This window comes from Ostrea edulis, chromosome 5 (assembly GCF_947568905.1).
Source record: "Ostrea edulis chromosome 5, xbOstEdul1.1, whole genome shotgun sequence".
Lineage (NCBI taxonomy): Eukaryota > Metazoa > Mollusca > Bivalvia > Ostreida > Ostreidae > Ostrea > Ostrea edulis.
Genome location: NC_079168.1, coordinates 280,165 through 422,217, shown reverse-complemented (window position 1 = coordinate 422,217; position 142,053 = coordinate 280,165). Strand labels below are relative to the sequence as shown.

General features: G+C 35.3%; 1 protein-coding gene and 2 long non-coding RNA genes across 7 annotated transcripts; 2 read left to right on the top strand and 1 right to left on the bottom strand.

The window, feature by feature from the left end:
- Window positions 1–21,146: 21,146 nt before the first annotated feature.
- LOC125649427 (muscarinic acetylcholine receptor M1-like) lies at window positions 21,147–80,487 on the bottom strand. Of its 5 annotated transcripts, none has more exons than XM_048876978.2 (3): window positions 80,241–80,487; window positions 28,558–30,722; window positions 21,147–21,950 (listed from the first exon to the last, which is right to left on the bottom strand). In XM_048876978.2, the coding sequence occupies exons 2-3, from the start codon at window positions 30,425–30,427 to the stop codon at window positions 21,778–21,780; spliced, it is 2,043 nt and encodes a 680-aa protein (XP_048732935.1). In that variant the 5' UTR covers window positions 30,428–30,722; window positions 80,241–80,487; the 3' UTR covers window positions 21,147–21,777. The 5 variants fall into 5 exon arrangements, with proteins under 5 accessions (XP_048732935.1, XP_056022936.1, XP_048732932.1 ...); XM_056166961.1 differs by lacking the exon at window positions 80,241–80,487 and adding an exon at window positions 57,623–57,850; XM_048876975.2 differs by lacking the exon at window positions 80,241–80,487 and adding an exon at window positions 55,962–56,331.
- A 38,262-nt stretch (window positions 80,488–118,749) lies between these two features.
- LOC125674727 (uncharacterized) lies at window positions 118,750–121,029 on the top strand. The gene is made up of 2 exons (XR_007370226.2): window positions 118,750–119,450; window positions 120,367–121,029. It is a non-coding gene; the product is annotated as an uncharacterized LOC125674727 (long non-coding RNA).
- Window positions 121,030–133,310: 12,281 nt separating this feature from the next.
- Window positions 133,311–138,326, top strand: LOC125665474 (uncharacterized). The gene is made up of 3 exons (XR_008803468.1): window positions 133,311–133,794; window positions 134,532–134,765; window positions 137,754–138,326. It is a non-coding gene; the product is annotated as an uncharacterized LOC125665474 (long non-coding RNA).
- The last annotated feature ends 3,727 nt before the right edge of the window (window positions 138,327–142,053 follow it).

Here is a 142,053-nt window from a genome sequence, read left to right as displayed (position 1 = left end):
CAACTTGTTGCGGGGGGTATAATCATCATCAGAAGATTTAGATTGATTGATTGTATATTGTTTAACGTCCCTCTCGAGAATATTTTACTCATATGGAGACATCACCACTGCCGGTGAAGGACTGAAAATTTAGGCCTATGCTCGGCGCTTACGGCCTTTGAGCAGAGAGGGATCTTTATCGTGCCACACCTGCTGTGACACGGAGCCTCGGTTTTTTTTTTTTTGGGGGGGGGGGGTCTCATCCGAAGGACCGCCCCATTTAATCGCCTCTTACGATAAGCAAGGGATACTGAGGATCCATTCTAACCCGCATCCCCACGAGATTCAAAATATTTGTATGTGATTTTGATAGGTTTATTCAAGTTTCAGGTCTATATGTTACAAGCTGAACTGATTTATTCGCGCTGATACCCCGGATCTACATCACGTGATGATGCCGATTGTCTTCAACTCCAATTTCAAAATCGCGGATTTTTGAACATCACAATAGCCAATATGAAAAGCTAGCACATTCAAACCCTGCCAAACCTGTTCTTTATTTAATTAATACCCGGAAACTCATAACGAATTTCCTTTATTTATATCTTACACACTGCCAGAGAAATGAAATTTAACATATCTATCTTTTATTGCATGAAATTAAACTTTTATAAATACATCTCTATTAGTATGGAATATCAAAAATAATCTTAAGTGTCCCACTTGCCCCAATTTCCCCTGCATCAGAAATACACGTAATATCTGATTAATAACGAATGAATATGATTCGTATTTATAACACCAATTAAAACTTATATTTAATTTTTTTTTTAAATTATTTTATTTTGAAATGTTATATATGTATATATTATTAATAAGGAATAAAAATTAATCACTAATAGATCTTTCCTGCAGCTGATTGTTAAGCTTATTTTGACATGGTAAAACCTGTATTATAGAATAAAACCTTAGTCTTTTCTTATTCACGCGTTTACATTACATAAAGCGAGATCTGGGTTTTATATACATCCATTACGTAAAGAAATGAACCGATTGAAATACAATGCAGGAAACCATTCATTCATGCAAAAACAACGTCCTCTATCTGTTTGTCTGAAAATACAAGAAAGAAACACAAATGGCTATTTATCCTAAGTGTGCCTGGAGGGAATTATAACTGATACTTGAATCACGGGATTGGATCGGGATTTTTTTCATTATTCACTATATACAGATGATAACACATTTCAATACATTACCGTTATCAGATGTATCATATATTTAATGCTTGCTTTCTTGCGTCGAGCTAATTTATTAGACACATATAGAAGCTTGTACAGCAGTGATAGATTTATGAGTCTGATGCTGAGGATATGACATCGATTCACTGCTTGCAATTACAACAGACTATACATGCAATCCGGCTTTATATAAGAATTTATATGTGGATTAAGAGCATAACCACCAGATATCCAGCATGGCTTCTATACTATATTGTCTAGTTTTACTCCGAGTTATTCAAAGTCATTCACAAAAAATTCCCAAGATTACACAGATGTTTGATATTCATTTCAACAAAATTTCAGTTAGAGCCGATGATTTATTTTGACAACGCGTGAAATTAATTTAGAAAAATTCCACAATCTGGTAATTTTTGTAAGTTATCTTTTTGAGAAGTGATGGGAATAATTGTTTTTTCTCGGTCGGGGATTTTGTAATCTTGTCGACACAGTTCTCTAACTTCCTTATCCCCACGAATGGGGGATATCACTTCGTCGGAGTTCCGGCATGAAGCCGCCAATTATCTGACACCGGAGAAAACTTCAAAACAAAGTCCACATTCCTTGCTATTTGTTGTAATTTATCAAGCTCCTACACACACACACATATATATATATAGTTCTATGATGCCATTGTATGTTCAGAAGAAGTAGCGCACTTTAAAATAAAAAAAATCTGTAACTTATTTTCATTAACTGATTTTGTGATTTGGCATATATAGACATTCCTAAATTTATTACTTTTAAGACATATTAAAACTATCTTATAGTGGATTAATCGTCATATTTTTTCACTTTAATATAATTATATCAGTTTCGTATTTTGTATATATATATATATATATAACTTAATAGAATCAGAGTGAATCTGAAGCAATAAATCCGTCAAATCAGCAGAAAATATAAATTCATGAATCATTATCAGTAATTCCTGCTCGTAATCCCCGATGTGCATTGACCTCGAAGGTCACCAGTTCGGAAAAAGAGACATTGAGCACGTGTCAGATTTGTAAATAATTTAACATGCCATTTTTATATAAAATTCATTATCAAAATTTTATTTGAGCAGCACATTTGCGTACTCATAACTTTCTTACACATATGTCATTCATGAAACGATGTAATATTTTAAAACAAACGACACATGTAGTTACTCGCGTCAGTTTCCGTCTTTGTATAAAACCCCGGCCTCAGCAACCCGATTATGTTCGGCAATCCTCGTTCTCATGTCCTTGTATACGACGGAATGACGGTTTATACAAAACGCTCATTGTAGGTATGCTCTCAAACAATATCCCCTTGTTTATTTAGCTAAAATTTTCTTCAGATCTTCGGGATTATATTAGTTATACCGATAGGTGTTATTTAATGCATAATTGAATAGTTGAAAAAATACCGTCAGTTACAGCTTTATTTCTTTAAAATTGATGTACTATTTCTATCAAGATACATACATCCATTGTTCACAACTGCAACGCATTCATGAGGATCATTATGATTTGTAAAGATATCAAAGGCAAAAACACTAAAAATGTAGATATTTAACAATTAAGGTAGAAACGGATGACAACGACTATTAAATGTATATGTTAATTTGATTATATACAATACAGAGAAATATTGGGTGACTGCCCCCTACTCCCCCACTATTGTTGATATCCGTAGTGAAATAGAATAACGTAAGGTGGAAAGTTATGTATGGAACCCATGTAGCAAAGGATGATCCCCACCCCCGCGATATTTAGGATTTTGAAGATTGAGCAAAACTTATATTTCATACATATGTATTATGGTTGACTTACTTGTCCCAGTGCAACCAGTAGTATACTAGACAAAGATAACTAAACTCTTGGCGGACTAGAATTTGTTTTTCAAAGAAGTTTTGCGAAGCAACAAAAAACTTTCATTTCTAAACAAAATTAATATAGCAAAATTTATATATTCTGACATTCATATTGTAAAGTACAGTGGATAGAATATGCCGTCAGTTGTGAATGCATTACATATTTGGAATCATTACATTACCTTGGGTACTCGTACATACTGTACGTGGATATGATATACAAAAGCTCACATTCTACGGTTTGAATTTAGTATTGTGAATCTTTCACCGTCGATAGATGGAAACAGTTTCAACAGAACCTATTTATCCTTCCAACTTGAATGTCTTTTGTTATCCAAACGAGCCTGCCCGTGATTTCATTTCCTAATGTATCTGCTTGAGGAATTCAGATCCTTCCGGGAAAACGTGATTTACATTCGGATGTTGCAACAATGCTTAGTTTGAATAATTTTACATGTGACAAAATAACTTGAATACATGATGATAATAAATTCTGTTAACATACGGGTACCCAAGGAATTCACTTTTCTCCGGAAAAAACAAACAATCAAAAGCAAGTGAATTGTACGCGATTAGACGCGCTATGAAACATTGGTTGGAATGAAAATATTAAGAAAATTTTGAATTTATGTGGATTTTCTAAATATTTTACTTGATCAAACCCTGTCAACCAATTCAAACAAATTTGGTAATCAACATTCACCTAAAGTATTCAATTATAGATCTTCTACAAAGATAAACTCGAGTGTGAAAGCTATTCTGTATTTATTATTGAAATATTATGTAATTATATCCTAAAAGACTTCGAACATGTAATCATCATTTGCCAATGGAAAGTGGACGTTGGGTATTATACCCAGAGCGGACAGAATTTGTAGCCATAATGTAAAACGTCTGAAGATTTTTTTTAAAAAATGAAAGCGCTTACGTTTTACAACGTGTTGTCATATTTTATTTAATATTTTATTTATTGATTACCGGACACGGAGACAATTTTTCACATTTGGAAATAGATAGATAGATAGATATTATATATATGTATTGTATTAAACTGCAATTTATTGCAAGGACAATGATTGCAATATTCAAAATTTAAACAAAGTTGTGTGGAACACTGCCTTTAGAAGTAATAAATAAACGACTACATATATATATATATATATATATATATATATATATATATACACGCATGTCACATACACTTGATATTAAGTTGATATCCCTGTTTACCATTGTAGAGTGGTAGTGAGATTTTATAACGACTGATAATAACTTACAGAAGTACTCTTGTGGATCACGATACATTTGTATAACGATCCTGTGTTTAGTACAATGAGAATTCTAATTAGAATTTCAATTATGTCCCAATACCTGTCCTTATCTAATATTAATCTGTTACTGTATATACTACCTGGACAAATCCCCAACGTGTGTATGTTAAACCCTAAATAGAAGATGGTATCGGCACTTATGAATAAATAAAATGAATATATAAATAAATAAAATGATTGAATGCATTGCTTTTATTTAATTTTAAGCAAAACAAATCATCACAGAATTTGCTGCTCTTTGCTGATACGCGTCTTACAAGCTGATGACTCATCGGAATTATAAAAATTTCCTATGTAGAGGGAAATATATTGGATATTTTCGCTAAATATTTCAATAATATTTTAAATTTATAGCAAACAAATGTCTTCCTTCTTGATGTCATACCCAAAACTTCAGATTTTTTGCTGGTGGTGCAATGAGTGTCTATGATATTAATTCAAGATGCACAGACACTCAACAAAATATTTCAGTGAATTAAAGTAAAATTTTGGTAGGGTGGGGTGCACATCGTGTTAGATTTTAAACCATTTATACTTGTAAACGTAAGTTTTAAACATTGACTGTAATGTAAAGTTTTGATGTGCGTAATGATTTAGTATTTTCGTACCTCAAGTTCTTTCCTGCGGATTGTCACTCGTTACCCCCAGTCCCGCCGTCCTCAAGTGGTGATAAATCGAAGGGGAAGGTGCGCTGTCAAACACTTAAAGCATGGAGGAATGTCGACTACAGGTTGTAAATCACACCCCAAACGAGAATACAAATGATTGGACAATATTGCATGTACATACTCCGTGACCGATCACAAAAACACCGATATTTAGGGTCTTTTTTTTTGGTTTTGTTTTTTTTGCTTTACTTTTGTAATAATTCAAAACCCCGACATTTAGGGCCCATTTTTTGTCTTACTTTTGTACTAATTCACGAAGGACATTTGTATCCTGTTATATATCTGTCTCGACATATGCAAAAAGATATTTCAACAGGTTTGTCGGCCACCTTAACTTCAAAATAATACATTAAACAAATTATAAAGACAACCAAATGATGACCTTCCAATATGTAAATTAAATGCACCCTAAGCCAATTAACTTTTCACTATCGTATTTGACTTTTTAATTGAAATATTAACACCATGCTTCCAATCTTGTGGATGACGCACACCATTTACCCTCTCGCAGAGATTATATGAATATTTCAGACCATTTTCACCGGAGATATGCAGACGATATATTGATGAACTTGCAAAATAATGAAATACAACAGCGAAGAAAAAATTGTAATGTTTATATGAGGGAAAATTTTCCCCAAGATTTACACCAATCAATATTTGCTTGACACCCCGAGTTAATGAATTGCTTATGATGTACTGCGAAACTAATTATCTGTTTAAACACTTTGTGTGTATTAATTTTTAAGTCGACGGAATAAGGGCGATATAAGATGCACATCAAAAGGTTTAGAGTCATGGCGTCAATTTCTTCACGTACTCATTTACAAAGATATCTGTACATGGCAAAATTGGACAACTGTAGATGCCTGGCATATATATCATTAGAACTGCCATCTTGTCGATTCATTAGTTTGTTCTGTGGTATAAATCAAAGACACTAAGTGTTTCATTGCATGTAAATGATTATACTATATGGGGTCTAAATTCAAATTTCAACGGTAGCTCAGTGATAGAGCGTTCACTTCGTAACCGGGAGGTCGTGCAATCTAATTAAAATCAAAGTAACGGTTTGAAAAGATATGATTTTAATTAAATTGGGATATCGTGATTACTCCTTCGCCAAACGCTCGGCATGTAGAAGTGAGAGCCACGGGTCGGCATGTAGAAGTGAGAGTCACGGCTCGGCATGTAGAAGTGAGAGCCACGGGTCGGCATGTAGAAGTGAGAGTCACGGGTCGGCATGTAGAAGTGAGAGCCACGGGTCGGCATGTAGAAGTGAGAGTCACGGGTCGGCATGTAGAAGTGAGAGCCACGGGTCGGCATGTAGAAGTGAGAGCCACGGGTCGGCATGTAGAAGTGAGAGTCACGGGTCGGCATGTAGAAGTGAGAGTCACGGGTCGGCATGTAGAAGTGAGAGTCACGGGTCGGCATGTAGAAGTGAGAGTCACGGGTCGGCATGTAGAAGTGAGAGTCACGGGTCGGCATGTAGAAGTGAGAGCCACGGGTCGGCATGTAGAAGTGAGAGTCACGGGTCGGCATGTAGAAGTGAGAGCCACGGGTCGGCATGTAGAAGTGAGAGTCACGGGTCGGCATGTAGAAGTGAGAGTCACGGGTCGGCATGTAGAAGTGAGAGTCACGGGTCTTTCGGATATGACCTTATAAACGCAGGTTCCGTGTCGCGACAAGCGTTGGCACCATAAAGAACCCTCATTGCTACGGCCTTTGGTCTAAATTAACCAGCGACGTCTCAGTTTGAGTGAAGACATAAAACAAACAAACACATTAAATTATGATGATACATATTGTGGAATAAAAAAAAAGTTTAGTCTTGGTCCAAAAACAACAATTTATATGGACACTGTGCTAACAAAATTGAGAACGTCTTTGATTCGGGTCGTGTTGCTCGGATATGTCTACAAATGGAAGCTCATGTTTACCTACCTGTCAACAGATCAAAGATAAACTTCATTTAACAGTACAACCTGTCATTGGGTAAAATGCTGTTTGACGTGTTTCATACCGATTGTGAGGTCGTACATGTACTTTACTTACTGATTTTACTACTGATTGCCCCGTTTATCCGATCGTGATATATTATAAGGCTCTGATCAAGATATAGGGTTCACGGTGGGTGTGCCCGGTCAGCAGTGGATGTCTACTCCTCCTAGGCACCTGATCTCACCTCTGGTATGCCCAGGGGTCCGTGTCTGTCCTACTTTCATAGGAGTGTAACGTGTTACTGGGTTCTTTACAAGAGATGGGGTCATATATTTATAATTTTCCTCTTACTCTACTTGAGCTATTGATTTATCATTAACATAATTTTTTCTATTTCTCTGTCTGAGCGTTGATTGGTACCGAGTTACTTATCTCGAGATTCTAATCATATACAGAGGGTAGTTCGCTGGCTGGGCTACTTGCACTGTGTTCCTTAGCCAAGTTCCTATTGCTTAGTGAAAGTACAGGGTGCCTCACCCTTATTCAGGATAATTGCACCCAGTACCCCACTGCAATTCCTTAAGCTCTTTTCACTTATGCTTATTCCTTTTCTCCCTAGCCTATTTCTATTTTACCCTACCTATTGCTTCTTCTCGCTTCTTGAGCTGTTCACATCAGACTGACTAATTTCTCGACTGCAGACTCTTATATACTACTGGACCATGTCTATCCAAAAGGGGCGATCAGTTCCTTGAACTTCTAAATTATAAATCACTTCTGCGTTTGGAAGACATGGACATAATACACTATAACTATTAATCATCACAGGAGTTATCCTGGATTTTACATATTTTATAGGGCTTAAAATACGTGTCCTTTTTAGTCATTTGTACTATTTTCTATCATTTTTGATAAGGTGAAATTAATAAAATGACGCAAATTTTAAGGGTTTTTGGAGAAAAAAAGTTCTCCCAATAAAGTAAATTAAGAATTCAAAAGATTTTGTCATTTATTTCTCCGGGAGTGGAAGAAATTATTGCTTCTTTTATCGTTTGGTAAATTTTTCTAAACAAGATACCACGATTTACCTTAAATTTGAAAATTTTATGGAGGGGGGGTGGGGGTGCGCCCCCTTAAATCCGCCACTGGTTATGAGATTGAGCACTGTTCATTATTTTCACCTCTTCATAAACGTTTCAGTCAAATGATTGTAAAATATCAAAAGGCGGAGATGTTTGTTGAACGAAATGATCACAACTATGATGAATATATTATTTTGTGTTTATTTTAGCACATTGGGTCATGAATAAGAAATACATAATTAAACAGATGAAGGAGACTTGATTGATGCCTGTCATAACTGTGGCGTGGGACCAATCTTCACTTCGCTCAATTATTTGGACGATGGAATTTTGTGTTGCTAATCAAATGGCCTCTCACAATCATCTACTCACCTATGGTCTTACAAATTATATAGATTGTGTGTAGAACGTTCGAAATACCGGTAATGACTTTAATGGCTTTGGTTTATGCATTCATCCATTCCCTGAGAATTTGTCTCCAGAATGATGATGTAATCCCTGTGAGGAGCACATTAGACAATATCACAGATGGAATGTCTGTCACTCCGCGGGAGTAAACTGTCGCCGGAAGTCAACTTTCGCCGTTGTCTTGGTGCTGCATCCTGAATATCAGGGAAGAAACTCGTCTAACATGCTAATGCTAAGATGATACAGACTTCAGATATCAGAAGTGACAGTCGGAATCTCCGCACGTCAACAGCCTGTCGATTGCTGACCTTGCATATGGATTCCAGATAGGGCCAAGAAGTATATGTAGAGGTCATTGGCACGATGACGTGATGACGCAATGATATTATTAGCGTCATCGACCTACGGGTCGACAAGAGTTCGATATTAGGCTCTAGTACGCATAGCTTTCGCACCCGAGTCTTATTCAAAGGTTGATGATAAGATATTCAACACGTAACCATAACCATATTTCATGTGATTTCAGACTTTCGTGAATTTACAATTAGGTATTCACTATTCAATGTATATTAAACGGTCATATTTCATATCGTATTTAACATCATAAATGGATGGCGGAATTTTTTTTAATCGTGGTATCATTTCGAAGGGTTCATCAAATGAAAATCCACCATAGGAATTTCCAAAAAATAAATTTTACTGCTTGATTTATTTCACCTAGAATATGAGTGCAAAATTCTCGAGAGCTATGGGAGGAGGATGTTTATCAAAATATTTTCAAAAGAAATTATCTTTTCATACAATTAAATTACTAATTGGTAAAAAGTTGCATACATTTTCTCTTTATGAAAATATGAAATATAATTTATCATTTACCGCACAGATTTTTAGAAAATTTTAGTTTTTCGTATTTTTACGAAGGACAGATAACTCTTCAAAAAAGTCTCAATTGAGGAAAGGTCAGCTTCTCATTCTTTATCAGTCATGTGAATTTGATCCACTTCACTTTTATTATTTTTTTTAACAATAAACATTTATTTTGAATTAAATCATTCAAAATTGTTCATTATCCTTTCGTTATACATTGAATACCTTAATACAATCACACGTATAATTAACATTTTGCTTTATTATTGACTAAAGAAAGTAAATTTGACACTTTTTAATTTATTGTACGTATCCCCCACTTTTCATCCATTTATAATTTCTCTGGCGTGTTATTTCTTCTTAAAGGGACGTAGACTTTCCCAGAATGCCTATTCAATAAACGGAAACAATCACTTTCACTTTATTCTCATACTGTTCAATGACTCCCTTTTTTAGCTCACCTGAGCTAAAAGCTCAAGTGAGCTTTTCTGATCACCCGTAGTCCGGCGTCCGTCCGTCTGTAAACTTTTAACATTTTTGACTTCAATTTCAACCAAAGTTGGCACAAAGCTTTCTTAGGTAAAGGGAATTCTAAATTGTTAAAATAAAGGGCCAGGCCACCTTCCAAGGGGAGATAATCAAGAAAAGGTAAAAATAGAGTAGGGTCATTAAAAAATCTTCTTCTCAAGAACCACTGGGCCAGAAAAGATGAAATTTACAGATAAGCTTTATTAGGTAATGCAGATTTTAAATTGTTAAAATCATGGCCCCCGGGGGTCGGATGGGGCCACAATAGGGGGTCAAAGTTTTACATACAAATATATAGGGAAAATCTTTAAAAATCTTCTTCTCAAGAACCACTGAGCCAGAAAAGCTGAGATTTATATGAAACCTTCCTGATATAGTGCAGATTCTAAATTGTTAAAATCATGGCCCCCGTGGGTCGGATGGGGCCACAATAGGGGATCAAAGTTTTACATACAAATATATAGGAAAAATCTTCTCAAGAACCACTGAGCCAGAAAAGCTGAGATTTATATGAAAGCTTCCTAATGTAGTGCAGATTCAGGTTTGTTGAAATCATGGCCCCCGGGGATCGAATGGGGCCATAATAGGGGATCAAAATTTTACATACATATACATGTATATAGGAAAAATCTTTAAAAATCATCTTCTTAAGAACCACTGAGACAGAAAAGTTGATATTTACATGAAAGCTTTCTGACATAGTGCAGATTCGAATTTGTTAAAATGATGGCCCCCGGAGGTCGGATGGGGCCACAAAGGGGGATCAATGTTTTACATACAAATATATAGGAAAAATCTTTAAAAATCATCTTCTCAAGAACCACTGAGCCAGAAACGCTGATAATTACATGAAAGCTTTCTGACATAGTGCAGATTTAGGTTTGTTAAAATGATGGCCCCCGGGGGTCGGATGGGGCCACAAGGGGGATAAAAGTTTTACATACAAATATATAGGGAAAATCTTTTAAAATCTTCCTCTCAAGAACCACTGAGCCAGAAAAGCTGATATTTACATGAAAGCTTCCTAACATAGTGCAAAGTTAAGTTTGTTCAAATCATGACACCCTGGGATAGGATGGGGCTACAATAGGGGATCAAAGTTTTACATACAAATATATAGGGAAAATCATTAAAAATCTTCTTCTCAAGAACCACTGAGCCAGAAAAGCTGATATTTACATGACAGCTTCCTGATATAGTGCAGATTCAAGTTTGTTCAAATCATGGCCCCTGGGGATAGGATGGGGCCACAAGGGGGGTCAAAGTTTTACATACAAATATATAGGAAAAATCTTTAAAAATCTTCTCAAGAACCATTGGGCCAAAGAAGTTCACATTTACATGAAAGCTTCTGACATAGTGTAGATTCAAGTTTGCAAAAACCATGGCCTCAAAGGGTAGGTTGGGGCCATAATAGGGACTACGGTTTTAAATGCAAATATATATGGAAAGTCTTCTGATATGGACCAAGGTGACTCAGGTGAGCGATGTGGCCCATGGGCCTCTTGTTAAATATATAGATCTTCGTCGACGTCGCACGCATCGCCAGATTCCGTAACTCAGACTGTTCATTCAAATACCAATAGAACTTCTATTTGAAAAAATTAAGATATTTTACGACCGCTCTAAGCAATTTTCCCCCGACTTAACTTGACCACAGTTGATATCCAACATGTGCGCGTATTGAACAGACATTAGTCACTATCAAGCAAAAAAGAAAACTACAATACAACGAGCTTAACGTATCAACTCATTTAAATATAGAATGCATTTCGTTCGTCGGTTTCTCGTTCTGGTAATTGAGTTCCGGATTCGTTATGAAAGAAAAAAAAACATTTCCCGTAACACTTGTACGATAAAAATCATGTCGTTACTATGCAATATGAGAGAGCAACTATAATATTTATAAAGAGCATGTTGATGTTCAGTTAAACCTGATATACCCATATTAAAGCTTGTTAAGGGATAGCTGTTGTATTTTCATTGATCATTTTAACAGATTCATTTTATTCGGAATTGAAACGGTAGGACGAAATAATAAAAAGCAAATAAGATTGTTTTATTTAAAAAATCCAAATGAAACCCCGTAAGTTGCAGAACAGACTATGCACTTTACAGAAAATTTTATGTCGTCCTTGTAAACATGCTTGCATCTTAATACGTAATATACAAGAAATGGATTTTGAAATGTTATAATATCAAGGGTTTAAAACTTAGCATTGTCAATCAAATCCCAGCCGGTATGTCTCTGCCATTTTTGTAGGCTTAATGTTATTAAACAAAATCTGCATGATCAATTTGAACAGAAATGGACATCTGATTGTAATACATCTTTATAATTTGTTTACAAATAGTTGTATGACATCCAGAGGTTATCTGGAAGCCATTGTATAAAGACATTTTCTTCTTACATTAGCAAGATTTAGAACAAGTATTCACAGATTACCTATCGAGACAGGCGGTTGGAGTAATATACCCAGAAATCAAAGAATTTGTATTTTGTATGAAAATGATATTGAATTGATTGATTGATTGAATATTGTTTAACGTCCCTCTCGAGAATATTTCACCCATATGGAGACGTCACCACTGCCGGTGAAGGGCTGCAAAATTTCAGCCTATGCTCGGCGCTTATAAATGGCCTTTGAGCAGGAAGGGATCTTTATCGTGCCACACCTGCTGTGACACGGGGCCTCGGTTTTTGCGGTCTCATCCGAAGGACCGCCCCATTTAGTCGCCTTCTACGACAAGCAAGGGGTACTGAGGACCTATTCTAACCCGGATCCCCACGGGATATGGATAAAAGATGTTGGAGATGAGTTTCATTTATCTCTTAGTGAAAGTAGAAAAATTGTATTCACATTCTAAATAAACCAATCGTCTTTAAACATTTTAATTTATTTCCATGTAAAAAGATATCTATTATCAGTAATCTTACCACATTTACTGATATAATTCCCCCAGAGAATTATCCCTCCCGATTAAAACAATATAAACTGCACACTCTTGTATTGCATTTGTTGTTTAACATTGTATGTGCATGTGTATCGTCAATATGTTGGTTTGAGCAACATGAGAATAATTTGAACTGAATTAGGAGTCCTTTGGGGTACTGAGGCTGCCAGATATCGAGTTCATTTAAGATGGGGCACACTGTAATATAAGGGAAATAGTACGGGGTTTTCCTACAAAAGAATGTCTACCCCAACACCCCACCTCCATCTGTTGAGTTCGCAGCTCCCCTAAACATTTCTATCAAATGTCATGCCAATCTGATTTAAGATACAGCAGAAACTGCCTTCACAAACACTCCCATATATCAAAATGGCAAATCCCATGTTATGGTAGAGAAAATCTCATCTATCACCTTTATCCAAAAAGTCCAGGTATCTTGCACAATTCCACATGTTACAAAATTTCTGTCAAGATCCATTCCTATCCAATTATAGATGCCGCAGAAACTGCATTCACAAACACCCCTATCTATCAAAATGTCTTAGTCCATTCTACAGTGCAGACCCTCTATAAAGATAATGAGTTTATCCAACAACAAAAAAGGGGTTGTGCACAATTAGCGCTGAGCATCCCTGTCAAGTTTCGTTCCAATCCAATGAAGTGTTGTACACATTACACTCACAAACAGGCCTTTATATCAAAATGTCTGAAGTCCACTTTTAAAACAGAATACTCCCTAGAATGAAGTATTCTAAAGAAGCAAGGTGTCTTGCAAAATTACTGTTAGTGCTGAAGGAGAAACTGAGTTCATAAACTTCTTAACCGACGGACAGGACAACAACAATACACCACTCTAAAAGGCCCTTAGGAAGAATTAATTCTTTCCCTCTCTGTTAAAACTCTTGAATAGTTATTTCCTAGAGTCAACGGTACGATTTTTACACCTGCATGACCTGTGATTACCTGGATATTCGTGTTTATTTTATAATTAGTATTAACCGACTAAAGACAATCCCCAGAAATATAACTTTTACAATGATTATTAGATGTTCAAATTCACGAATTTTATTAATGTTCGTGATTTAATAATGTTTGTGATATAAATATTTTAATAATGTTTTTCAATTTTGAATTAATGAATTTCAAATAATTGTTAATTTGAATTATAATTATTGATTATTATTACTTTCCTACATTTTGTTTCTTTTTCTTTATTAGAGATTGTAGAGATGGGATAGAATGAAATAAAATACGTATGATGGTTGAATTAAGCTGCTTGAATACTTTTGTATTCAAGACATTTCACGACAGATATGAATATTTATCATTAATTAATTGATTAGTGGTCCCCTAAACATAGCGGTATATTGTATAATCACAACTTTTCCGGGCATAAAAGTAAAAAAGTTCGTCAATATTTTATTATCTGAATATTTCATTAATATCTACATAAATAATTATGCATAAATGATAACGTGAGATAATAATTACATGTTTAGGTGAACAATGCCATTAAGAAGGAGTTCCGTTACCATGGTGTTGTTTTCTGTTGAGGCCTAGGTACTTATTAAGTGTTTGCTTCTTGTACAAATAAAATGCCCCATCTGAATGAAATACGTCTTTTCATGGTTAGCAGTGCACGTGTTGGTATCCCAGAAGCTAAATATCCTGACGATGTCATAAATTCATTTTCCGTTGAAACCTGCTCGCTTCGCATACATGTCCTGTAACACGTTTTTGCACTAAAAACCAAAAAGCCCCCCAGGATATTACAGACCACGAGTGTAAACAAATTCGAGACGTTTTACGCATCATTGACTATTTCCAAAAATCCAATTGCGCTTAGCTCATTGGTTTTACATGCTACAACCTCAACATCCGGTCAGACAACGGATATTCCTAAGAGCCTGTTACTTCTACTGCTTTAACACGCGATCAGGTTTGCTCCTAAAGGAGTTTCTATCTTTGGTAAAACTAGATTGATTCTGGCAGTGAAGGTAACTTTCAGGTCATCATTTAATTACATTCAGATTAAAATGGTCTCACACATGAAGTGTATGTTAAGTGCGTGAGGGCAGGAACATACTAAACATCGTTGGATTTGGGAAATTTTGAAAGGATTGCGACATGTAAGTGAACGAGGATTGCCTTTGAGGTCCCTCGGATGCAAAACACTTAATTTAGGTTTAATCTTAATACCAAATTTATTACCATTTCTGGCGAAAAAGACTTTATTTTTAATCAATATCAACAAAGCCCCCTGAAACTCATTACATTTTGGGATATAAGTTATTGGTGGATGAGTGATATATTCCGTATCATTGTATATTGAGTGCATATAAAGTCCTAGCTGGTAGGACTCCAGAGACGGAGCCATCGAAAGTGGTTGGATTTAGCAAATTATCTTGGGCAGGTCCAGGGGAACTTTTCCTTCTTAATGGTGTTTTTCAAACTAGAAATCGCCGCGGTGGTCTAGAGGTTAGAGCGTTCGCCCCGCATGCGGAAGGCCGGGGTTCGAATCCCGGCCGCGACAGACCTAAAACAGGTAGTGACAGTTCCATCGCCAAACTTTCGGCATCAGATGTGAATGTCACGGAACCTCGGAGATGACCTTAAAAACGGATGTCCCGTGTCACAGTAGGTGTGACACACTAAAGGACCCTAACTGCTCAATGGCCGTAAGCGCCGAGCAAAGGCCTAAATTTGAAGCCCTTCACTAGTCTTGGTGACGTCCCCATATGAGTGAAAAATTCTCGAGAGAGACGTTAAACAAGACACATCAATTAAACTAGAAACTACACTAATTAACGTTTCCAAGTGCTTTCGTGGGTTTGTAAGGATACCTTCGTATAGCGAATATCCAATGTTTGTTAGGAGAATGACGAAATACTACAAACCTGTGTATAGACAAGACCCGATCCGATACTTGTTAGGGGAGTATTGACGTCACGTATACAGAGATTCTTGTCTAGACAAAACCCGATCCGACACTTGTTAGGGGAATAATGACGAATATAGAGATTCTTGTCTAGACAAGATCCGATCTGATACTTGTTAGGGGAGTAGTGACGTATATAGAGATTCTTGTCTAGAGAAGACCCGATCCGATACTTGTTAGGGGAATAATGACGTAAATATTCTTGTCTACAGAAGACCCGATCGGATAATTGTTAGGGGAATAGTGACGTATATAAAGTTTCTTGTCTAGAGAAGATCCGATACTTGTTAGGGGAATAGTGACGTATATAAAGTTTCTTGTCTAGAGAAGACCTGATCCGATACTTGTTAGGGGAATAGTGACGTATTCTAGAGAAGATCCGATCCGATACTTGTTAGGGGAGTAGTGACGTGTATAGAGATTTTTGTTTAGAGAAGACCCGATCCGATACTTGTTAGGGGAGTAGTGACGTAAATATTCTTGTCTACAGAAGATCTTATGTTTGTTGGAGGTAGTGACGTACTTAGAACCTTGTTTAGTGAAGATCCGATGTCTGTGAGGTATGTATTGACATACTTAGCAACACTTGTCTAGAGAAGATCTTATGTTTGTTAGCTATGTTGCTGACTGAGCTTTTCTAAGCACAAGTAATACCCGTGTAGATATGTAAACAGTTTCCTCTTTTTGTCGGTATTTCGTGAATTTCGACCCCAAGGCAGACGCGCACCTAAAACACAAGTATGAATTGTTCTCAACGATTATAACCTATCAAAACATTACCAACAAACATCTTAATGACAGGCCTGATCTAAACAATTTATGTCAAAATCAGTGCTTTAAAGGGGAAAATGCTGTTTGGGCCAATTTTGAAAGTTAATTTCAACATTGTAGATAATAAATTATATGTTCGAAATGAAAAAAAAATGTACAACAGAAAATATCTACAAGGACGTCAATAAAAGAAACTTGATATAAAATTGTTTTCTCTTATATGTCTTTTCTTTTGTTACCCTGAATGATCATTGAAAATCCCTAATCATAGGCTTTTTAAAACCATAGATAACTGTTTTTTCAATAAAAAGAAATATTCATACTTTATCAGTCGTTCAAAATATTACTTTGTTAAACACCACTCTGATTCTACACACAAGTACTCTGAAGTTGATATTAAAAAGATGCTGGAGTTTCTCATAGACGATATCTAGGTGGTCTTTGGTGATCAAGTCTTCCAATAGTCTGTTGGAATTCTAAAGGGCACGAATAGTGTTTCTTTTTAGACAACCTGTTTTTATAACCCTTTGAAATAGAATTTATTCACAAACTTCTAAATGGGAACAAAAATCTCTTGCAGTGGTCTTTCTCTCACATTTAGATACATGTATATCGACGTTGTTTTATCTACATGTATTTTAACAATAATCTTTTTCATTCATATGTCGATTCGATATATCCCAGTGAGACAACCTAGAGTCATCTTAACTTTATGAGAAGAGGGATGACTTCAGCTTCTCCATCGTCAACTTCCATTTTCACGTAGCAATATTCCATTGTCATCTATATATGGTGATGTCTCTCAACAGATTCAATACGCGAGAGCTATTCTGCGTATGATCAATTTTTAATTCGCGGCAAGATTAATGACAGATTGGTTGGTCTCAAGAAAGGTGAAAATAACAGTGATCAATCTCATAACTCATATATATATATATATATATATATATATATATATATATATATATATATATATATATATAAAAGCACAAAAACCCAACAACACCCTACTTTCTTAAAGTGTCGGATCTGAGAAGATACAAGGCCAGTAAAGAAATTTATAAATCAGTTTCCATAGCCTAATCGCCAAAATTCACCCGATAAGATATCTTATTTTGTTTGATTAATATAAATACAATTCGTTTCCCCGGTTTCAAGGCTCTGACCTTGAGTTCCTTTATTTAACCTTGAGTTCCTTGTTTAGCCATAGCGAGGATTCCCAGGATTGCGATTGTTGTTTGACCTTCAATACTTCCTAATTATGTTAGAACATCATAAGAAATCATTACAATTATGAAATTTTATAGCTCTTTCTCTCTCTCTCTCTCTCTCTCCCTCTCATTTTTAAAATATAAAAAAAGGGGGGGGATGATAATAAGGAAAAAAATGTATTGACCTTGAAGACTAGTATTTTATTAATATATCATCTTAAGACCTCTAAACTATGGTAAAACATTATTCTAAATCAACATAAATTCGGATTTTATGTTGCGATATCAGAATTTCTAGAATGCGGCTTCAATTTGTCTGACCTTGAAAAATATATTACCTTGAAAAATAAAAATAATATTGAATCTTTTTCCTTAGTCTTCTCTACCATTCACCTATTCGATTGTTGATTTTAATGCTAGATCAGTGTCCTTTGATTGACTTTGTTTGTTGTTTAATCGTGTTCTTCTGGCAATCATTATTTTTCGCTGTTCACCATATCCGAATCATCAATGGTACGGACTACCTAATATTGTTTTGAACGTAATCACTCCATATCATTATCCTCCCACCATTTTATTCCATAATCACATTGTTTTGTAAGATTTCCCTCTAAATTTTTCTGATTTCTGTAATTTTTCAAGAATAATTTTATTTTCATCCCGACCCGACCATGGTACAAACTCTCTAAACCATAGTCAGTAAACACGCTTTACAACGTAAACACCACCATTTTTATCACTCAGTACAATAGTGTATCACTCTTCTCACCAATGTAGTTTATCGATACTTTGTGTGTTATTTGTTTATGTAATTTATGTCTCATGATAAAGACGCGGGTTGCGTCGAAAATTTGAGTTTTAAATAACCAACAGTGTCGTGGCCTTTTCAGTGGTTTTATATATATATATATATATATATATATATATATATATATATATATAAAAAGCACAAACAAACAATTATAACACCCAACCTTACGTTTACCCCTAGGATCTAAACGATACATGTGAAAATCAATTAATTAATATATAAAGCTCTAAATAATCATAACTAGGTACTGAAAATTTTCGCCCCAGCCCGGGGTCGGACCAGCGACGTATGGCACCCACCGCCACTCGAGTCGTTGTGGCCGGTGGACTTACGCACTGGTTTGACAATCTTGCTAGGCGGTGGGTGCCGTATATATGTCGCTGGTTCGACCCCGTGCTGGGGCGAAAATTTTCAGTACCTAGTTGTGATTATTTAGTGCTTTATATAATATATATATATATATATATATATATATATATATATATATATATATATTAAAAGAAATAGAATAAACAGTACACAAAGTTAAAAATTTAACGCAAGCGCTTTCATTTTATAATCCTCAGGCGTTACATTTTAAAATAGTTTTGAAATGGTTTGACGTCATAAAGGCGTCCTAACATTTCACGTACATAACGACGTCATAAACGAATGAAGGGAAAAGGATTTTACGTTAAGCATATTATGACGTCATAGATAATAACAGTAAACATATTTTACAGTAAGCTATTGAGAGCCGGTTTTAAAGTCTTAATAAAGTGTCTTTCTTTTTCTCGTCGGGAAATAGTATTTTCTGTATACAGTTTATAAAACGGAAATACACTAAATTGTCCGTGGCCACACACATCTATATGTTCACTACCTTTAATTTTTCTGTATTCGGGTGCTGAAATGTGTTGTTTATGAACTCGTATACGAGTTCGCAGAGTAGTTCCAGTTTCACCGATATAATGTTTTCCACAGCCAGCACATGTTATAACATAAATTAAATTTTTGGTGGAGCACGTCATATCTGAATTTACCGTAAATTCCTTGTTGTTAAATTCGAACGAACTTCCTTCCCTTAAGTATGGGCACGTTCCGCATCGCCGATCGTCACATTTGGTAACGGTGAAAATTTTTTTGTTGGACTTCTCCTGAAAATTAGATTTACATAACAGTCTCCTAAGATTTTTCGGTTGTCTCTTGCTGTTGATAAAAGTATATTTCTTCATAATTTTCCCCATTTTTTCATCTGTTTTTAGTAGGTCGTTGAGTTGCCGAACGATAGGTGTAACATTAGAGTTCCTTGGGTTGTATGTTGTAACAAACGGTAAAATGTGTGAATTTGTTGTGGGATTGATTTTGGATTTATTGATAAGATTTTCTCTATTGAGTTCTCTGGCTTTCTTGATTCCGTCGTTTATAAGTTTGATTGCATAATTCTGTTTTTGTAAATAACTATTTAATTCCCCTAAACGTTGTTCTCTGGTAGGTTCTTCGCTAACGATGGTACATATTCTTCTGGCGAGGTTGTAAGGTATGGCACGTTTTGTGTGTCTTGGATGCGAGGACGAAAAGTGTAAATACTGGTGAGTGTCCGTGTGTTTGTAAAATATGTTTAATACTGTAAAATATGTTTACTGTTATTATCTATGACGTCATAATATGCTTAACGTAAAATCCTTTTCCCTTCATTCGTTTATGACGTCGTTATGTACGTGAAATGTTAGGACGCCTTTATGACGTCAAACCATTTCAAAACTATTTTAAAATGTAACGCCTGAGGATTATAAAATGAAAGCGCTTGCGTTAAATTTTTAACTTTGTGTACTGTTTATTCTATTTCTTTTCATATTTTATACCGGACACTGTGATTTTTTTTAAAAACACAATTTGGATATATATATATATATATATATATATATATATATATATATATATATATATATATACCGGAAGTGGGATCAGGTGCCTAGGAGGAATAAGCATCCCCTGTCGACCGGTCTGAAGTCCCCTTTAAAGTCAGCATTTCGCAAACTCTAGGGTCGTTATAACGATTTAATTCACAAATACAACCTGTCATTAGGTCTGACGGATTACATCCCTATTGCTTGGTCATTCTTTACATACTGATTTAGATGCTCCGTTTACCTGATCAAGATTAAGGGCTCACGGTGCGTGTGACAGGTCAACAGGGGATGCTTACTCCTCCTAGGTACCTATTCCCACCTCTGATATGTCAAGGGGTCCGTGTTTGCCACACTATTTTATCATTTTTCATATCTTTTATGGAATTTATGAGATTGATCACTGTTTGTTATCTTCACTTTTTCATACAGATCATGAGCAAGCACAGTGACGTAAATTAAATACATCTTTATACTTCCTACTTTCAGAGGATTGTTAGCGCCACAAAAAGCAGTAGTTTTATAGATTTCCAAGAATGGACCAATGGTTGACGACCCTTTATGAGAGAAAGTGATTATCTATCAATACACTTTATAGTACTAGAGACGACGACTTCATCTGATTGCATGTACAAAAGACATAATTCACAATGTTGTCTCTTTTATTAAACATAGAACACATAGTGATTGCTTTATGACAATGCATTTTCAGCACATTGATTGTAATAATATTATGATATAAACATATATATGTAGATCGCGTGGTATATAAATAACTTATGAACGATCGACCATTGATCCCTGTTTTAAGATATCTCAGGTGGTTTCCCCGAGAAATTCCATAAAAGGTAAAATATTTATTTTACAACTTATAGTTCACAATATTCAAGCCAGTTGGATCTCTTGTGTACGCCTGTAATTGCAAGAATGTGGGAAAGTGATGGACTTTAATTGAATATTAGTGATGTTTAACAAGGTATCTCATACACAGTTGAAAGTAACACATTATCACACGTTGGAAAAGTATACAAAAGGTAACAAAAACTAATAATAACAAAGGCTGGAATTGATACAAAAGTATGTTTTGGAAAATAAATACCTAGAAAGTAATCCCATTCTTTTTAAGACGTCCTTTTAATCACAGTTTACATTTCTATCGCAAACTTCACATGAAAATTTGATTGTATGTACATTTATTTTTTAAAATCAGTCATGGATCACAAGTCATAATTCCTTTAGTTGAATTCGAACAGCATTCATGGTTAAAACCTTGCATCACCTGTTAGCAGCACCAAATGAGTACGTTGACGTCATACGACGTTGCATCAACGTCCGGTTGCGTGCGCAACGACAAGTAAGGATCTTCCAGAAAGTCTTTCGAAAATTGGCATTACACAGGGCGTAGCAAACGGGATTGATGGTACTATTTATATAACAAAACCAATAAGCTGAAAGAGAAAAAGACTGAGATTATAGCAAGCAATAAGACGAATAAAACTTCTATCCGTCACATACCAAACTAATGTACCTAATACATGCATCGTAACTTACTACTATGTTCCATATTGTGTTGCTCTTTACGTCACAAAGGTAAGAAATTGTATTACATGTAACATCACTTAAAACAAAGGTACATTTTAAATATGTTTGAAGGTGTTGTAACACAAAAGAGGTACAACTGTACCGATGCGAAAAAAGGCGTTATAACACGAATCCAATGCGTCATAACGCAAGTCAGAAGCAGTGTAACGCGAGTTAAAGGTGCTATAATGCAAATCAATGGCACGATAACTCGAATGAAAGAGAGAATAGAAGAGAGGAGAGGGGTATTGAATAAAATGTATCCTATGTAAAATAGCTTCTTTTTTCATGCATTGATAAAACTGTTAAATGTGGATAACAATATCAAAGCTGCTGACTCAAAGTGTGTTTTAATCGTGTAGATATCAAAACTGCTGACTCAAAGTGTGTTTTAATCGTGTAGATATTAAAGCTGCTGACTCAAAGTGTGTTTTAATCGTGTAGATATTAAAGCTGCTGACTCAAAGTGTGTTTTAATCGTGTAGATGTCAAAGCTGCTGACTCAGAGGTTGGTTTAATCCTTTTCGTTGAATACATGCACCAATGTACATACTTTTCGCGTTATAGCACCCTTTCATTTGAGTTTCCCAAACCACGAAATCCCAGAAATCAACGAAGTAATTTTTGCTAATAGTAGAACATAAATAGCTCTCCACGAAAAAAAAAATGTTTTTGTACAAGTCCACGAAATAGGACGTCCGGGCAAACTGTTCCAATTCCGGTATATTTAGAACACGTCAACATGTCACTATGTCTTCATCAGATAACGTATAATATGTATTAATTTATAAAACAAAGATTATGTGAACAGATTCAGTGGAGCGGCTGATGGAGACTGATGTAGAACAAACGCTGTTATCTCATTGTTTCCATAAATGAAATAATTTGGAACAAAGAACTATTTGTCTTGCAGTTCAAACCTATCAATAGACTCTCAAATTTCCTCCTCTGTATTCGTTCACCTAATATTGACAGAATGGTATAGGGGACTATGAAATGATCAACATACTGATGAACGCTAATTGTATCACTGTCAGAAGTATTTAGCGATAACAAGCACATGTTATTTGATCGATAGAGGCACTTCTATACAGAAATATTTCTGTGACGACATCACACATACGATCCTTGCCATGACGCAAGCGCAACAAGTAGCGGACAATACATAATGTTTGCTATTATACAAAAACCCCTGGTCACAATAGCTTATATAAGGGATAATTAGACTGTCATCACCTTTATATCATGGAAGCAATTGTCCCCCCTAATTCCTTGTTTTATATAACATGTTTACCTAATAATATGATAGTTTACACATCGTTAATATTATCTGATATATATATAAGGGGTATCGCACTGAGGTCCATGCCCTATCTATCTATCTATCTATCTATATATATACCGGGTATATATATATATATATATATATATATATATATATATATATATATATATTTTACATATATATATATATATATATATATATATATATATATATATTACATATATATATATATATATATATATATATATATATATATATATATATATATATATATATAAATTTACGATTGATGAGGTATCACGAGTTCACTTTCGTATTCCTTTACTAAGGATATTTCTTTAAGACGTAGAATGGAAAAGGTGAAAATAACCAACATTGATCAATCTCGCAAATCTTAAAAATACTACAAAGTCGAGAGAAGGGCGAACATGGAGCACTGGAAACTCTGGATGTGGGGTCAGGTATCTAGAAAAAGTAAGCATACATGTTGGAAGCATTTTAACCCTTAAAGATGAAAGTTTACATATTTATTGAAAAATTATTTTTAATCAAATATGCCCGATTTGAATTCATGCAGAAAAACTTTATCACGGACTACATTTTATGAAAGATGGATTTTTCACAGTCATCACTAACGGATATTACCCAGAGTTTTTGTTCTTGCACTACTACGAGGTCACTGATTATGACGTAATATATTTTCTATGAAAAAAATAGTGAAAAAACATGGTCTGGTGTTGAAATCTCGATTTGATACAGCTCTCCGGGGGAACAGTAATGGGGTTTTCAGCTTATGCATTAGGTGTAAACCTTTCGTTTGTTTTCTTTCTGACTGTCTTAATTAGTTTTTGCATTTAAGTTAAAATCAGGGCTTTGATAATTTTGAATTCTTTCAAAGCTCCTGAATGTGGATAAAACGTGAGTGAAACATTCATTATATACGCGTGTGGAATGGTGAAAGTTTACACTTCAGGTTCACGTTTACGGTGTGGGACTCTGAACAACTTCAAACATTCATTATATACGCGTGTGGAATGGTGAAAGTTTACACTTCAGGTTCACGTTTACGGTGTGGGACTCTGAACAACTTCGTTGTGGATCACGAATCTTGTTCCTTCGGTGGAATTTTACTATCTTATACTCGTTATAATGATTGATTGTTTTTAATCTTTTACAACGCGAAATCTTTCAGATATTTAATTCTTAATACAGTATATGTATACGAAATATACTGATATATATTTCCTATATTAGAAAAAAATTCTTAAAATATTTGCTAGTATGCAGGTGGATCCTAAGTAATGTCCACAGATTCAAATCGAATGATGCAACGATTGGTATAAAATCGATTTATGTGCTTCAATGTCAGAAATGCTTCCTGAAATTGAGAATAATATTCGTTCATGTTGATGTGTCTCTGGATTTCCGATATCGATTTAGATTATTAATTTTTATTTTTGGAATCAGTAAAGCTTATCAACATTATCCTTGATTGCTTGCTAACAATGAATATTATAAGAAAATTCGAGTGGAATCAATTACCATATGTCCAAAAACACAGGGGCATGTATTAGTATTTGTAAAAGAAGGCCAATGTTTCTTCTGCTTGTGTCATTTCTTCAGTGTCCAATAATTTAATCAAGGGGCTCCTCTTCTGTGTATGCAAACCATGCTAAAAAATCGAATATCGGCATTCTTCAAAGTGAAATGTATCTTGAATTCAGTAACTTTTGTAGTTCAAAAGAGATTCCCTCCTCATGACGTCCTACATGGATTACAATTCAAACTTTTATCAAATATTGCCTTCAATTTGATTTCAATAAATCAATTTCTATTCTACGAGAAATTTTAAATGAAAGTTAAGAAGTAATAATAAAATTATGATTGTGTGTCTCAGTATATCAAAATTGTTCGTCATAATTATATATACACATGCAAGATGGAAAAATGTCCTAAGGTATCTTTAAAACTGTCATAATGAATTTTAATCAGATTGATAGTCTATTTCATTCAATATACCCATGTGAATGAATACTAGTCGTCAAAATGATCTAGGGCGGGAAAGCCGGCGCATGGCAATTTTCTCATGAACTGTGGGATCCAAGTGTATCTAGAAATGTCTATAGAGCTTAATAAAGATAAGTTCGTTAATTACTTCAATACTTTTTTATAAGAACATGAACAGAAGGATAAAAGTTTCCGGATAGACAATCTTTGCAAACGTTTCAACAAGTGACATTCCGACGGTGGGTGCTTAAGGGAAACGACGATTTATAAATGACAAAAGCATATTTCCAATGGACTGGACATATTGACAAGATGCCGACAGTAGCGATAGTCCTATTTTGTTCAACAACGATTCCGACAGCATGGGACAATGACGAAATGCTTCAAGACAAATGCCTTACAATATGTGAAATGAGACAAAGAATTTGCCTCATTTTGAGACAATTGAAGCACCTGACCTCGTTACATGTACGTCACACGCACTGATTTCTGCAGTCTGTTGATTAATACACTTTTTTGTTTTACTTAACCCCGTACATTTTATTTTTCATTTGTTTGTGAACGAGAATGAACGCATGCCCATGGACTTTCTATAAAACCATGGGAAAATGTACAATTACTATACGTTAATGTACATGTGCATTTGTTATAGCTTGAAATGTCAATCGGTAAAGTGTTTCGCGAGCGGTAGATTGTGAGTTTGAGTGTCGAAAAGTTCAAATCTAAGGCTTGTTAAAAGTAGCTAGTGGCTGTTTGTACGAGATCTCACACACCGATGGCTTCGATTTTTGAAACAAAATGTCTTGCATCCTAATACGTGTAACCATTCATTGAGAAAAGATGTGGGTTACAAGACATTGCCAGCTTTTTTTTTTAATGTGCAGGACAAAAAGAACAATGCACGATTTACATCAATTAATATTTAAAAAAAAACCGGCATTTCTCTTAGCTTTCTAGCTTTTGACTGTTGAAAGATTGGTATAATGTCTTAATGTACATATTTGTATTTGTTGAGGGAATAGGAAAAGAAATGTAAAATTCCTGATCAAGTAAGAAGGCAGATAATGTCTACTCGTGATTATACAAACATGGTCAAGTATTAAATTTCGTAGACCTCTGCTTACGGCCTCGGTCGGGTAAAAACCAAACCTTCTCTCTCTCTCTCTCTCTCTCTCTCTCTCTCTCTGACCTTTAACCTGATAAATTTAGGGAATCAATTCACATTGTCAAGAAGCCATGCACACGGCTGGGTTAATAGCAAAACATCACAATGATCATAAAAAAATAATTAGGTCACAGGAATCCAAACTCTTGCCTTTGGTAACTACATCCAAAGATGAAAATTTCATTATTTTTAGATAGACATGCTAACAGAATAATTAACCCCTCTCCTCGTGTTCATGCCATCCTTATATATATTATTTCAGCTAAAAGTGGCAACTTTATTACTAAACTTGGACTTGCAACCATGAACATGGTGCTTCTATACGGTAATAACTTACTTAAAGAATTAATTTTCTCGGCAATATGTTGAGTCTGAAAGAGTAATACTGCAGCCCCTGTAATTAGGCTATGCTATAAAACGCGTAACTGTCAATTTCTTCCGATGCGTTTGACGTCTGCATGCTCAAAGGCGTGCACGGAAGGAGACTTTGATGGTACTCTGAAATCCATTACAAATTACTTGAGAAGGAGTAAAAATGGAACATATATTTACAGCTTCGCGTCCTAAGGCAATGTAATTTTCAGATTACCTACCATTCTTGCCACTTGTAAAATATTAAAGTCGACATCATGTGGTACTTCTTAGAAGTTAATCATTTAAGTTCATTAGGGATATATGTGCACTTTTAGACCGCTATTGGAGCTGTGTATAATCAAAGGAAGAAAATGTATGAGGCTCTATTTACAGAAGAATGAGGAACATTAAAAGAATCCTTTCATGAGCTGACCCAACTTTATTTTTGTGTAATATTTCACTAAGACGTGATAAATATTTCATATACGAAAAGTTTTGACAAAACTTACTAAAAGTTGATATATATGTAACCTACACTATTAAGGATGTAGAAGAGACAGATGAAGTTAACGTGTGGGTATGACAAACGTTTTAACGATATTGTTAAATACTCCAACATTTCAGAAAGTTTCAGGGTATGTTCGCTTTAGAATTTTACTCAAACGAAGCCGGCTCCAAAGTGGTAATACTATTACCAATAGGTCATCGCGGTTCAGTGGTTAGAGCGTCAGCCTCGTGAACGGCAGGTTGTGACTTCGAACCCCGCGAGTACATTTCCCGTGTCAAGCCTACGACGTAAAAATAGGTAGTGAATACTCCTTGGCCAAAAGTTCGGCACTGAGAATAATCAAGGGTCTTTAAGATGAGACATTTAAAACCGATTTTCCGAGTCACGTCATGACCGCCTCAGCACGATAAAGAACCCTCACTGTTACGACCATGAGCGCCAAGTCCAAATTTGTGGCTCATAACATACACGGTTGGTGACGTCTGGATATGAGTGAAAGATCCTTGAAGGGACGTAAAACAAACACTTAAAATGAAACTCTAAAAATATCACCGGCCATTGTTACGAGTGAAATATACTCTGCTATCGTTGTAAAAAGAAGCATCCCCTTATTGTGATTGTAACATAGACCTTTTTGCAACTCATGGATTTCACATCTTTTCATTCATTATAAATATATTTCAACAACATGTTATTTTCATTCCACAACGTGCGATCAGGCTAAGTGTACATGTAACTATGAGGAGCGACTAATCGAACACAGTTGTCCTTATTTACATATGTCTCTGTTATAAAAAGAAATAGGAGAAATCCGGCCCGTACAATTAATTGAATGCTTGAGATTGGAATTCAATATATTTACACACTTTAAGCTAAATTGGGATTTTTTCCATTAAACTACATAATGAGTGACATTTGCCCTACATCATCATGCTAAAAAAGATTACCCATTTCGTGAATAGGATTGATTAATTCGTACGTAAATCAATAAATTAAAGATGATGATGTCGAGTTCATTAATAATGCTTTATGATTCTCCTGATTGAAATCGAACTTTTGGCCTGGAGAATGAATGGTCACAACGGTATTGCATTTATACGCTTGCCTTTTTCTATAAACATGAACAAATCCATATTAACGGTCACTTGTACTCACCAAAAGTGTAAAGGGTAATCGGAACACAGCCTGGACATGAGACTTCTACTAGGGTGGCAACATGATAGGGTAACCATGTGATGATAAAAGCAAATAAAATAGCGCTCAATGTTTTTGCAGCTTTCTTATCTTGTTTTCGTTCAGTTCTTTTCTTCCTCGCTCTTTGCTGTTGTTTAACTTTTAAAGCAGCTTGTTGTGCGATTTTTGCCTGTTGAGCAGTTCTAGTTGCATCCGTGTATCGTGTCCGACGTCCCAGTGCCGGGGTACCTTTTGGTAATGGAATACATTCACTGCTTGGTACTAACCCTTGTTCATCAGAGATACGCTCTACTTCCTCCGATATTTTTTCAAGTTCGTAATCTGATTTCCGATTTGGTCCCGATTTGTATTTTTGATTGACTTCCTGCGTGTCTGCAATCATTTGAATAGATGGACTAGGGGTTACGTTCATTGATTCCTCCCGGGGGATATTAATGACGATAGTGTAAAGTTCGTCCGTATCATCAAGAAGTGGACTTTGACATTCATTGGTCATCGCCGATAAATCTGTGTTTGCGCTTGACGTTTTGGTTAATGATTCCGGAGAAGTGATGACAGAAGACGCTCGACTCGATCCCATCGCAATTAATGGAATAACGAACCCGTTTGTACGGGAGTGTCCTCCATTTCGGTGACAATCATTGCCGTGTTTCGGTTGGTGGGTAGATCTGCCTGTGGATTCCACGTCGTCCTGCAACAGGTTCATCGGTGACGCGGGGTCACTGCTGCTTAGTTCATCGCCCTCGTCATCACGGTCTATCTTGCAGCAAAACCAGCGAGAGAAGCAAGACCTATCATTTCGGGTCAAGGTCTCGGCAAGGTCATACACGTCATCCAGTTCTAGTGAAGAAGATCTGGGTGAATACATTAAGTTCTGGTCTTGGGAGAAACTTTTCTTAAATCCCTTGAAGTCTTTCGTTGCCAATAACATCGGCATTCTCTTCTGTCTCTTCTCTGTTTCCCTATATATCTTGTAATAAAGAACACACATGATTGCAACAGGAAGCCAAAACGCAAGGACGTGTGTCCCAATTGTCACAAATACATTTGTATAAATAAACTGAATATAGCACTCTTTTTCTTTGACAGTTCGAACACCCTCGATATAAGGCCACGCGAATATCCATGGAGGCCACAACAACAGCGATATCAACCAAACACACGCTATCATTACACCGACCTTTTTACTTGTCCGTTTTGCACGATAGGTCAATGGTCTAGTGACGGAAAAATAACGGTCAAAACTAATCAGCATCAAATTTGCAGCCGATGCATTACTCATTAAGTAATCCAGGGATAACCAAAAGTCACAGAAAATAGGACCAAGAGGCCATTCTCCCATTATTATATACACAGAGTACAATGGCATTGAAACGAATCCTATTGTCATATCGGCGACGGCTAAACTTAATAAAAAATAGTTACTTATGGTTTGTAACTGTTTGTCCATTTTGAAAGCTATTATAACCAGTAAATTGCCTCCTATGGTAAGAATGGAAAGAATTGCACATAATGTTGCTATTGCGATTATTTCGGCGAGGGTTTTCCCATGATTTTCCGCCGCATGTGGAATGTCCTCTGTAGAGCAATTTCCAACTGTTAAATTCCCAGCAGAACAATTATGAATGAAATAGGAAATATTTTGAGACAATATCACAGAAATACAATCCGATGTTTTTGAAGATTCCATACAACTGCAATTCCACAATATATATGAGAGATTCACACTTTCCATACAAGTACTTCCGTTGCTGAGAGCACCTTCTGCTGTTGACACAATCAAATTGTCTGACGACACATTTTCTACACCCATACTTGTTGTAACTATCATAATACGTCACAATCACCCAGCCACATAATATATATCAAGGTACATATTTCGTATAGGTAATCGTATATATTCCTCTGGGTAACTTCCATAGAATGTGAAACTTTCTTCACATACTTATTTCTTTACCTTCAGTTTCATTCAAGAAAATTATTCCATTGATATTTCCATAATTTTTTCCCAACGAATCGTTGATGTTCAGTCCGCCAAAAGTGTCCTATGTTAACGTATTGTTCCGGAATGTCTCTAGTGCTTCATGGCTCTCTTTTGCCTCTTTCATTATGAAAGAAATCTTTGTCTGAAATTAAAAAGTATCGATCTTGGTCTATACGAACGTGCAAACCATGAACTGTGCATATAAATTAAACCTTTAGTTACCAAACCCAAAGCATACCATTCTGTCTACAGAGACAGCCATGGTCCACAAAATAATTCATGATCACTATTAAATCACGGATAAAATAGAGAGCATGCTCTTTTGTTATTTGTCAAAGATGAAATGACGCAAAAGATATGAAACCGTCAAGGCTTGTTATATTTACTGTCCAGTAGCAGGAGAGATTCGAAGAATACAAGACATAGCTACTACCAACAGAATTCATTCTTTGGTCAACAATCACAATATTATATATATATATATATATATATATATATATATATATATATATATATATATATATCACAAAGCCAATAGAGAGCTTTTTTAAAATTATTATACTACTAATTTTGTAGATTTTTCTATAATATCTTGCGTTAATATATATTGCCATAACAAACAGTTCACTTTTTGTATTAGTGATTTTTTTTAATTCTCTGATTAAATAGCATGCAGACAAATCAAGGATATATTCATTCCGAAAAGTCAGAATTTATTGACACATTTACGCTGCGCATTGTCTTATTGTTTTAAATTCCATGTTATATCAACATCTCGGGTTTTTAAAAGTATGTTAACTCGGAAATGGATTTTTAAGGGAACTTTTAAAAAATAAGTTGCATGTCTGGGAATGAGATGCATGCAAGCATATTATGATAAAATAGTTTTCGTACTTCGTTGTTGAACCTGTATCGATTACATTTTTATGCAGTTCGCGCACATTTAATGATTGATATAAAACTCATCTTTATCTTTTGATATCAAAACTCTTCCCTTTCTTAAAAAACGACGCAGAAAACAAGATGTATGTATGAAAGTATGTATGTGTGTGTATGTATGCATGCATGTATGTTGTATGTATGTATGTTTCATGAGACATATCAGAAGCAGTTCGAACGTTGAGAACTCTTATGTTTCCCTTACTCAATCCAATGCCTTTTAGAAATCGAAAAAATTTAAATTACTTTCGGTGTTAAAAACATATTTCATAAAAATGAATTGAATTAAGTCTTTCACGACCTTTTAAAAATAAATCTCTGAAGTATCGAGTTATAAAACACATAGAGAGATTATTTCATTGCAGGATTCTAATGCTGAAGAAGATTCCGCTGAATAACGGGAAATTCTACGTTCACCTTCAATGTCTTATCAATGTGAATGGGAGCAAGTTTGATAGCAAAGAAAAATATCCCAAGAATACAGACCAGGGAGTATACTTCAATGAAAATGTTTATATATATATTAGAATTGTTTAATGGAAGTTAATTTGAATAAACCGTTCCTCAAATATTCCCTAGATATTTCGTATTTTCGCACGTTTCAGAAGAGAAATCTATTTTCAAATTCTTTTGACTTTCCTGATGAGATTGTTGTTTGATTCGATTAATATAACTGGCTTTAAAGCAAATGATATGAAGAATGCGGTGTGTATTTATCGGTTACGCTTTTTCGTTCTCGTTTTCATCTTATTTGATCAGGAGATTAACAAACGGTGTCCCTACGCTTTGATGTGATTAATTAATACGACAAAGTCCTACCAGTCATCAATTACAGCCACAATACAGAAGATTGTTACTTTGGAGCGTTTTCAAAAATAAATAAGTGGTACAAACCTTTATCAGTTATCTTATTTCCGTATCACTACACACCGTAATCCCCAGTCAAAATCCCGTCATAAAACGTCCAGGTATTTTCAGAATTTTGGTCAAGTTAATAGTTCACATTTATACACGAAACTGACATATCACCAATTGTATAAATTTGGATCTTTAAATGCCTATGCCAATCCATTTTTCAAACAATGAACTTATTTTACGCAAATTTGTAATTATTGCCAACAATGAAGTCTAAAACAAGCTTTCGACTCTTGTTTTCTCGAGTGAGCTCCAGGCACCTCGGTAAATATATTCTGCCATACTCTACGCAAGACCCCGGATTATCTAAAAAGCAAATACCGACACCCGATTGACGGTCAGATCGATGACGGAGTCGACTGGACTATAGAACGACAGGACAAAAAATACTATCACCGTACGATCACAGATTTTCAGCGACAATGGCCGAGGATAGGGAGAGCGTGCTTTAGTGTTACCCTAATTAAAGATGCATGCGATATTAATGAACACAGATAAGACGTTCCGCCTTTCTTAAAGTTTTTATTCATCAATCAATACACCTCGCGTAATTTTACTACCGGATTGTTTTTTGTTGTTGCTTTTTTTGTGAAAGAAGACATTAGTTCATTCAATATTTGAGCTCCCTTATTGCTGATGCACATAACAGCTGGACTCTCAATGATACAATCAATATCCTTTTTTGAAGTGCTTTTGAAGGTTACTATCATTTTCATTACCGGAAATAAAAGAATTAAATCAATGAAAATATATTTTCTTCATAGACATTGTATACCGACAACTGTTATATAATTATGTCAGATTAATTAAAGTTTTCAATCATTGCAACAAGAGACGAGAGTGCCAAAAGTTTTAAACATTTAATTCGAAATCAGACAGATTGTAGGCGATCATATAAATAAATTGATTGACTTTTGAGAAAGAATTAATCCTACATGAAGACTAATGAAGATTTAAATCTACAAGATCGAGGAATCAGCTGGAATTAATCAACAGCGGGAATTAACTTCCACTCCGATCAAACGCCATCCAAACACTGTTACACTATACACACTCAATATTGTACGGATGATTTCAATAAGGTTTGCTCTGTCATGATCCGTGATATCAGAAGGGTCATTATCACGTAAATATTACCAAACCACGATACCGAATGCACACAACAGATGATAAATCTCAATGCTACTGCGGTAAAAAAAATTATCTGAAACAAATGAAAGTAGGCGTATTTCGATATGCCGCTTTGATAGGAAGGAGTCACGAGTGATTTGAAAACTGACCACTTAGGCAAGTGTTCTTGGTGCTAACTTTAAAGAGGAATTAAAATCATGTTTGTTAATGATGTAACTGTGTATCTAGATTATGATTGAAATAACAGAATATATTACATGTAGTTTTAAAAACGATATTCGACGGTTAAAGAGGGAAATAAAAATATATTTCATATATAGGGTTGGTAACATTAATTTCATATATAGGGTTGGTACATGTACATTAAATGGTTGAAAACGCGGAAACGACGAGGCATGCGTCTAGGTCAGCTTACCTCTGAAAGGCACGACTTACAGGTCCGATCACTGAACAAGCTGATCACTGAACAAGATGACATACAGCTCCGATCACTGAACAAGCTTAACACAGTCTGCAATTTTTACTTGAAGGACAATTTGACACATGTTTGCTGTACATGTACATGATAACAGTTTGAACGACACTCCATGATGTCATTTTCGGTAGGGTAAAGTGATATATATTGTGATTCGTAGAAATTGAGATGGTAGCACTTCTTTTGCGGTAACTCGAGCAAGGTTAGTGAAGTTGTATAATTCTTCACAATGCATAATGTGTTATGTGTATTAGCCCTAAATGCTTCATCCTACCTCTGTCACTTGTTTGCTTACTTGGAAATCTTACGTAATATTTGACACACTATAGCTATGTTAATTTAAGGCCTCGAAATATTTGCATTTAGCATGTTCTATGCATTTCGTATCCCGTGTACCAAATGTTAATTAATGGTAATTAAAATTTCATTAATAAAATCATTAAAATGCATGACATGGTATTTGCTAGGCCAGATTTAACTGTCGTCTGTGGTTGTAGGGTCACAAAGTCTCAAACAGACTGAACCTTCTGTGTGTTAAGATTTCACAGAAAAATATGCATTGTCACTGAAAGGCGAAGTTGTAAATCCTCGAAACAGCACAGACATCTTTGCTAAGCAAGCATCTCTACACTGTACTTTCATTTTCACCCTAGGCAGATTTAGTTTGTGTTTCAGAATTGTTGCGCAGCGCTCACTATCGGATATTTACCGCATGACCATACTACCCATAGTCCTGAGCGTCACTAATGCGGCCTAATTACATTGCGCAATAAGCGCGCACTTATCATCAGAAAGCATAGTTTCATAAATGAATTGAACTTGCAAGGTACGAAATTGGACATATATATATATAGGGGAAAAAAATGGAAATCATGGAAAGAATATAATTTTCAGCAGACATTTCTTTCTGATGACCCCATCGTCATATTTATCAAAAGTAGTTTGTGGGACTTTCCTATCTCAGAATGCCTGCATGGTGTGTGTACCAAGAAACTTCGGAGGAAATTTGACCGCATGGGATTGCTATTAACCAATGAAATTACATGTACTAGAAACAGTTTAATGGCAGCAGTCTGCCTTTACTCAAAAAGTACACGAGATCTATCAAAATCTCTATCGGTGGAAATTAATATGTTGTTCGCCACAAGAGTGGGGAATAAGAAGTTACGAGTACGATTGTATCTTGTTTAACGTCCCTTTTGAGAATTTTTCACTCAGATGGAGACGTCACCAATACAGGTGAAGGGCTTCAAATTTAGGCCTGTGCTCGGCGCATACGGCCATTGAGCAGGGAGGGGTCTTTATCGTGCTGTAACACGGGACATCCGTTTATAAGGTCATCTCTGAGGACCCGTGACATTCACACCTGATGCCGAGCGTTTGGCGATGGAACTGTTACTACCTGTTTTAACGACTGAGGTCTGTCGCGGCCGGGATTCGAATATCGACCTTCCGCATGCGGGGCGAAAGCTCTACCTCTAGACCACCGCGGCGATTTTTATAAGTACGAAAACCAGATTTTGTTGCACTCGTGATAGCTCCATTGTTGTCAGAGCAATGTATGAAAGGAGAAAGTTGGTATTATTTTATTGGGCTTTAAGATTTTTTTTTTTTTTTTTTTACAAAACCAACATGTTCCCCGGCAGTGCTGTGCTTGGTGTTTATTCTTGTCGTGTGTTTGACATATTTCAATTCGATCCGGAAACTTCTATACGTGCCTTCTAAAATTCAGTTGACCGAGGACGAAGAATTTTAGCTAAAACTTTCGTCAGTGAAGGTGAAAGTAGTGAATCAGCGAAAGTAGCAGGAAAAAAACCTTTCCATTGTTGATACTCCGCGTTAGAAAAAAGCCATTACTTTGGATTAAATTCCAGTTACATGTCTATATATTATGTATGTGTTTGTACGTCCCATTCGAGAATTACCATCCACATAGAGTCGTCATCAGGTTAAGGTGAAGTGTAGAGTATCAGTGGTCGTAAGGTTTGCCGTCACAAGTGACCTCTGTTGTCAAGGTCAAATCCGAAAGACTCGCGACTTTCACTTTTAATTCCGGGCTTTTGGCGAAGGAACACTTCCATGTACTATATGTATGTCAGTAATATGAATACACTCTTTTCAAATATCCCACACAACAAATTAGGATATAAAAATTCACCGAATGCAAAACTTCCTCGTTTCGTTTAACTGTTGTATGCTTCGTTAAACCACGAAATGCTATCTAATTATCAAAAGTGAAATACGTAGCAAGGTTTTTTTCTTACAACACATGTATGTAATGGCGTTAAAGAATGAAAACCTAAATGAAATTTGGACTCTTGTTGTCATGCATTTGGTCGTTGATTAAGGAAATTACCATATCAAAACAAGGCATAATTTACTAGTCGCTGATGAAAACGATAGATAAATGTGTATTCTGCAAAATCCTGCGCATACTAGTGTATGTAGAAAGTAGTTCCCTTTATTTTTTTAATTTGAAAAAGATAGCAAAGATGTCGTCTAAAAAAATCTACAGACTTCAAAATCATCTTGTCACATGTGATTCTTACCTGTCCGGTGAAAAATACTCCTCTGGAAAAAGTCCTGCGGGATTGATGAATTTACAATTAGCAAAATCACAAAAGATTTTGTCCAACCAGACTTTTTAAATTTCCTGCAGGAATTGCTTTCTCCATTGCAACAATAGCATACATTTTGGTAGGAGTTTGTTAAAATCAATTAGGGAATTCATTTTCTCCCTCATTATTTTTTTCAAAAGTGAATTTTCACCTGTCAGAGAGATTTACCTTTGACAAAGGTAGTTCTACTGTTCGTAGATATTTGCCTATTCGATGACATGATCTTTTTTCTCTAACATGTACATATAGATAAATGGTGGGTGACAAATGTATGGCAACAACGTGTTTTCCACATCAGCATTAAATCAGACAAAAGATACTGCCCCCGCGGTAGGCTTGAAGTGTAGAAACATTAATAAAGATTTAGTATACATCGATTGATTGAAGCACTGCTTAATGTGGTTGTGAATGAAAGATTAAGACATTTGATGCCCCCGCATTTTATTGTGTAGGGCAGTTGATGCTTATTTGTTACTACCTTGGCACATGTTTTAATATCCTGATTGATATTATATATACATGTATATCGTAAAATATGTACACGAAGATCGTTAGATAAACCACGTGCCTAAAATGCACAATTTCACTCAGTGAATAAGGTTAACAGTGAAGGGAAATAAAATAAAAAATTCTGACAATATATGCAGAGCTGTAGTATATGAACTAACACTTCTTAGCATGTGAAAACACACTGTTCCGAGGGAGGTACTCGGACAAACAATTTACATGCATATCGTGTGCTTGATAACACCCCCACCCTGCTAAATAACAATGTTCAATAGACTGCCATTTGTGAACATTTTCAAGGAAATTAAATTTTAAACTTCCCGACAATGTACGTACATGTAGTATAAGCTCTTCTTGTAATACTCTGTAAGATTTAGCTTGAGAATTATATAATGTATAGGAGGAATTAGCTGGACAACTGTGCGTCCTATCATAAACTTCTATACATAATCATCTTTAAATCAATTACTCTGTGTGGGACAACAGTTACCAACGGAGAAGGGTCAAATAATATGCTCCCGACTAAAGTCGCGGAGTATAACAGTATTCGTTTTACTGAGAACAAAGTATAATGTGGTATTAATCGTGATTTCCCATGGAACAGAATCTCGCATGCCGGTATACTTTCAACACGTTATTAAACACATTCTCTTTGAATGCTGTATAAAAGTGAGTTATATGGACTTAATTAAATATTCATTCACCATAAAATTCGCTTTACTGTATGACATTTTCCAGAAGTACATCGTATCTCTTACTTTGCTTGCTAGTATACATGTGTACAGTTATTATATAAACACATCCGAAAATTTATATGTACTAACACTGCACCAATAAATTACTTGTACTCAATTAAGGGTACGGTACTATCAAAACTAAGCTAAAGTTTTTAAAAAGCTCTCTCCTTACCTTTGACGTATTCTTAAACATAACAAAGGGAGACGAGCCAATTTCTTAGTTATCCTCTAAAAGTTTGAATTCTGATACCATATAATACATATCCCTTTTAAAACACGGGACGCATGCGTCGGTGATTGTGAAGGTTGAACTGTGTTGATTTGAATCAACGACCCCCTATCGGCTTACTAAGCATTCAGAACAAGTGGGATTCTGCAATAGATATACGCAGGGGCTTCTTTACACCCATTTGCGCTTCTGTTAAAATACCGACACAGTATCATATATATATGTACATGCAATTCCTTAAAGTTCTTATTATTTCTAAAATATTTTTGTGTTACGAATGCAAGCTAATGTTATGTGGTCAACACGTTTTCAAACACGAAGTGTAGGTTATAAAGACCGCGTGGGTTGGAAGAGATCATTTGTAAACAATCATTGCTGCTAAAACGTGAAACGGAAAATGGAACGGAAAATATTACATATGTGTTGAAATTATAACAAGATCACCACTTTGTAATATCAAAAGGCTTATTATGAACAAGGGAAGCAGAAATTATATTTCTTGCGAATTGTATAGCAAACGGGAAGTCATCCGCAGGTTCCAGCATTTGATATACTTCATAAGTTATACTAATGCATTGTATTTTAAAATCATCATAACGTATAGTGAAAAATATTAAGCAGATATTTGTGAGTACCATCTCCTTTCCCAGGCTTTGTCAATTTCTGAGACACCCCCCACCCCCCACCCCACCCCCCCGATTGTGGCAGTATGTTGTTTCACAAATAAAAAATAAAACTTAGGAAAAATACTGAAAAAGAAATAACCTTTCAAATTCTATTACTTTTTCTCTGCATGCCATCGTAAGAAATGATTTTATAAGCCTATCCAATTAACAAGAAGTTTTCAATCCAACCCCCGAAAATAACATTGAAAAGATAAACTGATTTTCTCATCAATTTCCCCAAAAACATATATGCAGCCCTTTAAAAACAAACTTGCTTTTAATCGAATCAAGTAATTTTAAGATAATGAACTTAAATTTGATTTTAGTGCTAAATCTAGTATAATACGCATATATGTATCACATCAAATTTTAAAACGAACAAGCCTGGTGTATATAAAATATATGCCTCATTTAGGATCGATTTATGTAAATTGAAAGTTCGTACATGACCGGTATCCTGCGGATATATGTTGAACCCGAGAGATACAACGGAAAGAAAACGATTGAAACAGAATCAATGTATACTAAGATGAAGTTTATGACCCAGGTTAGAGGAAATTACAGATTTATTTCATGCTATATGAATTAGCTAACATAGAAGGATGTTTGAATTGAATTAAAAGGTCGTTTTACTATTAATCTTAAATACGAAGATACCAGTATTTAGATTAGAAATAAACTGCCAAAATGAGTAGTCTTTAGCCATTGCTATTTGTATACAAGAGTTGCCCAAGTGACGCATAATTTTTGTAACTTCTTATTCTGAAGAGTTCCAAAATTTTCTAGTTCTGATATCCCGCATTATGTGTTAAAGACGTTTAGCCGCGAGAGATAGAGTGGGAGACATGTTCTTTTCATTGTTTACCCATAGGTGTCGCTGCCATTCCACACTTAGAAGATTCTTGTAAAACGCTTTATAAACATTATTTCAAACATTTGACTTAGCTTACTCAATATATGGTGTAGAAGTATAAGAAAAAATGTTTTACCGTTGTAAAGAAATTCCTAAAAAATGATTTTAATCCAAATAAAACATATTTGCCCGATTTTATATGTTATTTTGCCTACATAAATGATTTTGAATCTCCATTTATTTTGTGTAAAAATTTATTGGTTGCCCATTCAAGGATTTAATTAGCGTTTTACAAGAATCTTGTAATCCGGCGTTAAAAGAGCTATTAGAAATAAGCTGGAAAAAAATGTTTAAAAAATCATATAGATCTTCATACCAAATGATTCAAGTCTGCTTAAAAATTGGAGGGGGAGGCTAAAATCACGGCACTCTTTTTCTGATGACTTCTCTGCATTTGCTATTTCTGTTCATTTATTTTGACCAGTTTAAGTTCTGTGTTGTTTGATCACGTACATGTAATTTTAAGGAGACAGAAAAGATCAGTATCCTTTTGCTCCTTGACGGCAATGTTATTTTCAAACGTGTCGGCTGTCCTTTGAAACGAGGTTAATTCAAGGTTCTCCCACCCCGTTCTTCTATTGGAATCATTTGAGAACATTCATGAGATTATTGAGATATATAGAATATTTCTTATGTACTATTATTTCACTTAAAACAGATATGTGTTCTGAACGGTATTGTGGGACAAAATTTGAGGGAAATTCTAGCTATATTTATCTTAAATGTCATTTGATAACAAATTGTATTTTTCACATATCAAAAGAAGTTTGTAAATTATATATTCGACAAAATTGTTTTAAATCATAATATATTCGTGTGTATCACTGCAAAATGCAATGGTTTCATTAACTTAACAGTCCCATTATGAGTCAATCTTACAATAAAGGATCGAATTAGATCGAACAACAACACGCACTTTTCATTTACAAGATATAAAATCGTTCCATTCTTCCATTGCATAAAAAAGTCTCATTTCATAAGGAGATCACCATCTTAAATGCTAGAGTGACGTGCATTTATAATTGCTTAGAAATATGTTCCAATATTTAATTTTTACCAATACTTGGCAGTTGCATCAAATCATTGAAAATTAAGTTGAAATATGCTAGTACTACTATTTTAACTTGTATATCTATACAGCCTCATTACAAACCAAGCCTTGCACTTCTCAGTACTTCCAGTACTTTGATTATATTGTACAAATACATACAGGATTTGTTATGCGAACACAAATTTATTCAAATTGAAAAACATTCTAAATTAGAAAACTGACTCATTCTGAAAGGACCTGGTCGAAAAATAAATCCATATGCATGTATTACATGCACTAGTGCTAATAACACAAAATTAATTAATGTTTGCAGTGACCGGGGCTTGATAATGTTCACTTTACAAAACAGCATGTGTCTCTGTTCAACTGCTGGATCAACTACCTTTGTTTAGTTCTAAGTGTAGGGAACTTAGTTGGAAGGTCTGCTGTAACCTTGACCTTTGACCTCACTACCAAAAAATCTCGATCAACTACCTTTGTGTAAAATATGAACACGTTTTGTTGAAAAAAAATTTCAGGATTCTGAGTCAAAACGAAAGTGATGATGGATAAACAGACCGGAAGGCGCCTATAATCTTAGTTCATTAAATAACCACCTTTCTGTAGAAAATGAACATGTTAAAACTTTTCATTATATTGTGGATTGAAGGTCTGTTATGATCTTGACCTTTGACCCCATGACTATAAGATATACATGTATATGTTTCTTTAATGGTCAACTTTGCGTAAAATATGAACGTATGATTTTTTTTTTATCTCATCATATCACTATGAAAACATAGTAAAATCTGAGAATAAAGACATTGACCTTTGCCTCATGACTTCAAGATGTACAGGGGTATTTCTATAATGGTCAGCCAGCTTTGTATGAAATAAAAATGCTTCATGTGGAAAACGATTCAAGATATCATGTCACAACAAGTGATCACAACAGACAGACGGACGGACAACACAGAATCTATACAGGTGTCTTTCTTTAATTATCAACTCATTTTGTATAAAAAAAAAAAAAATAGAAAAATATAAAAAAAAAAAAAAATATATAAAAAATTTCAACTTATCGTGTCATAATGAAAGTACAAGAAGAACTGTTGTGACCTTGTCATCATGACTCTAAATTCCATTGGTGTCTTATTCTTTTGTTGTCTTTCTTTAATGTTAAAAACAATAAAAACAAATAATTCTTTATTCTCCTTACCAATAGTACAAAGGTATTGAGAAAATGCATATAAGTATTCATACAAATATACAATATGATGTGTTCACAATATATACATATGTACATCTGCAGCAATATAAACAAAGTCATTATAGAGGGGACAGAGTATGATGGATAGCTTTTAAGAATTTACTGAATTTTCTTTACGTTTAGAATTAAAAATAGATTTTGTTGTTAATACATGTTCATTTGTTCATCTATACCTAAGTTTGTATAATTTCAATGTTATTTATTACACTTGTTTTGACTGGACAAAATTCAAGCTGAACGAGAATTTACAAATCAATAAATTCGAAAACACGATGTATTCATACGCGCCTTAAAACACATAACGTAATGTACGGAGACTCGGCGAGAAAACAATCAAAATTTAGAAAAATTTTAATACAGGGAACAAATTGGAATTATAGGAATCAACCATTCTTTTAGAAAAAAATTATCGATGTGTAAACTCCTGACATTTTACCCACAAACATAACATAAAAGTGCTTTGCACTTTTATTCATCTTGTGAGTAAAATGTCCACAGTTTACACATCGATAGAAATTTCAAAAAGAATGTTTAATCCTATAATAAAATACGAATGCCGTATGTCAATACTATTCAGGATATCGTAACACAACTAATGTGATGACGGACAATTTGCTTCCTATTGGGGTTCTGCATTTTCAATGCGGGTCCTAATTATGAAGTCTCTTTCTCTTTTGGTCAGCTCCCTTTGTATTGAAATTAACACGACGAAATTGTTCGAATTATCGTGTCACATAGATATACAGATAGACATACAGACTGATCGACAAAGCAGCCTCAAAATCTATTTAATTATCTTTCTTTTGTTCTAAAGTATTTCTGTACAAAATGAAAATGTTACGGTGAAAGTGGTTTGAGTTATATCGTGTCACAACTACATGTAAAATGACAAACTGATGGGCGGACAATGCTAAAGGGGTTCCGCATTTCATGCAGGGCTCTCATAAAGACCCTTTTTTCCTTTGTCGACTTTTCCATTCAGAGAAGTGCATGAAAAGAGCACATGAATTTACTGCGCAAGAGACGAAGAGCTCCGCCGATACAGTGCACAGTCATGCTTTGTATCATTGCTCTGTGAAATGTCTTATTTGTATTACTTAGCTCTGAACTGTCCCGATATCGTTTATTCTTTATTGCACGTCCTTGTTAAATTAATCGTCTGATTTTAATCTTGATAAGAGTGCCTGCTATCGGATTAGAGTATACCGATATAGATTTTAATAATGTTGAAATCATCACAGGATCTTTTAATTAACACACCGCTTTTAATATCCGGACAAAGTGAAGCAAAGGTAATTGGTCATAGTTAAGAAAATCTCATTACAGCGTATAAAAGGTCAAAGAATGCAATTAACAAATAAAAAATTAAAAGCACGCTTTGTCACTACATGGGAATATAGCGAGAAGCTTAAAATCTCGGAATGCCGAATACTAAACGAAGAGACGTCTTCCCGTCCACTTCTTTCTTATGTTTAGGAAGTCAAAAAGTGTCCCCCACCCCCCGAGAAAAAAAAGGAAAGAAAAAAACTTACATGTAAGCTTACCTTGGCTTTAGTAAACATCCGCTTTTGATCTATTTACATTGATAAAGTCATACATCACAGTGGAGAGGAAAACTCGCTCCGTTTTCCGAGCTTGAAATGTTTTCATAAAATAAACATCATAATTAGCAACACCATCCTTCATAAAGCCTCCACCACGTGCATTCATGGGAGCAAACAGTTTTTGCTTCTCCTAATTAGAACCTCGTTAGTCACAAAGACACGTGTCTGCCTTGGCAGTAGTACTATTGACATCGACCTTCTCGACGGGTGAATCAAGTAAAGCATTCAGTCGCGATGTATTAGTTACCTATGTCTCAGGTGAAATAAAAAGGTATTGGGCTTTCTAAAACTGCACTTTAAGAGGCATTTGAAGAACTGTTATCATCTCCTTGTTTGCGTAGGTCTATGCTAAGGATCTCCTATATTTATACTTAACTTGCATTTTTCACTACTTAGCATTGCAAAGTCGGACAATGAAAGGTGAACTGCTTCTTTGAATGTAAATTCAACATTTGTATGGTGTACTTGAAGAGCTAAATAACGAGTTCATAGCCTGCAAAAATGTCAACAATAATGTTTTGTTCACACATTGAATATTCTTTATGCTGTGGATCCAATTGTCTTCAAATATTTGTGCGTGACATTGTTAATGTTAACCGCGTTCTCTATGTAAATCCATATCCAATCTTTGTTTTAATTCAAAATGATTTTCTTTCATTTTCTTAAATTGTTAATATGACCGATTGATTTTGTAGATCTAAACTAGAAAAGCGGATTGAATATATCAAAGTATCCCGTTGTTTTATTAGAATCTACATATGAATCTACTGAGAGTATAAATCTACATATTCTTATATATACACACCACACAGCGAGATCACTGACATCGTAAACGTGCTTCCAAGGCCCAGATAATAATAATTTATGTGCAAAATTTCAATTTTCTTTTTCTCAACCATTTAAAAAAAATATTATTTAGTGTTTTCTAAAATAAATTACAGACAATGACAAAATAGTGGAAAAAAATACATGTATATGCAACATTAAGTATATTTTACGACAAAGAGAAGAAAATGTTCACGATGAACTATAAACTTGAGAAAGTCACATCCGCAGAAAACATGAATTGTGCTACTTTCTTCCTTTCTCGACTGAATGGTAATGCAAATCATACAACTGGTCATCTTGTAAAACAAAACAACAAATGCTGATCACCGTGCACACAATCAAGCGGAAAACAATCTCGACTACTCACCAATGCTAACCATTTGTCAGGATCTCTCGATCTCAGACAGGTATTAGAAGACTACATCACATTATGACAATCCGCGGAAAGTCGAAGCTGCAGAAATCTTGACCGACAGCAATAGGAATGCAGTAATTGATTATTTCTTAAAACCTTTAATTCTCCACCTTAATGCAAAATCGAACTCTCCAGTTTTTGTGCAACCCTGTTTCTGGTATGTCAAACAATCGCTGTAGCCAAGGGTCCAAGCTTTAAGCCGTGTTTATGAACTGATCTGCTTTGCCAGGTAGACCAGATGCTGCATAATAATTTTTGAAGAATTGCGAAGTCCAGTTTCATTACACGATAGTGTTTGATGTAAACGAAGGAAAGATGTTTGTAGAAATTTTCTAATCTACGAGAAAAATATGGATGAATCGGAGTGTATCCTGCTTGCCATTTAGTATTGCTACAAAACGTAGAACCTAAACACACCAGACGCACTACTTTGCAACGCGGCAGTTGAATTTTCCAGAATAAGAAAAAAAAATGTATTACCCCTTAAGATTAGTAAATAAAATTCAAGAATGCTCAAGAAGTCTTGGATTAATGGACACAATGCACTATAGTTTAATTACACTATGTTCTCTTCGAATTTGTTACGGATTAACATGTCACTTTCTGCATACGTTCATTTTTTCGATACGTTGACCAAAGTTAGAACGACACGTTGCATTTATCCAGGGATTTGTCATTGCCTGATCTGTATTTTAGTAAAGTGCAAATCGGTAAATTTGTCAAACATATTATCTGGAAAGCAATAAATTCAAATTCACATGTACATTCGTATCATTTATTTGAATTCCGTCGACGATTACAACAGTAGCCCTCGGAGGAATCAATAGATAATTACACACGATGTTTGTTTGTAATATCGCATGTCAACCTTTAAAACGTTCATCTTCATATGCATCAGATTTAATTCAAGGTTTCGTTTCATGAAGCGTGGAATCCGGAGATATTTTCCGATTCAAATTAACAAAGATTCCGGATAAGAGCATGACAATTTTAAATAATTATTCTGTTGTTCTGTCTTTATCAAATAACGTGATTTGAAATTGGAATTTTCTGCAATATTTTATTTCAGCCCATCCTTGCTGGGATAATCGCCCAATGTTCTCCAAGTCAATGGCCCAAGTAGAACATTGGCAGATAATAAAATTAACTTGTAAAATTCGCATCAGTTTTATTTGATACAAAATAACATTCGCCAAATGACCCACAATTGACATAATTTCATTAGCGTTCTGGTAATGATTGCTGCTCTTGAATGGCATGATGCGAGAGCAAGGCCAAGGAAACGAGTTGGATGTTGGTAGGTCAGTTCAGTCGTGTTCGTATTTCTGTAGCAACCTCATGACTTAAAAAACACCTTGATATCGACATCATTGCAATGGTTTTAAACTACGAATTGATAAAAGGTCGTGTAAAGTAAAAGTTTTATACGGAAACGTTTGGCTTTATAGGAGACCGTTTTCTATGTCGTACAGATATAGACTTATTGACAGTCGACTACATCATTCAGATGCACTGACCAGGGGCATGTAAGTTTCTAACATTACAAATTACCAACAATTGATAATTTGACTTTCTCTCCTCAACATATGTACATGTAACAAAGAACAAATGCGAGACGCGCCAAAAGTCTGCTTCATTAACATTTCGGGTGAGTAGATTATCGTTGAACAGTGGTCTTGATTTTGAAGTTATAGTCAAAGATAACGATATACAGCTTACATATAGGGGGTATAATTAAACTACTGGTAGACATATACCGGTAGGGATCAATGTACATTCGTTTTAAAAGTTAGTTATCTGACCAAGACAATGAATATGAATGCTGGGAAATGGTCTCTGATATGTTTATAAGAATTACTGGCTCTGCATGTATCAAAATCTAGTTAATTATCTGCACGAACGCTCGGTATTGCGCGATTACGTTCACTTAGCGAACCAACCTCCTCTTAACAACAGAAAAACGTTGTAATTTAGAAATAGATATTATTCTGATGGCTGACGTCAATGGGGTATTTATTAATCATGCCAAATGACAATAGCCATCTTCTTTCGGCTATTTGATCACATTGCTAATACATAGTCTAGCACATATATTTTCCTTCAGTGGTATTATTTGATGTTGAGATACAAAAAAACCGTCGACCTTATCATGCGTTAGCAATGCTGCCACAGTATGATTGTTTTGATAAGGTAAACACAATTCACGGAGCTGTCACATTAAAAATACGCCATTTTTTCTTCAAAAAGTTTTATTTCGGAAGCTTTGGCAATAAGATTAAACTGAGATTTATGAACTTCCGAGTTCGACTGCGACATAACTTAGTCTAGGTCTGTTTTCTGCAGGGGATCACTTTCTTTAAGTCACCAATTGCATTTTGTATTACAAAAAATGAGCTGCAACAAATCTATATTGGACTACAGGGAGTTTGGCATTTCAAAAAAATTTAAAAAAATAATAATAATGATAAAAATCAAAATCAAAGATGTGTTTGTGAAACACTGATGCCCCCGAATTACAAAATTTTAGTAAATAACTTTCAAAGTTGGTCAGAGGTCAATTTCAAGCGCACAAGGTCAACAAATTTGGTACCAATGGAAAGGTCGTCTCACAAGAACTTGCACATGCTAAATATGAAGCAGTGACTTACGATTTGAAAGGTATGACTTATATTAGAATTTTCTAAAAGTAGGTCAATGTAAAAGTCACCAGATCAAAGATTCTGGTACCAATAGAAAGGTTTTGCCACAAGGAATACATATGCCAACCTCTCATGTTACAAGATATGACAAACGATAAAGTTTTTTGGAATTTTCCCCAAACTAGGTCAACGGTCAAGGTCACCAAATCTGGTATCCATGAAAAGATCTTCCCACAAACAATGCACATGCTCAATATAAAAACATTAACTCTTACGATTTGAAATATGGCTTACAATGTATATTCACATTTCTAAAAGTAGATCAAAGGTCAATGTAAAGGTCACCAAGTCAAAGAGTTTGGTACCATGGAAATGTTTGCCACAAGCAATATACCTGTCAAATATGAAACACGCACCTCTTATGTTGTAAAAGATATGCCCAAAGTTAAAAGTTTTTTTGTTGTTGAAAATTTCCAAATCAAGGTCACCGAATCTGGTATCTTCGGAACGAACTTTCTCACACGAAATGTACATGCTTAATATTAAAAAAAAACTCTAAAGATTTGAAAGATATGGCTTATATTCAACTTTCAATAAAAAAAAGAGTAAATTAAAGGCCAATGTTAAGATCACCAGGTCAACCAGTTGGTGTCAATGGAAAGGTCTTGCCACAAGGAATACACATACTAAATATAAAAGGTCTACCTCTTATGGTTTAAAAGATATGACCACGGTTAAAAATTTTGCGGCAGAGAGATAGACGGACGGATAGACAGCCAAAAAATAGATGCCCCCGAATCTTCGATTTCCGCGGGGACATACAAAACCAAAACAAAACAAAATGTGTTTGTGAAACATTGATGCCCCCGTGTGGCAGCAGAGTAATTTGGTACCCAAAGAAAGGTCTTGACTCAAGGAATACACATGTGACATATGAACGACAACTAACCATGCAACCAAGGTTTAATGTAGGTTAAAAGGTTTTCAAAAGTAGGTTAAATTCCTGGACACGGTAATAAATTTTGATACTAAAAGAAAGATCTTTTTGAAAGGAGTACACGCGCAATATGACAGTCCTCCATGTATCACTAACCATTCAAATGTAATTATGGCCTCGGTTATTGTATATCAAATGTAAATTAAACTCTAAGGTCAAGGTCATGAGATAAAAGAATTTCTTACTTAAAGAAAAGTCTTGTCAGTAGAGAAACGCATATGAAATCCCTATTATTAACCATTCAAAAGTTATGACCAAGGTTACTGGGAGCCAAACTCCACGGTGAAGGTCATGAGGGAAAATAATCTGTTACCTAAAGGTGTGAAATATGAAAGCCATATCATCATCCATTCAAAAGGTGTGGGAAAGGTTACAATGTTTGCGGACAAACATTCAAACAGACGGACAGAGGAAAACTACATGCCCCGAATCTCCGATTAAGGGGGCATACAAAATCCTGCCATGTAACGTGATGAAACGTACTGAATAGCACTAAGCGTGTGAATTCTGGCATTTATATGAAATATGACTTTACTTTGACAACATTAACAAGGTGTAATATTAGTTCTGAATGTGCAATCCATCACTAACCTGATAAAACCGTTTATGCGGACAGAGCTTTTTTAGTCCGCTTTTGGTAGGGTCGGGCCTGGTCGACTCTACAGTTGCCGGTATACATCAACCATTCTCTCACCAGATGCCAAGTTACGCAAGCTCCACATACAACTCGGAATCACGCGAGACTTTAATCACGTGAAATAAACATTTCATTCTCGTTTCTGTTTTCCCTTTAAAAATTCTGGCAACAGGTTCTTTTCATAGCCAACTGGCACTTTCATGAGTACAATTTCATCTTTTGGCTGTTTGTATCTTATTTTCCAAGTTTTATCGTATTTTTACAGCAACTTTTACTTCCGATTTCATGTTTACATCAAACCACATGACTATCCTGCATTCGTAAACGTTCTAAATTCAGGATTTAAAAAACCCCAGTGATTTTAAACAATTTACAGTAAACATTAATTCACCTGTACCAAAACCATTTCATAATATGACAAAAATTTAGTCCAAAACATAAATGATGTATATTAGAAACTTTTACAAGATTTCGGACGTCTAGGTGTAATGTCCGTAGAACATGGATCACATTGTTCTCATCTTATGATAAAGTGGTAACATACTTTATAAAATGTAGAAATCGAGCATCTGTAGCATTGCATGGGGATATATGTCAATATCTAACTTACAACAAGCTGGAAAGAGTCTTAATCAAAGTGTCTTAGGTGCAGAATGGAGGACCACGAGTTGAAAGACGCATTCCCAAGACTCTTCATATGAACGAGTCTGGTTTGTGTTTCACGTGGTATTAGTTGAGAACAAACAAGAATCAAAATTCAATTTCATTTCTAACCAAATCTCTAAAAATCCCAGTTATTTCTTAAACTCTAAAAGGAATGATAGAGTAGTAGTGGTCAGAGCGAAAAGACGAAAAGTGAGAGGGGAGAAAAGTGGATAGGAGAGTAGATGGTGTGTTTTACGTGTTTCAAGCTTTGTAAAGATGTGGGACAGTACGATGAATGTGAAGAGAGTGGGGAAGTTTAAAGGAGTGAAGAGAAAGTGTAAGGGGGTGAAGAGAAAGTGTAATGGGGTGAAGAAAAAGTGTAAAGGGGTGAGGAAAAGTGTAAGGGAGATGGGGAAAGTTTAAGGGAGTAAGGGAAAGTTTAAGGGAGTAGGATAAAGTGTAAGGGAGTAGGGGGGAGTGTAAGGGAGTGAAGAGAAAGTGTAAGGGAGTGGGGGAAAGTGTAATGGAGATGGGGAAAGTGTGAGGGAATGGGGAAAGTGTAAGGGAGTGGGGGAAAGTGTAAGACAGTAGGAGAAAGTGTAAGAGAGTAGGGGGAAGTGTAAGGGAGTGGGTGAAAGTGTAAGAGTAAGGGAAAGTATAAGGGAGTGGGGGGAGTGTAAGGCAGTAGGGAAAAGTGTAAGACAGTGGGGGGAAGTGTAAAGGAGTAGGGGAAGTGTAAGGGAGAAGTGGAAAGTGTAACTGAGTGGGGGAAAGTGTAAGGGAGTAGGGGAAAGAGGAAGGAAGTAGGGAAAATGTAAGGTAGTAGGGGAAGTGTAAGGTAGATGGGGAAGTGTAAGGTAGTAGGGAAAGTGTAAGGGAGTAGGGGAAGTGTAAGGTAGTAGGGAAAGTGTAAGGGAGTAGGGGAAAGAGGAAGGAAGTAGGGAAAATGTAAGGTAGTAGGGGAAGTGTAAGGTAGTAGGGGAAGTGTAAGGTAGTAGGGAAAGTGCAAGGGAGTAGGGGAAAGTGTAAGGGAGTAGGGGAAGTGTAATAGAGTAATGTAAAGTGTAAGGGAGTGGGAGAAAGTGTAACGGAGTAGGGGAAGTGTAATGGAGTGGTGGAAAGTGTAACTAGGTAGGGGAAAGTGTAAGGGATAAGGGAAAGTGTAAGGGAGATGGAGGAAAGTGTAAAAGATTTGGGAAAGTGTAAGGGAGATGGGGAAGTGTAAGGGAGCGGGAGAAAGTGTAAGGGAGCGGGAGAAAGTGTATGGGAGTAGGGGAAATTGTAGGGGAGTAAGGGGAAGTGTAAGGGAGTGGGGGAAATGTAAGAGGAGGAAAAAGTGTAAGGGAGTAAGGAAAGTGTAGGGGAGTGGGGAAAGTGTAAGGGAGTAAAGGAAAGTGTAAGGGAGAAGTGGAAAGTGTAAAAGATTAGGGGAAAGGGCAAGGGAGATGGGGGAAATGTAAGGGAGTTCGGGAAGTATAGGGGAGTAGGGGAAAGTGTAAGGGAGTGGGTGAAGCGTAAGGAAGTGGGAGAAATGTAAGAGAGGAGGAGAAAGTGTAAGGGAGTGGGAGAAAGTGTAAGGGAGTAAGGGGAAATGTAAGGGAGTAAAGGAAAATGCAAGAGAATGGGGGAAGTGTAAGGGAGTATGGGAAAGTGTAATGGAGTGGTGGAAAGTGTAACTGATTGGGAGAAAGTGTAAGGGAGTAGGGGAAAGAGGAAGGGAGGAGGGGAAAGTGTAAGGTAGTAGGGGAAAGCGAGGAGAAAGCGTAAGGAAGTGAAGAAAGTGTAAGGCAATGAGAAGAAAGTGTAAGGATTGGAGAGAAAGTGTAAGGGATTAGGGAAAAGTTGAAGAGTGTGAGGAGACAGTGTAAGAAATTAAGGGAAGTGCTGTGGGTTGGGGAGAAAGTAAAAGGAAGTGAGTGCAAGCTAAAGGAAGTGGTGGAACTTGTAAGGGAATTGGGAAATATGTAAATGTGTGAGAGAAGGAGGAAGAAAGAGAAAGGGAATAAAGTGTAAGGGAATGGAGAGAACGTGCAAGGAATGGGAGGGAGATACCGATGTAGAATACGCAAATATCATATTCTAAGAACGTGTCCAAGGACTTCGATGGGCGACAAAAATCGGGAGAGATAGGTGGAAAATGTACTCCATAGACCATGTCGAAATATATCGGAAATACGAATCAGTACATTGATGTGGTACATATAATTGTGACGTGGAGATACATTGATGTGGTATATATAATTGTGACGGGAAGATACATTGATGTGGTATATATAATTGTGACGGGGGGATACATTGATGTGGTATATATAATTGTGATGGGGGGATACAATGATGTGGTATATATAATTGTGACGGAGAGATACATTGATGTGGTATATATAATTGTGACGGGGAGATACATTGATGTGGTATATATAATTGTGACGTGGAGATACATTGATGTGGTATATATAATTGTGACGGGGGGATACATTGATGTGGTACATATAATTGTGACGTGGAGATACATTGATGTGGTATATATAATTGTGACGGAGAGATACATTGATGTGGTATATATAATTGTGACGGGGGGATACATTGATGTGGTATATATAATGGTGACGGGGGGATACATTGATGTGGTATATATAATTGTGACCGGGAGATACATTGATGTGGTATATATAATTGTGACGGGGAGATTGTGGGTCGGAGCTCCGTTCGTGTTTTGGCTGTGCCAAACCTGAGGCATAAAAGTAGGTTTTGATTGATCCTTCGACAAACACTCGGCATTTAGAAGTGAGAGTCGCAGATCCTTAAAACCCGAGGCCCTGTATCGCGTCAGCATGATGAAGAACCCTCACTGTTACGGCCCTGATCGCAAGCATTTGTGTCATTTCACCTACAACTCAATTTGAGTGAAAATTCTAGAGGAGACATAAAACAAATAAACAAACGAATGAGCATTTGTTTAACACATACACCGACCACAATTTAACCACATAAGTATATAAGGCATATTTGACTACTACAGACGTTTACACTACAGCCTATGTGTGTATTACTTCTGTTTTTACGGCTTTATTTGCCAGGTATTTGACATTTTCATTCCGCAATTATTCCATAATCAAAACAAGCATTCTGAGAGTATTGCATGACAATACATAGTCCCCTACCGGTTGCAAAAATCACTGTACCACAACAATATTCAAAGTTCATTATGTAGGTTATGGTAAAAGGGAAAATTGGGGAACCAGGATAAGAATGGTTGGAAATCAACTACTATTCGAGTAAAGACTAGACCATGAAAAAAGACAAATTTATAATTAGGTTTAGGTCTTTAACCAAGTCAATAAACTGTGACATGTAGATGAGCATGAATAATTTAGCTATATTGTAGTATTACTATGCTAGAAGTTTTAATGAGTGTAATATTCTTAATTCTTATCTACAGATATAAGAAACTTGGATGTAAACTAACAATTCATGCTATTTTTCCACGTCCAAGGGCCATAACTTAATGGAAAATCAACGGACCAAGATGAAATTCAAACTTGATCTGTAACTTTTTATGGCAAAGCAATGTACCTAATATCAAATGAATATCTGCAAGCACAACCAAAAAAAAAAAAAGTCCAGAAAACTGATAATTCATGCTATTTTTCTAAGTTCAAGGGCCATAACTAAGTGAAAAATCATCAGACTGAAACTAAATTCAAACTTGATCTGTAACTTGTTATGACAAAGCAATGTAACAAATATCAAATGAATATCTGCAAGCACAACCAAAAAAAGTCTGGAAAACTGATTATTCATGCCATTTTTCTAAGTCCAAGGGCCATAACTAACTGAAAAATCAACGGACCGAGACGAAGTTCGAACTTGATCTGTAACTTGTTATGGCCAAGCCACATACCAAATATAAAATAAATATCTGCAAGAACAGAGAAAAAAAGTGCGGAAAACTGGACTGACGGACAGACGGACGGAAAGCAAACCTAAAGTCCCCTCGACATCGTCGGTAATGGTAAATATAATGACTTTATCATCTATGTTTAATGATAATTTCAGCATCAAATCCTCAGATCTAGAACTATCATGAGAAGGTGGAGACAACTGAACTGGACATTATCAATTCACGTTCAAAGTTACTGGCAAGTGATGCGAATATTCCCTATGCAACCCGCCAGAGAGAGCCACGCATCACTAAGCGTAAAATGGGTTACGACCACGCTTTGTTCGTCCTACTGTTGAGGTGAATGCATACTGGATCCCATCTTTGAAAACAAAATTAAGCTTAAGAAACTGGTCTGGATTACAAAACCCATCTTCGCTACCCCAGGGTGTACGTACGATCCACATACCGCTTCTCTACAAAGTATAAGTAGTGTGGATCGTAAGCCCTTGGCTAACGAAGTCTTCGTATGAACGACTATTCAACAAACGAACACAGCAACATTTTAACTCTGATATAATCAGATTTTATATCTAAAAAGCAAATAATTTAACAAATGTATCTTTTTCAAGATCGCACACACAGTGAATAGAGGTTTCTGCATGTATCGTTATTGAATTGTAATAGTTTTGTAAGCTTTCCTTTCTTATGTGGACCAATAAATTAATCCTTAAACAAGTAATACCTATCTCTGATGTACAGAAGAGTATTTTTTCTTCACATTCTGTCCCTTATTTTGAAGATGACATTGACTGTGCCATGTATTATCTTATCTGATTTACTTTGGAATTACATGTACATGGCGTTTAGAACTAATTTCCCACGTGACCGTAGGTAATCACACAGATATCAGACACTAACCAACGAATTATGCAAAGCAATGCTGCTTTTAATCATATTTGTCCATAGTAGAATGATTAAGCATAATTCAATTTGTCAACTTTAGATTAAGAATTAGAAAAAGATGCAATTGCTTACGGTCAGTTTGAAAACAGTTTCATGCATTGCGCTATTGTATGTCAGTTATGTCAAAGCTACATGGACTGAAATACAGATATATTATAGAAAAACATATGTACAGGTGAGAACAGAAGTCCCATATAAGATACCCTCTACAAACCAACACTCCTTCTGAATAATTAGTTATTACAAGCGCACAAGAGCAACGTACAATACACAACATAAAATCTGACACCCCGAGGAATGGGGCACATTTAGTTACGACAATACACGTCCGCGTTGCATTGTAGTACAATCTAGACTCGCAGAACGAGCTGTACTATGACACAGACGATAAGTACCAACACATGCCTATAGTGTTATCCCTACATCACTCTTCCTCTGATGCTAGCAGTCTGAAGAGACACTCAGAACGACTGAGAGAACCGTGTGCTCCCTTTAATTTCTTGTTTGATCATGTCAGTTTTATTACATTTAATGTATTATACAGCCTTCGCAATACTCAAATTCTTAAAACGATTTTTTTCATCTTTAGGTCACTTCCAGATGTATGCATACTGTAAAAGACATTGCATTAGTTCAGAGCGTGCAATATCCGTTGTAATATAAGAAAAATGAAAGGAAATCTTTGTTTTATAACGTCTTCTAATAAACTGAGAAGTGATAATATACACATACATGTGTAAATATATATTTTTTAAAAATTATACATTCTGTCATCTTCTTAAATGTCTTTACCTTTCTCATTTGGAGAATAAAGAAATGTCTAGCTAGTCTGTACTGCGGGGCCCAAAAATCAATGAAAACTGGAGTAAAGTTTCCTTATATGTTTCATATTGTGTATATCTCTAAACTTGTATATCCGTTATGATATAAAGTTCAGAATTTTAACTTTGTGTGTTTTATTTTATTTCCGGACACTGTGATTCTTTAAAAAAAATCAATTGGATAGACAGTTGTATATATAATTACACACACATACACACACACACACACACATATATATATATATATATATATATATATATATATATATATACCTTGATTGAATGTTATCATTCAAAACGAAAGATCTCGTAAGTGACTAAACATTGATAAATACACTGTACGTGTATATATCACCGTTATTGCTGGCGAGAAGTTTATGTTCATGACAAACAGATAATCGGCTGCGATATTAATGGGGTTCCTATTTCAATTACAAAAGGGTCAACTAATCTATTTCAATCAACATAATTAACGCGAGCTTATAATAAATATCTCACGTGAAGTAAATATTAGTCTTACCTTGACAACCAAACGCAAAGAAACTATCACTTATAGAAAAGAAATCCCGCAGATTGCCTTGTAATTGTTTATTCCATTATAATTCCACACATTACTGTTACGTGTGTAGTGCATACTCCACGTGGTGTAACAACTCAAGGCTGATAGTCATAACACTGGTAATGTCATCCAAAGAAAATCCAGGTATTAATTATGTTACACACGAAACTGCAGCTCCCTCCCCCCCTCAAAAATCTCATCTGTGTTGTGCTCCATTGACTTGCACTGTTTCTTCTATAAACTAATTAATTGATAGTGTTGGGAAGGACAAGAGTGGCATCAATGTTACGGGCGCGCTTACAATCCGGGCATTGAATTAATTATCTTAGACAGGTCTTATTCAGCACTTTTGTTTCCTTATGTCAAAACTCCTCTCCCGCCACATCAATATTAGTGGTAAGAATATTGTTTACGTATTTAACATTGAATAATACAATAAATTGAAATTAAGTTTGATTCGACGTTTTCCCCTTAAAATTCATCTTTAACGTATTTGCTACATAGTGACGAAAAAATGGGAAAGGGTACGTTCTACCAACAAGATAAATCGTTGTGGCTCAAATGCTGCTCTAGAAAATATGTTCCATGTATATGCACGTACGAAATTTGTTTTTAGTAATCCTGTTAAAATACCTACAATTTTGAAGAAAACACATTGCTATAATCTTATACATGTACTAAATGATTGCAAGAAAGCTAAACCTCACTTGTTTCTGGACTAAAAATGTGCCAAATCAAAATAGTTTTTATCTTGATGATTCAGAATTGTCATTCACGTGCAGCTTTCTCACAATATATATGATTCGATATTCAAAAATAAAAAAATGTGAACATTCTACATGAAGTATATTTTTTAAAACACAGTCCGCATTTTTATCAACATAAAAGATCTTACGTTGGCGCGTGCAGGCACACGTGATGCGTTACGTACGTGTCAGAATTTGTAGTCAGCATTGTGGTTTCCGTTGAAGCAAAACTTGCTAACGCGATATTCTGCGTTTTTTAACCTCTTGCAAAAGTCAAGGTATATACCATCGTTGGTGGCAATGCGGATTTGACATGGAGAATTTATGCAGATAATGTAATTGAAATACATAAGGCTACGACACATGTTCATCTATTTCTAAGCTTTTTGATAATTAAGGTATTGACATCGGTACGGGGCACAGGAGTGAACCTTGTTAGATTGGGAAATCTCGGAAAATCATCGGTCACCGGCAGATGTGTATGACAGGAAGCATGCATCTTCAGTAAGAGGAACTATTTTGATTCCTTCCACGATCCCGTATCGCATACATCAATAAATCTGAGCGATAGTTACACCCTGCACCCTGTGCGTGATATTTGAGTGCTACATTTTAAAATTCTGAAAGTGCATCGTGATCGTGAAGACATTGGAAGATTTGATATATTGACTACACTTGAGTCAGCATTGAGAGAATTTGTTTTATTTACACAGTAATAGACCGTTGTTTCTTTTGCCGATTGGAAACCGTACGTATCAATGGCTTACGCCCTTTTCAAACAGAAATTTTACGAGAGATGAAAGAGAGATCCTCGGAGGAAGCACCTTCTGTTTCAAAAGAAACTTTTAAAAGACAATACAGAGACTGTTGTCTTACCGTGCAGTGCGTCCTCGCAGTCAGCATCTCACATACACGCATCCTCGCGAACAGCTGGTGCTACAGGAAATCTCACATACACGTGTCCTTAACTAATTCTCAGTCTAAATTAAAGTTGAATATAATTATCTGTAATCAGTCCTGACTTGCAAATGAGTGAAGACACATTACAACTCTTTGATACTCTATTTACAATGAGTCCCTTACTCCCGATACCCACATATGTATGCTAATATATATGTACCGTCTTCCTTAACCTGTGTTTGATCCCAATTAGCGAGACAAATCAATTAAGTTTTAGGAATCTAACCTATGTAAAACCTTTTACATTACCTTCTTGATAAATGGTACATGACGGATTTTGAAAACTTGCATTAGAATTGAATATCATGGGCGAAATGTGGGTTTTCTTAAACTATGTACAAAATATTGTAAAATTAAAAATATAGAATCCCTTTTACCTCGGATGTTCTGTCAATTGTTTGTACATATTGTACCCAACCAATACAAGTACACGATAAATGGTTTGTATACGTATCATACCGATATACATGTACGTCTTTACATTCAACTCTTGTATTGTGATTTATTGGCATTGCGTTTCTTTGTTAGCTGTATGCCTGTAATCTTGACGAATTATCAGTTTTGTGGAGGGTCTCGTGGTCTGCGCGGATCGTTAGATAACCCTTAAAAATAAACATATCACAACAGACTGTGTGATGCATTGTTTATGTTACATAACAAATATTGTTACTGAATATTTCACGATACTTCTCGGTAGAATTGCACGAAAATTCCAGAACGCCAAGTACGGAGCCTTAATAAACACAGCGCGTGCACGTTGAAGAGTTCCAATGAATAAATATTTTCGCAAGTTAATAAAAAGAAATACAAGTATTCTTCCCAAATATTCGATAAACATTAAGATATTAAACGGGGGGATATTTCCTTCTCAAATTGAATAAAGTAGAGAAGCGCCGATACAAAAATCACTTTTTTAAACGAAAAGTTGGAATGTGGTTCATGTAGGGTTGCCCTTGGGTAGGACTAAGAAGTGATTTTCAACTCCTTTCCTCTTGTAATCGCTTTTCTAATGTAATACAGCACCAGTACATAAAGACGACCCCTATAACCATGTAATTTTCTTATTTATTTGTAATTTTCTTATTTATTTAAAGATCACACACCTTTCAGACTTAATTGCGGGTCATTTCCAAAATTGTATATTCGGAACGAAGGTTGGTACTAGAATGGTTGACGTCTCTATACAAAAACTTTTAAAAGATATTTTATTCTTGTCAGCAATTAGAAGTCCCTGAATAATGCTGACGTCAGTCATCGCTTCCAGCATAGAACGGAAACCACGTGAGGCTATACTGGAGAAGGCGAGAGATAAACTCGTGGCTTCAGCGCGACTGAGGAGGAGGATTTAACGTACATGTAGTTGGATGAAGTTAATTTTGGTCTGTTGTCAGTATGGAGAAAGATTTAATCACGAAAGAAAGGGACAAGCTGAAAGCGACTGGTAGGAACAGAATGTTTTTGAGGGGAAGTAAACCACACACATGAAGACTGTTCAAGCAGAACACCCGAATCTTAATGAGTGAGATGCCACACGGAAACCAATGCACAATCATGTCACAATGACCTCATAACTAAAACACACGACAAAGATCGAATAAACGCTTTTTCATGTAGCATCGTTAGGATCGAGAGCTCGAAGAGGTTCATACGCATCAAAGACGATAAGAGCCCGAGGAATTCCAAATATACAGAAAGGATAGGAGGCTGAGGAATTCCAAACACACCGAAGTGGATAGGAGCCTGGGGTGTTCCAAACACACCAGAAAGGATAGGAGCCCGAGGTGTTCCAAACACACCAGAAAGGATAGGAGCCCGAGGAGTTCCAAATACACCAAAGGATAGGAGCCCGAGGTGTTCCAAACACACCAGAAAGGATAGGATCCCGAGGTGTTCCAAACACACCAAAGGATAGGAGCCCGAGGTGTTCCAAACACACCAGAAAGGATAGGATCCCGAGGTGTTCCAAACACACCAGAGGGGATTGGAGCCTGAGGAGTTCCAAACACACCAGAAAGGATAGGAGCCCGAGGAGTTCCAAATACACCAAAGGATAGGATCCCGAGGTGTTCCAAACACACCAGAGAGCCATGTCAATTAAACCTGTGAGTCCAATATGTGTGGCATTAATGAAAACATGAATACCCGAAGTGTGTAAATTTCATTTTAAATTCTGACATTCTCTGCTTTGTGGAGAGCAAAACAGACGATACAGATGTTATTGAAATTCCAGGTTTTGTTTCACACATGAAAAATAGAACCCAGACACAGCGGAAGTTAAATCTGGTGGTATCATTTTTGCAGTTCGTGAAGGTCTTGTGAAACATGGTCATGATAAAACATCGGACTGTGTTTTATAATATATATATTCTAATTTGCATTATTTATTTGTGTCAGAGTATTTTATTTAGTATCTTAGAAATATATTCCTCGGGAAAGTACACAATACTCATCATTTGAATTATTTTCAGAAATTAAACAAGAAATGTTAAACTATTTCCAAAAACCCTAAATGGGTTTGCTTACTTAGCGATTTTAAAAATAAAGTTGTCAGATTTTGTTTGCCTGGAAAACTTTTCCGCAGACTATAATGAATGATATGATCAAACTTGCCGATCTGTAGATGTTAACATGCTGTCTGAATTCAAAGTGCAGCATGTCTGTAGATAATGTATGTAATATTTGGATTTCTTTGTTTCAAGTTCCCTTTGAACATTTTTCACTCTATCCCCTTTATAGAAGTGGTCAGGCAGATATTTCATCCATAATCTTAGGAAATCATCATCTTTTCATTTTGGAAAATGCGTAAAGAGAATATTTTGATTCATATTGATATGTTACCCTCTGTAAGTGATACATCACAACTTTAGACCTATGCTTAGCGCTCAGACCTGTAGCAGTGAGGGTTCGTTTAGACCTATGCTTAGCGCTCAGACCTGTAGCAGTGAGGGTTCGTTTAGACCTATGCTTAGCGCTCAGACCTGTAGCAGTGAGGGTTCGTTTAGACCTATGCTTAGCGCTCAGACCTGTAGCAGTGAGGGTTCGTTTAGACCTATGCTTAGCGCTCAGACCTGTAGCAGTGAGGGTTCGTTTAGACCTATGCTTAGCGCTCAGACCTGTAGCAGTGAGGGTTCGTTTAGACCTATGCTTAGCGCTCAGACCTGTAGCAGTGAGGGTTCGTTTAGACCTATGCTTAGCGCTCAGACCTGTAGCAGTGAGGGTTCGTTTAGACCTATGCTTAGCGCTCAGACCTGTAGCAGTGAGGGTTCGTTTAGACCTATGCTTAGCGCTCAGACCTGTAGCAGTGAGGGTTCGTTATTGTGCCAACGCCTGTGGCCGTGGCCTCCGTTTTTAAGGCCATATCCGAAAGACCCGTGACTCTCGCGTTTAAATATCAAGTGTTTGGCGAGATAACAATCACCATTGATATCTACATAGTCATAGAACAAGTGAGACTCGAACTTACGATTGTCAAAACGGCGTAAAATCACAATCAACGACCTCCAGTATACGACGAGAACGGTCTAACCACTGTGTATGTACTATTTGGGATATAAACTTTCAGACTTGTGGCGGTTTTACATCGAATCAATGCTCACTTTTGGAGATAGTTTTGCCAAACTAACATGTAAAGATGTTAATTAGTACTATGCTGTGTACCTTTGCTTTAAGTTTGAATGAACTTACAAATTCATGACTTGAAATCAAAGTAGTCTAAAAAGTAAATACCTAGCTTAGAACAGAACCCCCCACTGCTACGGTTCTAAGCACCATCAATTGCGGCAATTCAACTACCGTTGGTGACGTGTAAATATGAGTGAGGAATTCCTGAAGGTGCATGTACGTCAAACATTGCAGAACGTGTTTACAGTCGATATGAATCGTAATGTAATTTAGATACTCTATACTTGGGAATACAAGACAACAATGGACAATGCGATCAAAAACATTAATTTCAGCATTTCTAGAGCACTGATTTAATATTTTGCTTAAAAGTGCAAATGAAAGGCGTATTGGAGTTTTGAATAGTATAACAGCTGCTTGTACCTTGCATTTAAAACTAAAAGCTGTCATTGACATCAATTCACTGTTGGAAGGTTTAAAACATACATGTACAAATGATGTGGATTATGTTGCATATCAAAATGAGAGGATAACGAACAGTGATCAATATCATAACTCTCCTATAAGGAATACAAAATAGAGAATTGGGCAAATACGGACCCATGGTCATACCATAGGTGGGATCAGGTGCCTAGGGGGAGTAAGCATCCCTTGTCGACCGATCACACCCACTGTGAGCCCTACATCTTGATCAGGCAAACGGAGCAATCCTTATTCAAAACCAGTGTGTAAAGAACGGCCTAACCATCGGTATGAAACAAGTCACAGCATTTGACCCAATGATAGGCTGTATTGACAATCTAGATCGCTATAACGACCATAGAATTTGTGAATTGCTGCCTTTAAACGAGAGTGTTGAAACCCCTTCAACATCAACTTGTTTGTCAGTAGCCTGTCTCGATTTAAAAACTGATCATACATAGAACAAGCTCTTGCGTATCGAATCGGTTGAAAGATATAAAATCTCTATTCTGTATTGCTTATAGGGATTATGAGATTGATCGCTGTTCGTTGTCTTCACCTTTTATAAACATCACGTACAGATGATAATGAAACATTGCTACATAAATATGGGGAGTTGACGATGGAGAAGTTGAAGTCATAAAGTTGAATTGTTAGTTTGCTGTTAACATCTATATGCAATAAAATATTTAAGTACGAAGAAGATGTGGAAGACTCTGTGATGTCTTTTATTTTCGATTTCACTGGGATATATCGAATCGAGAACATCGTACTTCTCTTATGTTGAAATTAAAAGTTTCATGATTTTGTTAGATACATGTATATTATATTCTAATTTCCTTGTATTGCTTCTGATATTGATCTTGTTTTAATTGAAGAAAAAAGCAACAAAAACAAAACAAACAAACAAAAACACCCTCCATCTGATGGATGAACAGCTTGATTCGTTAATTCGTGAGTTTTAGAGAGCAAAATTACGTTATAGATATTAGAATAAAATATTCTTTTTCTTTTGTACCTCTGTCGGCGCGGGTTCGAATCCCGCTCGCGCCAGTAAGTGAGAAAGTTTCCCAGTTTACTTTCGGAAGGTCGGTGGTCTCTTCCCAGGTATATTGTATCTGGGTTCTCTCTTCCACCAATAAAAAACTGGGCGCCACCATATAACTGAAAAATTGTTGAGTTTGGCGGAAAACATCAATCAATCAATATTTCTCATCTTTCTGGTTTCTTGTATAATGAAAACGCCATGCAGACTATCGTAAGGTCATGAATGCGTTCGAGTCCAAGCGGGGTTTAATTTGTTTTAATTATTTGCACTAAAACTGAAAATGTTTGCTGTATGAGGTAAAGTATACGATGAAGATAAGGAACAGTGATCGATCTCATGACTCCTATAAGCAATACAAAATAGAGAGTTGGACAAACACAAACCCCTGGACACACCAGAGATGGGATCAGGTGCCTAGGAGCAGTAAGCATCAATGTAACATCGTTTGACTCGTTACCATTTAAGATAGGCGTGTTATTCATCCTCTGAACAAATATTTGTTTTACTCGTTCGTCCGTATGTATCATCCTAAAACCCTATTAGACTTTAGCTGAACTTGTTGGAGTTGATATGTTGAACAAAATAATAAACTGATTAACGCGTATACTAGTTCATATATCGATCGGAAACTCATAGGTACATTATGCATGTACGTATACAAACTGTTGATTATCTTTTATCATTTTCCATTGTAGTTTAGTTGCAGACAATGGTGGTCAAGCACAGCTCAGTTGTTGTTTGATTAAACCTTTCCAATAAACGGACTGCATTAACAAAATCTAGTTCACTGCCTTTTATCCCGGACCTGACCGTTCTTAAAGAGAAGATGGAAACCACAGAAAATGATGATATGTATCATAATCATAATTTTGTACATCGTGTGACATCGGTCGTTGCCTAGCTACAAGGCACTGTCGGGACAGAGGATGGTGGTCTTACTAATTAAAAACAATAGAATCAGAATAGGAATCATGTAAGGTGAAGATGGTAAGGAAAGAAAACTACCGGTGTATAGCTATATTTATGATGATAATTATAGGCTACGATCCATATACCTCCTGTAATGTCACATAACTATATATCAAAGTGCATGGGCATGAAATAAGTCTCGTTGTGTCTAAGAGTATTGTAGACAAGCCCGATCGAAGTTTTGAGATTTTATTTTCCAACATAATCTCGAGCCCGAGGAAGTAACAATTCCAACGACAAGGGAGTTATTTCTATTCTCATTTTTGGAAGTAAATCATGATATGAAATATCAGCTGCCAAGGATGACTTATTTGTCCCAGTAAACCTTTATTTAATTTGTGCCGTGTGAAGGTCGATCAAGTCCTACAAGGTTAAGATGTAGACGTGCCTTCACTATCCTAGCAATGAAAATCTTCATACGTTCTACACGCGAATCGAATGGAATTAACATCTTGGAACATATACATGTGCGGCTTTAGTTAAACAATGAAATGATTTCTTTGTTGTTTTATCGGGTGATGAAGGTAGCTAGCATCATAATCCTCGTAAGTGGGTTATGAAAAATGTTCTGCTCTGCTTGCTACCTTCATCACCCATTAAAATAACAAACAAACAAAAAGACGTTGTATTGTTTATGGTTATATTTTTATGTATTTTCAAAAAATATATAAACTAGATTTAAGTATTAAGATATCACGTGAACCCATTCGTTACTTTAAACGGAACAGCCAATACACTCTTTGACCCTGACGACGCTCCATATTTGGTAATGATTACGCGGACAGGTGGTACTAAAAACCGGATCAAACTAGTTTGTAACAAACATGTATTTATTGTATATGATGAAAGCAATGTTCAATTTCAAAAAGAAATTCAAGACAAAAGATTTAGTGAACGTATCGGTAAATTGACGTATTAAAGAAATCACGAATAATCGGTAAGGTGGAAGAAATGTTCATCCCTGACATACGATCATGTGACAAGCGCACGAGCTGTTGGTCCCACAGAGACAATGCTAATAAACGTGGTGAGAAAAAGCAAATAAAACGCTTACCCCCACTCATTAAGATAAAAAAAGAGGAAAATATTTTTAACATATATCAAATTCATAGCCTCTGTAATGAACTCCAGCGCTCGTCATGTAGACGATTTATTTTCTCTAAATGCCCGCGGAAGTTTTACTTTCAAAGGGTCAGGTATTTTCATGTACATTTTCCTTGCAAATAAAACATACAAACGTATGCATGTAAATGAATTACAGGTCTAAATAGTAACATATGTTTGAGAAAACGTAACGTGTGTTGTGAAATTTGATATTAAAAAAAAAAAAAAAAGGAAAAGAAAAAAAAAAAAGAACATAAATTAACCCCCAAAAATGTAAATTAAAAAAAGAAGTTGAAAAGGGTCATATATAACAGTACAAGAAAGGGAACGAATAAAAAATAAAGTTCAGAATTTAACTCATTTACGCTTATCGTTATCAGATTAATGTGATAAAGTAAAATTGATGGACTAATATTTTCGATGAAACTATATTTCAAAATGAAGGCTACCTGCGAGGAAACTGCAGTTACGATTAACTAACGATGGCGGCCGGTTGGATGCTGTCAGACTTCTTCATCGATATGTCGATGTTGGCAATCGTTATCCTGGACACGCCTGTGGGACCGGTGTGAAAACCGATAAACTGCCCTTCTGTAACCACAGGTGTTTCCCGTCTCTCTGTACAGTACAGACAGGTGCGTTTCCTTTCTGTGATGAAGTTATTGTGTACATGGAACACTGGCAATATTTAGAATGCAATGTTGATAATGCTCGCGATGTATGCACTTTGTCAGCACGCGCGAAATTAGCGAATTAATATGTTACTAACTGCCACTGTGTAGTGTGGTTCTTTAGCGGGTGAGGAGTTCAGATAGCAATGGGAAGCACTCTTCTTTGTGCGAAAAGGTTACTTACTGTTTTACCGGTCACTGTTCATTCTAATTCGTGACTTACACCAGCTCAGGTATTGTTATATCATAATTCAGCAGAATTTAGTACTAGAGTAAAAATCATCTTCAGTAAATAAAATGCATCTGTTCTCACAGTGCTCCCTCAAATAGAGCAGAAATAGGAAAGTACAAAATGGTCCAGTTTGAGACCTTGTACATGTATGTCCTATCTATGATGCCAAAAGGAACATAAGATCAATTCATGAAAAACTTCCCGTAGTCATACATGTATCGGTGAGTCGATATGCTCGACCAACCATATTTAAAGTAAAAATCTTTTTAAACATAATTAAAGTAAAAGATATTCTGATAAATCATCAAAGCCGACGAAATCAGGCCCTTGAATTTTGCAAGACGAGGTCGGGGAGAAACATGTTCATAAAGATAAGTCAAATTTGTATACAGTATGTTTAACAAGACTAAACAGTAGATCGCCCAAAAATAATTGCAAGCTTTAAAAAAATTTCTTGTAATATGCATCTACATAGGTCGAGATAGAAATCAATGCGTATTCGAATTGAACATCTTGACCAGCATGTTGTAAAACATATTGACTAGTATGTTGTAGGCAAATACAAAACTATATTTTTAAGCAATTTACTGTGTTTTACGACTTGGTGTGGTGTTTCCGCTGTGCATTCCTTTAGCAAAAAGAACTAAGTATCACAAAAGCGCCCCGCTTTGTGGCATTATTTGCTAAGGTCAAGGTCCATAACTCTTTCAAAGTTAGGTCAACAAAACCAAACTGTGATCAGTAACCCAACTCAAATAATTTATGTATAAATGTGCAATGAATAGCTGCAGGGATAGCCAAAAAACGTCTGGAAACTGTCAATGCACACAAACACACAGGACGATCACTATAGGGCTCGCGCCGATACGCAGAGCTCTAAATACACTGTAGTAAATATTGTTGGTCAAATATAACTCACATAGTACTGTATATATTGTACGCCATTACAGTTACGCTTCAAGTATATTTTATCTCAATAAGTATAACAATTCACTAGGTTAGAGGAAGTTGTTTAATCTTCTCTATGTTACAGCTATATTTCTACTCACTGGGTTAGAGGGTTTTTTATAAAAATTCTACTCATTAGGTTAGAGGAAGTTGTTTAATCTTCTCTCTATTACAGCTATATTTCTACTCACTGGGTTAGAGGAATATTTTTAATCTTCTCTATATTCTACTCACTAGGTTAGAGGAAGTTGTTTAATCTTCTCTCTATTACAGCTATATTTCTACTCACTGGGTTAGAGGAATATTTTTAATCTTCTCTATATTCTACTCACTAGGTTAGAGGAAGTTGTTTAATCTTCACTAGTACAGCTATATTTCTATTCACTGGGTTAGAGGAAGTTGTTTAATTTTCTCTCTATTACAGCTATATTTCTACTCACTAGGTTAGAGGAAGTTGTTTAATTTTCTCTATATGACAGCTATATTTCTACTCACTGGGTTAGAGGAATTTTTTTTAATCTTCTCTATATTCTACTCACTAGGTTAGAGGAAGTTGTTTAATCTTCTCTAGTACAGCTATATTTCTACTCACTGGGTTAGAGGAAGTTGTTTAATCTTCTCTAGTACAGCTATATTTCTACTCACTAGGTTAGAGGAAGTTGTTTAATCTTCTCTATATTACAGCTATATTTCTACTGATTAGATTAGAGGAAGTTGTTTAATCTTCTCTATTTTACAGCTATATTTCTACTGACTAGGTTAGAGGAAGTTGTTTAATCTTCACTAGTACAGCTATATTTCTACTCACTAGGTTAGAGGAAGTTTAATCTTCTCTCTATTACAGCTATATTTCTACTCACTGGGTTAGAGGAAGTTGTTTAATCCAGTATTGTTTGTCAAGGTTCTTACGATATCTCATAAAAAGTGTGATAATCGTCTCTGTTTGCGCTGTAAAAATTAGATCCGCAGCACTGGTTATAATAAGCCAATTAGTTGTGGAATTAAAACGTTTCATCTTGCTTTCATCATCTTAGATATTCGAAATGCGCGAACTGAAATGCCCGCAATTGTGATATATAGTTTCATGATAGAAATGTTTGTGAGATAATTCAAGTCGTTCTGATTAGGAAACTAGGTTTACAACCCACGTGTAAGAGAGAGAGAGAGAGAGAGAGAGAGAGAGAGAGAGAGAGAGAGAGAGAGAGATCCTAAATTTACCAACTTAAAGATCAAACTCATTAGTAAATATGGCAGTAATGCAATAATCAATATCGTATATTTAACAAAAAATGGTAAGACACGTTCAATAATGTACCGTGACCTTCAAACTAAAGCTGTGTATAATTGAATACTATTATTAATTATAAAATGAGTTAGTTAACGTATTGTTCGTTCTATTTTATTGTCAATCACATGTAGTTAATGTATTGTGTTAAAAATCTATATTTACATGTATTATAATGACTAGATTGATTGAGTATTGTTTCACGTCCCTCTCAAGAATATTTCACTCATATGGAGACGTCACCATTGCCGGTGAAGGGCTAAAAAATGTCGGCCTATGCTCGGTGCTTATGGCCATTGAGCAGGGAGGGATCTTTATCGTGCCACACCTGCTGTGACACGGGACCTCGGTTTTCTGCGGTCTCATCCGAAGGACCGTCCCATTTAGTCGCCTCTTACGATAAGCAAGGGGTACTGAGGACCTATTCTAACCCGGGTCCCTAGAATGACTAGAAGCAATGAATGATTACCCATCTTTGAAACTGAAAAATTACCCAAGATAGTATATCACGATTCCGAGTTTTAAATTTTCAGAATCCACCTATGTGATTACTATTTAATGAATGAATATCAACTATTAAGTGTCCGTTATATTAAAATTAGATATCAAAATAAACAATATGATACAGTCAGATTTAAATTGTGACTCGACTGTAAAACTTTACTATCAATTCATTAGTTAATGTATAATCGATGCATTTACAGGTAACCAACTAATTAATGTATATATGTAAATACACACAGGGGATGCTTACTCCTTCTAGGCACCTCATCCCACCTCTGGTATATCCTGGGGTCCATGTTTGCTAAACTCTCTATTTTGTATTCCTTACAGGAGTTTTGAGAATGATCGCTTTTCGTTATCTTCACATTTTCATAGGTGAATACGTAATTAATGTACAGGTAAATGCAAAATCAACAAATTTCATTTGCGCCATTCCCCCTTTATCATTTATTTCCTCTATAACACAGATTGAACATAAAGACCACGCCCACTGAGAATAATGACCTTCACGTATATACAATATATTGCATTAGGTTACTTAGTACACAAACTAAGGGACAAAAAAGTGGAACAGGAACACAATTACATAGAAAAAATATAGCAATGAAGAATTGCGGTAATAATTCATCCGGTGATACAAGCGTAAAAATGTGACAGCAGGGTGTCTAGAGTCTAGACCTGATACCGCGGGCTCTGTCATACTTTTGTACATGTTTCCCGTTTAACTTTCGGAAATACGGAAGAATTTTAGCCTCCTCCTTAGTTATCAACCATTATTAGCTTCGTTGTGGCAGTGATATGTTTTCAAACCGTTTGATCTCATTATAATTAGATATATATCTCGGATTGACGGGGTAATTATATCGTAATGATTATAGGTGTGCAATACTAACGGTATACATCGATATATTGGGTATCATATCACCTATAGTGATAATATGTCGCGCTAAGAAAGTTTTACGATGTGTGTCTGGAAAAACTTAAGAATCATTTAAAAATGTTAAATAAAATGGATTGATACTTGTTAAGCGTTTTAACTATCATGTCAAATAACGCAACCGGAGATGTGAATTAATAACACCTCTGTCAGATATGGTTAATCACTACAAAACGAAGTATATATTGTGTAAATATTTCAAAGTTTTCTTTCGTTTTTTATTGTATCGATTTTAAAAGTTAAGCAACTCTAGCGTTGTATCTTTTTTTTTTCTCTGTCGGTTTCTCAGAAATCGAAAGTTTCGGTTTCATAATAGTGTATTCAAAATGGCGGAAGAAAATTATGGGCATTTTGATACCTAAACTGAAAGAAAAGCTACAGTTTGCCAATTTTTTAAATTATTATTTAAAGGAAAAGAAAGAGCAGTGGTGTCTTCTTATCAAGTGTTTGAAACAGTAAGTTAAAGTTAGGCCATTATGTTGAAACTTCATAGTCCTTTTCTCATTTGTAGTAGAGAATGCAGCGAAGTTGTTACACTGGAAATGTGTAACGTAGCTATGTATTAGTGTCAATATAACTTTTAAAAAAATACCAGACACACAAACAAGAATAAAGTCAATTACAAGACAACCATTTAAAATTAGATTTGAGATAAAAATTCACCAAAATTGATCTGCACTATGATTCTTCACTGGTGAGACCCAGATCTAGTTATGATAAATCAGTAATATTTTAAGTTTTCTTTCTATCAAACATCGAACTTGTGGCAGAAACTCTTTTACGTGGGTATAAAAAAGGAAAACTTTGTTAGCATAATTAATTTGGGTACTGCTCCATATATCAAGAAACAAGTAGTCCAGGAAACAAATAATCCAAAAAAGTAGTACTCCAAACCACGTGTGTCAAACGTTTATACAATGGCGGACAGACAACGTTTAACGAGCTGTTTGGGCATGAATATTTGTACATGCATCTTCAACGTAAATTTTTGACGGGTCACACGAAATGTGTGTTTCACTCACAAACTATTCATCGCGCGGAGAAGAAATCAACAGGATATTTACAACTTTTGATAAGGAGAGAGCTAATCAGTTTCGCTGTTACACGGTGGGTCGACAGAAAATACATTCCACTTGTATATTATTTTAAATCTAGCAACAGATACATCGTTCCTTTAATTAAGTACATACATGTATGATGCCCATATTCTTTAAAAATAAAATTTCATAAAACTATTCGTAAATTTTTTAATATTGCTAAAATCTCATATTTACCACGAAATTTACCTGAAACAATTCTTCTATTTACATTATTTACACATTCTTATTTCAAAATTCAATGCAAAACATTACCCTAAAATTGAAATCCTTCAAAAACGTCTTTATAGTGCATTGGCCATTTTACGTTTTTCACAAAGAAAAGTGCATTGCATGTATAAATTATAAATTTACAATGTTGTTTGATCAAAGAATAGAAAAAAGCACGTAAACACAGAATCGTCTTTCTATATTTATTGATTTTTTTTTTATACGTCCGGTCATTTTTTTTCACTTACATTGAGACGTTGGGTACGCTATGACCATAAGCCTCGTCGATTAATAAAATAGCATTTCTTCACAGTGTGGGGACTATAAAATAATGTATAATCAGACTTGTGATGTGACAGACTATTGACCACATATAATATGTATCTATTTGTTTCTTCTTAAGTAACACCGTGAAATGGCTGAAATGTTGCCAAAAACCCGGCGTAGAACCGTAATCAATCAATCTTAAGTAACACCCCTCCCCCCCCCCCCCAATATACAGATGAGGGGGACGGATTCGCATCATAGGCGTAGCTTGGGTTCGAATATTACCGAGGCAGGGGGTCTGGGGGGCGCAGCCCCCTAGAAGCTATCGACATTTTAACAACGTAAAAGGTGGGTGTTTTTTTTTACCGAGGCAGCTGCCTCGGTTGCCTCAATGGAAGCTACGCCACTGCGCATATATTGCCAATATACATTTCATATACATCAGCGGCTACAACTGATACATAAAGTCTGTGAATGCGAGACAGACTTAACATTTTGGCTAAGAGTCTGCTATGTACAACTTAAAACGACAATCCTTGATCAGAAAAAAAATGTAGTTACATTGTACATGCACCTACCGACGCACATCGTAGTCATTATGCTGGTTCCGGTTTCACATGAATTTTTGTCAATTTCTGTTATTTAAGAAATGTATTTCATTATTAACCGCGTCAGCATTTCCTGACGAGTATGCTGGCGTGAAGCGTTGCTGTTCATACTCTCATGAATTTTCATCAAGAGTTGTCAGAAGACAACATAGTTCGCCGGGAAGCATGACTACTTAGCCTATCGTTCAAAAGGTTAAAGTTTTTTGAAAATAGGTCCAAGTCCAAGGGTTACTAGGTCAAACGTTTCGATACCACATCAAAAGCCTGGTCATGAGGCATCTAAATATGAAATATCAAATCCCGATCCCCGTTGGTTCAAATGATGTAACCTAGGTTAAAGTGTTTTTCCTTAAAGTGTGACGCCGACACCGGGGTCATGACAATAGCTCTCCGGACAGTCGTCCCGGCGATCTAACAATGAAATATATAAATGTTTATATTTACATTTTACTTTCATTTCTTTCGGAATGTTCCTAGCCGTTAGAATAGTCCTATTATATTTATCAAACTTCATACGCACATTGAGGAAGAAATGGCTATCATTTCCATTTGTTAAGATGTCGAAGGTAAAAATTATTTGAAATTGGATTGCTTGTACGAGTAAAAAAAAAGTACGATAACAAATTCTTCAGTCTAGATCTTAAAAGAAAAAAAAAAGCAGGTTTGCATCCTGTTCTCATGAGTAAAATTGATATGAAGTTGCAATATATTGCCGTAATATCATAGGTCACAGTTCCTGTTGAATCGGCAAAAAATCTTTTCGCATTGATACAGAATCATTATATATTACGTAGTTAATTAGACGTAGGGTGAATGTGTTGCACTTTTACTAGATAAGGCCTTAGTTTATGGTTTTGAACTAGTTGTCAGACCAGTTCTAAAAATTCCTGCAATGCAACAAATGATGATTTTACTACTACTAAAATTGTATTGGAATCATAGAATGGAGCAGTGACTACAATTCTATTTCATAATTATAGTGTCTTTTACTGATGAACAATTTTCAAGGCAATGGCATTTGCAGACTTTATTATTTGTAGCAGTATTCTTCAGGTGTTTAGGCACACTTGAAAGATGAAGCAATTAAATACAACATCAAGTCATTAATGGTATTGATTTCTTAATTTCACGTTGCACTTTAGACCATAGGCATGCTGGTCATCGCCATGTTGTTTCTAGTCATAATGCAATTAAACCGTTTCGATAAGCAGTCTGGATGGTTCATTGAACTATATCGGGTCTGGGATGAAACAAATAGTAAACAAAATTGAGTTCAAATCCAGTTTAAAACTGTTTTCAGAAACGAATGGAAAGTTTACCAAGCTATACATGTACATGTAGTTCGAAACCAAAACCAGTTTGTTTGAAACAAAACGTTTTGAAAAGCAATGTGAGCATTAGTCTTTATCGCCCCCACGTACAAATCAATGAAACAAAAGTATGGATTGCTTGAATGCTTTCTGCTAAAACATCTAAAACGTGCATATATTCATAGGATTAGTATGTTACTTTGGGGTAGTGTACACACACACGCGCATACATATATATTACATAACTCTGTAGGAAATTCAGTAAATCTTTTCTGAAAGGGGAATAGCACATCAGAAAAGACTATAGTATGTTGAAATTGAAAATCTAAAAGATTTACCCCAATTAGTACAATAACTACAAAATAACTTGGGAAAAAAATGAAATACCTGCTGGACTAGAACCTAGCAGTCGGACCTGTTTACCCACTGAGCTATCCGCGTATATAGACAATTAGATTTTTAAAGAAAAGGGGATATATATCTGAAATTTATTTTTCAAATGACTTTTCGAAAGGAAGGAGGCCATCATAGCGATGTTTTATTCGTCTTTAACGTTGTGGTTTTGCCAAGAGCTAAAAAAGAGAAATGCAAGTCACGAGACTACCGGATGAGACCTGAGTGGTCACGTCATTCCCACAGCTAAATTGGCCTAACGTTGTGACACTGCCACTAAAATAATTACGCCTTACATTGCATGAAATATTCTGGGATATTAAACTTCAAACAATCCTTCATTTATTCATCAAAGCTACGTCACATCCGGTCTCCTAACCGGTATATTGTACTTGTCAGTGGCGGATTTAAGGAGGTGGGCGCAGCCGGCGCGCGTTCCCCCTAAAATTTTCAAATTTAAGGTAAAATGTATTAAACGATATAAGAAGCAATAATTTCTTCCACTCCCGGAGAAATAAATGACAAAATATTTTGATTTTTTGAATTACTTTGATGGGATAACTAAATTTTTTCGAAAAACCCCTAATATTTGCGTCATTTTATTATTTTCACCTTAATATAAAAATGATAGAAAATAGTACAGATGACTAAATAGGAGACATATTTCAAGCCCTATAAAATCCAGAAGCTTCCGGAGGCTTCGCCCCCTGGACCCACTGGGGGCCTAAAGGCGGCCCCCAGACCCCCTGTCTCATAAAGTGGCGCCCCCGTAACCGCAATTCCTGGATCCGCCCCTGCTTGTACCAAAGTTCTCCTCGACGCCTGTCAGACGTAATGAATCTATGAAGTCTGATTAACTGGAGCGCTTTATATTCACTTTCAACCGGTCACGGTAGCTCAGTGGTAAAGCGTTCTCATCGTAACCGGGGAGGTCGTTAGTTCGATTCCCGCTCGTTAGTTCATACTATGACTGCGCCAAGCCTAAGACGTAAACATAGTTAGTGATTGCTCCTTTGTCAAACGCTCGGCATTTAGAAGTGAGAATTACATATCTCTCGGATATGACCTTAAACACGGTGGCCCGCGTTGCGACGGACGTTGGCACGATAAATAATCCCCGTGCTACGACCCTGAGCGCTAAGCATAGGTCTAAATTTGTGGTACTTCACGTACAGCTGGTGACGTCTCAACAAGAGTGAAAAATTCTCGAGGGGACGTAAAACAAAGAAGCAGCCATTATTTACCTCCATACCCAGACTGGCATAGAAAGTACTATAAAAAGAGGTCAATGGGCCACATCGCTAACATGAATATTTTCATTTTCTTACATATTTTGTATATTAAATGTATTCATCTTACAAATTGCATGTACACGAGTGATCATTGAGAAGAATAGTCTTTGAAAAATAATTTATCTACTCCTATATAAAGATGTATACCCTTAGCGTGGCCCCGCCCGAGACCCGGCTCTCATGGTCGAAATAAACTTTCATATCCACTACATCGGGGTGCTTATGGGGAAATAATCCATCGTCATAATGACCGACTTCTTTTTGAACTTGAATGAAAATATCAGTGTCAGCAATACATATACATGTATATTCCTTTCAAATTAAATTACCTTGCTGAGTAGCTCAGTAGTGTGTTGCCTGTTAATCTTTAGCTCGTGTGTTCCAGTCTAGCAGAGGTTTGAATTCAGATTACTTTCTACTGAAACGGCATATTTAACATCAAAGAATTTTCAATTTTAAAATTTCAATTTTAAGTATCCTTTCCTTTCAATCCATAACAGGTTTCTGTGGTGTGTTACCCTCCTTAACATGTAGACATTTTGTAACCTTATGGTTTTTGTGAAGCATGATCTTAAACAATCCAGTGTAAACTTTAAACCCACTACGTGATCCCCCCCCCCCCCCCAGATCACGGGGACCAGTATGTGTGCAAACTGGATATCTTAAGTCAAGATGCTTGCATATCAATGAATTTGATATACTGTATTGTACTCTTTTGTTTCTACATCGGTTAAAGTTTCGAACAGTCAGGACAACAATGTCTCTGCAATCTTCGATAAAAGGGCATAACAAATGCGAAATATTAACGACAGGCATACCTACAGTCAGAAGGGCAGCGAGAAACAGACAGAGTTTGATAAAGGATAACCTCACTTAAGCACTTGGCTCAGGTTTGCCAAAATTGTAATTTCTTTTAAAATGCAATTTGTCGAGATATCATAATTCCAGCGGTATAACAGGAATTTTCAGTTTGTGAATTCTTCAATTTTTCCTATCCAGCTGGCGGAAACGGTCGTAGATCGTATACGTAGACTTAAATATGAACGCAGCACGTACGACCGTTTCACTAATAGTTACGATTTGCGATTTACGATCAGTATGGATCGTAACCTTACGAGTGGTCTAGGGGTATCGTAAGTGCTCCTACATGCACGTAAATGAGCAATATGGCCGCCATGTTGGCACCGCCTAAGATCATTTTGTGGTAGTTTTTACCTGACTGAGTTTGTTTATACTTTGTAGGAAGAAAACAATCACAATGACTTGCAGTCTGCTTTTGCACAAAAATATTGAACAGTCCGAGCCCGAATCTTAAATCAAATAGAGTTGTCCTTCTTTGTTACGCACAACCACAGAAATGTCTGTCCCACAGGGGTCAAGCCCGTTTTGGGCCTGGGCTCTGTGATACCACAAATATAGTAAATTCATTGTATCTCAGAGTTCGAGTCCAAAACGGGCCTAGTCCCTGTAACCAGTCTGCTGAAATAAATGTAAAGGCAATGAATTCATATTTTAAAGAGAGAGAGAGAGAGAGAGAGAGAGAGAGAGAGAGAGAGAGAGAGAGAGAGGGGGGGGGAGAGAGAGGGGGGTTAGTCAATATATCAAACTTTCCATGTAAGAATAACGAGAACAGTTGTTAGAAAAGTAATATGGGGAGAAGGGGTTGGGGTATTGCTACATGTGCCTGCATCACTGTTAGATTACATGTATATTTAACATTAGGCAGAATTCAAGACATTAAAATTCTTATATAGACATGTTCAGAAATTAAGTTTCTTTAGTAACAGTTGATTTTAAAAATCCGAGAGGTTGCGATTCGACGGACTCAGCTATTTTTTTTCCCGTTAGATCAATATACCTTTGATGCAACTGACTAACTGCATAATACATGCACATTCGAATGATAAACATTACAAATTTTAAGGAAAATATGATAATAACATGATTTGGTAATGGGAGAGGGGTTAAAATCCCAATTTTGCAAGTGGAACATTTCTGTAGTTTTATGAACGTCGTTAGAAATTAAAAATACAAACAAGACCTATATGTATACACAGACAAGGGAAGGGTCATTATCGGACCCTTGAGGTTCCGATCCCTTGTTATAAAGTGCAATCCCGTGGGGATCTGGGTTAGAATAGGTCCTCAGTACCTCTTGTTTGTCGTAAGAGGCGACTAAATGGGGCGGTCCTTCGGATGAGACTGCAAACACTGAGGTCCTGTGTCACTGCAGGTGTGGCACGATAAAGATCCCTCCCTGCTCAATGGCCGTAAAGCGCCGAGTATAGGTCTAAATTTTGCAGCCCTTCACCGGCAATGGTGACGTCTCTATATGAGTGAAAATTCACGAGAGGGACGTTAAACAATATGAAATCAATCATCATAAAGTGCAATATCAATAATAATTTTTAATAAATGATCTGAATTATACATCACGTAAAGACGGAAGTTAGCATATGCTTACATGCCTAAACGGAAAAAAAAAAATAAAATACAAACGCATGGGGAAAATAAATTTCAAGTCATTTAAGGGACAAATTGAGCCCATGATTTGTTTGAAATTTATACAAATAAGTGAATAGATATTTCATTAGTGTTACAGCGTATTTTACAACAATGATTAAACGCCTGAGTACATGTATATATCCATGGTTTGATGCAGGATAAAATTTTCTATACTTGTGTGCAATTTTATTTTCATTTATTTATCTTCTTTTATCAATATCATTTCATTTTCTTATTCATTTTTTTTTAATCCGTTGAACATAGTTTACTGATGGAAACTTGACTCACATGAGCAGATCGATACATGACATTTAAAATTCTAAAATGTAAATCTTTTATGTTATTTCTTATATCATCCCCCCCTCCCCAATTTTAGCTACATGAAAGTCAATAAAAATTATTCTATCAATTGTTTAAACATTCTAGGGATTTTCTCTACGTTACACTAGAGATCGGGCTCAAAATTTCCATTATTTTTGTTGACAACTTGCATGGGTTACTGCTGACGATAAGGATATGTTTAAAACCATGAGGAAATAATGAATGGATATTTCTTTCCATGGTAGGATTAATTTTAAATCTACCTCCGTAGAGAAAAGAGTTCTAAAAAGTCAGACGTAAATCGCAATCGTAAGTGTTACGACTACGATAGGTTTCGTGAAACGCTCGTATACGTGCGAGTGAAATGATCTTAAACGTAATCGTACGTTTACAATCTACGATCGGTTAGTGAAACGGCCGCTCTGGGTATATTTGGGAGCATGAGTGTTTCCTATTAGATAGCATAACAAATGCTATTCAACACGAAATATTATATTGCATGAAAATGGCTACATTTTGATTAAATAACCTGTGTAGCAGTCAGCAATCTAAACAATGGTGGTCATTTTTAATAAAATAACATGCATTAACAGTCAACGATTTTCACTGGTGAAAGAATTTTTTTTAATTCGTATACTAAGTATGCACGTACATGTATATATCAAATATATCTTGTTATTATTGTAAGTACGACTACCGGTGAGGATCCGGGTTAGAATAGGTCCCCAGTACCCCTTCCTTGTCGTAATAGATGAATAAATGGGGCGGTCCTTCGGATGAGACCGCGAAAACCGAGGCCTAGTGTCACAGCAGGTGTGGCACGATAAAGATCCCTCCTTACTCAAAGACCGTATAAGCGTCGAGTTTTGCATCCCTTCATCGGCATTGGTGACGTCTCCATATGAGTGTAAATTCTCGACCGGGGCGTTAAACAATATACAATCAACCGATCAACTACGGAGAATCAGGACGGTGGTGATTGCTGGGGGTATATTAAAGTGATCTGAGGTATATGGCGACCGGGGGATTTGAATTCCAGCAGTGCAAACAAAAAAGAAAGTGAGAAAAATTGCACACATGTTTGAAATGCTGTAAATTTATACTAGCATGCACATGTGTATTATATTCGCTATGATTGGAAATGTTGCCTCTTCTGTCTACAACGAAGTATTTCCAAAGCTTATCAAGGTCAGGTGAGGCATTTCGTTAGAAAAATAATCCAGGAAATTAAGTAATAAACTATTTCAATTTAATCTTTTGATGGTAATTTTCGCTGACCGTGTCTGGTAAATTGAGCAAGGGCGAACACGATTCACACAATGAAATAAGGCTCATAGGGGCGTCATGATTCAGAAAATGCACTCTTCAAAATGATTTTAAAGCACAATGCTCACGCTGGGTGCGCGAAAAAGGACTTGAGGAAGCTCTACGAACACAGGTAAATTCTATGGACACAGGTAAGCTATATGGACACAGGTGAGCTCATTCAAAGGAATCTGTTACAATCTAAGTATGGTGGGCTTATACAATTCCGATATTCAGCGTAGATGTGATTGATTCACTAATGAATGCATCTAAATACAATGTATATGCGAAATATAAAAAAAAAATAGACTTCAATACATGCACATGTAAGTCGTAGTATACATGTACATATAAGGTGTAGTATACATGTACATTTGTACGGTAGTATGAAAGCCCAAAAATGGATCATTCAGTAACAAATGTCATATCACCAAATCTCAAATTCCGCTCTTGCTTGGTTCATGTATTAAATAAAACAAGCATTCTGAGAGTATTGCATGACAATACATAGTCCCCTACCGGTTACAAAAATTACTGTATCACAACAATATTCAAGGTTCATTATGTAGGTTATGGTAAAAAGGAAAATTGGGGAACCAGGATAGGAATGGTTGGAAATCAACTACTATTCGAGTAGAGACTAGACCAAGAAAAAAGACAAATTTATAATTGGCTTTAGGTCTTTAACCAAGTCAATAAACTATATCATGTAGGTGATCATGAATAATTTAGCTATATTGTTGCATTACTATGCTAGAAGTTTTAATGAGTGTAGTATCTACAGAGATAAGAAACTTGGATGTAAACTAACAATTCATGCTATTTTTCTACGTCCAAGGGCCATAACTTAATTGAAAATCAACGGACCAAGATGAAATTCGAACTTTGATCTGTAACTTGTTATGGCAAAGCAATGTACAAAATATCAAATTAATATCTGCAAGCACACACCCCCCCAAAGTCCGGAAAACTGATAATTCATGCTATATTTCTAAGTCCAAGGGCCATCGCTAAGTGAAAAATCAACTGACCAAGACCAAATTTAAACTTGATCTGTAACTTGTTATGGCAAAGCGACACATGCCAAATATAAAATAAATATCTGCAAGAACAGAGAAAAAACGTGGGGAAAACTGGACTGACGGACAGACGGACGGAGCGCAAACCTAAAGTCCCCTCGACTTCGTCGGTAGGGGACTAATAAATCATGCATCTCTGTCCTATAGAATATGCACGCGAGTGAAGACCACGAGGATACGACGAAAAGCTAAGTACAGATGGCCACTATCAATTATCCACTTTCCAAAGTTTTTTGCACTAAATCTGTGACATTCTTGTTGAGGATCTGATCCCATGCAAATAACCATTGAAGTGGAAAGCACCGCGTCAAATTATTTCAATTATTCCCCCCACCCATTTCTATCTCGAATGTCAAAACAACTTACCTCATTGTGAAACCTCATTGCCGAACAACAGATGCCCCGTATAATACGTATCAGGAGATTTGTGTATTCAAGAATTAACTGCTGATGCACAAAGCAGCTGTGAAAACGAACGCCTACAATATGACGGTCAAGATGTCGAGGATTAGGTGAAGGGACTCGCTCGCACAACAATATCATGATATCGGAAATTCAATAATGATGAAAAAATCTGGAGGACAACAAGCTGAAATAACAGATTGAAAATGTTAGAAGTATAGGATCTTTTATCATTGAAGTATCTAGATGTTGGAAAACTATATTGTAGAGCTACAAAAAAAAAAAATGTAATTAACGACAAATTTCCGATATAACTGTTTAGTATGCAATCCTAGTGCTGATATGAATTGTGTTGGAATGCAGATATCGGGGATGACATGAGGGAAATGACAATGGTATTTAAACTATTGTCATGGGACAATGATTTTTGAAGTCACCTGAATAAACTCAGGTGACCTATTGCAATTAGTTGTCGTCCGTCGTCGTGCGTTAACAATTGAACATTTTTAACTTCGCGATAACTACCAGTCTAATTCTTTTCAAATTTGACATGAAGCACCTTTGGGACAAGGGTTACATATATTGTAAATTTCAGGACTCCTGGGACCGGGGCAAAAACTGCCCAAAATTTACCAATTTTCGAATTTCTTCTAAAGAATAACTAAGAAAAAACTAAATGCATAGTGATGTAGAGCAGGAGGGCCTCTACCAAAATTGTAAATTTCATGATCCCCTGGGTAGAGGTTCTGACCCCAGGGCGGGGTCAAACGTACTATATAGTGTCTATGTGTAAAACACTTAAATAGTATCTTCTTTAATGTTATTGATACTAAATTGAAACTAAATGGATATTTAGAAAGACCAGGTATTCCTTTACCAAAATTGTAAATTTGGTGGTCCCAGGGATAGGGGTTTTGGTATTAGGGCGCGGCCAAAATGGTCAGTTATTAAAAGTGTGAACAATAGAAATTTTTAACTTCCTGATAACTATCCTTCCAATTATTTTTGAATTTGGTATGAAGCATGTTTGAAAGACGGGGGACATAATTGGTAAATTTCAGGATTCCTGTACCCCTGGGGCTTTAGGGGTGAGGCAAAAACTGCCCAAAATTTACCAATTTTCAAAAATCTTCTCTACAACCGCACATGTTTAAGAAAAACTAAATGCAGAGTGATGTAGAGCAGGAAGGTCTCTACCACAGTTGTAAATTTCATGATCCCCGGGGTAGGGGTTCTGACCACAGGGCGGGGTCAAACGTACTATAAAGTGTTTATACACTTTCGGTTGAGCATCACTGAAGAGACATTATTTGTCGAAATGCGCATCTGGTGCATCAAAATTGGTACCGTATAAGTTTTACATTATGACCCCTGGGTCGAGGCGTTTGCTGGTGGACTGTTAGTCCCCGAGGGTCTCTACAGATATTTAATTGCTGTTATAAAATTTAGAAATTCATTTCGTAATTAAGGATTATCTCCCTCACGCATAGCTCTTATCCTTAGACGAATTTGACTCCACCTTTATTTTGGCATACTGTTTTTCCCTATAAAAGCTCTAAAACTTCATTGTTATTTCGGATTTCAAACATTTCGGTTGAGCATCACTGAAGAGACATTATTTGTCGAAATGCGCATCTGGTGCATCAAAATTGGTACCGTATAAGTTTTACATGTATATAAAACACTTAAATAGCATCTTCTTTAATGTTATTGATACTAAATTGAAACTAAATGGATATTTAGAAAGAGCAGGTAGTCCTTTACCAAAATTGTAAATTTGATGATTCAAGGGGTAGGGGTTTTAGTATTAGGGTGGGGCGAAGCTTGTATTTATGTGTACGTTTGCTGATACTGTATAAAATCTAAATGCATACTTAGGAATAGCAGAAAAGGATGTACGAAAACAATGTGAATTTCACAACCCAGGGTTTTGACTAGAATGGGTCCAAATTAGTCATATCTTTGAATGTTTTAATTTGAATACACCTATTATATTATGTACAGCCTTTCATCAGTGTATGCACTTTTGAGGGCATTGAAGTTTTAAGAACACATCTTGTTTTATACTGTTGCTGAATATTAGAATTTAGCTTACATATTCAGATTGTATAGCCCTTGGGAGTAGTGATACTTTTTCACTAGTACTCGGATGACCGATAAGGCCTGTGGGTCTCTTGTTTTATTAGCTCACCTGAACCGAAGCTTCCTGACATAATGCAGATTCAAGTTTGTTCAAATCATGGGCTCCGGGGGTTGGATGGGGCCACAACAGGGGATCAAAGTTTTACATACAAATATATAGGAAAAATCTTCTTCTCAAGAACCACTGAGCCAGAAAAGCTGATTTTTACATGAAAACTTTCTGACATAGTGCAGATTCAAGTTTGTTCAAATCATGGCCTACGGGGGTTGGATGGGGCCACAAGGGAGATCAAAGTTTTACATACAAATATATAGCTAAAATCTTTTTCTCAATAACCACTGAGTCAGAAAAGCTGATATTTACAAGAAAACTTTCTGAAATAGTGCAGATTCAAGTTTGTTCAAATCATGGCCCCCGGGGGGTAGGATGGGCTACAAGTGGGGGGGTGTGTTCAAATATAGGAAAAAGCTTTAAAAATCTTCTCAAGAACCATTGGGACAAAGAAGTTGATATTTACATGAAAGCTTTCTGACATAGTGTAGATTCAAGTTTGCAAAGGGTAGTTTGGGCCATAATAGGGACTAAGGTTTTACATGCAAATATATATGGAAAGTCTTCAGATATGGGCCAAGGTGACTCAGGTGAGCGATATGGCCTATGGGCCTCTTGTTTAAACTATTGTCATGGGATAATAAGATTGTGAAAGAACTTACAGCTTTCAGTAGATATAATGATGAAGTCCGTTTGTTTACATTATGGTAACGGTATACACGTTTATCTACAAATATAACGAAATGCATGGAGTTCATATATGACTCTCAAATATTCTTGAAATTATGAAGTAAGAGGCGACTAAATGGGGTGGGCCTTCAGATGTGTCCGTAAAACCTGAGGTCCCGTGTCACAGCAGGTGTGACACGATAAGGATCCCTCCCTGCTCAAAGGCCGTAAGCACCGGACATAAGCCTAAATTTTACAGTCCTACACCGGCAACTTTGACATCTCCATACGAATGAGAAATTCTCGAGAGTGACGTTAAACAATAGAATATCAATAAATCATGGGGATGTGTTTGATGTGTCTTTATCAATCGTTCAGATGTTTCTTTTAAAATGGATAAAGAACAAGAAATCCTATCTTATGATCATCGGGAAACAGTATAAAATTCTAAAACGCACGATTTGTTATTTTCTGTTTCTCAATATGAGCACATTGTAAAGGATTAAGTGCAATATGACCCATGTTATGCCCCCGTTAGATATCTGCTGGTGGTTTGATATGTCGACGTGTCTACCACTACATCTATTTTGACAGTAGTTGTATGCCTAAGGCATGATCGGGCAAATAATGGTTCTAAAACAAAATATTTAAAAATATCTTCAAGGTATATGCGCCGTATTAAACAGTATCTTGTTCGACGCTATAAACCAGACTAAAGTTTGGCAGTAAAAACAAACATTCCGAGAGCACTGGATAGCAATACATAGTCCCCTACTGATCGCAAATATATTGAACTGCAACAATATTCCAAGTTATATTCGAAGTGCATTACGTGCATGTAGACGGTTATAGTAAATGGGGAAAATTGGGGAACCAGTATAGAAATGGTTGGAAATCAGCTACTATTTACTAGACTATGAAAAATTCAAAATTGATCTGTAACTTGTTAGGGTAAATTAATGTACCAAATATCAAATGCATATTTGCAAGTACGGTAAATAAAAGTCTGGAAAACTGATTTCTAAGTCTAAGGGCCCATAACTTACCAGGGAAAATCAATGAACTGAGACGAAATTAGAAGTTGATCTGTAACTCGTTATGGCAAAGCAATGTACCAAATATTAAATGAGTGTCTCAAAGTGAAAATTCTCGACGTAACAACGTAACATTATAAAATAAATCAATTTAAGAATAATTAACTCTGCATGTTCAAGATAACTAACCGCATCTAAGAATACTTAACTTTGCATGTGAAAATAACGAGAAATATATATCAAAAATTAATAATGGTGGTAACCAACTTCTTTACAAGCATTTTAATGCACCGGACCACTCCATCTTGTCCATGAGGGTAAGGATTTTAGAAAAAATTTACCATCACACAAACAATCCTACATTAAGCACCCGTTTTCGTAGACAACGAGAAGATCACTGGATCAGGACCCTAGGCACTGCATTTCCATATGGATGCAATGATAATGTATATGATGTGGGAAATTTGACTAGTCCACAAGGAAATAACGTTAATGTGATGGGACTCTTTCCCAATACCCAAAGACGAAAACGCAGTCACGGACATCGTTCATATAAAAGACCAAGTATAAATGATGTCACGTTTGATTCACTTTTGCCTCACGTCAACAGACAATTGGGTCCACATCATATTCGTACAAAACTTTACTCTATCCCATTGAGGGTTTTACATACGTTATTTGAAGAAGCTATGGCTAGTCTATACTTGGATTTTTCAACACCTGGATATAGACTGAACTCTATGATTATGGATGTTGCCTACCACAGGCTCTATAAACCAGCACGGACAATGGATGATATTCCTTCCAAATCATGCCGTCAGTTCCTTAAGCTCAAATTTACAAACAAAGGAATAGATGCCGTCAACATAAGCAACATTCTTCGTCATAAATGGGTTCAGTCGTGTATTCCAACTTATTTCAAGTTCAAGTCTACACCCTGTATTTCCTACAGCTATACTTCTACTATTGCATCCAAACTTTTTTAATTATAAACAAACTGCAGTGCTTAGATATAGACCATCTTATACGTAATCCACCAACATGTTCTTCATCTTCTTTCAACTACAGTCCAGCTGGACATGTCATTACTGGTGATGTTGATATAGTTGAAAATGAGAACCTCAAATCACTTATTCTTAAAGGTCCTAAATACAGAGAACCTCGGTCTTTTAATTGGCGACAGAACTTCATCTCTATTATGAGTTCTGTCGAAGATTATGCCAGACGATGGGCTAAATATGAAAAAGAACTTGATATATTGTCAGAATGGGTTAAAAGCATAAGAGGGATATTAAAATCCCGCATTAGACACATGAAAACAAAAGTACGTACCATCTATCCTTCTGTGTTTAGTAAACCAGAAGTGATAAAAGAATTAGATAGATTACATGAAGAATATGTTTTGGTTCCAGCTGACAAAGCTAGTAACAACATTGTCTTTGTTTGTAAGGCTCATTATTACAACTGTATTTTAAACGAACTTGGCATTAATTCCACTTTTGATAATCATATTTATACTCCAACTGCTCTTTCAAAAGACGAAATTCTTCAAAACCATGCTTCACTTTTAGACACATTTAATATTCCAGTCAATGGGTCGAATGAATATGAGTTACCGTACCTATACTGGATTCCTAAACTACATAAAAACCCTTACAAACAAAGATACATTGCTGGATCCAGTAAGTGCTCTACCAAGCCCCTATCTTTGCTTCTCACGAAAATGTTAACAGCTGTGAAGGTTACTGTGCGACTACATATGCCAGAAGTGGTGTTAATCAAATGTGGATTCTAAAAAATTCTAAAGAACTTTTAGTAAACTTGAAATCACAGAATTTTCCCCAAATCAATAGCATTAAAACCTATGACTTTTCAACACTATACACGACCATTCCTCACGATAAATTAAAGACTAGACTTTTTGACATCATAGACAGTTGCTTCTTCAACAAAAACGGAAAACGGAAATATTCATATCTAGTGATCAGTCATTCAAAAACTTACTTTGTTAAACACCACTCTGATTCCACGCACAAGTACTCTGAAGTTGAAATAAAAAATATGCTAGAGTTCCTCATTGACAATATTTTCGTGGTCTTTGGTGATCAGGTCTTCCAACAGTCTGTTGGAATTCCCATGGGCACGAATTGTGCTCCTTTATTAGCTGACCTGTTTTTATATTCATATGAAGCAGAATTTATTCAAAAACTTCTACGTGAGAAGAAAAAATCGCTCACTGTGACCTTCAATTCCACTTTTAGATATATCCATGACGTTTTGTCTATTAACAATGATAGCTTTCATTCATATGTCGATTTGATATATCCCTGTGAGCTCGAAATAAAGGACACCACGGAGTCGTCCACTTCTGCTTCATACTTAGTTATTTTATTGAAAGTAAACATTAACGGCAAACTGACAACTCAACTCTATGACAAACGGGATGATTTCATCTTCTCCATCGTCAACTTCCCACATTTATGTAGCAATATTCCATTATCACCTGCATATGGTGTTTATATATCTCAACTGATTCGATATGCAAGAGCTTGTTCTGGGTATAGTCAGTTTTTAAATCGAGGTAAGCTACTGAAAAACAAGTTGATGGTACAAGGATTTCAACAGTCTCGATTGAAGTCAGCATTTCGCAAATTCTGTGGTCGTTATAACGATCTAGTTCGTCAATACAACCTCGCATTGGGTCAAATGCTGTCTGACGTGTTTCATACCGATTGTTAAGCCGTTCTTGGCACACTGATTTTGACTGCGGATAACTCCGTTTACCTGATCAGAATATGGGGCTCAAGGCGGGTGTGACCGGTCAACAGGGGATGCTTACTCCTCCTAGGCACCTGATCCCACCTCTGGTGTGTCCAGGGGTCCGTGTTTGCCCAACTATCTATTTTGTATTGCCTGTAGGAGTTATGAGATTGATCACTGTTCGTTATCTTCACCTTGCATCAAGATATACGGCTCACGGCGGGTGTGACCGGTCGACAGGGGATTCTTACTCATTTTAGGCACCTGATCTCCAGGGGTCTACGTTTGCCCAACTTTTTATTTTGTATTGCTTTTAGGAGTTATCTTCGCCTTTCAAGAACATTGTCAAAAGTGATGGGACAGCCCAATTCCCCAAAACATTGTAATATAGGTTACATTTTTATGACTGTATGTAAAACTTATACGGTACCAAGTTTGATGCACCAGATGCACATTTCGACAAATAATGTCTCTTCAGTGATGCTCAACCGAAATGTTTGAAATCCGAAATAACAATGAAGTTTTAGAGCTATTATAGGGAAAACATACATGCAAATTTTTTTTAGAATAGTTTTTTCATTTCTAGATGTTTTTATTATTATATAATTTTTCTTTTATCTAAACCATTATGATAGTTTTGAAAAACAGTTAACCCATGGATTAATAAAATATTTTGATGAAACTTGCACGACATTGATTCAGACCACAGACTGAATGTTGAGCAATAGAGTTATCTCTCTTTGGGAAGGTGGAATATAATTAAAGCCGTGGTATATACATGATGATATTGTAGTAGATGATTTCAGTTGTAACCTTAATAATGGAAATGTCAAAAGTTATACAATTTAAATGTGATTGAAGCGATTTATGGATTATGCTAAATAATATAACACGTACATGGTGTGCCTGAAGTAATATCACCCAGAACCGGATAGGTTAAGTATTTGTAATTGCAAATTTACGTGGACCACCTACAGTAAACGTCATGATATTAGGTGACCATATTGTAATTATCTTTAATTAAGTAAGCTATATTACCCAATAGTAGAGGCAAAGACGACTGGGAACTAAATACAGCGATCCTACAGGGTCTCAAATATATCAAATAACGTTAGGGATTATCTACAATATGACTCTTCCTAGAACCGTAATCAATTTCTCATTATCGTAGAATGTGCGGAGGCAGTAATAGAAATGAAAAATAAATCACCAGGTATAGTCGATCTGTCTGTAGAATTCTATACTTGTTTTTGTGGAGAAAAGAAACAACCCGGAAAGCATTTCTATAATGCACTAAATAACTTTTTACAGTTAAGATTTAACATCTCAATAAACGCGACTACAAAAAGGTTACCCCTGTTTTCTTTAGACGAATACCGAAAATTACACGGAGAATTATCAGCAGGAATCACACAGAATATGCATGCACGCATATACGTATAGAGGAGAGATATAGTAGAGCAAATACCAGACTGATGGTCAGGATCATAGAAAATGATTGTAGTTGGTATATTCCTATTCGCTGATTTCAAATTCAGTGGCGCACATATGAAGATATCTATTTTCAACAAAATTCAGATTTGGGCTACGTTTGTTAAATGAGAAAAATATTTTACATAGAAGTCCACACTTTCGTGTAAGGAATGATTGGGTATCTCGAAAATGTGATGTAGAAAGGGGTATTAGACAGGGAAGACTCTTGTTTGCATTATTATTTCTTTTTATTATTGAAATACCGTGTTTGTGTTCGAATTTAAAGTACAACCGTGAAATGCTTCATGATTGATTGAATATATCTTGTTTAATGTCCCCCTCGAGAATTTTTCACTCATATGGAGACGTAACCATTGCTGGTGAAGGGCTGCAGAATTTAGGCCTATGCTTGGCGCTTATGGCCATTGAGGAATCTTTATCGTGCCACACCTGCAGTGACATGGGGCCTAGGTTTTTACGGTCTCATCCGAAGGATCGCCCCATTTAGTCACCTGTAAAGACAAGCAAGGGGTATCGGGGACCTGTTCTAATCCGGCTCCCCACGGGATAACAGCTTCAAGTTACAAATCATTGAAAGAGATATAAAGCATGCCGTGTGTTAATGATCTCTCTTTGAAAGGTATATACATTGTACATTTATTTACATTTTCAATGCTATTGTCCTTGATATTGTTACCAATCGTAAGTATAACCATTTCCTCATAAATTCGATACAGTTGTGAGCAATGTTCGTATGGATCTTGATAAATATATTACGTCTATTTTAACAGCGGGGAATTCCGACAGAAATGAAAGTAGTAATTTAAACAAATAAAAAATAATCATACACAAGGGGATTAATCAAAACGCTTCACGCCAGCATACTTCATGAAGCTCTAACGTTCCATGAAGTACATGAATGCCGGCGTGAAGCGTCGCAGTTCATACCTTCATGGATTTTCAACAATGAAACTTATTTCCAAGTACAAAATATAACACACTTTCAGCATACTGACAGCAGAATGAAGATGACAAACACTAGAGACTTATTATCAATCAGAAAATCACAACGAACAATTGAACACGCCTCTTGTATCCATAATATTAAAATAAAGCTTGATACTGTTTTAAAACTTCTTCGGACTATACTTAGGACATAACAAAACTATACAGAATACAAAAACGTGCTACATGAATTAGAGGAATTTGGCTGAAATTCTAAAATATTTTGGCATAATTCAGCTTACATATTTTTAAACGATTGATTATGCTAGAGTTCCTCATTGATAATATATTCGTGGTCTTTGGTGATCAGGTCTTCCAACAGTTTGTTGGAAATCCCATGGGCACGAATTGTGCTCCTTTGTTAGCTGAATTCTACATTTAGATATATCGACGACATACTACATGTATCTCTTAACAATAATAATTTTCATTCATGAAAGGTGAATATAACGAACAGTGATCAATCTCATAACTCCTATAAGCAATACAAAATAGATAGTTGGGCAAACACGGACCCCTGGACATATAAGATGGGATCATGTGCTTAGGAGGAGTAAACATCCCATGTCGACCGGTCACACCCGCCTTGAGCCCTATATCCTGATCAGGTAAACGGAATTATCCGTACTCAATTGCCAAGAACGGCCTAACAGTGCAACGCTGAGGTCTTTGTTTCTCTCTACTCTCAATGTTGTATACTTTTTAGGATTGATGAGATTCGTCACTGTTGTGTCAACTGTGAATGACATACGAATTCTAGAAATAATTACATCATCTAGTCGATTGCTTGTTTTGTTTACCTTTAATTTGACTTACATCTTATCTCATTCGTTTTTATATTTAGTGTTTCAAAAAAAAAACAAAAAACCACACACCACCACTTATCAATATGTAGTTTAAGATTTGTATATGGAATTTTAAGTTTAACACATTTTAACCTTTTGCAGCGGTGTTTTGGTTTGTTTATATTTTTTCAGTGTGGCTTGGAATCCATAATAAAAAATTACCGATCTTGATCTATCAAATTTTGTCATTGAAACCCCCCCCACGATATTTTGGTCTAGAGTGTCTGAAATATATTACTGATCCAAGTTGATATCATGCAAGCTTAGTAAACAGGAAAGAGAATATGAAAAATAGTAAAGTTTTTCCCTGGAAATAATTCGATACTACTAATAATCTGCCACAAGTTGCATGACCTTGGCTTCGGCTGTAATTATTGTTGATTGACCTTGAAGTCGAATGGGAAAAAATGTTATTAATTACTGCAGCTGCAGTCAACCTCATATTATCATTTGAACCATCGGTAAAAAGTTCAACAAAAGCACCTTGAGATTGTGTGATTTTGTCACGTTTTTGTTGGATCATAATTAGATTTGTTTCTGATGTTTGGGATGTATCCACCATTGGTTTGTACGATTTTCACGGTGTTATAACGGAACGAGAAACGCAGACTGTAAATGTCAATTACGATCTGTTTATTGTTTACGGATGCTAAGTCTTCTTAGTTGAATGCTTTTAGAATTTTTCTCGAATTTGTCATAGTCTTTACGACGGAGTTTCTGGTTTTACACAGGGACATCAGTATTTGATTTAAGTTTAAGAACACATTGTATTGCTAATTTGATTTGTCGTATATGAAGTGGCAACTCGCACGCTTCAACATGTGAACTATCTTTGGGAAATGAACGAAATGCTTCTAGACACAGTTAAAACACCTTAATAGTTGATAGAGTGTCTTTAAACAGGAATTCTGACAGATCCATCGATTTTCCTTACTATTGAACCATACATTTTCTTTCTACAGACGGGTATGTTTACCTGCTTGCTATTTGATATTAGCAACGGCAATCATAATATTCATCGCCTTATTGCAGCTAGATTCTCCAAGTTATTTAAAAATAAAGCGGTCAAAGATCACGCCCATAATTTTTATTTTTACAACTTTCATTCGATTTTCATTTAATTTTATACATAGATCAGAATGTGTTTTCTGTTTGCTACAAAACTGCACACATGATGTTTTAAATATAGAAAATTTGCAACTGTTGCCAAGAACCCATTTTCGAACTGTAAGCATCAATGTCACTGTCGTTCGGTTGTATTAGTAGCAAAATATTGATTGAATATCGTTGTTCAATACGTAAATCAGACTGTTCATTTTGATCCTTGATTTGATTGATTGATTGATTGGGGTTTTACGCCGTTTTGGCAATATTTCAGCCATTTTACGGCAGTTAACTAATTGAATTATGTTTGGTTGTGAGTGTTTGAGTTTCCCTGACTGCCCCCAGTAATCCTTCTCTTTTTCAAACATGAAGGAAACGATCTTTTGCGTGCCAAGGAGTTGTGATCCTTGATACGGGACATTCTTTAACGTCTCATCCGACGGACATAAAAGTTAAAAATATATAAACAGGTTTAAAAAGAATTCGTGTATATACATATAAACAGTTGTATTATAAAAGTTTTCAAACTTTTCTGTAAAAGTCGCATTCTTGTAAATATTGTATAATATAATTATTGTCGATATTTGTAAAAAGTTCTTTCATTGATTGCACACTATTGCAAAGTCTATTTAGTATGGGCGTAAAATCACTACGTTCTAAAAGAATGTGATGTATAGTTAATATACATGATCTTCAAGAAAATGATCGGTAAAATACATTTTCCTTGTAGGACATCCACTTCATATTAATAACTGTCCGTAAGGGATGTTCTCTCCCGTGATAATTTTAATTTTCAATAAAAATGACTAATTGTCCACGAAGACCATTCTTGTAATATTCCATGTTTCCAAGGAATATCGAATGCTTTTTCCAAGTCGAAGAAGATGATTACCCCGTGCTCTTTGTTAACAAAGGCATCTAGTATGAAAGTTGTCAAAATTTTGGAGATCGAAACTATCGTTAGAAGCCAAGTTTTAAAAAAAAATGCAATCATTTTTCTTCCGTTGACATCAGTATTCGTTAGTTGAGACATTCTGTGAAAATCTGTGCCCATGGGGATTCCAACAGACTGTTGGAAGGCTATAATATATATGCTGAAACGGGAACATCAAACAGAATGTACGGTTATATTACATATAGTCTAAATACATGACATATTTGTATAACAGGCTTATGCAATGTTGCAAATGCAAGGTGAAGATAACGAACAGTGATCAATCTCATAACTCCTACAAGCAATACAAAATAGATAGTTGGGCAAACACGGACCCCTGGACACACCAGCGGTGGGATCAGGTGCCTAGGAGGAGTAAGCATCCCCTGTTGACTGGTCACACCCGCCGTGAGCCCCATATCCTGTATTCCTTAAACTCAGGTGACCTCTTGCAATTGCTTGTTGTCCGTTAACAATTGAACATTTTTAACTTCTTGATAACTACTATTCCAATTCTTTTCAATTTGGTATGAATCATCTTTGGGAAAAGGCGGGCATGAATGCTAAATTTCAGGACTCCTGCTCCCCTTGGGCCATATGTGCGGGGCAATAACTGCCCAAAATTGACAATTTTTCAAAACTTTTCTTTTCTACAACCGCACGTGTTAGAAAAAGTAAACGCATAATGATGTAGCGCAGGAAGGCCTTTACGAAAATTGTAAAATTGATGATCTCTGTTGTGTAGGGGTTCTGACTCTAGGGAGGGTCAAACATTGTATATATGGTGTATATGAGCAAAACATATACATTATGTCTGCTCTAATGCTATTGGCCCTTGAGGATCCGGGTTAGAATAGGTCCTCAGTACCCCTTTGCTTGTCGTAAAAGGCGACTAAATGGGGCGGTCCTTCGGATGAGACCGAAAAAAACCGAGGTCCCGTGTCGCAGCAGGTGTTGCACGATAAAGATCCCTCCCTGCTCAATGGTCATACGCGCCGAGCATAGGCCTATCTTTTGCAGCCCTCACCGGCATTGGTGACGTCTCCATGTGAGTGAAATATTCTCGAGAGGGACGTAAAACAATATTCAATTCAATTAATACTATTGATACTAAATCGAAACTAAATGGATATTTAGGATGAGTAGGTACATGTAGTTCTTTACCAAAATTGTAAATTTGATGATCCTAGGGGGTAAGGGTTTGGTTTCAGGGTGGTGTCAAACTTATTATAATGATATGAAGGACACCTTTATGTTTGCTGATACCGTATACAATCTGAAGTTATATTTAGGAATAGCTGAAAATGGTAAAATTTAGGCCCATGCTCGACACTTACGACCTTTGAGCAAGGAGGGGTCTTTCTCGTGGCACACCTACTGTGACAGGGGGCCTCGGTTTTTGCGGTCTCATCCGAAGGACCACCCCATTTAGTCACCTCTTACGACCAGCAAGGGTACTGAGCAACAACCATTACTAGCGCACTGTATGTTACAAACGCATGGAAATAAACCCATAACTAGAAACAGTTATAAATATGTTCGTATGCATATAATGAGTATTAAAATACCAACATAGAAAGTTTGATTGATTGGTTGAGGTTTTACGCCGTTTTGGCAATATGTCAGCCATTTTACTACGGTTAACTAATTGAGATATGTTTGGTTGTGAGTGTTTGAGTTTCCCTGACGCCCTGGGTTCAGTGAGCGTACTCATTTTGAACATCAGGGATGCTTTTCGCGCCAAGGGGGTGTGATCCTCGACAAGGGTGTGTCTAGTCATTTAGACAGCAAAATTATCATGATCAGTTGCTATGTTTATATATGAAAAGTGAAGCCGTGGATTTGTTTTCATACTATCTCTATCTCAATTATTCACACTACGTACTATATCAGTATGTCTGCGACATTTATATTGTCTAATATTGTTGTAAACTTGTCAACATCTCTCATAGACAGTGAATACAATTAACTTATTATTAAAACATGAAATGTGAAATTAAAATTCTTTTCACCTTTTATTACGCATTATGATGAAACGCAAAAACACGTTCACTTAAGACTACACGTTAAAAGTCTTGCTTAACACGGAATCGAATCCGAGTCTCTGATTGTTAAGTGAACACTTTAACCACTAGTCTACCGTGAGATTGATTGATTGGTGTTTTCCGCCACACTTAACAATTTTGCAGTTAATTGGTGGCGCCCAGTTTTTATTGGTGGAAGAGAGAACCCAGATACAATGTACCTGGGAAGAGACCACCGAATTTCCGGAAGTAAACTGGGAAACTTTCTCACTTACCGGCGCGAGCGTGACTCGAACCCGCACTGACTAAAGGTGCGAGGCCGTGTGATTTTGAGCGCGATGCTCTAACCACTTTGCCACGGATTTTACGGATTGTATATCTATTTTAACAGCTGGGAATATTGCAACAAAACTGAAAGTAGAATGTTAATATGATAAATAACTTTCATTTTTAAAAATACATCCGGGTATGAATTGCAGCGTTTCTCAAAAGTGAAATTTATTTCATAAATGCGCCTGTTGTTATTTGAGAATATTAAACAGAGAGACACATAGGTTCTTGGCACACTGATTTTGACTGCGGATAACTCCGTTTACCTGATCAGGATATGGGGCTCACGGCGGGTGTGACCGGTCAACAGGGGATGCTTACTCCTCCTAGGCACCTGATCCCACCTCTGGTGTGTCCAGGGGTCCGTGTTTGCCCAACTATCTATTTTGTATTGCTTGTAGGAGTTATGAGATTGATCACTGTTCGTTATCTTCACCTTGCATAGGTGCGAGTACATTGGGAAAGTGTACACATAAAAGAATTTAATCAGCAAAATTAATAAATTCAACTGCAGAAGGATTGCATCTGGTAAATAATTTACTGAAAAGTTCTGAAATTGGAGATAAGCTTCCTATTTTGGAAACTGTTCGACAGATTTAATCACATTTTCAATGATGAGCTTTGTGATGATATCGATGAATGTTCAAATTATTTCCTAGAGAATGTATTCTGGTATTGCTGGTTTCTCTAAAATTGTAGCAAATTTAATCATGTCGTCTTAATTAAAATTGTTTAGGCTATTTCCTAATCAGTTTATTAGCTACTCATCAAGGAAGCACAACACTATTTCGTATAGAGTCCATACGTTTGCTAAAGCCTTCACTTACCGTACGTCATTTAGCTATACACAGGGCTGATGCGCCTATTACGTTGTTTCATTTCATAAATACATGCTATAAACTCACTTTCATACTGTCTCTTTGATAACGACGGGTTTATCAACTGATATGTTATTGGTACAGTACATGTTTAACATGTCTCAAAATGTTCGAATCCAGTTGGAGGTCATTGGGGTTAAGTAAACTAATTGTGGTGCTTAAAATAAATTACTTATACTGATGGTTTTAAAAACGCAATATAGTCTTTTTTCAATGTTTAAAAAAAAAGTATAATAGAGCGAATGCAAACTTCATTCTCCATACATCGTGCTGGGTGTTAAAATCCATTTCCTGTCGTACTGCATTTATTATTCACACGATGTGAGGAGCATTGTACGATATTTTCCTGGCGCTATTCAAAATCAATGGAAAGGTAAAATCGAGTTTCGTCGTGATAAAACAATTTTACTGGTGATCGCAGATGAAAAATCAACTATATGAAAAAATAAGACTATGCCGCGTTTAAAGAATTTAGTATCCTGCAAGTCGTCCTAAAACAGCGGGGGTTGCAAGACGTTTTATTGCCCGTTTTAGCGACGTTATGGTCAGACATGATTAATAAATGATAACCCAAGACCTGGTCAAATGTTTGTAACAATGCTAAATCAACAAGCGTACATGCGATAAGTTTACTGCGGCGAGGCAAACGATTGGAAGTCATGGTTGGTCCACTCGCATTGAAACGCCATGGGATCCGCTGCAGAAGAAACCGCATCACCGACGTGAGGGTGCATCGCGCCAGGAGCGGACTCAACACCAAAATTGGGCACGGATCTTGTTCTCCGACAAGTCCAGATTTAACGTTAGGAATGCTGGAGGCAGAACTCGAGTTTACTGTCGTGTACATGTTGGTTTTAAAACGGCTGTCCATGACTATAGGGCTATATTTTCCCCTGGATGAAGGTAATGAGTTACCGAGGGATCGAATTCATCATTATGTTACGTAATGAAAATAGAAAACAATGATTTGATAAGCTTTATGCATGACAGGAACATGAATTTTGTTGGAGTCTTTTTCAATAGTTATTGTTAAAAATCTTGTTAACCATAAACTATTTCAAAAGTCGAAGATATATGAAAATCAATTGTATGTTTCAAAATATCAAATCCAAGTAATTGTAACAATTATTTATCCTGTCCATTTTGCGATAGATTTCCTTAATTTTTCACAAACATTTTGTATATTTCTTATAGAAACTGTTTCATGAAATTTATTATATCGTTTCAACCAGATTTTGTGAAATTTTGATAATGCTGTTTAAGGAAAATTGTAATTATCTGATGTTGATACAGGTATATGTGTCCTAATTGATAAAAAAAATTTATTAGTACCGCAACATACTTATTTTATCATTTTTTTTTGTTACTAAGACATATTTATTTCAAGAATCAACAGTCAAATATAACATTGAACCTATAATTCTAGAAGGGTGCAGTTACCTGAATATAATATATACTCTATCCTAGTCCGATGGTTTTAGCTTCGTTTTAGAAACACGTGAAACGACCTCACCTTTAAAACACACCCACCTCTAGAACATTCAGGAGGTGATAATTATTATATTGTACCCTACATGTATGGTACAAATATCGAATATTGCCTCAAGTGTGGGTGGTAGAGATTGATAAATAAACGACGAACAATACATTTTTATTTTATAACAACTGTATACTGATAATTTGTGAAAGGCCCACATTCTATACTCAACCAGACAATGTATATACTGCGCTGTTGTACTATCTGATAATGAACGTGAAGAACAAATGTACTGCGAAACTGCATATTCATTGTTATATATGAATAAAAACGTATTCTGATAACTTCATTGTAGCATTGCAATTCTTTTAACAAATGAAACTCCCCCACCTGTAGTACAAAAGGTGTTGATAATTATCCTATATTCTCCACTAAGTCTATTGTATAAACATTGATCATGATCGCCTGAACTTGATGAAACCAATATAAAACATTGTGTAAAACATGTTTACTCTATAGCACACGAATATTGTGGTTTATAACAGGATACATATTCAAAATATTAATCCTTTTTACATGGGGGGGGGGGGGGGGGGGGGGGCTCCGTGGCGTAGTGGTTAGAGCATCGCGCTCAAAACCACATGGCCTCTCACCTCTGCTCGGCGCGGGTTAGAATCCCGCTCGCACCGGTAAGTGAGAAAGTTTCCCAGTTTACTTGCGGAAGGTCGGTGGTCTCCTCCCAGGTACCTTGTATCTGGGTTCTCTCTTCCATCAATAAAAACTGGGCGCCACCAGATAACTGAGAAATTGTTGATTGTGACGGAAAACATCAATCAATCAATCATACATCACTGGTATTAAACTGATGTACGTAACTGCAGATACGTACATCCCAAGATGGCGGAAGAAGAAATTGGTAATTTTTCAGTTTAGATTATATCTTATCCTATCAACTATTCAATGATATTAATTAGTCAAGTTTGTGGATTTCTTTACGCTTTATCGTTCAGAATGGTAAAATCTGTTTGTTTCTCCTAAATGGACGAGTTAAACTCCTGTGTAAAAACACACGTGATGTACGTAACTCATTAAAATATTTTTGGTTGAGGTACTTAATTTTTCTATATGATGTACGTAACTGTGCAATTCACTCGTAGTTCGACAAACCCTAAAGCTTGCAACGCTTTCGTCCAAAACTTTTTTTCTTACGGCAAATTTCTCCTCTGTTTCATGTCTGTTGATCGTATGAAGCAAGATCTGATTTGGACTTGAAGAGACCGTTGTGCAGTTGTAACACATAAATTCGTCTGAAAATTCAATTTTTTAACCAATGAATACATGTATATATAAATTTACTTTTTTGCTACATGTATATCTGGATCAAAGAAAGCAAAAAAGAATAGCCATATTAACAAAGTATCAATCATAGAAAAGGTAAAGTGGACAAACCGATCATGCTATTACATTCATTTGATTTATCTGTTATTTTCGGTGTGTAAAAATACTTTTTGTTCATTTTGCCTAGGGACCAACCATGTAACTTGCGGAAAGGGGCTATGCTTTTTTTTATTTGTTGCTGACGAAAAAAAAAAATTGGCGCAAAAAAAAAATTAAAAAAAAATTGAAAACATTTATCTGAAGCAAGGTTTTGCACTAATAGTAGTCCCAGATAAAAGTAATGCAAAATTAAACTGGAAAAAATTGTCGCGAAGCGTAAATTAATAAAAAAAATTGTCGCCTGCTGAGTGCGGAAAAAATTCTGTCGCGACCCCCCCCCCCCCCTCCCAACCAAGTTAAATGACCGGTCCCTTATCCTTTTGTTACAAAAACATGGTCGATGCTGTACTTGCTCATACATTAACGAGTTTGGTTACCGTTGAAGAATATTTGTGGCGTACTTTGAATGAAGTTTATCAGTGATTGTGCCATTTTTTGATTGATTGCTCTTTAACCTTATAGCTTTATAGGTACCACATCATAGATATGAAAGAACGTTCTAAAATCTTAAAAGACCTTAGATTGAAAGGTTGATTTGATGCCATGTTCGTAGTATTATTTAACATGTGATTTTTATTGATGAAGGCATTCTATCGGGCTTTTTGAATGAACAAATGAATAAAAGTTTAATGAAGATCTTTTGAGTTACGTACATCTTTTATGTGCAAATCGGAAAGTTACGTACATCATATTGGGAAAGTTACGTACATCAATCTACGTATTTCAAATACCGATTGCAGCAAATTCGTGACAGTATCATGAAGACTTTGGGTACAATTGTGAATTTTTGATATAAATAGACACCCCCTTTCGTGAAGTGTATTTTACTTTGCTTTCTAAAAGACAAAAAAAACCCCCAAAAAACAAACAAACAAAAAAACAACATCGCTATTTTAATTTACCTGTTTCTTCTTCCGCCGTCTTGGGATGTACGTAACTGCAGTTACGTGCATCAGTTTAATACCATTGATACATGAGATTATCGCATTGATGGCGATGAACTCCAAATAAAGAATGACTTACTCTGCAGTCACAGTTTCAAAGAATAACGAATTGTTCGATTTTTTGTAGCATACGGATTATTATGAGATTGATCTGACCTGATTCCACCTCTGGTGTGTCCAGAGGTCCGTGTTTGCCCAACTCTTTATTTTGTATTGCTTATAAGAGTTATGAGATTGATCACTGTTGGTTATCTTCACCTTTCACAGCAAAGAACGATAGCACCCAGAAACAAGAAACATTGTCCAAAGCTGAACAATACCTCACTGTTCCGTAAATAAAAACCATTTTGAAACCTAGTTTTGACAATATATCCAAGCAAATTTAAGCATATAACTAATAAACAGCTTTCTGGCACAGCTGCAAGCAGAGAATGATATACAAAATCTTCGTTGATAATCAAAGAACAATAACTCAATCTGTAACGAAGTAACTGTTACCTCCGTTCTCAATATTGTAAGCGTCAACCCCGCGGGGATCCTGGTTAAAATCGGTCCTCATTACTCATTGCTTGTCGCAAGAGGCGACTACATGTAAGTGGGGGCGGTCCTACGAATGAGACCATAAAAACAGAGTTCCCGTGTCACAATAGGTTTGGTACAGAATTCGTGACGTCTCCATATGAGTCAATCTAATTAAAATTAGACTTGTGTATCCGCTCCTCTACGATACGCTTCAATACAATATTATTACTTGTATTGAAGCGTATTAACTTGTACTTGTATTAACCCTAACCCTGAGTGGATATACAAGTCTAATTTTAATTAGATTGCATATGAGTGAAACATTCTCAAGAGGGACGTTAAACAATATTCAATCAATCAATCCACAGTATACATGGGACTGCATTGACAATTTACACAATGTCTTACTATCATGTGACATTCTAGAGTTACGGGACTTTCGTCGTCATAATATAACTTCCGTCCATAAACGCAACATGCATTGAAACTCTAAAATTTGGAACTTTTCAGAAAAAGTTACGAAAATTGTACTTCACTTGGACACTCCCGGGGCCACCCCCATTTTACTTTCTATCCCGGCCGCGACAGACCTAAGTCGTTTAAAAGGTTAGGGTTAGGGTTAGGGTTTAGGGTTAGGGTTAGGGTTTAGGGTTTAGGGTTAGGGTTAGGGTTTAGGGTTAAGGGTTAGGGTTAAGGGTTAGGGTTATAGTCTACCCCCTCTAAAAGTGTAAAAAACGACCCGATTTATGTAAAAAACGACTCGACCAAATTAAAGTGTAAAAAACGACCTGGTCAAAGTGTAAAAAACGACGTAAGTGGTAAAAATCGACTTACGGACTTATAATTTGTCCGGGCTAAAATAAATATCAATTTTTTTTAATATCTTAGATTTCAAGGGGTTAGATTTGGGTCACAATGCACTTAGTTAGGACTTTTTCTGAGACTTGGTTTTTGAGTTATGGATTAGCCTTAAGTCGTTTTTTACACTTCTGCTACCATCACGAAAAAAAGTGATCAATTGGAATTTTTCCATAGAAATATTCTTTGGCACATTTTAAGATTCGGCGAAGGGTTTCCCGCAGATTTCATCCGAAAATAAATCTATTATATGAGATTTATATTTCGTCGTTTTTTTACACTTTCTAACCCTAGGGTTAGACAATTATTCAGAAAAATTGGTTTCTTAATATTTAAAGGAAATGAAGGTTTATTTTAATGTTTTAAGGTAACTAAAGCTAATTTTACGGACTTAGACTTAGATATAGGTACCCTTATACAGGTACCCAATATGGGATTGATATTGCGTCGTTTTTTACACTTTTCTAACCCTGGGGTAGAAAAATTATTCAGAATCTTCGTTTTCTTAACTATTTAAAGGAAATGAAGGTTTATTTTAATGTTACCTAAAGTTAATTTTACGGAAAAAATGAATCGCGACTACAGAAATGCAGATTTTTATATTTCATATATATCTTATTAGAGTTATCTCTCTTGTACCGTTCACGTTTAGGGTTCATGAAATAAACAATATGTAGGCTTGTATATCTTATTAGAGTTATCTCTCTTGTACTGTTCATTTTCGATAATGACTAATGCTATTAGGAACGGAATTCTTTATTGATTATTATATTTCAATCTTCTTTATATAATTTTTTTCACCTCATTAAGACGAGAAAGAATATATGTAAATAAAACATATAGATTGGAAAATAAAGTTTTTAAACTTTAATAAGATATCTCTTATTCAACCTGTTAATTTCAAAGTATATGCCAAGATTTTTTAGAGTCAAATTTTCATTTCTTAAGCTATGTGAGTGTGCTTTATACCATCTTTTTCCTCTCCAAAAGACAAAAAAGATTATGAAGTTAAAATAAATGTAGGATGGATAATAAAAATGTTATGCCCCAAACCTTCTATAATTTGAAATGAGCCTTTTTCGATAAATGACTGTAGTGCAATTACGGGCTGAATTCTTTATCGATTATTATATTTCAATCTTCTTTATACCATTTTTTTTCGCCTCATTAAGACGAGAAAGAATACATGTAAATAAAACATATAGATTGGAAAATAAAGTTTTTAAACTTTAATAAGATATTTCTTCTTCAACCTGTTAATATCACAGTATATGCATAGACTTTTGAGAGTCAAATTTTCATTTCTTAAGCTATGTAAGTGTGCTTTATACCATCTTTTTCCTCTCGAAAAGACAAAAAAGAATATGTAATTGAAATAAATGTAGGATGGATAATAATATTGTTATGCCCCAAACCTTCTATAATTTGAAATTAGCCTTTTTCGATAAAATGACTGTAATGCTATTAGGGGCTGAATTCTTTATTGATTATTATATTTCAATCTTCTTTATACCATTTTTTTCGCCTCATTAAGACGAGAAAGAATATATGTAATTAAAACATATAGATTGGAAAATAAAGTTTCTAGACTTTAATAAGATATCTCTTATTCAACCTGTTAATATCAAAGTATATGAATAGATTTTTGAGAGTCAAATTTTCATTTCTTAAGCTATGTGAGTGTGCTTTATACCATCTTTTTCCTCTCGACAAGACAAAAAGAGAATATGTAATTAAAATAAATGTAGGATGGATAATGAAAATGTCATGCCCCAAACCTTCTATAATTTGAAATGAGTCTTTTTCGATAAATGACAGTAGTGCGATTAGGGGCTGAATTCTTTATTGATTATTATATTTCAATCTTTTTTATACCATTGTTTCCCCTCATTAAGACGAGAAAGTATATATGTAAATAAAACATATAGCTTGAAAAATAAAGTTTTTAGACTTTAAAAGGATGTTTTTTATTCAACCTATTAATATCACAGTATATGCATAGATTTTTGAGAGTCAAATTTTCATTTCTTAAGCTATGTGAGTGTGCTTTATACCATCTTTTTCCTCTCGAAAAGACGAAAAAGAATATGTAATTAAAATAAATGTAGGATGGATAATAATATTGTTATGCCCCAAACCTTTTATAATTTGAAATTAGCCTTTTTCGATAAATGACTGTAATGCTATTAGGGGCTGAATTCTTGATTGATTATTATATTTCAATCTTCTTTATATAATTTTTTTTCGCCTCATTAAGACGAGAAAGAATATATGTAAATAAAACATATAGATTGGAAAATAAAGTTTCTAGACTTTAATAAGATATCTCTTATTCAACCTGTTAATATCAAAGTATATGCATATATTTTTGAGAGTCAAATTTTCATTTCTTAAGCTATGTGAGTGTGCTTTATACCATCTTTTTCCTCTCGAAAAGACAAAAAAGAATATGTAATTAAAATAAATGTAAGATGGATAATAAAAATGTTATGCCCCAAACCTTCTATAATTTGAAATGAGCCTTTTTCAATAAATGACTGTAGTGCAATTACGAGCTGAATTCTTTATTGATTATTATATTTCAATCTTCTTTATACCATTTTTTTGCCTCATTAAGACGAGAAAAAATACATGTAAATAAAACATATAGCTTGAAAAATAAAGTTTTTAGACTTTAAAAGGATATTTCTTATTCAACCTGTTAATATCACAGTATATGCATAGATTTTTGAGAGTCAAATTTTCATTTCTTAAGCTATGTGAGTGTGCTTTATACCAACTTTTTCGTCTCGAAAAGACGAAAAAGAATATGGAATTACTATAAATGTAGGATGGATAAAAGAAAATGTTGTGCCCCAAGCCTTCTATAATTTGAAATTAGCCTTTTTCGATAAATGACTGTAATGCTATTAGGGGCTGAATTCTTTATTGATTATTATATTTCAATGTTCTTTATACCATGGTTTTTTTTGCCTCATTAAGACGAGAAAGAATAAATGTAAATAAAACATATAGCTTGAAAAATAAAGTTTTTAGACTTTAAAAGGATATTTCTTATTCAACCTGTTAATATCAAAGTATATGCATAGGTTTTTGAGAGTCAAATTTTCATTTCTTAAGCTATGTGAGTGTGCTTTATACCATCTTTTTCCTCTCCAAAAGACAAAAAAGAATATGTAATTAAAATAAATGTAGGATGGATAATAAAAATGTTTATGCCCCAAACCTTCTATAATTTGAAATGAGCCTTTTTCGATAAATGACTGTAGTGCGATTAAGGGCTGAATTCTTTATTGATTATTATATTTCAATCTTCTTTATAGCATTTTTTTTGCCTCATTAAGACGAGAAAGAATATATGCAAATAAAACATATAGCTTGAAAAATAAAGTTTTTAGACCGTAATAGGATATTTCTTATGCAACCTGTTAATATCAAAGTATATGCATATATTTTTGAATGTCAATTTTTCATTTCTTAAGCTATTTGAGTGTGCATATACTTTGATATTAAAAGGTTGAATAACAAATATGATATGATTGCGTTAAAGAAACATAAATTCTGTATCAAAAATTATTATGACTCTGTTAGTATAAACATGGCAGCCAAAGAGGGAGTGCGAAACAGGACGACATCTCATTTTTGGATGTTACGAGTACTTTCTTTTATTTTTTTTAAGGAACTTTGACCGAAAACCATTAAGTATTCATTATACCTACTGTTTGCAACCCATATTTTGTCGACAAAATAATTCGCAACTACAGACTGCAGGGGACTCACTCTATATACAGGGGACTCACTCTATATACAGTATGTGTATAGAGTGAGTCCCCTGTAGTCTATATATAGAGTGAGTCCCCTGTAGTCTGTATATAGAGTGAGTCCCCTGTAGTCTGTATATGGAGTGAATCCTTTGTAGTTTGTATATAGAGAGAGTCCCCTGTAGTCTGTCTATAGAGAGTGAAAGAATTGGTCGTTTTTACACTTTTTGAAGACCAAAAAAAAGTCTAACCCCAACCTGTTTTAAGGCTAATCCCAATGCATTCTAAGCACATATTTTTACACTACAGTACTTTAAATACTCCGAGGGCTACTCATTTCATAATAATTAAAATAAATATAGGATGGATAATAAAAATGTTATGCCCCAAACCTTCTATAATTTGAAATGAGCCTTTTTCGATAAATGACTGTAATGCTATTAGGGCTGAATTCTTTATTGATTATTATATTTCAATGTCCTTTATACCATTGTTTTTCGCCTCATTAAGACGAGAAAGAATAAATGTAAATAAAACATATAGCTTGAAAAATAAAGTTTTTAGACTTTAAAAGGATATTTCTTATTCAACCTGTTAATATCACAGTATATGCATAGATTTTTGAGAGTCAAATTTTCATTTCTTAAGCTATGTGAGTGTGCTTTATACCATCTTTTTCCTCTCGAAAAGACAAAAAAGAATATGTAATTAAAATAAATGTAGGATGGATAATAAAAATGTTATGCCCCAAACCTTCTATAATTTGAAATGAGCCTTTTTCGATAAATGACTGTAGTGCGATTAGGGGCTGAAATCTTTATTGATTATTATATTTCAATCTTCTTTATAGCATTTTTTCCCCTCATTAAGACGAGAAAGAATATATGTAAATAAAACATATAGCTTGAAAAATAAAAGTTTTTAGACTTTAAAAGGATATTTCTTATTCAACCTCCCTTACCAAAATATAAGCCCTCTGGCACACAGTTGCTGCAAATTTGCAGCGCATTTGCGGCAAGTTTGCTGCAACTAGTTGCGGCACATTTGCCGCAAGTATACTTTTCGTATGCAAATTTTTCCTCTGGCACACAGTTTGTGGCACAGTTGCGGCACATACTTGCTGCACACTTCTGGCACAGTGTGCGGCATATTTGCCGCAAGTATACTTTTCGTATGCAAATTTTTCCTCTGGCACACAGTTTGCAGCAAACTTGCGGCACACTTCTGGCACACAGTGTGCGGCATATTTGCCGCAAGTATACTTTTCGTATGCAAATTTTTCCTCTGGCACACAGTTTGCAGCAAACTTGCGGCACACACTTGGCACACAGTGTGCGGCATATTTGCCGCAAGTATACTTTTCGTATGCAAATTTTTCCTCTGGCACACAGTTTGTGGCACAGTTGCGGCACATACTTGCTGCACACTTCTGGCACAGTGTGCGGCATATTTGCCGCAAGTATACTTTTCGTATGCAAATTTTTCCTCTGGCACACAGTTTGCAGCAAACTTGCGGCACACTTCTGGAACACAGTGTGCGGCATATTTGCCGCAAGTATACTTTTCGTATGCAAATTTTTCCTCTGGCACACAGTTTGCAGCAAACTTGCGGCACACACTTGGCACACAGTGTGCGGCATATTTGCCGCAAGTATACTTTTCGTATGCAAATTATTCCTCTGGCACACAGTTTGCGGCAAACTTGCGGCACACTCTTGGCACACAGTTTGCGGCAAACTTGCGGCACTGTCTGTTCGAAATTAATCCTATATAAACTGTCATATTACAAAACAAAAACACAATAATTCAATTAATATAATTTCAAGAACAATGACATATCAAGTAATTAACATATTCAAAAATACTAATTAAAAAAAAGAGAGATTCAAAAACAGAAATGACCAGGTTCTTGTAAAATATGTTATCTATCATAGGAAAAACAGTAGAAACATACTGGAAAAATGAAAAATTAAAGGTAGAATTTTTCAACAAAAAAAAGAAAAAAAAAGAGAAGCATTTTTAAAATGTTACATGTGTATCTTCAATGTTTTTATAACATCTATAATGTACAGGGTTTGGAAAATGTTAAGTAAAAGCTGAGTTGGTTACATAAAGTACCATGCTTAAAAAATGACTAAGTTCAACTTCACCATGCACATGTAAATTTTTCAAAGAATGCCTGATCACTTCCGAAAAGACACATGCACATTTACAATGCTTCCATAGCAGCTGTTCAAGGTCTGAAGGATGTCAAATAAATGCTGTAAGAGGAGTTGATTACAAAAAATAGGTACCAACTATTCAGGAAATGCTTTAAAAAATGACAAAGTTCAACTAAATGTAATTTTTTTGAAAAAAGTCTGATCACTTTCAAAAAGACACATGCACATCTTCAATGTGTCCATAACTACTGTACAAAGTTTGAGGAATATCAATTTAGATGTGCACGAGTTGATCACACAAAATAGGTACCATCTATTCAAGAAATGCATAAAAAATAACAAGTTCAACTACACGTAATTTAAAAAAAAAAGTCTAATCATTTTCAAAAAGACGCATGCACATCTTCAATGTGTTCATAACAACTGTACAAAGTTTAAGGAATGTCAAGTTAGAGGTGCATGAGGATTTCATTACACAAAATAGTTACCATCTATTCAAGAAATGCTTTAAAATGACTTAAGTTCAACTACATGTACATTTTTTTTTTTTAAATGTCTGATCACTTTCAAAAACACATATGCACATCTTAAATGTATTCATAACAACTGTACACAGTTTGAGGAATGTCAAATTAGAGGTATACGAGGAGTTGATTACACAAAATAGATACTGTCGATTAAAGAAATGCTTAAAAAATGACGAAGTTTAACTACATGTAAATTTTTCAAAAAATGTCTGATCACTTTCAAAAAGGTACACGCACATCTTCAATGTATCCCTAACAACTGTACAAAGTTTGAGGAACATCAAGTGAGAGGTGTGAAAGGAGTTGATTACACAAAGTAGGTACTATTACAGGGACGCTATTGTCGCTTGTCCACCAGTCATTCAGCATTTTATAAACTGTTTGCACATTATGGAACCCGACCAAAAATATAAAATATAATTATAACAAGATGCGAGAGAAAACTTAAAGAAACTGCAACAGCTTCTAATCCACAAATATTGCATTGTGCAATGTTAAAAAGTTCTCGGTGAAGTCCCACCCTGGCCATGAGAGTACATTTTATTTGGAAACTGCTGCATAAAGAATTTCTTTCAAGATCCAAGAGAAAAATATCAACCCACTGTGGCACTTTTCTGGCCTAAGGTCAGGTTGTGATTTAAATAGATTTGTGAATTTTGGCCGTTTTAGATCAATCATGTCAAATGAAAGTTTTTAAAAAATAAAATCCTTATTAAACTAGCAAGTGCTATACAAATGATGCTATACATGCTAGAATTGTATATACAATTAAGACAAAGGAGTTGACATGATCTTAAGGATATGTAAATAAAAAGGAGGTCTATCATTTGCATAACATGACTATGTGCATTGTGCATCAATAACAGGTTTCAGCAACATTTGCAGACAAGAATGAAATATATTCAAAATTCACACATGTAAACTATGCACTTTTCCTCAGAAAAATCTGGAGACAATCTACATGAATTTTAAAGTCAGTACTGTGAAGGACTTTATATTCTGAAAAATTAATACAGACTTGTGAGCACTTATTAGGGAGAACACTGTAAACATTTACACAAGTTTCTCCATCATAGATGAATGGGAGAATAATAGGACTATCTCCATGCTGTCTGCGCCTTAGAATCAAAAACATGATTGAATTCTGGACCTTCTTCTAATCTTCCACTTGTTCAGTACTTGGTCACATATTGTCTGCAACAACTCTACTGTCCCATCCATTTGTTGTGATAAACTGTAAATAGTTTTTCGGTTAAGACAGAGTGCCTTTACTCACAAATACATGTAGCAGTCTCATCAGATTCACTTGGCAAGTGTGTATAAATTGAAATGTCATTCTTTTTTTAAAACTAAATAACACTAAGTAACTTCATTAGTGATTTATACACATTAATCCAGGCCTGCATGTTGGAACTCTCAGATATGGCAAGTTGAAGACAGCCTATCAACACACCATCACAACTTCTGTATCTTCACGACTATCATGAAATATATTCTGAAAAAGATATAAAATTGTAAATAATTACGAGATACCATTGGCCGTCATATATACAAGTTTGCAAGGCGTCTAACATAGGAGGAATCATTCAGGGGTGTGTACATGTAATTACCTTCGCCCGACACCTGGGGCCACCAATTTTCAAAGCCGAGAAATAATCAATGTTGCGTCATAGCCCATTGGGCTAATAAATGCAATATTTGATGTACAACTGTTAATATCATGCTGACCAGACTTTACGTACAAATTAACTTTATTGCCAAGACAAGATCTTCAATCCATTTTAATAACGAATATGCATTGATGGAGTGACAAAATTGAGATTCTGGAGGTCACATCCTTGATCATAATTATGCAGTTTAACTTTTCTAACTGGATATCTGGGTTCAAAGCATAAGCATTTGAATAAAAATAATAATCAACCATTCATTAAAAAACACCATTTACTGAATAAACTATTCAGTTTTGCAAATATAACCCGAGTAGAAAGTAAACAAAAAATAGCATAATTATTACGGAAATAGGCCTAATTATTTGTTTGTTTTTCGGCCTTTTCCCCTCTCTCTCCATTTTTTTAAGTGCCTATATGGTCCTGTCCAAATGTAAAAGAAAAAAATAATCTGCGATGGCTACGATAATGCAACTAGAAGGAGTCTAATCTATTCTCATACAAAGGAAATTTAAAAAAAAAATAAATTCCACATAATTTCAAAGAATTGAATGAAAAATGTAAATTTATAAACGTAAACACTGACTTAAGATTTGACGCAACAACATACAATGAGCGATGGTCAGTTTCGTTTTGAACAATATATTAGAGAGTTTATAACTATAAGATACACAGTAAATCACTTACTCAATGATTGGAAGATTCTCCTCAGAATATCTGCATCAACTCCTGTTCTCGATTCATGTTCAAGATGTTTACCGGTATAACATCATGGCGTCTGTTGATATCAGCTTTCCCGCTCAGCATATAATATTGAGTGAATCCCACACCCGACGCATTGAACCCGATCTCTATTTGCGATGAAGAGAGCCGTAAAGCCCCATGAAGACCTACTTTGGTATACAGCTTAGATTATTCTAACTTAGTATCAATTAGCATTCCACAAACCAGAATAACGTACCTGGATAAATTATACGATATAAAGGTGAATTTTTACCACTCTCATTTGATTAATTTCAACTCGCAAACCCAGTATCTGAATTGTAATCAATGTTCAGATATACAGATATACATGTAAATAAAGAAAAGAAAAGAAATCTCTCTCTCTCTCTCTCTCTCTCTCTCTCTCTCTCTCTCTCTCTCTCTCTCCATTTATTTAGATATAGATATTTTTTCTTCACTTTTTTTTCTAATTAGATTAAAATTCAGATACCTGTGCACTTACATCTTATTTTAAAGGGACATTAGCTGTGAAAGTGATGCCAACCATTTTCTTTTTTTCTTCTAAAAATCTCTCGATGATATTGAAATACATATTGATGACTAATAAGAACATTTATTTTTTATTATGTACAAAAACAAGAGAATTAACCCTAATAAAACTACGTTAGATAACCGCTTTTAATGTAAAGAAATATATACGAAAGATGTATTCACTGCACCCAAATCAAATCATTTCTCAAATAAAAACAAAAACAGCATTTACATTTTGCTGACAGCATGCAAAGGTAACTAGAGAATAATTATACTGTCTTGCAAGACAATAATATTCAATCACCAAAATCACATATTCATTTTCAAGAGGATAAAAGGTGTTTGAAATAATTAAATACAAGTGTTATTATTACTTTAATATATAATAACTATTATAGGGCAACTTTCATTGAATTCAATATTTGGTGACAAAATGACAAGAAGATGGAAGGGGTACGCAAGAAATGTTGCATATATGTTCTATTATAGAAAATGTTGTGATGGATATATTGAAATGGCTCTTTTATTCTAAATATTCAAGAAAAGTCGTGAACTTTGGTGCCCTTGCTGTTTCAGTTCTAAAATTTTAAGAAAAAAGTTGTGAACTTCTGGCACACGATTCTGAATACCAAAGAAAAAGTTGTGGTGCACTTCTGGCACACAGTTTTGATTCTGAATACCAAAGAAAAAGTTGTGGTGCACTTCTGGCACACAGTTTTGATTCTGAATACCAAAGAAAAAGTTGTGGTGCACTTCTGGCACACTGTTTCATTTAGGAAAAGTTGTGGTGCACTTCTGGCACACTGTGCCACTAGTGGCACACTGTGTGCTGCTAGTGGCACACTGTATGCCGCTAGCGGCATTAGCTGCACACTTCTGGCAAACAGCTCTGGCACACTGATTTGTTTGCCGCAAACTTGCAGCAAACTTGCGGCAAATTTGCAGCAAACTTTACATTTTGGTAAGGGCTGTTAATATCACAGTATATGCATAGATTTTTGAGAGTCAAATTTTCATTTCTTAAGCTATGTGAGTGTGCTTTATACCAACTTTTTCGTCTCGAAAAGACGAAAAAGAATATGCAATTAAAATAAATGTAGGATGGATAATGATATTGTTATGCCCCAAACCTTCTATAATTTGAAATTAGCCTTTTTCGATAAATGACTGTAATGCTATTAAGGCCTGACTTTCTTATTGATTATTATATTTCAATGTTCTTTATACCATTTTTTCGCCTCATTAAGACGAGAAAGAATATATGTAAATAAAATATATTAGTTATAGTTATTGGTCGAAAACTGTAGAATGTCAGGGTTATACTTTTTGTCGACGAGTAAATTGCAATTCTTTTAGAGGGTGATTGTCTTATTATACACACTAGAGCAATGTTTTCACGTGGAATAAAATGATATAAAGAACTTTAACCTATCTTGAGATATAAAAAAATCTATTTTTGACTTGAGGATATGCAGCATTACAATAAGAATGACTACCTATTTGCCTGTGAAATTCTTATTGAATGCTCAATTTTATAATGTTTGCTATCATTGTCTTTGTCTCGTTGAGACGAGAAAAATGGTGTAAGAAACATTGCTCTAGTTGTATAATAAGACAATAACCATCTAAAAGAATTGCAATTTACTCGTCGACAAAAAGTCTAACCCTGACATTCTACAGTTTTCGACCAATAACATTTTTATTTCTTGTCGCACAGAAATTTCAATCACATATTCTTTCTCCTCTCAACAAGAAAAAGAATTTGATATATAGATAATAGGGTTTTGAATCGGAAAATTTTGTATGGCAGAATCTGCCAGAAAAAAAAAGACTCCAGGTTCTCTACACACATTGAAGGCTGGAGCGCAAATAGTAAAGTTTTACCCCCTGGTGAGAGCATTTAGAGTTGAGATACCTGAAAACCTTTTCTTCTGTAGAAAGTTCTGAGTATTTAACGTACTGTAGCGTAAAAATATGTGTTTGGAATGCATTGGGATTAGCCTTGAAACAGGTTGGGGGTTAGACTTTTTTGGTCTTCAAAAAGTGTAAAAAAAAAAAAAAAAAAAAAAAAAAAAGACTTTCAATTGATCCAAAATGATTTAGGGTAACTTTTGTATTTTTTGTCGCACAGAAATTTCAATCACATATTCTTTCTCCTCTCAACAAGACGAAGGCTGGTGCTTTCATTTCTTGGGCTATCTCTTTGATACTTATATAATTTTCGATAAATGACTGTAATGCTATTACGGGCTGATTTCTTTATTTATTATTATATTTCAATGTTCTTTATACCATTTTCCCCCCACCTCATTAAGACGAGAGATTTCGTCTTGTTTCGTACTCCCTTTCTGGCTACCATGTTTATACTAACAGAGTCGTAATAATTTTTGCTGCATTGTTTTACTTCTCTTTCTCTCATCATGTAGATTTTTTCAAAGTTATAATGGCCTTGTTGACATACTGTAAACGTATTATATTTGGCGTGTACGATAGTTGGCGGAAATCGTTTTTTCAACAAGTTAGCGTAGATTTCATTTAGCGCATTCCTGAATTACTTTAAACATCTAGATTTACGGATGGCATTTAGCGATGTACTTGATTTAGCGGAAGCTGCGTTCCGCCAAAGGCGTTAAATAGAATACACAGCCAAATGTAATACATTTACAGTATACCCAGTAGAGAAGTAGAAGTTATTTTTTCAATGATATAGTGAACAGAACTAGATTACCATGAATCATTGAAGATAAATTTCTAATGCTATCTACTTCTGTATTGAGTATTTATATTGTCAGCTTCAAATAAAACATCACAAGTAAATCAGATTTGCTCAATGTTTTTATCTATATTAATATAATATACACTTCTGTGAATGCAATCCTTTTGCACACAAGACAACCAAACACAACTTTGGTGTAAGCCAGGCAAGCTTGTCGGGCAGCCGGCGTGTAATAACTTTACAACAAATTTACTATATACAAGTTAACTGACATGAACAAGTTTTATGCAAGTACTGAATCAAATAACAAAATAACAAAATGTCAAGAAATCCCCATCATTGACGTTAAAAACCGCCCAGGAAAAACCATAGATAACATTTATGACTGAATTCTTTTCTGTTGCTGGAAGACGGATATACAGAAACGTAGAGTTTGTCAAAAGGAAGAATGATGAAATTAATAAGGATTTGATATGAAGTATCAAATTACTGAAATATTTTCAGATTTGCACCACATCTCTCTCCGAAACTAAACTTGTAACGGAATAAATGTATCCTTACAAACTAGAATTTGGCTTGCAGGAATGTACCTTTTATCCCGTTATAGGCAAGAAGAAAAGTATCTTTAGAATAAAGTGTAAGATTTATTTTTCCTTTAGTAAGAGTTATTTGCTCTTTGAATTTGGTTTATTCCGTTAAATTACTATAGGAATATGCAAATTTTCAAAAATTTGAATATAACACAGGTGAAAGAAGTATAAATTAAAAGAACCTTGTGGGTGTTATAATTACGGAATAAACTGTATCTTTAAGATCTGCTAAACTAATTCGTCCCGCGGAGAGAATAACATGATTATGCCACAGGAGTATATATAGAGAGAAGATGATTAGGAAAATGTACACTTTCTTGTGAGCTTCAAATGTACGAAAGCCATATGTAAACACGTAGTAGACGGTGCATTAATTTCTTTCCCATATTTTTATATATTCTAATAGCCCTGGATTCACAGATGTGCGGAAACTTTACCGAATGAAAATAGGCAAAGTATTTTAGAAGATAATGCCAGCTCAACGAGTCTATTCCATCACTTTTAGAGTAGTATTTTTGTCGACATTGGTCTATTCCGGCCAGGTTTTTCAATATATCTCATTAATTTATTTCCAATCTTTTGATATATTGTAATGGCCCTGGTTTCACAAATGTGTGGAAACTTTACCGAACGAAAATACTCAAAGTATTTGAGGAGATAGCGCCAGTTCAACGAGTCTATTCCATCGGTTTTAGAGTAGTATTTTTGTCGACCTCGGTCCATTTTGGCCAGGTTTTTCAATATACCTCATTAATTTCTTTCCAATATTTTTATATGTCCTAATAGCCCTGGTTTCACAGATGTGCAGAAAATTTACTAAATGAAAATACTCAAAGTATTTTAGGAGATAGTGCCAGTTCAACGAGTCTATTCCATCAGTTTTAGAGTAGTATTTTTGTGGAGATTGGTCCATTCCGGCCAGGTTTTACAATATACCTCATTAATTTATTTCCAATCTTTTGATATATTCTAATGGCCTTGGTTTCACAGATGTGTGGAAACTTTACCGATGTAAAATACTCAAAGTATGTTAGGAGATAGTGCCAGTTCAACGAGTCTATTCCATCACCTTTAGAGTAGTATTTTTGTCGAGATTGGTCCATTCCGGCCAGGTTTTACAATATACCTCATTAATTTATTTCCAATCTTTTGGTATATTCTAATAGCCCTGGATTCACAGATGTGCGGAAACTTTATCGAATGAAAATCTGCAAAGTATTTTAGATAGTGCCAGTTCAACGAGTCTATTCCATCGGTTTTAGAGTAGTATTTTTGTCGACCTCCGTCCATTCCGGCCAGGTTTTTCAATATACCTCATTAATTTATTTCCAATATTTTTATATCTCCTAATAGCCCTGGTTTCACAGATGTGCGGAAACTTTACCGAAGTAAAATACTCAAAGTATTTTAGGAGATAGTGCTAGTTCAACGAGTCTATTCCATCGGTTTTAGAGTAGTATTTTTGTCGACTTCGGTCCTTTCCGGCCAGGTTTTTCAATATACCTTATTAATTGATTTCAAATCTTTTTATATATCCTAATAGCCCTGGTTTCACAGATGTGCGGAAACTTTACCGAATGAAAATACTTACCGTATATACTCGCCTATAAGTCGGATTTTTGGGAGTCAATTTTTGGTTCAAAACTCCATGTCCGACTTATAGACGCGTCTTAAGAAGATTGGTATTTTTCTTGGCGGCGTAGTGGTTTTTAAACAACTTCGACGATTATCGTGGACTACCACACAAATGATTATTGTTCACAAATTCTAGACATATCGTATTGTTTATGTATTTTAAAATTATGTATAAAGTACAAGTATTTACATATTTTTATCTAGTTACAATTTATTTACATACCGGTAACTAATACTTTCAATTCAACTAATCTATCGTTTATTGGTAAAATTGAATTACGAACCCGATTTAATATTGAAATATTCATATGTATACCGCCTGAAATATATTTCATTAAAGATTGAATATTGTTAACAGATAATTTAGATCATTATTCTTGACTCTTAAAACCTCTATTGTTGATACAATGAATTATACCTGAATCCCACCATAACAGTTTTTGCGAGGCGTGTGCCACTAAGTAAACAGGTGTCAGGTACTGGTAATTAGGATACCATAATTGCTTAGGTAAACTAGGGATCATTGCCCATAATAGATCAAGGGTTGCGTTTAAACCCCAAACAGATATGACTTGGATATTGATCACCTCATAATTATTAATTTCTCGAAATAATTTTTGAAACATAGGTAAAAACACTACAGCATTGACTTGAAATTGTCAACCGATTCTGACAAAAACTTGTACCGACTTATAAGCGGGTCAATGGCAAATTCCTACAAAATTCCCTTAAAAACTACAACAGACTTATAGGCGAGTATATACGGTAAAGTATTTTAGGAGATAGTGCCAGTTCAACGAGTCTATTCCATCACTTTTAGAGTAGTATTTTTGTCGACCTCCATCCATTCCGGTCAGGTTTTTGAATATACCTCATTAATTTATTTCCAATCTTTTTATATATTCCAATAGCCCTGGATTCATAGATGTGCGGAAACATTACTGAATGAAAATACACAAAGTATTTTAGGAGATAGTGCAAGTTCAACGAGTCTATTCCATCGGTTTTAGAGTAGTATTTTTGTCGAGATTGGTCCATTCCGGCCAGATTTTACAATATACCTCATTAATTTATTTCCAATCTTTTAGTATATCCTAATAGCCCTGGTTTCACAGATGTGCAAAAATTTTACTGAATGAAAATACTCAAAGTATTTTACGAGATAGTGTCAGTTCAACGAGTCTATTCCATCACTTTTAGAGTAGTATTTTTGTGGAGATTGGTCCATTCCGGCCAGGTTTTACAATATACCGCATTAATTTATTTCCAATCTTTTGATAGATTCTAATGGCCCAGGGTTCACAGATGTGCGGAAACCTTACCGAAGTAAAATACTCAAAGTATTTTAGGAGATAGTGCCAGTTCAACGAGTCTATTCCATCACTTTTAGAGTAGTATTTTTGTCGAGATTGGTCCATTCCGGGCAGGTTCTACAATATACCTCATTAATTTATTTCCAATCTTTTGGTATATCCTAATAGCACTGGATTCACAGATGTGCGGAAACTTTACCGAAGTAAAATACCCAAAGTATTTTAGGAGATTGTGCCAGGTCAACGAGTCTGTTCCATCGGTATTAGAGTAGTATTTTTGTCGACTTCCGTCTATTCCGGCCAGATTTTTCAATATACCTCATTAATTTATTTCCAATATTTTTATATATCCTAATTGCCCTGGTTTCACAGATGTGCGGAAACCTTACCGAAGTAAAATACTCAAAGTATTTTAGGAGATAGTGCCAGTTCAACGAGTCTATTTCATCACTTTTAGAGTAGTATTTTTGTTGAGATTGGTCCATTCCGGCCAGGTTTTACAATATACCTCATTAATTTCTTTTCAATCTTTTGATATATTCTAATGGGCCTGGCTTCACACATGTGCGGAAACTTTACCGAATGAAAATACTTAAAGGATTTTAGGAGATAGTGCCAGTTCAACGAGTCTATTCCATCGGTTTTAGAGTAGTATTTTTGTCGACCTCCGTCCATTCCGGCCAGGTTTTTCAATATACCTCATTAATTTATTTCCAATATTTTTATATGTCCTAATAGCCCTGGTTTCACAAATGTGCAGAAAATTTACCGAATGAAAATACTTAAAGGATTTTAGGAGATAGTGCCAGTTCAACGAGTCTATTCCATCGGTTTTAGAGTAGTATTTTTGTCGACCTCCGTCCATTCCGGCCAGGTTTTTCAATATACCTCATTAATTTATTTCCAATATTTTTATATGTCCTAATAGCCCTGGTTTCACAAATGTGCAGAAAATTTACTGAATGAAAATACTCAAAGTATTTTAGGAGATCGTGCCAATTCAACGAGTCTATTCCATCACTTGTAGAGTAGTATTTTTGTCGAGATTGGTCCGTTTCGGCCAGGTTTTACAGTACACCTTATTAATTTATTTCCAATCTTTTGATATATCCTAATAGCCCTGTATTCATAGATGTGTGGAAACTTTACCGAAGGAAAATACTCAAAGTATTTTAGGAGATAGTGCCAGTTCAACGAGTCTATTCCATCACTTTTAGAGTAGTATTTTTGTGGAGATTGGTCCATTCTGGCCAGGTTTTACAATATACCGCATTAATTTATTTCCAATCTTTTGGTATATCCTAATAGGCCTGGATTCACAGATGTGCGGAAACTTTACCGAAGTAGAATACCCAAAGTATTTTAGGAGATGGTGCCAGTTCAACGAGTCTATTCCATCGGTATTAAAGTAGTATTTTTGTCGACTTCCGTCCATTCCGGCCAGGTTTTTCAATATACCTCATTAATTTATTTCCAATATTTTTATATATTCTAATGGCCCTGGATTCACAGATGTGCGGAAACTTTACCGAAGTAAAATACTCAAAGGATTTTAGGAGATAGTGCCAGTTCAACGAGTCTATTCCATCACTTTTAGAGTAGTATTTTTGTCGAGATTGGTCCATTCCAGCCAGGTTTTTCAATATACCTCATTAATTTAATTTCCAATATTTTTATTTATCCCAATAGGCCTGGTTTCACAGATGTGCGGAAACTTTACCGAATGAAAATACTTAAAGTATTTTAGGAGATAGTGCCAGTTCAACGAGTCTATTCCATCACTTTTAGAATAGTATTTTTGTCGAGATTCGTCCATTCCGGCCAGGTTTTTCAATATACCTCATTAATTTGTTTCCAATATTTTTATAGATCCTAATTGCCCTGGTTTCACAGATGTGCGGAAACTTTAGCGAAGTAAATTACTTCAAGTATATTAGGAGATAGTGCCAGTTCAACGAGTCTATTCCATCACTTTTAGAGTAGTATTTTTGTCGAGATTGGTCCATTCCGGCCAGGTTTTACAATATACCTCATTAATTTATTTCCAATCTTTTGGTATATCCTAATAGCCCTGGATTCACAGATGTGCGGAAACTTTACCGAAGTAAAATACCCAAAGGATTTTAGGAGATAGTGCCAGTTCATCGAGTCTATTCCATCGGTTTTAGAGTAGTATTTTTGTCGACCTCCGTCCATTCCGTCCAGATTTTGCAATATACCTCATTAACTTATTTCCAATCTTTTGATATAGTCTAATGGCCCTGGTTTCATAGATGTGCAGAAAAGAACATGGCCCACGAACCATGAAAAATGGCCTAGCCTGGGATATTGATAATTTCTGTATATAATAATCTTCGGGATATAGGCTTTCTAGAAATGTTTTTCTTTTTTTCATATATTCTATACTTTTTTGTTAATATGACGTTGAATATTGTGGTATTTAATGTTAAAAAATTAACATTTCGGGATACACGTCACAACAATAAACCTCCAATGACCATGTACAATGTACATGAACCTATAAATCTCTAAATATATCAAGTTATATGCACTCAAATAGCTAGAATGGCTTATTCAATGATCATAATAAGCATTTTTGACCAAATTTGGGAAATAGAAATAAGAAATATTTTGGAAATGATGTTCAAAGCCGTGATTGTTCAACTTTACTTTTAAATTATTTTTACTTGAATTTTAAAATACTGAAATAAGAAGAATAAATATAGTATGTAGTTTATTTACATGGTGAAAGAAGTGAATCATTGGAACAATTCTGTTTCATATCATATTCCATAGTTTTGAGGGGTTTTTTTTGTTTTCTCTATTATTATTATTTTTTTTTTAGTATTAAAACGACCGAGTATCGAAAGCAATGGTAACGAAATAAGTTGACACCGCGTCTCGTCAAAACATGTTCAATTCGAATTTACTCGGAATTACACGTTCAACGAGCATTTGCTGTGAAACCTGATTAAAGGAAAATTACTGTAGACACCTAATAGTAAGTATCAAATGATCTTTTTGTTACATGTACATGTAGATTTCATAGCGTGAATAATAACAACACAACACCGATATAGGGGATCAGAGTCAGTATATTATTGACTCTGAAAATACGATTTGATAAATGATACTGTATAAATTTTACTGTATTTATCTTGATCAATAATTGTATATTCCTATACGTATTAATCATGTAAAGATACTGAGGTCTTTTAACCTACAATTTTTTTAAATGTTTGTGCAATACATTATTGACTGACAGAACGTAATTCATGAGCTGTGATCTAAAAATCTTCCAGGCATTAATATAGATTTGAATAGAATTACATCTAGATACATATTTGAAATAGGATATATCCTAAGGCACTGTAGTTTTAAATTGTTTGGATTATATTGCATTTACATGTAATGTATACATGCTTGTAAATGCCACAGAATGAGAAATAATCTAAATTGGCCTATTTTCATAATGTTCCCAAAATAGAAGTATCATGTAGATCTATACAGGAAGTAACATTTACAAATCATGTTTGTTGTTTGTTATTTGCCAGTTAAGTATCATAATGATAATACTAGTAGTTCATAATAAGTAATTATTCTGCTAAAATCAAATACCCTTTTTATTGTCAACAAATACAACACTGGTAGAAAGGTTATAAAGCTTTTATCTAGCACAAGTTTCCATATTCTACAGGTTTACATATGTCAGCAAGTCCTCAAAAGCAGCTTTAGGGGTTCCCAGGAGATTCTGATGCTCACTGTTAGACTTTCACTGTCGTCAAAATCCAACCTTATTTTCTCTTTTCTCAAAACTTCAGCTCTCAAAAACTTGTTTTGATTAATTATGTCACTCCTGTTTTGTTGAACATGGTGTTGTCAGCAATAGGTTCAAGTTCTTCTATGTCTTGTTGTAGGTGATTTGTACAGAAGCGAGCCCCGGCAGGAATGATGGCCTCTTTTGAAATAAGATTTCATGCCTTACTCCTACTGGGACTACAACTAACTTTGGACCTGGTCACTCGCAGATACAGCATGAAGTGTGCCCTCTTGATGTACATGGGGATGGGAGTGATACAGAAGGGGGACTAATTGGAAGAACTGCTGCTGCTGCTGGTGGTGCTGGACTGTCTTGAATCTGTTGCCTAACCGACTTGATATTCTTCTGTTTAATATGGGAGCAACACACACACTCTGGCATATATTGCACAGAAAATCATGATCAGATGGTGCCCTCCCTATCAGAGTGGTGATCACTGACCTATATTTCTTTGAAATCCTGGATCTGTGTTTTGGTTTTACTCTCCATGGACAGTTGAAACAGAGAAAGAATTAGGGACCACTCCTTGGCATATCTGAAATATTTATGTCATATACATGTAATTAAAATATACAATTTGGGTTGGATGAAAATCTTATCTTCATGTTAAAACCCATTAGCCTAGGTTATTTTTCCTAAAATCTCATTATAAATCAATTAACTTGTTAATTAATGCTTGGTGAATCAATTGATAAATTGTATTCAAAAACTTGGAATTATTTTTTTTTCCACTAATAAACTGAAAATGTGTATCTTCAAATGTTTTGTTGATTAATGTCAGTGTGACATATAGAGGGGGTATGGGGTTTACAACAATGTATATTACATGGTTAATTTATTTCTATTATGTAGTCCATGTAAATTTCTGTGGAAACGAGGAAGTTATCTATATTTGGTCTTTCCTATCCCGGGGTAGGAAAGACCGAATATAAATAACCCCCTCGTTTCCACGGAAATTAAGTCCATGAGAGCCTGAAATCTCCCAACCTGGGTCTGTTTAATGGACCCTTCCAAAGTCCTTTTTTAAGGAAAAAGTAAACCATTTTCCTAATCCAAAAAGAAAACTGGTGCAAAAACCATGCACATCTCCATACATGAAATAATATAAATAATAGAAAAATTATCAGTAGTATTGTAATACATTTTCGGGGGGATGGGGGTTTGCTGTTTCACCTTTATAGATTGTTTTTTTTTTCCTAACATTTAAAACATATCTTTTCAATATCAATTTTGTCTATAGCACAAAATAAAAATTCTAAAATCAATTAAAGCGTTTGATTTTCGTGTGTATATATAAAACAAAACGAAAGAAAAAAACTAGGATCCTCCACTAGTAAACTATGTTTTCCATTTAGAGTTATTGCCCTTCAATCGAAAAAAAGTAAATATAATTAAGAGAATACTCTACATTTCAACACAAGTTATGTCAAATATTATTTAACAAGATATATTTTGATATGTATTTAAATTGACCTACTTCATTAAAAACAAACTTTCTGTGTGTTTTTGTAGGTGTCTTTCCACGTATATACAAGGGACTTATGAATTTACGAACTTAAATAGTTAAAATTGAAAACAAAACGAAAATTTTTATCTCCGTTCGATGTATAAATATTGTGCGTTCAAACGACAAGTACAAATGTAAAATAGAAGAGCTTACAGCCGTGTTTGAAATTGCCGTAATATTCGGACATTTGTTAATGTAACACGTTGCTACAAATTTACAGTTATGATTGACAGACTTAATATTTTATAAGAAACTTTGAACTGTAGCCAATATTAATTAAACGTAGATCTACATAATTTGTAAAAATTATGAGAACCAATGGACAAATTCATACGATAGATCATACTGTCTGAATATATATCGCACATCTCCATGCGTAATACATGTGTACATGCTGGGCCTGTGTAATTGAAATGTTTACTGGGGTATTCCTAGAGAGAATGTTCTATCGTTAAAATGATAATGTCCTACGGCACCGATTGTGGTGAGGGCCTGTCCCGAGACACAGATTATTCTAACTAGGGTATTCCGTATGGCCGAATAAGTTTGTACTGTACGTTTGATTCGAACATTCATTCTGTTTCGAACAATATAATTTTTAAAGTAACAAAAGGTAGGGAAATCGGTACTTTTAAAGCCATCGGAACGGACTTCGGAATCAAACATACACGATAGGTTAACCCCCCCCCCCGTACCTTTTTACCATAGGCCATGACTCTCATATTTACTCGTTTAGATATTGATTTTTTATTTTAAAAAATATATAACAACATAAAAACTCACCTCTTTGCTGTTTCTTTTTGAGTCTTATCAACTGTGTTAGGTGCATGTATTGACTTCCTTGGAATCTGACGTTTCCAGACGACACTTTTGTTATTTTTTTTTTTTTCGACATGGCCGCATTGCTTACGAGTTAATTTTTTTGATGGAAAGTGTTAATCTAACTTTGCATTTTAATTTTAGTTTACAAAATTGAGTCGTGAGTAATGCGGCCCATGTGAATTTATAGACTGAAGTTGGCAAATTTATGCGATTTTCCCGGAAAACGTGAAACTGCGGTAGGTTTGGGCATTTACTTGAGTGCTTTAAACATCCGGTGTGAGGAAACGATTGCGCAATACAACTTGGCTCATGTTATGGATAAAAAATATAATCTTAGATTTATTCTAAAGTGTTCTTTAATTTTTCCAAATTTGGTAGGCCAAAAATGGCATATTGTGGGTCATGTTCTTTACTGAATGAAAATACTCAAAGTATTTTAGGAGATAGTGCTACTTCAATGAGTCTATTCCATCACTTTTAGAGTAGTATTTTTGTCAAGATTGGTCCATTTCGGCCAGGTTTTACAATATACCTCATTAATTTATTTCCAATCTTTTTAAATATCCTAATATCCCTGGTTTTACAAATCAGCGGAAACTTTACTGAAGTAAAATAATCAAAGTATTTTAGGAGATAGTGTCAGTTCAACGAGTCTATTTCATCACTTTTAGAGTAGTATTTTTGTCGAGATTGGTCCATTCCAGCCAAGTTTTACAATATACCTCATTAATTTATTTCCAATCTTTTGATATAGTCTAATTGCCCTGGCTTTACACATGTGCGGAAACTTTACCGAATGAAAATACTTAAAGTATTTTAGGAGATAGTGCCAGTTCAACGAGTCTATTCCATCGATTTTAGAGTAGTATTTTTGTCGAGATTGGTCCATTCCGGCTGGGTTTTTCAATATACCTCATTAATTTATTTCCAATATTTTTATATATCCTAATAGCCCTGGATTCAGAGATGTTCAGAAACTTTACCGAAGTAAAATACCCAAAGTATTTTAGGAGATGGTGCCAGTTCAACGAGTCTATTCCATCGGTTTTAGAGTAGTATTTTTATCGACTTCCGTCCATTCCGGCAAGGTTTTTCAATATACCTCATTAATTTATTTCCAATATTTTTGTATATCCTAGTAGCCCTAGTTTCACAGATGTGTGGAAACTTTACCGTAGTAAAATACTCAAAGTATTTTAGGAGATAGTGCCAGTTCAACGAGTCTATTCAATCGGTTTTAGAGTAGTATTTTTGTCGACTTTAGTCCATTCCGGCCAGGTTTTTCAATATACCTTATTAATTTATTTCAAATCTTTTTATATATCCTAATAGCTCTGGTTTTAGAAATGTGCGGAAACTTTACCGAAGTAAAATACTCAAAGTATTTTAGGAGATAGTGTCAGTTCAACGAGTCTATTTCATCACTTTTAGAGTAGTATTTTTGTAGAGATTGGTCCATTCCGGCCAGGTTTTACAATATACCTCATTAATTTATTTTCAATCTTTTGATATATTCTAATGGCCTTGGCTTCACACATGTGCGGAAACTTTACCGAATGAAAATACTTAAAGTATTTTAGGAGATAGTGCCAGTTCAACGAGTCTATTCCATCACTTTTAGAGTAGTATTTTTGTCGACATTGGTCTATTGCGGCTAGGTTTTTCAATATATCGCATTAATTTATTACCACTATTTTTATATATTCTAATAGCCCTGGTTCTACAGATGTGCGGGAACTTCATCGAATGAAAATACTCAAAGTATTTTAGAAGATAGTGCCAGTTCAACGAGTCTATATCATCAGTTTTGAAGTAATATTTTTGTTGAGATCTGTCAATTCCGGCCAGGTTTTACAATATACCTCATTAATTTATTTCCAATATTTTTATATATCCTAATAGCCCCTGTTACACAGATGTGCGGAAACTTTACCGAAGTAAAATACTCAAAGCATTGTAGGAGATAGTGCCAGTTCAACAAGTCTATATCATCAGTTTTAGAGTCATATTTTTGTCGAGATCGGTCCATTCCGGCCAGGTTTTTTAATATATTTCATTACTTTATTTCAAATCTTTTGATATATTCTAATGGCCCTGGTTTCGCAGATGTGCGGAAACTTTACTAAATGAAAATACTCAAAGTACTTTAGTAGATAGTGCCAGTTCAACGAGTCTATTCCATCGGTTTTAGAGTAGTATTTTTGTCGACCTCTGTCCATTTTGGCCAGGTTTTTCAATATACCTCATTAATTTATTTCCAATATTTTTATATGTCCTAATAGCCCTGGTTCACAGATGTGCCGAAAATTTATTAAATGAAAATACTCAAAGTATTTTAGGAGATAGTGCCAGTTCAGCGAGTCTATTCCATCACTTTTAGAGTAGTATTTTTGTCGAGATTGCTCCATTCCGGCCAGGTTTTACAATATACCTCATTAATTTATTTCCAATCTTTTGATATATTCTAATAGCCTTGGTTTCACAGATGTGCGAAAACTTTAGCGAAGTAAAATTCTCAAAGTATTTTAGCAGATAGTGCCAGTTCAACGAGTCTATTCCATCACTTTTAGAGTAGTATTTTTGTCGAGATTGGTTCATTCCGGCTAGGTTTTACAATATACCTCATTAATTTATTTCCAATATTTTTATATATCCTAATGGCCCTGGTTTCATAGATGTGCAGAAAATTTACTGAATGAAAATTATCAAAGTATTTTAGGAGATAGTGCCACTTCAACGAGTCTATTCCATCGGTTTTAAAGTAGTATTTTTGTCGAGATTGGTGCATTCCGGCTGGGTTTTTCAATATACCTCATTAATTTATTTCCAATATTTTTATATATCCTAATAGCCCTGGATTCACAGATATGCAGAAACTTTACCGAAGTAAAATACCCAAAGTATTTTAGGAAATGGTGCCAGTTCAACGAGTCTATTCCATCGGTTTTAGAGTAGTATTTTTGTCGACTTCCGTCCATTCCGGCCAGGTTTTTCAATATACCTCATTAATTTATTTGCAATCTTTTTGTATATCCTAGTAGCCCTAGTTTCACAGATGTGTGGAAACTTAACCGAAGTAAAATACTCAAAGTATTTTAGGAGATAGTGCCAGTTCAACGAGTCTATTCCATCGGTTTTAGAGTAGTATTTTTGTCGACTTTGGTCCATTCCGGCCAGGTTTTTCAATATACCTTATTAATTTATTTCAAATCTTTTTATATATCCTAATAGCCCTGGTTATACAAATGTGCGGAAACTTTACCGAAGTAAATTACTCAAAGTATTTTAGGAGATAGTGTCAGTTCAACGAGTCTATTTCATCACTTTTAGAGTAGTATTTTTGTCGAGATTGGTCCATTCCGGCCAGGTTTTACAATATACCTCATTACTTTCTTTTCAATCTTTTGATATATTCTAATGGCCTTGGCTTCACACATGTGCGGAAATTTTACCGAATGAATATACTTAAAGTATTTTAGGAGATAGTGCCAGTTCAACGAGGCTATTCCATCACTTTTTGAGTAGTATTTTTGTCGAGATTGGTCCATTCCGGCCAGGTTTCACAATATTCCACATTAACTTATTTCCAATCTTTTGGTATATCCGAATAGCCCTGGATTCACAGATGTGCGGAAACTTTACCGAAGGAAAATACTCAAAGTATTTTAGGAGATAGTGCCAGTTCAACGAGTCTATTCCATCGGTTTTAGAGTAGTATTTTTGTCGACCTCCGTCCATTCCGGCCAGGTCTTTCAATATACCTCATTAATGTATTTCCAATCTTTTTATATATTATAACAGTACTGGTTTCACAGATGTGCGGAAACTTTACCGAATGAAAATACTTAAAGTATTTTAGGAGATAGTGCCAGTTCAACGAGTCTATTCCATCACTTTTAGAGTAGTATTTTTGTCGAGATTAGTCCATTCCGGCCAGGTTATTCAATATACCTCATTATTTTATTTCCAATATTTTTATATATTGTAATAGTACTGGTTTCACAGATGTGCGGAAACTTCACCGAATGAAAATACTTAAAGTATTTTAGGAGATGGTGCCAGTTCAACGAGTCTATTCCATCACTTTTAGAGTAGTATTTTTGTCGAGATTGGTCCATTCCGGCAAGGTTTTTGAATATACCTCATTAATTTATTTCCAATATTTTTGTATATTCTAATACCCCTGGATACAAAGATGTGCGGAAGCTTTACCGAAGTAAAATACTCAAAGTACTTTAGGAGATAGTGCCAGTTTAACGAGTATATTCCATCACTTTTAGAGTAGTATTTTTGTCGAGATTGGTCAATTCCGGTCAGGTTTTACAATATACCTTATTAATTTATTTCCGATCTTTTGATATATCCAAATAGCCCTGGATTCACAGATGTGCAGAAACTTGATCGAATGAAAATATGCAAAGTATTTTAGGAGATAGTGCCAGTTCAACGAGTCTATTCCATCGGTTTTAGAGTAGTGTTTTTGTCGACCTCCGTCCATTCCGGCCAGGTTTTTCAATATACCTCATTAATTTATTTCCAATATTTTTATATATCCTAATAGCCCTGGTTTCACAGATGTGCGGAAACTTTACCGAAGTAAACTACTCAAAGTGTTTTAAGAGATAGTGCCAGTTCAACGAGTCTATTCCATCGGTTTTAGAGTAGTATTTTTGTCGACTTCGGTCCATGCCGGCAAGTTTTTTAATATACCTTATTAATTTATTTCATATCTTTTTATATATTGTAATAGTACTGGTTTCACAGATGTGCACAAACTTTACCGAATGAAAATACTTAAAGGATTTTATGAGATAGTGCCAGTTCAACGAGTCTATTCCATCACTTTTAGAGTAGTATTTTTGTCGACATTGGTCTATTGCGGCTAGGTTTTTCAATATATCGCATTAATTTATTACCAATATTTTTATATATTCTAATAGCCCTGGTTCTACAGATGTGCGGGAACTTCATCGAATGAAAATACTCAAAGTGTTTTAGAAGATAGTGCCAGTTGAACGAGTCTATATCATCAGTTTTAGAGTAATATTTTTGTTGAGATCGGTCCATTCCGGCCAGATTTTACAATATACCTCATTAATTTATTTCCAATATTTTTATATATCCTAATAGCCCTGGTTACACAGATTTGCGGAAACTTTACCAAAGTAAAATACTCAAAGTATTGTAGGAGATAGTGCCAGTTCAACAAGTCTATATCATCAGTTTTAGAGTCATATTTTTGTCGAGATCGGTCCATTCCGGCAAGTTTTTTAATACATTTCATTACTTTATTTCAAATCTTTTGATATATTCTAATGGCCCTGGTTTCACAGATGTGCGGAAACTTTACCGAATGAAAATACTCAAAGTAATTTAGATGATAGTGCCAGTTGAACGAGTCTAGTCCATCGGTTTTAGAGTAGTATTTTTGTCGACATCGGTCCATTTCGGCCAGGTTTTTCAATATACCTTATTAATTTCAAATATTTTCTTCTTGCCTATAACGGAATAAAAGCTACTTTAATGCAAGCCAAATTCTAGTTTGTAAGGATACATTTATGACTGAGTTCTTTTCTGTTGCTGGAAGACGGATATACAGAAACGTAGAGTTTGTCAAAAGGAAGAATGATGAAATTAGTAAGAAAATAAATATCAAATTACTGAAATATTTTCAGATTTAAACCACATCTCTCTCCGAAACTAAACTTGTAACGGAATAAATGTATCCTTACAAACTAGAATTTGGCTTGCAGGAATGTACCTTTTATCCCGGTATAGGCAAGAAGAAAAGTATCTTTAGAATAAAGTGTAAGATTTATTTTTCCTTTAGTAAGAAGTTTATTGCTCTTTGAATTTGGTTTATTCCGTTAAATTTCTATAGGAATATGCAAATTTTCAAACATTTGAATATGGTACAGGTGAAAGAAGTATAAATTAAAAGAACCTTGTGGGTGGTGGTGGGTTATAATTACGGAATAAACTGTATATTTAAGATCTGCTAAACTAATTCGTCCCGCGGAGACAATAACATGTTTATGCCACAGGAGTATATATAGAGAGAAGATGATGAGGAAAACGTACACTTTCTTGTGAGCTTCAAATGTACGAAAGCCATATGTAAACACGTAGTAGACGGTGCATTAATTTCTTTCCAATATTTTTTTATATTCTAATAGCCCTGGATTCACAGATGTGCGGAAACTTTACCGAATGAAAATAGGCAAAGTATTTTAGAAGATAATGCCAGCTCAACGAGTCTATTCCATCACTTTTAGAGTAGTATTTTTGTCGACATTGGTCTATTCCGGCCAGGTTTCTCAATATATCTCATTAATTTATTTCAAATCTTGTGATATATCCTAATAGCCCTGGATTCACAGATATGCGGAAACTTTATCGAATGGAAATATGCAAAGTATTTTAGGAGATAGTGCCAGTTCAACGAGTCTATTCCATCGGTTTTAGAGTAGTATTTTTGTCGAGATTGGTCCATTCCGGCCAGCACTGGAGGAAAACGCTAGTTTCCGCAAAACTGAAACCATATGGAAACTTTGCGGAAACCTGACGTTGAGGTTTCCCATATGGTTTCCGCAGTGCGTAAACGATTATGTAGTTTCCGCAAGTTTCCGTCAAGTTTCAGTTTGCGGAAACCTGAAGTTGAGGTTTCCCGTATGGTTTACGCCGTGCGTAAACGATTATATAGTTTTCGTCAAGTTTCAGTCTGCGGAAACTGTAAGCTTTGATTCCTAATGGTTTCCGCAATGCTGAAACTTAACAAAAATTCGGAGGTTTTTAAAGTAATAATTTAATATGCAATAAATAATTCAAATGCGAATTTAAAAAGCACACAAAAAACTTTAAAATGTAAGTGAGAGAAGAATAGTAAGCACTTTATATACATCATATTGTTATAAGAATTTTTTCAGTTAAACAAAACAGATATGAAATGAAATACAGAAAACAAAGTATATTCCGTGTGTTGTTACGTTTGACAAGCTAGCATGCCTGTGTACTTCAGTTAATCCCTCCGTGTATTTCTTGTTAGTTCCATGTTAATTGCAAGGATTTTCCTCCGTCATGGGAACAATAGAGATAAATACACAAGGTAAACTGGAAGAATAATGTCCAGCTTTGTCACCGCATAGAAACAAAGATTGTAATTCATTGTAATTAAAAATAAGTGCATATGTGGGGTTGGGGTTGAATTGAACATAAACCTTCAACTGGGACATTTATATACAGCCATGTATTTACGCAGATTTTACGTTGCATGTGCATTGCTAAGAATGTAGATTTTTTTATTTTCATAATTTCAAAACTATGAATACTATAAATTAAGATTTCAAACATTAATACTATAGTCAGGTGGTAGAATTAGACACATATGTCTGCGTGTGAAATACGTTCGCACATGCAAGTAATTACATGAAATATGCCAATTGGAATTTTTTTCGAATATGCTCAATTGATTGATTTAGCAATCAATATGTAATTTGCATACATGTATAATTATGCATGCATGTCAATGGGTGTTTTGATTTTATCATATGTTATAATAGTATCAAGGATATACAATGTGATTATAGGCATATGTTCTGAAAACTTATGTTGCCCTCTCTCTACATACAGTGTACATGTAGATTATGACATATGTACATACATTATTAGTCACAGTACATTTTAGGACATTATACATGTGTAATAATATTAATATTATTTGTTTAAAAACATTTCAATTCAAAGCTTAACTGAATTTGTCAGGTTTTCTAATATATCTTTAAAAAATACAAAATAATTTAACACAATACGAATCATCGTCTCATAAAACATATGGTGTCAACGGTTTGAGTTTTATCAAGTCCATAAAAATGACCGAAGAAATCCTTCCTAGCCTTTGCGAATTTCGGACAGAAGAAAAAAATAATGGTATGCATCTTATACTTATAATATTCACATGAACATAGCGAGGTTGCAGTAATAGATCATTGTTCATAGTACACAATTATGACATAAGCTAATACCTAGATGTACCACCATAAGTGGTAATTTAGCTTGCCGCTTTATTTATGTTTTATAATTTGAGATTGAATGAGCATTTCTAATACCAATAGAAAGGCAGTTGACCTGTAAGGATGTAATGCTTCCTTCATTTTATCGACATCAAATGACTATTTTACGCCTATGGAATCGACTCGTTACAATGCCGGACGACAGGCTTACGAAAAAAAAATTTCATGTGGGATATGGAATAATCACACAGCATAAATTGGTCAAATACAGTCAAATTCCTTTTTGAATCTCTTGATATGACAGTAGATTTCCTAAATCGTATGGTCTGTAACGTGAACACAGTGGAAGAAAAACTTCGTCGGGATTTTATGAATGGCTGGAATGAAGAGGTCCATAACGTTCCAAAACTTAGAACCTACCGACCGTAAAAATATGAGTGATTTTCAAACAGAAAAATATGTAATCAAGGATATTCCAAAAAGTCATCGTTCTATACTTGCCTAGTTCAGATGTGGTGTCTTACCTATAAGAATTGAAACAGGACGGTATAAGGGGGAGACGTTATCGGATAGACTGTGTACTTTATGTTCTTCAGATAGTGTAGAAGATGAATGTCACAGTTTACTTCATTGTTCCTCTTATTCAAATCTTAGAGTAATCTTTTTTACCAGTATCGTATTTAACCCCACTGTGATCAATATGTCAGATTTAGACAAAACAAAATTTCTATTATTAAATTTCCCAAGACAAACTGCAAAATTCCTGTTCTCCGCATACACCTACAAACAGTCTATCATATACCATAATAGTATAAGTCATGCGTAATACATGTACCACTGTATTTATTATTTAATGTAGGGGGGGGGGGGTGTGTTTCTGTTAAAAGTGACATATAGGCCCGATGGGCCGGGTGTTTAAATTCCTAAATTACTATTATTCTGTTTAATATATTTTTCAATTCTGTAATGTATAAAACACATTTCACTATAATAAATCATTTACTTACTTACTTACTTACTTACATTCCTAGATGTATTTGTGTTCGATTACCTCGCATGCTTGTAACATTTGGGCACTAAACTGTATGCGAATATTTGTCGCATATAGTACTTGTTCACAAAATTCAGGACTAGCTAATTTTGGAATCAGCATATCTTATAATATGAATTTAATGCAGTGCAGTTTGAAACCATGCAAAGTTTCACACATTAGAAATGAATTCAGCATTTTAATACAAACATGCACTGATGAACACTTCTCAATTTAAGTTCCTGAGAGTACATATTGTAACCTGAAAGTCTATTTACTGTTATTTAGAAGTTTGAATCTAAACCTACAACATTTGCAAAAATCTGCATCTACTCAACAATACAATTCGGTGTGCATTATTTTGACAATAAGTTCTATGGGGATGTATTCTACACAACTCGATCAAGAACTCGGGTATTGGTAGTAAATTAAAGCAAATTTAATTAGATAATATCTTCACCATCTCTATATTATTATAACCCTAGACAATATATATCCATGCACTTTGGAAGTGATGTCATACAAATGAACATGATATAAGCATACAATAATCGGCAAACTTAGAAGCTCTCAAATGTGTACTGTTGATTTAAAAAAAAATATTTACGAATTTTTCACTTCATACATATATCACTGTTGCATACATATGGGAAATAGGTTACATGGATATTTTCACACATATTCATTTTGAAATACCAACTCAATAGCATAAGGTATACTGTCTACATTTCATATTCATCTTATACTTTTATGTAAGCATATATATGATGTAAACTTCTTTTTCTGAGAGAGAGAGAGAGAGAGAGAGAGAGAGAGAGAGAGAGAGAGAGGTACATAAGTATTATTTTCTTGGTAACATATTTTGATAACTATAATACATGTACATGTAGATCTAGATATGATTTACAATGTATCTATTGATCAAACCAAACAACACACAAAAAAGAAAAGAAAGAAAAAAGAAACACAATCGTATTTGATGAAAAAGTACATATAGACCTACATGTATATACTGATCATGCATATGAGTTTTCACATATTCTCTGCCAGTGAATTTCATAATCATCATGTCTACAGTTTCTTAGCAGCAAGTACTTCTCAACCACAATTCTGTCCGTAACTATTTTTCTAATCACAGATATATGTACTTGCGGACTATTTTGATATTTACAAGAAAAAATATCTTGTTTTACTACAAGCAAATCAAATTTTGAATGTCTAACTGTTGATTTTTATTATACATTTGTAGAATCAATATTTTATTTTTACTGACATGCATCCCGACTGAGATATTAATTAGAGAAAAAGAAACTTAAGCAATTACTTGAATTTAGTATATAGTTCCTGTGTTTCATCTATCATCTAAGGATTTCAACGGTTTAGGTCAGTAAAAATTGAGACTCCAGTAGTTAAGAAACCACTTTAAATGAAAGTAGATGGTTGAGGGGCACACGTACATGTACATGTGTTTACAAATATCCTTGACAATTGCGAGGCGAAATTAATGTGTTGCTAAGAAAAAAGCAGTTCATTCTTCAAAACATTTCCATGTATTTGGTTATCTCACATGCAGAATTTCCAGTCTTGTATATACCCTAGCTTTATAGCTCATATTGTGAGAACAGAGAAAAGTCGGGCAGAAAAGGGACACCTTATAATACCCCATGAAGATGCAGAAGAAAGTTTGTGTGACTGTATGCTACACCGGTATTGAGTTTATTTCATGATTTTTAGACCTCTAATAAACGTAAACTTTTCATTATAACACAACATAAAGCACACTACAGATTATTTACATTTAAAATTGTAAACAAAGGGCGGCCATTTTGAACTTAGGGTCGCAGGGACGCTATTTTAAAAAATCCTATGATATAGAAAAACGATGCAGAAATTTACCACATGCATGATTTTTTAAATTCAGACGTTTGTGAAACAATTTACACACAAAATAAATTATATATCTATAAAAGTATGTTTTCCCATAAATCCTCTCCTGATCGCTGATTGGTTGTAATTTTCGGCGGGCAAAATTGATTGTTGTTTGTGAGAGAAAACCTAGCGTGACTCAAATGGAACCATGTCATGTTTTGATTGAATGGAAGATCCAAAGATTTTTCTGAGAATAGGAGACGTCTACTGTTGTTGGGCATCATTCAGGTATGTCTTTTATAGGGTATTGAGTAAAAATTTCTGGAACTTTTTAAAACAATCTTCCATTATGCATCCTCACTGAATATTTTAGTATGAGTCTGTCCATAGCCAATACTATTAGTTACACAGTTAGTTAGTGACCTGATACGGAAAAATACATGGTGTGAAAAGAAAACCCGTATCGGGCGAGGCGAAGCCGAGCCCGATACGGGTTTTCTTTTCACACCATGTATTTTTCCGTATCAGGTCACTAACTGACTGTGTAACGAATTTATCACGTCGAAGACCTCTAACTGTATATGTGGGGGTCTATATCATACAACTTAGTCAAATGTCTTTCCTTTTGAAACGGCTGCAAGTCGAACCCGACGATAAATAAAATTACTCGCCCAATACGGATTTTACTCGCATGATACGGTTTTTTTCACGGCGTCATGTGACCAAGATCTGACCAATCAGATTTCAACAATTTTGTCTGAGGCATGATAATGGCAATTGCCGTCTCATTTAAACGATTTTTGACGGGATATCATGTTATCTCTGACTATACAAATTTTCCTTTTCTCATAAAAGAGCAATGATATTTAATATTCATTTCATAATCACAACAGAACACATCAAAACATGCTTGATATTCACCTTTTAGAATTTTAAATACAAAAAAAATATTTAAAAAATATCCTGTCCCGATTCGGAAACAGGACGTTATCTAACCGATTCTTTCTCTCTATATATCATTGTAGGTATTTCCGGTGTTGACTTGAAACATTTTCATTCACGATGTTGCGGATTCATCATTGCATTTGCATGGGGTAGTGCATATGCTGTGTGTGGCCTTCTAACCGATAAATCTATGGATTAAAGGATGAACAGGTCGATGCAGGAATATTCATTCTAATGATAAGGAAATACGAAATGCAAGGACAACCTCCAAGCATTCAGTACATGCCTTACACAAACAATGATGGAATGTTCCAGTAAGTGGTGAAAGGTTTTACATATAACGTTTGATTTTGTGTTGTGATTACAAGGTCCTTATATAGATCTAGTTTATGTGAAATTTGAAATGGTTTTGCATTGTAGTCTTCGAGAAATTTAGTGGGGGGAGGGGGGAGGGTTATTACGTATAATACTGTATACAGTGATGTATGTAGGGACCAAATGATATTACGACTATTGCATATTAGCCATACAAATATCTACAAACTATTTCCAGTTAACCATCCGAATTTTTTAGTCCTAGAAATAGTTTCTATTCTCAATTATGGTGCAGCATCAAATTAAAGATGAGAAGTAAATCCTGTGCCAATCCCTCAGCATTAGAAGTGAAAGGCACAGGTGTTTTAGGCATGATATTAAAACCAAAGGCCCCATATCACGGTAGGTATTGGCACGATAAAGAACCCTCACTGCTACATAACTAAGTTAAGGCTAATCCCTCCAAAAGTCTCAGTGCTGTACATAAATCTACCTTCAAGTTGAGCAATGCACTTCACACCATACAATGTCACAATGAAAAAGTAAGGCACAACGCACAGGGCTATATATTCATATCATTGGGAAAATGTTGCAATATTTTAGCTGTATTGACCAAGGCTATCAAGTTCTAAGCTGTATACAAATTTGTTTAAAATTTTCTGTCATATGATATATTTTTCTCTTTGGTATTGTAGCAATTTCAAATTTTCAGTATAGAACATGTGCAAAGATATTATTCATATGATTGATTGATTGATGTTTTCCGCCACACTCAACAATTTTTCAGTTATATGGTGGCGCCCAGTTTTTATTGGTGGAAGAGAGAACCCAGATACAATGTACCTGGGAATAGACCATCAACCTTCCGAAAGTAAACTGGGAAACTTTCTCATTTAACGGCATGAGCGGGATTGGAACCCTCGCCAACAGAGGTGAGAGGCCGCGTGATTTTGAGCTCGATGCTCTAACCACTCGGCCACGGAGGCCCCTTATTATTCATATGATATTATGACGTTGAAATCACCCGTAATCTATACATATAGTTTGTATTAATCCGAAATATTTGACGTTTTCCTGGCTTTTGATATTTACTGTGCCAGGAAAATGTCAGAACCGGCACCATTACGTAAACTGGAATCGTTTTATTGATTAATTATGAGTTTAACATTGAATTCGACTCCAAAGTATTTAAAATCGGCCCGAGAATGCCGCCTCTAAAAGGAGGCGGTGAATTTCCAGATTACGTAATGGAGCTGGTTCTGACGTTTTCCTGGCACGGTAAATATCGGGTTTTAATTTTTTTTTCCTCGATTACTTTTTATTAAAACAACATTTTTTGACTAAAGAAAGTAAATTTAAAAGTTTTCAATTTCAAAATGTACATATCCTCCATTTTCATCCTCATCAATTTTCTCTGGTGTAGCATTCCTTCTTAATTGACACCCATCTGTTGACAAAAATAACTTTTGTCATCAATGTCTTTTCTCTTAAAAATACAATCCACCACCCAACCTACATTTTTGGTGACCCTGGATATTAATTAATCTACTCACTTGCTATTGTCTAACTATACTGATGAATTTAGGTACTCGAATGCATTGAGTTAGACCACTAGAAAGGTAGTAGTTCTGAAATCTAGCACATAAACTGGTGTATATAGTCATAATGATCTTGGTGACCTCCAGTCAAATAATGTGTCCTGTATGATACAATTTTCTTTGAAATTGTCAGATGTCTGCTAGTTTTTTATGTAATCATGTGCATATAGATAAACACATATTATGCATTTATAAACAATGTCACATGTACACAAAATAAATCTAATTAAAATTACTGTACCAAAAACACTACCAGCAATAAAATTTGCTATTTTAGAATCCTGAAATAATCTTGTACATGTAAATGCATGCAGTGGTGGATTCAGGATTTGTTAAAGGGGGGATAGGGCTCCAGGGTTTTGAGGATTTTTAGGTAACTTGTAAGGTTTATTCTAGTTATAAATACATGTACAACATAATAGAATTATTATATGATAATAAGTAATGGATTTGCTTATCCTCATGTGCTTGTATATATATATATATATATATATATTATGTCAAATCCTATACCACTATTTCTTTTATTAGCTCACCTGAACTGAAAGCTCAAGTGAGCTTTTCTGATCGACTGTTGTCCTTCATCTGTCCATCTGTAAACTCTTTACATTTTTACATCCTTGGGTGAAGGGCTTTCAAATTTGTTCAAATGAAGGGTCATGTCCCCTTCGAAGGGGAAATAATCACAAAAATGCAAAAAATAGGGTGGGGTCATTTAAAAATCTTCTTCTCAAGAACCACTGGGCCAGAAGATTTGAAATTTACATGAAAGCTTCCTGACTTAGTGCAGATTTAAATTTGTTAAAATCATGGCCCCGTGGGGGGGGGGGGGGGGGTAGGGGGGGTACGATGAGGCGACATTAGGGGATTGAAATTTTACATACAAATATATAGGGAAAATCTTCTTAATAATTACTGGGCCAGGAAAGTGGGAATTTACATCAAAGCTGTCTGGCATAGTGCAGATTCAAGTTTGTAAAAATCATTGTCCCCGGGGGTAAGATGGAGCCACAGTAGGGGATCAAAATCTTTCATACAAATATATAGGGAAAATCATTAAAAATCACTTGCCAGGGAAGTTTACATTTACACGAAAGCTTCATGACATAGTGCAGATTCAATTTTGTAAAAATCAGGGCCCCTGGGAGTAGGTTGGGGCCACAATAGCGATCAAAGTTTTACATGCGAATAGGAAAAATCTTAAAATATGAGCCAAGGTGAGCTATGTGGCCCAATGGCCTCTTATTCATTTTTGGTCTCAATGTGTGTGCGTTTTTAAATCAGCCACTGGCAAAGTGAAGACAGAATTGAGCAAAGTAACGGTGTGTCTACTCAGTCTTGATATACCATATGTTACATAGGATTAATTTTTGTTTACTGTTTTTTTAGAACTAGATGAGCAGAAGATGCATTCCATGACTGACTCCCCATATGTTATGAAAGACAGCCCATGAGAATGGAACCAACTTTCAGTGTTACAATGGATGAACACTCCTCCTGTCACAAGTCCATCTTGATTCAGTAAAGTGGTAGTCTATTCATCTAGGAAGCAACAAGACGGATCTGGACAAGGACCATATTGACTCAAGTTTTGGTGTCAGAAGACCATTTTGATTAAACATGTTAAAAGCACCACAGAAGTAAGAAGCTAGGATACCAGTTTTATTTGAGCATACCATTTAAGGATTCATTACTGAACAGTTGAAGGATAGTCACTATGACAAGAAAATGGAACAATTGTAATGAGCATTGGGGTCCATGTATTTAGAGCTTTCCATTTTTCTGTTAAAAGTCATATTGATATTGTTCTGTTTATTATTTTTTCTTACCATCAAAATGCTATCACTCTTTAAGACATATTGAAACACTTTTTAGCTCACCTGAACCGAAGGTTCAAGTGAGCTTTTCTGATCACATTTTGTCCGTCGTCCATCTGTAAACTTTTCACATTTTCGACTTCTTCTCCAGAACCACTGGGCCAATTTCACCCAAACTTGGCCAAAAGCATCCTTGGGTAAAGGGCTTTCCAGTTTGTTCAAATGAAGGGCCATGTCCCTTTCAAACGGGAGATAATAAAAAAAAATGCAAAAATAGGGTGGGGTCATTTAAAAATCTTCTTCTCAAGAACCACTGGACCAGAAGAGCTGAAATTTACCTGAAAGCTTCCTGACATATTGCAGATTCACTTTTGTTCAAATCATGGCCCCCCGGGGATAGGATGGGGCCACAAGGGGGGATCAAAGTTTTACATACAAATATATAGGGAAAAACTTTAAAAATCTTCTTCTCAAGAACCACTAAGCCAGAAAAGCTGAGATTTACATGAAAGCTTCCTGACATAATGCAGATTCAAGTTTGTTCAAATTATGGGCCCGGGGGTTGAATGGGGCCACAATAGGGGATCAAAGTTTTACATACAAATATATAGGAAAAATCTTTAAAAATCTTCTTCTCAAGAACCACTGAGCCAGAAAAACTGATTTTTACATGAAAACTTTCTGACATAGTGCAGATTCAACTTTGTTCAAATCATGGGCCCCAGGGGTTGGATGGGGCCACAATTGGGAATCAAAGTTTTACATACAAATATATAGTTAAAATCTTCTTCTCAATAACCACTGAGTCAGAAAAGCTGATATTTACAAGAAAACTTTCTGACATATTGCAGATTCAAGTTTGTTCAAATCATGGCCCCCGGGGGTAAGATGGGGCCACAAGTGGGGGAGGGTCAAAGTTTTACACACAAATATAGGAAAAATCTTCTCAAGAACCATTGGGCCAGAGAAGTTGACATTTACATGAAGGCTTTCTGACGTAGTGTAGATTCAAGTTTGCAAAAATCGTGGCCTCCAGGGGTAGTTGGGGCCATAATAGGGACTAAGGTTTTACATGCAAATATATATGGAAAGTCTTCAAATATGGGCCAAGGTGACTCAGGTGAGCGATGTGGCCCATGGGCCTCTTGTTAGTTCATAATACAATGCTTTTTGAGAAATAATCAGATATCAACGTACATACTTGAATTTTGAATCTGATCCTTGTTTTTATTACTTTTCTCTAACTTTAAATTCTATGAACATCAAACATTTGCTAAACACTGACTTGCTTTAAAAAAAATTGTTATTGCTATTCTTAGTTACTAAATCGAAAGATACAGAGACACAAAACATTTACTCATGAATTCACTTTAAAAAAAAATCCAGTGAGAGATCAATCGAAGGGATCTGAAGACCCTTAAACCTGGTTATTGTCCTTGAATGTCTGCAGTTTTTTTGTTTGAGCGCTAGCTCTTCTCAAATACAGTAGATGTTTTGTGACCTTGAATTCTTGTCAACTCCAGTTACCATCCCTTTAATTTTATGTTTTGACTTGAATATCTTTGATACTATGACATGTACTCAGTTTAGGTTTTCTTAATTCTGGTTCTTACTCTTTTGACCTTGAATTTAGGGTCAAAGGTCAAGGCCATACATATATTTTCTAATGTTTGCATTTTTCAAACAAATTGAGCATTTTTAAGTCAAAGTCACCTCTCTTTTACAAAGCACTATGATACGATCTCTTAGAGGTTGTGTTTAGTCCCCTACCGACAAAATGGAAGGGGACTTTAGGTTTGCACTCCGTCCATCTGTCTGTCAGATCAGTTTTAAGCACTTTTTGCTCTGTTCTTACAGATATACATTTGATATTTAGTACATTGCTTTGCCATAACAAGTTACAAAATTAGTTTGAATTTTATCTCAGTCCGTTGTACATCAAACTTGGTGCTCAAGTACATTGTAAGGAGTAGGTGACCTCCATTGATTTTGATGTAGCATGGTCAAAGATCAAGTGTCAAACTGGACACAGGAATATACTGTCTGCTCAATATCTTGAGAATCGTTTGTTTGACAGACATCAAACTTAGTACACCGGTACATCCTAAAATGTAGATGACCCTTAGTGATTTTGAGGTGACATGGTCAAAGGTCAAACTGGACATAGGAAGATACTGACCACTCAATATCTTGAGAACTCTTTGCTTGACAGACATCAAACTTGGTACATTGGTACATCTTAAGAAGTAGATGACCCTTAGTGATCTTGAGGTCACATGGTCAAAGGTCAAACTGGACATAGGAAGATACTGACCACTCAATATCTTGAGAACTTTTTGCTTGACAGACATCGAACTTGGTACACTGGTACATCTTAAGAAGTAGATGACCTGTAGTGATTTCGAAATCACATGGTCAAAGGTCAAACTGGAAATAGGAAGATACTGACCACTCAATATCTTGAGAAACCTTTGCTTGACAGACATCAAACTTGCTACACTGGTACATCTTAAGATAAATGACCCTTAGTGATTTTGAGGTCACATGGTCAAAGGTCAAACTGGACATAGGGAGGTACTGTCCACTCAATATCTCGAGAACCCTTTGCTTGACAGACATCAAACTTGATAAACTGGTACATCTTAAGAAGTAGATGACTCCAAGGGATTTTGAGGTCACATGGTCAAAGGTCAAACTGGACATAGAAAATACTGACCACTCAATTTCTTGAGAACCCTTTGCTTGACAGACATCAAACTTGGCACAGTGGTACAGCATAAAGAGAAGATGGCCCCTAATTATTTTAAGGTCAAAGGTCAAGGGTTAAACTGGACATAGTAATATATTGTCTCCTATACTTTAAGAATCATTTGATTGATAGACACTAAACTTGGTACACTGGCAAAGCATAAGGAGTAGATGACCCATATTGATTTTTCAATATACCTCATTAATTTATTTCCAATATTTTTATATATCCTAATACCCCTGGATTCACAGATGTGCGGAAACTTTACCAAAGTAAAATACTCAAAGTATTTTAGGAGATAGTGCCAGTTCAACGAGTCTATTCCATCACTTTTAGAGTAGTATTTTTGTCGACATTGGTCAATTCCGGCCAGGTTTTTCAATATACCTCATTAATTTATTTCCAATATTTCTACATATCCTAATAGCCCTGGTTTCACAAATGTGCGGAAACTTTACCGAAGTAAAATACTTCAAGTATTTTAGGAGATAGTGCCAGTTCAACGAATCTATTTCCTAAAATTCTTTGGAAATAAATTAATGAGGTATATTGAAAAACCTGGCCGGAATGGACTAATCTCGACACAAATACTACTCTAAAAGTGATGGAATAGACTCGTTGAACAGGCACTATCTCCTAAAATACTTTGAGTATTCTACTTCGGTAAAGTTTCCGCACATCTGTGAATCCAGGGCTATTAGGATATATAAAAATATTGGAAATAAATTAATGAGGTATATTGAAAGACCTGGCCGGAATGGACGGAGGTCGACAAAAATACTACTCTAAAACCGATGGAATAGACTCGTTGAACTGGCACCATTTCCTAAAATTCTTTGGGTATTTTACTTCGGTAAAGTTTCCGCACATCTGTGAATCCAGGGCTATTAGGATATATAAAAATATTGGAAATAAATTAATGAGGTATACTGAAAAACCTGCAGAATCTATTTCATCACTTTTAGAGTAGTATTTTTGTTGAGATTGGTCCATTCCGGCCAGGTTTTACAATATACCTCATTAATTTATATCCAATCTTTTGATATATCCTAATAGCCCTGGATTCACAAATGTGCGGAAACTTTATCAAATGAAAATATGCAAAGTATTTAGGAGATAGTGC

What these genes read in the sequence shown, in the direction of transcription:
- LOC125649427 (XM_048876978.2), bottom strand. Translation starts at nt 30,427, where the DNA reads ATGATAGTTACAACAAGTATGGGTGTAGAAAATGTGTCGTCAGACAAT. An exon ending in GATTACCCTTTACACTTTTG is followed by an intron (nt 21,951 to 28,557) that starts GTGAGTACAAGT and finishes TTTCTCTTTCAG; the next exon opens with CTTATTGGTTTTGTTATATA.